The sequence below is a fragment of the Manis pentadactyla genome, chromosome 11, assembly GCF_030020395.1.
Source record: "Manis pentadactyla isolate mManPen7 chromosome 11, mManPen7.hap1, whole genome shotgun sequence".
In the NCBI taxonomy this organism is placed as follows: Eukaryota; Metazoa; Chordata; class Mammalia; order Pholidota; family Manidae; genus Manis; species Manis pentadactyla.
In genome coordinates this window covers 81697902-81842080 of record NC_080029.1, presented here as the reverse complement: position 1 = coordinate 81842080, position 144179 = coordinate 81697902, and the positions used below count along the sequence as shown (strand labels likewise).

At 37.9% G+C, this 144179-nt stretch overlaps 3 protein-coding genes and 1 pseudogene across 3 annotated transcripts; 1 reads left to right on the top strand and 3 right to left on the bottom strand.

The window, feature by feature from the left end:
- The first annotated feature begins 6162 nt into the window (after positions 1-6162).
- LOC118909839 (olfactory receptor 4K14) lies at positions 6163-7095 on the top strand. The gene has a single exon (XM_036880601.2). The coding sequence runs from the start codon at positions 6163-6165 to the stop codon at positions 7093-7095; it is 933 nt and encodes a 310-aa protein (XP_036736496.2).
- Positions 7096-29467: 22372 nt separating this feature from the next.
- On the bottom strand, positions 29468-30409 carry LOC118909860 (olfactory receptor 4Q2). Its single transcript, XM_036880630.2, has one exon. The coding sequence runs from the start codon at positions 30407-30409 to the stop codon at positions 29468-29470; it is 942 nt and encodes a 313-aa protein (XP_036736525.2).
- A 15498-nt stretch (positions 30410-45907) lies between these two features.
- Positions 45908-109156, bottom strand: LOC118909855 (olfactory receptor 4K15-like). Its single transcript, XM_036880620.2, has 3 exons — positions 108115-109156; positions 88888-89159; positions 45908-45937 (listed from the first exon to the last, which is right to left on the bottom strand). The coding sequence occupies exons 1-3, from the start codon at positions 109091-109093 to the stop codon at positions 45908-45910; spliced, it is 1281 nt and encodes a 426-aa protein (XP_036736515.2). The 5' UTR covers positions 109094-109156.
- A 7649-nt stretch (positions 109157-116805) lies between these two features.
- LOC118909875 (olfactory receptor 4K15-like) lies at positions 116806-120938 on the bottom strand (annotated as a pseudogene).
- Positions 120939-144179: the final 23241 nt, after the last annotated feature.

Genomic DNA, 144179 nt, shown 5'->3' with positions numbered 1-144179 from the left:
TGCTGCCTTAACAGTTCAGTATCATTTCAGCCACCAGACAGCCACTGGGGAATTTTAAGATGCCCTCTTGTGGACTGGTGAGGAGGTACTCTTCTGGATCAACTGTTCCTAAAAGGCATGATGAGTCTGCCTAGAAGAGAGAGGCCAGTGGTGGCATGTGGCAGGAGAACAGAAAGGCTGCCTGTTCCAGTACCTGCTTCTACTACCCCAGGGCAGGATAGGTCCCTCAGACCATCTGTTCTCAATCTCAGTGAGCCCTGGAAGCTATTGCCTCCTCTGAAGCCTTCGTCTCTGCTATGCTCTCAACTCTGCCAGAAAGTTCCCCCAAGCAGTTACAACACTGACCATGGCCCATGTGCAGACCTCACCTGTGTTCCCAGCATCTGTATCAGCATCTGGCATACATGTAATTGCAAAGCTGGGGTTCCTGTTTGTGGTGCCTTCAAGCAGAGATCAATGGTAAGGCTGTGTTGTCAGTGGAGACAGCATCTGGAGTGCATGACAGCTCTGAAGTTCTAGAATAAAGGAAACCACTGAAATGGGAGCTCAGCACTCACTAAGGCAGCCCATTCCCATTTCATGGTACTTTTGTGTCCATTTTAATCATTAGAAACATTTTTTTAAGCTCTTTTGAGTATTTACCCGAAGAGAAAACTTGGCACAGACATACAAGATGGTAGAGCAAAAATGTCACAGAAATTACTCCAAACTAAGACACCAAACAATCATATAACTAGAAAAATCAGTCATATAGTAGGAATTAAATGTTTACTGAATAAATGAGTTAATAAATAAAATAATGCTCTCACGTGACACACGAGTGCAATGTTATAGTTGTTCTTAGCAAAACTGAGAAAAAGAATAATGAAACCACATAGTGTTATGAGAGAAAATTAACTAAATACTAATATTTGAATGAATTTTTTCAGTCACACTACAAAAATTAAGTCTATGTAAAAGTCTTCATTGTCTTATTCCTTCATCAATCTTGCATTAACATAGTCTTAGTTAATGTTAAATATTCCGTACAAAGTGGAGAAAGTAAAAGTTGAGCAGATAGTTCTATGATCTCAGCAATGTCTCTTGGCCTAAACCCAACCTCTCTTGGGTTAGAATTACTAACCTCTTTTTTGTGTACCTGTTATCCCTGCTTTATGGCACCCTCATTCCATGTATAACTTTTGATTGTTTTTATTAATTTATTTTTTATCAAGTGCCACTAACCAATTTACTCCTTGAGGCCTGAAATGATACCTCGTTTTTCTTATTCCCACTAGATCATTTCACAATCTCTGGCATATAAGAGATTCTCAGGGAAGATTTATTTAGGCCCTTTAATGAGTTAGTTAATTATAAGTTGATCATTTAAAGATCTAAGGGAAATAAATTATGTCTTCCACATTTTCAATTTGGTGTGGCAGTGAAATAGATAATTAATATATTTCTAAGGATAGTTGTGACATGGGATTAGAATGAGGGAGGAAAGAGTAAGTAGAAGAGACTACTTATAACCCAAATCATACTTTGGTAACTAATAAAGTTGCAGACTCCCAATAGAAATCCCAACTAATTTATTGATCTCAGATGTATTGACCACTTTACACTTTTCAGTTCATGCATAATTTAACCTTACTCAAATATGCTTTGTTATCAAATCTATTACTTCTACACATATCAAGAACTCTTCCTTTTCTATAATAACTTTAACATTATTTTCTCTTCTTACAATAGCAGAGATTCCATTGCAATAAATGTCATTTCAAACAACATTTAATGAACTCCTAGGTTATACTAGTTGTTGTGTTAGGTAATGATATAGAATGGATAAGTTATGATCCCTAATTTGAAACATTATTATTCAGGCATGTCTAGAGAAAACATGTCAGCTAATATTGTAATTTAAACAGGCACTATTAGTTTTTTTATTTAAATCTGTGGAAACATGGGATTGTATTTCTGATATAAGTCTCATAACTTATATAGTTAGTCTACTTATACAACTTATATAGTATAGTCTGCAGAAGTCACATAACCAGTGTGTGCACCAGCATGGAAGCCTGGGATCCTCAATAAAGCAGCAGAGGTGGAAGAGGTAAGGTCTGCACTAGGGAAAGGAGCAAGACCAGCTGGAGGAATAACTGTTCTTCTACAGATGAGAACAATGCAGGTGTCGCCTAGGAATTTTTTTATAGACTGGAGTAGATGGTTTTTGAAGGCATGGAGATCAACTCTATGGAATTTTGAAAACAAAGTTCATGAGAGGAGAAGCAGTGAAAGTGATCAAAGAGAAGTCTTAAGACAGTTGACATTAAAAAGAGAGGAATAGAAAGAAACATGGAAACATGGAACATATAGAAGGTTATTTGAGATCACCTTCTGGTGCTCTGTCAGCCCTCACAGACACTTTGGTCAGTAGGCCTTGAGCAGTTAGTCTACACAGCCATATGTAGTGACTTTGGGTGTCACACAATTGGAAATACAGTTAACCTGTCTGTAGTTGGATTTTAATTTTGTGCCACTTTCTAAATACAAAGATTTTTAAAAAATATTTTTGTATATTATCCTTTTACTTTCTGAATTTTTTGATTGTTTATTTTATATTTAATGTATTAATAGTGGTGTCCAGAGAAATAGAGACAGACAGGTAGAGAAAAAGAGACAGAGAGACAGAGAGAGGGAAGAGATTTATTATAAGGAATGGCTCACGTGATTCAGAGGCTGGCAAGTCCAGAATCTGCAGTGTGGACTGGCAGGCTGGAGTCCCAGACCGCTGATGGTGCAGATGAAGTCTAAAGGCAGTCTGAGGAGAATTTCTTCCTGCTTGGGAGGTTAGTCTTTTTGTTCTATTCAGTCCTTCAACTGATTGGATAAGGCCCATCCACATTATGGAGGGAAATCAGTTTCACTCAATGTTCACCAAATTAAATGTTAATCTCATCCAAAAGCACCCTCCATATTGACAAATAAAATTAACCATCTCATTTAGTATATCCTTCTCTATCCTCAAATCAGACATTTACTCTTTTTGGTTGTTAAAAACTTCTGTATAATTCTTTACATAACATATCTGTACCCACAAAATTACTTCATTTCAGAAACAAATGACACTGATGCATGTAGCCTGCCTCTACAATCTCTCCTTGGTCATTATTATGTGTGTGTTTTAAATAGATAACAAAAACTTAGAAAGGGTTTGTGATTCCTTTTCAGTGAAACACAATGATCTAATTCTAATATAGAATGTGAGACTTTTTATCATGCTCAGATGCTGTTGCGGGGGTGAAATCTCTTAAAAACTTGATTGTGCTTATCCATTGAATATGGAACAAGTCTCATGTGAATACTTGTGATTGCCCTTCATCAGAATGTTCTAGGATATTTGTAATCAGCATGCAACCATTAGTAGAAGCAAACTGAATTAAATTCAAATGATTTGGGGTAATAAGTGGGATAACATTTATAAATATTGTGCAAAGTAACCCCAGATGCCAGGAGATTTCCTTATAAATGACCATATAAATCTAGAAAAAGCAAATATTTTTGACATATGTAAATCTGATGCTCCAAAGTACTATGCTTGATGAATGTTACATAAAATAATGTGCAGGACTGACAGATTTACAGTATATTTTTAGAATATAATTGTTAATTTGATTATTTAAAGGAAAAGCACATTTTACATTTTATTAGCTGCATAATGACACATTTATCCTGCTTAAACTATTAAAATAATTGCAGCTGTGTTCATATGATCTGAAAGATCTTTAAAATTTTCTACCTTTGCCACTTGGGGAAATGGACATGATTTATTGTGACAAATTTCTGTTTGAAGATGGCTTATTCCCCAGCCTCCATTAGGTTGATTGGCCATTAATGGCCCATCATTAAGGTATTCTTAATTTGAAGGGGGAGAGGATACAGTTATTTTTATTTGAAGTTCAAGGAAAACTTAAATCTTAAATTCTTGAGCTTCTTAGAGTGATGATTTAATTTTCCTGAATTATTTTTTAGGAGGCAGAAAAAAGAGATGATTAAATCCTTTTTAGAATAAAAATTTGTGTGTTTTTGGAAGTTTCATTCAAGTGGAGCAGGTCTGAAATACAAACTGAGGGATCTTCAGTGGCAGCATTGTGCATCTTAACTCCAGGTTAGTAAAAAGCCTTTGATATATATTTAGTGAATGTGTCTGAAAATACAAGTCAAATAGAGACTAACTTACTCTGTTATCTTACACATTAAATCATTGAAGAAAATATCTTTTCAGTTAAATTAACTGTGCTTTTTAAGTAACATTTTTGGGTATAGAAAATCAACCTCACTTTTTGCTGATTACAAATTTAGAATTCATTGAATAATCTTCAAAAAGCCTTTTCAAACCATAATGAGTTCTCTGAAATTAGAACCTGAAGTCTATTTATTCCATTTTAAAGACAGCTTTATTGATATATAATTTACATACCATAAAGTTCACTCATTTTAAATGTACAATTCAGTGGTTTTCAATATATTTACAGAGTTGTGAAATCATCACCAGTGTCTAATTTTCAAATATCTTTGATTCAATAGCAAGTTAATCATTTACTTTTTTCCTAAATATTCTGTTTGATTATTTCACATTTCCATTCATTTAATCTTCAGAAACACTAAAATAAACACATTTATGTTTTAGGTTTATGTGTGAAATTTTCCATGGCTCTAGAGAGAAAGGGTATCAATAAACATACAGCCATTATGGTCTGTAGTATGTATGTGAGGATGGATGTCAGGGTGATATAATTAAATTTATGAAGAGTTCCTGAATTGTGATTACATCTTTCGTGTCTGTATCGGCATTTAACTTCAAATTTATAATCCCAATCTAAAGAGGGGTAGTTATCTATCACTACTAGAGAGTTGCAATTAAATATTTTAATAGAATGTGTTTATAAAATTCAAGAGGAATGAAATTTGAGGTCCCTAAAATCCTGACAAAATCCTGGTTGAGATGGGTGATATTTGACTTGACTAAAACAGGCATAATATGCATTAATTCCTATAGAATTTTTAATTATATCACTGTATCATGTTCACATTTTTAGAATATTTCAGATATGGACTATATTACTTTTGTTGCCTGTGGAAGCCTTACAAAACTATTATTTCATGTTGTATTCTTCAATTTTATGAAGAGCTAACATAATCACAATTCATAGAAAGGACACTTCTGTATCTTTTGTGAAATTATTCATGAATTTTGTTCAATATCTTCCCCTTAGTGAGGAGAGTGAGGCCGTTTATTTCTCAAGACAAACTAATAATGGAACCTATACGTCTCCTCCTACTTCTTTCTGAGATTTGGAGCCGCATTTTTAATTAAATACTGAATTTATAGTTACGTAGAATTGTGCAAACATGGCCCCAAAATTACTTCATAGGTTTTATACTCTGGTTCTTGTTGAGAGGTCTTGAATATATCTCTTTTGTTGAAAACCATACTAAAATCCTCTCAGAAATAATCAGTTTATAAACAATAAATCTACAAATGAATTAGGTCACTGGCTTTTTAATCCCAAACCCAATTGATTTATGAAAATGACAAAAGTAGTAATACAAATGCGGGATAGGGGGAATTGTATAAACCCTGGTTTTATTGATTTCTTTCCCTTTAAATTGATTGATTTCTACACTGAATTAAAAGAGGTTGGGAAACTCTGTTGGTGTTACATACATATGGTCTGAATGAGTGAGTGTGTGACTGAGAAAATGAGTAAGAAAGGAGGAGATAGGCTGATTACTAGCAGGAGAAGTCCTGAAAGGAAATGAGATTATCAAGTTTCCAAAGCAAGCATTGTGGAGAAGGTTGCACAACTCAGTTAATTTGCATTTTTTTTTTTTACATTTTAAATGGGTGAATTTTATGGTAGACAAATTTTGCTTTCATAAAGTGAGTTTAAAAAAAAAAAAGATTCCAGGCAAGCTTAACATGGGAGAGACCCTAAATCTATTCTTTGGACATGGTTTTAATCTTCCATATATTGCATTTTAGATTATCTGTTAGAAATAAAAAAAATTGTATTCAGTTAACACCTAGGGGTCACTTTCTAGTGCCTGTTAGTTGACAGACACTTTTGTTTACAACTTTTTCTTTACATAGATTGAGAACAAAATCTGAAACCTGAGATAATGGACCTGCAGAATTATTCCCTGGTGACAGAATTTGTGTTGCATGGCCTCTGCGCTTCACAGCACCTCCAAGGGTTTTTCTTTATCTTCTTCTCCGGGATCTATATGGCCACTGTGGTGGGTAACCTTGCCATTGTGGTCACTGTAATTTCTGAGCCCCACTTGCACTCCTCCCCTATGTACTTTCTGCTGGGAAATCTGTCCTTCCTGGACATGTGGCTAGCCTCATTTGCGACCCCTAAGATGATCAGGGACTTCCTCAGTGACCAAAAGCTCATTTCCTTTGGAGGATGTATGGCGCAGATCTTCTTCTTGCACTTCATTGGTGGGTCTGAGATGGTACTTTTGGTTTCCATGGCCTATGACAGATATGTGGCCATATGCAAACCCTTGCATTACATGACGGTAATGAGCCAGCAGATGTGCATGTGGCTAGTGTTGGTGTCATGGGCCATTGGATTTGTGCATTCCATCAGTCAGGTAGCCTTTATTGTGAACTTACCTTACTGTGGCCCCAATGAAGTGGACAGCTTCTTCTGTGACCTCCCTCTCGTGATCAAGCTCGCCTGCATGGACACCTATGTCTTGGGTGTACTTATGATCTCAGACAGTGGGCTGCTTTCCATGAGCTGTTTTCTGCTCCTTTTGCTCTCCTACATGTTAGTCCTCATTACTGTGAGACAGCATGCTACTGGGGGTGTATTCAGAGCACTCTCTGCTTGCTCTGCTCATATTATGGTAGTCACGCTCTTCTTTGGGCCCTGCATTTTCATTTATGTTTGGCCTTTCAGTAGGCTATCTGTGGACAAGCTCCTCTCTGTGTTTTACACCATTTTTACTCCATTCTTGAACCCCCTTATCTACACATTGAGAAATAAGGAAATGAAAACAGCTATGAAGAAACTGTGGAACCAACATGTGACTTTTCACTGAATTCCCGCTTTCCACACAGCTACACATTCTTACTTACTCAGGACATATGTCTTTAATATGACTCAGCTCAAATATTTCAATCTGACATTGTATTGCTGTATCTTATATTCTGTTATGTTACTGGGAAATAGTTGACTTCAACAAAAATTTTTTATATATACAGACACACCATCTCACACATACACCACTTTGGAATGAAGTTGGTTATTTTTCTCTTTCCTGTTTTAAACCAGATTCCTCTTTAGTAGTTTGACTGAAAAATTTATATAAAAATGAATGTTCATTTCCTAATCATAGTTCAACATGGCAAGGGCTATCAGTTCTTAAGAATTCAAGACGTGAGACATTTGGAAAAGGAAGCTAGCCTGAGAATAAATAATGCCCTGTGATCTTCGACCTGGTTGTGAAAACTTGACAGGAGGGAAAAAACACTCTTTCAAGATCATATTGATTTAAGATGTTCACTTTTTCTTGTGAATATGTATTATGCTTAATCTTTTTACTAGAAGAATTCATGCTGTGATATCCTAATACACATATTAATTTTAGCATGGGAAAATCAATATTTTATGGACAAATATTTCATGGTGTAAACAAGCTACAGTGTTATAATTCAATGTGCATTGGATCATTAAATTAATAAATTGGCACCCACAGATCTTAAATAAACATTGCAGTTTACTGAGTTGATTCTGTCCCTTGGAAAGTTATCTATTAGAAACTGTGTTTGAATATCACAGATTCAGATGTTAGGCTGAGGCTGGGTGTTTAAATGTTTGGATCCTAAAAGGACAACCATAAGCATGAATTAAATTTTACATTAATTAAATTAATGGTCAGAGAATTCAAGCAATTTTCTTGTATATTGATATTGAAACATCAAAATAAAGGAACTTGGTCATGATTGAATTGTTTGAGCAACTGGATGGAACTTCCAATAGGTTTGGACATTGTCTTTAATCAGGGGAATCATGCTTCCTGACTTCCTATGGCTGAAATTCCACACATATGCATAAACACTAAAAGAACATAGAAAGAAAACTTCTGCCTGAGGATAAATTTCTCAAAAGTCCTCTTGCTTATTCTTGTGATAATTGTATTCTGATTTTACAGATTTTGGACACAGTCAATTTTTATAATAAATTATACCCAATTATGTAAATATTAAGAGAGCTTGAAAGTTCCAAAGAGTTTTATGCATCTATATTTTCATTGTAGAATTGAAAGGTGAATGGATAACACACAGGAATATTACTCAGTCATGATAAAGAATGAGATCTTATCATTTCTGGCAACATGGTTGGACCTCAAAGATATTATGCTAAGTGCAGTAATTCAGGAAGAGACAGATCCTGTATGATCTCACATGTGGAATCTATAAAACAAAATAAAACTGAAATAGATTCACAGGTACAGGGAACAAATTGTTGGTTACAAAACCTGGGAAGAGTTGGGTACAAAAAAAAGGTGAAGGGGATTAAGAGGTACACACTTCTAGATATAAAATAAATAAGTCATGGGAATGCAAATTACAGCATAGGGAATATAGTGAATAATATTGTTATAACTGTGTATGGTGACAGATTGTAGCTAGGTTTATCCTGGGAATCATTTCCTAATGTATAAAAATATGGAATCACTGCAACTGAAAATAATAGAATATTTTATGTCAATTAGTCTTCAAGAAGAAAATAGTTTATACCAAATTAGCTTTCAAGAAGATTAACATTTTATTAGCCTCTTAAATTGTTGAAGAGAGCAAAAGAAAGCTTAAGATCTGAAGGATAAAATTTACAAACATATTAAAGAATACATTAAAAAAATGAAGAAAAATATTTTGTCTTATAGGTTAAATTCTGTTATAAATGAACATTTCTACATAACTTTTTAAAACCTCAGTGCATTTTATTTTAATTTTAGCGGGGGACATTTGAGTTTCCCTCTGAAGAAAAGGGAAATAATGGTGTTGGGTGTCGCATACTTTCCCCCAGCCCCACTGCCACCAGCCAGATAAATCAGTGCTTCGTCACTTCTGTTGGCTCTGAAATCTTGAAAAAAATATTAAAAGAAACGGCATCAAGTATTACTGTTGAGCGAAGGCGTGGAGCGGGCGGCAGAAGCCGGTCGGGCGCGGCGGCCCTGGTCCGGACGGCCCCACGGTGAGCGAGGAAGGAGCCACCCCCGTGCGCGGCGCGGGGTCCCGACCGGGGCGCGGGGCCTGCGGGCAGCGCGGCCGCCCTTAGTCCGGAAGTCGGCGGGCCTGGGCCGCCTGCGCGCAGGGCGGGGCGCGCGTCGTGCCACCACCTGGCTGCGGCGGCTGGTGGGCAAGGAGCCCCCAGCAGGATTTACTGGTGGGCGGCCACGCCCGGTGGGGAGCACCTGGCTGCCCGAGGGGAACCTCAGGTCGGCAGGGAAGCCGGAGGACTTGCAGTCGGGCCGGTGGGCCGCCCCGGGCAAACTTGGAGGTGCGGGCACCGAGGACCCCGCCACCTGGCCCGCCACCTGTGGAGGCCTCCGTAGACGCCGCCAACCACTTGTTCCGGACGCCGGATCTCCACAAGGTAGATGGGCCCCGTGAGGTGGGGCTGGGCATCCCAGGGGGGCGCAGAGGCAGCGCCTGGCGGGGGATGACCTAGGTGGCCTCCGCGCGCAGGCTCACACTGTGGATGTCCTTGGGCATGCCCCGCTGGTTCTCGGCGGTGCCCCCTCTTTCCGTGAGATCCCCACTGGGTACGACCTCCCTGGGCTCCGCATGATAGCCCGTCATGTGGATTGTTCTCTGGATTGGCGTCAGGTCCGTGTTCTCCTTACTGGCCGTGGGGATAGGGGCGTGTGTTGTGATGATCACTTCACCAATGTACAGATAGCTAATCATCATGGTTGTGGACGGAAGTCCGCACTGCCACTGCGTTAAGAGTTTATTCAGTCTTACTGAAGGCCCTGACCTTGCATGACAGTTGGTCAGACAGCTCTGATTACATTGTGGTGCCTCTTTGTGTGGAGATGGTTCACAGGCAGTTTAGATCAGGGACTACTGCAGGGAAGAAGTTACATTAATTAATACGTCCAATCAGTGTGTCAAGGATACATTTGATTTAGTGTACTTAAAAGTATAGACTGTGCACATTCTGGTGCTATCTGTGTGCAAGAGTTGGCAAGAGTTAGGACTGATAGTTTTTTCCTAAAGAATTTTATAAAAAATATAAGCTGACTGCTGTTCAGTTTTGTATTCTGTGGTAATCCAAGACCTTTTTCTTCTTGGTCATGGGTGAAGGTCATGGGTCAAGACCTTCTGCAGCTATTTTGCCTGCACAGATGAGAAAGGCTTTATGGCATCTTAACAGCACAGTAAGAATTTTGCTGGCTGCCTTAGGGCCCCTGCAGCTTGCAAAGCACTCCTTTCTTGTGGGACCACAGTGGGAGATGATAAAATTTCATTTTTAGTTTACATGGTGTATACCTGAGCTCCTGTCCTAACCTTGGGTAGCCATATCCCAGGGACATACCAATACATCAATGATTTCATAGTTGTGTGGGCCAGAGAGCAGCTGTGGTCAGTCTGAAAAATGACTGGGAAAATAAGTAGGTACGGTTTCCCAGTGATGGAGGGTGATGAGTACTGTTTAAAAGTAGTGCTGATTAAAATGTCAGAATTGAGGATTTCCAAGTTCATGAGAACATGACTCAGAGAAGGGGCTAGTCTTCCATTCTCTTGCATTTCACATGAGATTGCACTCTTTCAGGGCAAGAATCACATCACAGGTATGTCTGTTTCTGCAGTGCATCTATAGTGCTTGTTACTTTAAAAGACAGAGAGAGAGCTTCAAAGGAAATCAGTGTCTGCCTTGGGAATAATTTCTTTTGTTTTTATTGATGTAATACTAATCATTGACTTTATAGACTTTGGATATCATAGCCATTTTATCATAAGAGATACCTAATACTGTTTACACACTTATTTATTGATAAATAAATGTTTGTTAAGCACTTGCTATATTTCAGATTCCATGCTCTGATGATCTAGGAGTGGAAATAAAGTATGTAGGAACACTTTCCCAGCTTAGTGGAATAAAGGCAAGTATATCAACAATTACAAAATATGCTCTGAAGTAAGAAAGAGCTATGATACACATGATACGGCCTGAGAGTACAGGAGAGGGAAACCTAATTTAATCCTGATGATGAGGTCCCTTATTACTTCAATTTTTCTCTGATTCCCTACAATTCAGTATTCTGTCTTTACTCACACACACACACAGATACATACATGGCATGTTTAGCATAGTACCAGTCCTACAGTATGGGTCAAATAGCTATCATGTGGAGCCCAGGGAGGTCGTACCCAGTGTGGATTTCACGGAAAGAGGGGGCACCGCCGAGAACCAGCGGGGCATGCCCAAGGACATCCACAGTGTGAGCCTGCGCGTGGAGGCCACCCAGGTCATAGGTACAGTAAATACCTAAATAAATGTAGATTCCATGAGTTTATTGACTTTTAGAACTATCCAGAAACTCATGTCCTGTCTCTGCACAACTGTTCAAGAAATTGAAGAAGTCACAAATAACTGGAAATCATCCCATGCTCATTGCTAGGAAGAATTAATATTGTCAAAATGGCCATCCTGCCCAAAGCAATTTATAGATTCAGTGCAATTCCTATCAAAATTCTAATGGCACTTTTCAATGCTAATTCTAAAATTCATATGGAACCAGAAAAGACCCCAAATAGTCAAAGCAATCTTGAGAAAAAAGACAAAGCTGGGTGTATCACACTTCCTGACTTCAAGCTATACTACACACCTACTGTAGTCAAACAGTATGGTACTGTCACAGGAACAGACCTATAGATCAGTGGAACAGAACAGAGATTCCAGATATAAACCTACACATATATGGTCAATTAATATATGACAAGGGAGCTATGAATATAAAATCGGAAAAAGACAGCCTCTTGAATAACTGGTGTTGGGAAAAGTGGACAGCTATATGCAAGAGAATGACACTGAATTACACAAAAGTAAACTTGAAATGGATTAAAGACCTAAATATAAGACATGTAACCATAAAACTTTTAGAAGAAAACAGGCAAAAATCTCTTGAACATAAGCATGAGCTCTTTTTTTCTGGACATGACTCCCTGGGCAAGGAAAACAAAAGGAAAAATGAACAAGTGGAACTCTATCAGACTAAAAAGCTTCTGTGCAGCAAAGGACACTATCAGCAGAACAAAATGGCATCCTACAGTATGGGAGAATATTCATAAATTATATATCTGATAAAGTGTCCTACAGTATGTGAGAATATTCATAAATTATGTATCTGATAAAGGGTTAAAATCTGAAATACATAAAGAGATGCCTCAACACATACACACACAAAAACAAATAATGAGATAAAAAAATGGACAGAGGACCTGAACAGAAATTTTTCCAGAGAAGAAATACAGATGACCAACAGGCACATAAAAGAAAAACACAACACTAATCATCAGGGAAATGCAAATAAAAAACACAATGAGATATCTCATATAAGTTAGAAAGGCCAGTATCCAAAAGATAACAAAAAGTGTTGGCAAGGGTGTGGAGAAATGGGAACACTCCTTCACTGTGGTAGGAATGTCAATTTGTGGAGCTGAGGTGGAAAGGAGTATGGAAGTTCCTGAAAAAAACTAAAACAGAGATACCATATGACCCAGTAATTCCACTTCTAGGAATTTACCTGAATTAAAATCTCTGATTGAAAATATATATGCACCCATATGTTTATTACTGTGTTATTTACAATAGCCATGTTATGGAAGCAACCTAAGTGTCAATAAATAGATGAATGTAGAGGGAAGTGGTGGTACATATATATGATGGAATATTACTCAGTCATAAAAAGGAAGGAAATCCTACCATTTGCAACCACATGGATGCCCTTAGAGTGTATTATGCTCAATGAAATAAGCCAGACAGAGAAAGACAAGCACCATATGATTCCACTTACATGTGGACTATAAAACAAAACAAAAGAAAATGAACAAAATAGCAGTGGACTCTGACACTGGGAAGTGATGTGATTACCATGGTGGAGGGGTTGGGCTGGGTGGGTGAAATAGGTGTAGGGGATAGAGGTACAAAATCTTAATCATAATATAAATTAGTCACCAGGATGAAAGTGCAGCATAGAGAATATCATCATTAGTTCTATGACTTCTTTCTATGTTGACAGTAACTATACTAGTTTGAAATTTCCTTCATTTTACATTTTTCTTTTTCCTGCTATAGGGGGTTACTTGAATATGCCTTCTGATATTATTGTTTCTTTTTTCTGTAGCTTTTCAGTTTGATGTAGTCCTACTTGTTGATTTTTGATTTTGTTGCTTGTACTTTTGGTGTCATACCCTAAAAATCATTGCCAAGACCAATGTCAGGGAACTTTTTCCCTATGTTTTATTTACTTTTATTTTTTAATTAAGGTATTATTGATATACACTCTTATGAAGGTTTCACATGAAAACACAATGTGGTACTATATTCACCCATATTATTGAGTCCCCCCATCATAGCCCATTGCAGTCACTGTCCATCAGTGTAGTAAGATGCCACAGAGTCCCTATTTGCCTTCTCTGTGCTACACTGTCTTCCCCATGATCATCTCACACCATGTGTACTAAACATAGTACGCTTTATTCCCCTTCTCCCTCCCATCCCACCCACCCTTCCACACCCTTCCCCTTTGGTAACTGCTCGTCCCTTCTTGGAGTCTGTGAGTCTGCTGCTATTTCATTCCTTCAGTTTTACTTCGTTGTTATACTCCACAAATGAGGAAAATCATTTGGCACTTGTGTTTCTCCGCCTGGCTAATTTCACTGAGCATAATATCCTCCAGTTCCATCTATATTGTCGCAAATGGTAGGATTTGTTTCTTTCTTATGGCTGAATAGTATTCCATTGTGTATATGTACCACTTCTTCTTTATCCATTCATCTACTGATGGACACTTAGCTTGCTTCCATATCTTGGCTATTGTAAATAGTGCTGCAAAAAACATAGGGGTGCATATGTCTTTTTGAATCTGAGAACTTGTATTCTTTGGGTGAATTCCTAGGAGTGGAACTCCAGGGTCAAATGGTATTTATATTTTTAGTTTTTTCAGGAACCTCCATATTACTTTCCACAATGGTTGAACGAGCTTACATTCCCACCAGCAGTGTAGGAGGGCTCCCCTTTCTCCACATCCTCACCAGCCTTTGTTTTTCTTAGTCTTTTTGATGCTGGCCATCCTAACTGGTGTGAGGTGATATCTCATTGTGGTTTTAATTTGCATTTCCCTGATGATTAGTGATGTGGAGCATCCTTTCATGTGCCTGTTTACCATCTAAATTTCTTCTTTGGAGAAATGTCTGTTCATATCCTCTGCCCATTTTTTAATCAGGTTATTTGCTTTTTGGTTGTTGAGGTGTGTGAGTTCTTCATATATTTTGTATGTTAACCCCTTGATGGATATGTCATTTACAAATATATTTTCCCATACTGTAGGATGCCTTTTTGTTCTGCTGATGGTATCCCTTGCCATACAGAAACTTCTTAGTTTGATGTAATCCCACGTGTTCATTTTTGCTTTTGTTTTCCTTGCTTGAGGAGATGCATTCAGTAAGAAGTTGCTCATGTTTACATTCAGGAGATTTTTGCCTATGTTTTCTTCTAAGAGTTTTATGGTTTCATGACTTACATTCAGGTCTTTGATCCATTTGGGTTTACTTTTGTATATGAGGTTAAACAATAATCCAGTTTCATTCTCTTGCATGTAGCTGTCCAGTTTTGCCAACATCAGTTGTTGAAGAGGCTGTCATTTCTCCATTGTGTGGCCATAGCTCCTTTATCATATATTAATTGACCATATATGTTTGGTTTATATCTGGGCTCTCTCTTCTATTCCACTGGTCTATGGATCTGTTCTTGTGTCAGTACCAAATTGTCTTGATTACTGTGGCTTTCTAGTAGAGTTTGAAGTTGGGGAGCGAGATTCCCCCTGCTTTATTCTTCCTTCTCAGGATTGCTTTGGGTATTCTGGGTCTTTTGTGGTTCTATATGAATTTTATAATGATTTGCTCTAGTTCATTGAAAAATGGTGTTTGTATTTTTATAGGAATTGCATTGAATCTGTAGATTCCTTTAGGCAGGATGGCCATTTTGACAATATTAATTCTTCCTATCCATGAGCATGGGGTATGTTTCCACTTATTGGTATCTTCTTTGATTTCTCTCATGAGTGTCTTGTAGTTTTCAGAGTATCGGTCTTTCACTTATTTGGTTAGGTTTATTCCTAGGTATTTTATTCTTTTTGATGCAATTGTGAATGGAATGGTTTTCCTGATTTCTCTTTCTGCTAGTTCATCATTAGTGTATATGACAGCAATGGATTTCTGTGTATTAATTTTGTATCCTGCAACTTTGCTGAATTCAGATATTAGTTCTAGTAGTTTTGGAGTATATTCTTTAGGGGTTTTTATGTACAATATCATGTCATCTGCAAACAGTGACAATGTAACTTCTTTACCAATCTGGATCCATTTTATTTCTTTGTGTTGTCTTATTCCTGTGGCTAGGACCTCCAGAACTATGTTGAATAACATTGGGGAGAGTGGGCATTCTTGTCTTCTTCCTGATCTTAGGAGAAGTTTTCAGCTTCTTGATTCTAAGTATGATGGCTGTGGGTTTGTCATATATGGCCTTTATAATGTTGAGGTACTTGACCTCTATACCCATTTTGTTGAGAGTTTTTATCATGAATATATTTTGAATTTTGTCGAATGCATTTTCAGCATCTATGGAGGTGATCATGTGGTTTTTGTCCTTCTTTTTGTTAATGTGGTGGATGATGTTGATGGATTTTCTAATATTGTACCATCCTTGCATCCCTGAAATAAGTCCAATTTGATCATAGTGGATGATCTTTTTGATATATTTTTGAATTCCGTTTGCTAATATTTTGTTGAGTATTTTTGCATCTATGTTCATCAGGGATATTGGTCTGCAATTTTCTTTTTTTGTGGTGTCTTTGCCTGGTTTTGGTATTAGAGTGATGCTGGCCTCATAGAATGAGTTTGGAAGTATTCCCTCTTTCACTTTTTGGAAAACGTTAAGGATGATGGGTATTAGGTCTTCACTCAGTGTTTGATAGAATTTAGCAGTAAAACCAGCTTCTCCAGGGGGTTGTTATTAGGTAGTTTTTGAATACCAATTCAGTTTTTTTCCTAGTAATTGGCCTGTTCAAATTTTCTGTTTCTTCCTGGGTCAGCCTGAGAAGGTTGTATTTTTCTAGAAAGTTGTCGATTTCTTGTAGATTATCCAGGTTGTTAGCATATAATTTTTTCATAGTATTCTTTAATCATTCTTTGTATTTCTGTGGTGTCTGTAGTGATTTTTCCTTTCTCTTTTCTGATTCTGTTTATGTGTGTAGACTCTCTTTTTTTCTTGATAAGTCTGGCTAGGGGTTTATCTGTTCTGTTTATTTTCTTAAAGAACCAGCTCTTGCTTTCATTGATTTTTCCTGTTGTTTTATTCTTCTCGATTTTATTTATTTATGCTCTTATCTTTATTATGTCCCTTCTTCTACTGACTTTGAGCCTCATTTATTCTTTTCCTAGTTTCATTAATTGTGAGTTTAGACCGTTCATATGGGATTGTTCTTCTTTCCTGAGGTATGCCTGTATTGCAATATTCTTCTCTCTTAGCACGGCCTTCTCTGCCTCCCAGAGATATTGAAGTGGTGAATTATTTTTGTCATTTGTCTCCATATATTGCCTGATCTCTGTTTTTATTTGGTCATTGATCTATTGGTTATTTAGGAGCATGTTGTGAATCCTCCATGTGTTTGGGGGATTTTTCATTTTCTTTGGGTAATTTATTTCTAGTTTCATACCTTTGTGGTCTGAGAAGCTCTTGGTACAATTTCAATCTTTTTGAATTTACTGAGGCTCTCTCTGTGGCCTCATATATGATCTTTTCTTGGAAATGTTCCATGTGCACTTGAGAAGAATGTATATTCTGCTGCTTTTGGCTGTAGAGTTCTGTGGGTATCTGTTAGGTCCATCTGTTCTAATGTGCTGATCAGTGACTCTGTCTTCTTATTTTCTGTCTAGCTGATCTGTTCTTTGGAGTGAGTGGAGTGAATGTTGAAGTCTCCTAGAATGAATGCAATTGCATTCTATTTTCCCTTTTAATTCTGTTAGTATTTGTTTCACATATGTAGGTGCTTCTGTGTTGGAGGCATAGGTATTTTTAATGGTTATGTCATCTTGTTGGATTGACCCCTTTATCATTATGTAATTTTCTTCTTTGTCTCTTTTGACTTTCTTTGTTCTGAAGTCTATTTTGTCTGATACAGGTACTGCACTGCATCTCCTGCTTTTTTCTCCCTCTTATTTGCATGAAGTATCTTTTCCTATCTCTTCACTTTTAGTCTGTGCATGTCTTTGGGTTTGAAGTGAGTCTCTTGTAGGCAGCATACAGATGGGTCTTTTTTTTTTAATTCATTCAGTGACTGTATGTCTTTTGATTGGTGCATTCAGACCATTCACATTTAGTGTGATTATCAATAGTATGTACTTATTGCCATTGCAGGCTAAAAGGTTCAAGGGTAACTTCCTTATTATCTAAGAGTCTAACTTAACTCACTTAGTATGCTATTACAAACACAATCTAAAGGTTGTTTTTTTTCCTCCTCCTTTCTTTATATGTTAGGTATCACATTCTGTACTCTTTGTCTATCCCTTGACTGACGTTGGAGTAGTTGATTTAATTTTGCAATTGCTTTGTAATTAATTGTTCTACTTTCTTTACTTTGGTTTTATTACCCCTGGTGATCGCTGTTTAGTCTTAGGAACACTTCCTTCTATAGCAGTTTCTCCAAAATACACAGTGGAAATGGTTTGTGGGAGGTAAATTCTCTCAGCTTTTGCTTATCTGGAAATTGTTTAATTCCGCCTTCAAATTTAAATGATAATCTTGCTGGATAGAGTATTCTTGGTTCAAGGCACTTCTGCTTCATTATATTAAATACATCATGCCACTCCCTTCTGGCCTGTAAGGTTTCTGCTGAGAAGTCTGATGATAGCCTGATGGGTTTTCCTTTGCATGTGATCTTATTTCTCTCTCTGGCTACTTTTAATAGTCTGTCCTTATCCTTGATCTTTGCCATTTTAAGTATTATATGTCTTGGTGTTGTCTTCCTTGGGTCCCTTGTGTTGGGAGATCTATGCTCCTTCATGGCCTGAGAGACTATCTCTTTCCCCAGATTGGGGAAGTTTTCAGCAATTACCTCCTCAAAGACACTTGCTATCCCCTTTTCTCTCTCTTTTTCTTCTGGTACCCCTATAATGCAAATATTCTCCCGTTTGGATTGGTCACACAGTTCTCTAAATATTCTTTATTCTTAGAGATCCTTTTTGCTTTGTGCCTCAGCTTCTTTGTATTCCTCTACTCTAATTTCTATTTCATTTATCATTTCCGTCACCTTATCTAGTCTGCTTTTAAAACCCTCCGTTGTATTCCATAATGATTGAATCTGTGACGGAATTCATTCCTGAGTTCTTGAATACTTTTCTGTTCCTCCATGAGCATGTTTATGATTTTTATTTTGAAATCTTTTTTAGGAAGATTGGTGAGATCAATTTCAGTTGACCCTTTTTTCTGCTGTTTTTTGGATTTTGCTTTGAACCAGGTTTTCATGTTTGTATGTGGCGCCCTCTAGTGCCCAGATGCTGTACTCTCTGGAGCTGCTCAGTCCCTGGAGTATGATGGGGGATGCAGGGGAGTGGGGCTGGTGCCCTGTTCCATGAGGTCTGTTCTTTTCTCCATGTGTGTGCAGTCTGGCACAACCTTCTTTCCTATTGATCTTTCAGGATTAGTTGTATTAAGTATATTTTCATATTATGTGTGGTTTTAGGAGGCCTCTCTTTCACCTCTCATGCCATCATCTTTAATCCTTCTCTTTCCCTATGTTTTTTTCTAGGAGTTTTATAGATTCAGGTAGTACGTTTAAGTTTTTAATCTGTTTTGCTGAGTGGTGTAAGATGGGTATAATCTCATACTTTTGCATGTGGATATACATTGTTACCAGCTGGAGTTATTGAAGAGACTGCCCTTTACCCATTGAGTATTCGTGACTCCCTTCACAAATGTAAGTTGAATGTATATGTGAGAGTTTACTTTTTGGCTCTTTATTCTATTCCATTGGTCTATGTTTTTATTTTTATACCAGTAACCATTCTGTTGCTTTTTAGTATTGTTTGAAATCAGGATATGATGCCTCCAATGTTTTTCTTTTCTTTCTTTGGGTATTTGGGATCTTTTGTGGTTCCATACAGATTTCATGATCGTTTTATCATTTTTTTGTGAAAAATAACATTGATAGAAATTTAAATACATCTGTATATGTCTTTGAATAATAGAGACATTTTAACAATACTAATTCTTGCAATCCATAAACATGGGCTATCTTTCCATTTGTTTATGTCTTCAGTATCTTTCATTTAAGTCTTAACAGTTTTCAGTGCACAGATCTTTCACTTCTTGGATCATATTTATTCATAAATGTTTAATTGTTGATGCTATTGTGAATGGGATTTTTTTTCTTCATTTCTTTTTCAGATGTTTGGTTGTTCGTGTACAGAAATGAATCTCATTTATCTGTGTTGATTTTGTGTCCTGTAACATTTCTCAATATGTTGATTGGTTCTGGCAGTCTTTTGGTAGAGTCTTTAAGATTTCCTATATATTGCATTATATCATCTGCAAACATAAATTTATTTCTTCCTTTCTGATTTAGATGCCTTTTATTTTTTTCTTTCTTGACTTCTCTGTCTACAACTTCAGTACTGTGTTGAATAGGAACAGTGAGAGTATGCACTCTTGTCTTGTTCCTGACCTTAGAGGATATGCTATCAGCCTTTCACTTTTGAATGTGATATTAGCTGTGGGCTTATTACATATGGCCTTTATTTGGGCTTATTACATATGGTGTTCTTCTTTACAAGTTTTTTGATTTTTTTAATCATGAAAGGATATTTCATTTTGTCAGATGCTTTTTATGCATCTATTGAGATGATCATATATTTTTATCTATAATTCTATTAATGTGGTATATCACCTTATTCATTTGTGTATGTTGAGCTATCCTTGCATGCCAGGGATCAATACTGCTTAATTAGGGTGTATGATCCTTTTAATATGGAGTCATATTCGGTTTGATAATATTTTGTTGATAATTTTGCATTTATGTTCCACAGAGATATTGGTCTGTAGTTTACTTCTCTTATAGTATACTTATTTGGCTTTGGTTAAGGGTAATGCTGGTGCTGTAAAATGAGTTGGGAGTATTCTCTCCTTTTCATTTCTTTGGAAGAGTTTGAGAGGACTTGGTATTGCTTATTCTTTGTTTGGTAGAATTCACCAGTGAGACCATCTGGTACTGGAATGCATGATTGATTCTTATTGGGATGTATATTTCTAGTAATTTTTCCATTTATTCTAAGTTGTACAATTTGTTGGTACATAGTTGCTCATAGTACTTTGTTGTGATCCTTGGAATTTCTGTGGCATCCCATGTAATGTCCCTTTTTCAGATCTGATTTTATTTATTTAACTCTTCTCTCATTTTCTTCTTAGTCTTGCTAAAGGTTAGTAAGTTTGGTTATCTTTTCAAAATACCAGCTCTTAGTTTTATTGATCTTTTCTTTTGTTTTGCTGTTCTCTACTTCATTATTTTCTGGTTTGTTATATGCTGCCTTCTATTGATGTGGCTCAGTTTGTTATTTTTTAGTTTGTTGAGGTGTGAAGTTTAGTTGTTTATTAGATGCATTTGTTTTTTCTTAAAGTATGTATTTATCAATGTAAAGTTCCCTCATAGAACTGCTTTTGCAGCATCCCATACATTTCAGCATGTTATGTTTCTATTTTCCATTTGTTTCAAAATACTTTTTAATTTCCCTTTTGATTTCTTCTTTGACCCATTAGTTGTTCTGAAGTGTGTCGTTTATATACACATATTTGTGAATTTTCTAGCTGTCTTCATGTTATGATTTCTAGTTTTATACAATTGTAGCTGGAAAAGATACTTGGCATGATTTCAATCTTAACATTGCTAAGATACATTTTGTGGCCTGTTGTGTGATCTATCCTGAAGAATTTTCTATGTACACTTGTGAAGATTGGTATTCTGCTGCTGCTGGAATGATTACTGCCAGGTCTGTTTGGTCTCCAGTAGGGTTCAAGTCCAGTATTTGCTTTTTGAAATCCTATGTGGACAATATCTCTATTGTTTAAAGTAGTGAATTGAAGTGCCTTCCTATTATTATATGGTAGTCTCTTTCTCTCTTCCAATCTGTTAATATTTGCTTAATATGTTTAGGCACTCCAATATTGAGTATATATATTTACAATTAGTACATCTTCCTGATGAATTGAATCCTTTATTATGATATGACTTTCTTGGTCTCTTGTTTCAGTTTTTGGCTTAAAATCTATCTTGTATGATAAATATTGTTATCCATGGTCTTTTTTTTTTGTTTTCACTTGCATGGAATATCTTTTTTTCATTTCTTCACTTTGAGCCTATGAGTGTCCTTAAAGCTGAAGTGAATCTCTTGTAGTCAGCATATAGGCGTATTTTATTTTTTATTCATCCAACCTTTCCGTCTTTTCACTGGAGAATTCAATTTACATTCAGAGTAATTACTGATAGATAAGGACTTACTAATGCCATCTTATTATTTTTTGGCTCTTTTGTAGTTCCTTTCTTTCTTGCCTTCCTCTGTGATTGTTTTCCTTAGTAATATGCTTTGATTTGCTTCTCTTTATATTTGTGAATGTCTTACAGGCTTTGTTATGTGGTTGTCATGGGGTTATGTAAGACTTTTGTAGATGTACAGTCTATTTTATGCTGATAACAATTTGATGGCAACAAAAATTCTACACTTTTATTTCTCTCCCCTATTTTGTGTTTATATTGCAGTTTTCCTCAGTTTATGTTGTGTATTAACAAATTATTGTATCTGTAGCTGTTTTTTAATACTCTTCTCCTTAATCTTTATAGTAGGGTTAATGAGTTAAAACTCCACCATATTACAGTATTGGAGTGTTCTGAATTTGACCATATATTTGCTTTCCTAGTTTGTTGTATTTTCATTTTACTAATTTGCTTCTTTTCGTATTAGTATGAAGAACTCCTTTAATTCTGGTAAGGCAGCTCTACTGGTGAATTCCCTCAACTTTCTTTTTTTTTTTCTTTGAAAGTCTTTATATGTCCTTCATTTCAGACAAGCTTTACTCTTGGTTGGCTTTTTTTTTCTTTCAGCATTTTGAATCTATCATCCCACTTCATCATAGCCTGTAATGTTTCTGCTGAGGTATCCACTCATAGCCTTTATGGGGGTTTGGGGTCTGTTGTAAAATTATGGGATTTTTTTCTCTTACTGCTTGCAAGATTTTCTCCTCTTTGAATTTGAGACTTTTAATATGTCTTGGCAAAGATCTACTTATGTTGCTTTTATTTGCTTACCTATGAACTTGATGAAATTAGGTATCCAAATCTTCAGATTTGAGGAATTGTTAGTCATTATTCTTTAAATAAGCTTCCTATCTTTGTCTCCTTCTGGAATTCCAATAATTCACAAATTGGTTCTTTTGGTTGTGTCCTATAGATAACAAAGGCTTTCTTCATGCCTTTTTTTCTTTTTTCCATGTTCCCTGACTAGATAATCTCAAAGTTCTGATTTTCTGTTTTACAGATCATTTCTTCTGTTTCAGCTATTCTTCTGTTTATATATACTTCTTTGTATTTTTTCATTTAATTCCTTGTGTTATTCAGTGGCATTATTTCTGTTTTTTTTTCTGATTTCTACATCTGTGTTAAAATCTCATTTTGTTTGTTTATTGTTTTCCTGAATTCATTGAATTGTGTTTCTCTGTGCTCTTACAGTTCATTGAGTTTCCCTACATTATCTATTTAAAATTTTTTATCAAGTAAATCATTGGTCATTTTTGTCTTTGAGTATTTATGTCTCCTTTTGATGCTTTGATGGTGTTGTTACCTCAGGTTTTCATATGTTTTGAAGTGTTGTACTTCTATCTGCACATTTGAAGTATCTGTCATCTTCTCTAGTCTTTACCAACTAGTTGTGAGAAAATATACCTTTTGTCAGCCCTGATCGATATTCTTAGGCTCTTGCAGGCCTTTTTTGTGTCCACCTATTCCTTGCTTCTTTCTCCCTCTTATAGCAAAACTCTTAACCTTGTATGCCTTCTCTGTGTCCTGCATTGCACTAGGTCAAGTGTTGAAAACCTCTCTTTTTCTCTCTCCTCAAATGTGGTAGTAGAGCTCAAGTTCATGGTCTTTCTCCAGATCACAGATTTGGGTTATTTTTTGGATTACTTTTCTGCCAAAACCCACTTTTACCACTGTCACTGACAGTAGTATGCACAGAGCACTGACCTTGGGATGGGGCTGTATGTTGTTGATACATGGAGCATTGGGGTTAACCATGGGTTTGTCAGGGGAATCTGCAGGCATGGTGTTCCCAGTGACTGATAGTTGTCATCTTGATGAAATCTGCAATACAGTTAATAGAATTTGCATTCCTTTAATGCCCTCTGAGAGTTCTATATGCTGCTTGTCCAGTCTCTTCCCATTCTTCAGTGTTATAGTTCAAAATTCAATGCTTTTGATGTTGCAAGAGAGAAATGAGGCCCTTTGGCAGCATCCTGCACAGCTGAGGAAGCTAAATGCTTACTCACATCCCCTCCCTTTTCTCCACAGAAAAAATCTTGGCAAGAGCTTTCTAGCTCTAAGCTATGGTACCTTAGAAGAGGGGTGAAACAGGTAAACTCAAATGCTTCCTTTTATACATTCCTCTGTATCCATAGTCATATTTTTAATCTTCAATAGTGTGCTGGAACTTCTCTTGAAACCTGGAATTCCCACAAAATCTCCCTTGCCTTTGGTTATTATCCAAGAGAGTGTTCTTTAAGGGCTCCCAGACTTTGAGCAAGAGGGGTTGGAGCCAGTTTATGTGCTGCTGTATGTTCCAGAGCTGGAACAGAAGTCTGTCTCTTGTTATCTGATATAAAAGTTGTTGAAACTCTACCTGGGTTCCTTAGCACATGGTGCTGGATATCCCACAACTCCCTCAAAGGCACTTTGTCCCTGGTAGCCAGATTGTTGTTGGCTGGGGAAGGAGGGGAGTTGACAATAATGAGGGATGTCTTATTGTACCATCATGCTAATATCTCTCCTCAAAGTATCCCTTTATATAGATTTTTAGTGTTCATTATAGGTATCATGTTATATATACATAACATCCCAGTCAACTTATGTCAACATTTTACCAGTTCAAGTATAGTGTAGAAATTTTATTACCCTCTTAGTGTCTTTGATCTCTTATATATTTAATGTAATTGTCTTAAATACTTATATATATTGAGTACAGTAAAGAATGCAATAATTTTAACTACCAAACACAACTTAGAAAAAAAAAGTACAGTTTACTGTATTGACCCACACTTTGACTCTTTCCATTGTTCTTCTTTCCTTATTGATCCAAGATTCTTTCTTTAAATTGTTTTTTCTGCTTTATCTTCAACTTCACTAATTCTTTCTTATGTCCTTCCACATCTGCTTGGGAGTTCGTCCATTGAAGTCTTTCCTTTTTTCTTCCTCTCCTTCTTTCTTCTTCCTTTCTTTTTTCCTTCCTTCCTCCCTTCTTCCCATCCTTTTCTTTTCTTTTTTCTTCTTTATTCTTATGGCATTTTTCAGCAGCAAAACTTACATTTTCTTTTTGATATCTTCTATTTCTTTACTGAGACTTTGTTTTGCATTTGCTTTATGTGTGCTTGAAGCTTCTCATTGAAGCAGCTTAGTGATAACTGCTTTAAAATTCTCAGACAATTTTAACATCTGTTGCATCTCAAAATTGGTATGTTTTAATTGTGTTTCTCATTCAAGTTGAGATGTTCCTTGTCTTTTGTGTGGTGAGTTATTTTTATTGAGTCCTAGACATTTTGAGTTTTATGTTATGAGATTCTGTATGTTACTCCAACATGTGGGTATTAAAATAAAACAAGATTTTGTTTTAGCAGGTGTCATCTGGCATTGCACCATCTGCCAGGTGGTGGTAGAAATTCATATTTCCCACTTGACCTCTGTTTATTCTCAGGGGCCCTGGCAGGGTGCCTCACTACTGTTGTGCAGGGGTAGAAGTTAAAGTTTCCTTCTAGGTTTCTGCTAACTCTACCGTGGCGTGGAGGAGGAAGGGTACCTCCTCTCCAGTTTCCCAAATGACCTACACTGATACTGGATGGGTGGTAAACTGTGGAAAGTCTTGGCTTTGCTATCTAACCTTTTCTGGTACCACCTTGGCAGGGAGGGGGAGTGTGTCTTATTCTCCCTGGATGGGATGGAATTTCAAGATTCCTATATGGCCTCAAATTATGCCAGTGGAGAGGGTGTTATCACTTCTCAGGTGCTTGGAAAATTAAGCTCTCTGCCCATTCCTTGCTGACAGGGATGGAGTTAGGCTGCAGTTTTATTTGTGGTGTTTGGTTACTGTAGGGCAGTTACTGTCTAAGAGTTTTCTATCTCATTGGGTGCCCCTTGACTTGATCTTTGGCTAGAAATAGCTGACTTTTCTTGAGGGTATTTTTGTCTGTACCTGTTGGAATTTGTGGATTGCTGTCTGCTCCAACACCCACTCAGACATAAATGAGGAGAAAAAAAGAAAGCGTTCAAAGGGGAATCAGTACCACATTGTTCCTTGCATCTTGAAGTCTCTAGTTAATCTCTTTTCTCTCCACCTTTCAGAGTTTTCTTGTATTTGCTCTGTGTGTAATGTCCAGAGTTGTTAGCTGTACTTAGTGAAAAGATTACTGGAAATCACATTTATTGCATTTTGTCTGAGATCTGGATGTCTACAGTCAATTTTAAATATTGACTTTGTATCCAGTGATTATGCTAAACTCATTTATTAACTGACATTTTTGTGAAATTCCTTTGGATTTTCCCAATATATACATTGAGTTATATGTGAATAATGAGTATTTAATTCCCCCCTTTCCAGCTTTTATTCCATTTCATCTCTTTTTCTTGCTTTATTACACCATCTAACTCTCCAGAACAATGTTGAATTAAACTGGTAATACCTGGCATTCTTATCTGTTTCTGATTCTCAGGGAGAAAGTTTTAATATTTCAATAGTGAGCATAATATTTAGTATTTTCGTAGCTACTCCACCAGATTAAGTATTCCCTAGTACAAGATTCCCTGTTGTTGGTTGTTTACAATTTTTTTAATGAGTTGATGTTGAATTTTATCAAAATTTTTTACATCTACCACTATATAATTATGGTTAATTATGTGGATTGATTTTTGAATGTTAATCTAGACTTACATACCTGGAATAATATATTGTATTATTATTTTTATTTATTTGCATATTCAGTTTGCTATTTTTTTTAAGATCATTGCATTCATGATCATAGGTGAAATTAATTTTCCTGTATTTTATCATCATTGTCAGATTTTGGAATTAAGGACATGGTGGTGTCAAAAAAGTGTTAAGGTTTGTTTTATATTTTTTTCCACAGGAAGAGTTTGTACACAATTGTTATTTATTCTTTTCATGGAAAATTCATTAATATGGATTTTCTTTATGGGAATTTTTTAAAGAATAGATTCAACATGTCTAATAAATCTTAGCATATACAGCATTACTTAGCCTTCTGTTTATAGCCTTGAGTAATTATATTTTCAGGATATTTTAATTTATTGAGCTTATTGGTGTAGTGCAGTTGGTCAGCACAGAATGAGAAGATTTTAAGGCTAGTGTTAGATTTCCTAGATGCCTTTTCCCCTACTTCAGTGATAACAAAATCCCATGTAGAGGTGGAATGTTCCTCAGTGTGGACCTGCTAATGAGTACAATGAGCAGAGGCTAGTTGTTCTCTGCATACCATATTAGCTGTGTTGTATGAATGAAAAATAAGTATTTGTTGTGTTAAAAACAAATTTGTTGGTTTTTGTAATTTCAGTGTAAACTGAATGATACTATTAAAATTGGTAAGTTTTTTAATGTGAGGTTTCATATTTTATTTGAATAGGAGCATTAGGCATTCAATTTGAAATTTAAATGTTTCAGTCATTAGATATGTGTCTTAAATAAATTCCTTAACTTTATATTAAGGAACCTTAGTATTCTTATTATAAAGCTACCATTCTTTTCTCATATAGTTTAATGTTATGTTGAAATGAAAGTATTCTCTGAAAATAAGAGAAAAAGACCATTTCAGATTGCTTGTATGATTATCAGCCTTTCAGTATTTGTTTATTTACACAGATACAATCCTTTTTTAATAGATCTGTTTTCTTGAGTTTTATTTATATTTATTTCTATGTAGACTGTATTGTAATTTATCATATAATTTTATTCCTAAGAATACTGATTTCATCTGATGTACTTTTTATCTTCTCTTCCTACTCTAAAATGTTGAACAGTGTTTTAAATTCCCAAGTATCATGTTTTCCATATTTCACTCATTACTGGGAAATGTCGCACAGCAATAAAGAATCTTCCTATATTAATCTTCAGTGAAAAATCAACTGGATTATGTCTTTATGATTAATTGCCTCCACTATACTAAATTTTCTCACTCAGTTACCTCCTCTGTTGGTGATAGTGTTACTAGACTCCTGACTGAGAATTCAAATATAGATCTTTGATTACACAGTCAATTCTGTAGATGAAATGACATGATTTATAGTTGTTTATATTGTGAATTTGATTACTTATCTGCTTAATATTCAGATATTATAAATAATGGTATATCCCTAAGTGTTTTGATGTCTAAGAGTTATTAAAAGTTGGTCAATTCTTGCTTCTGAAGTATCTCTCATTGTTTTTCCTACATCTTAATGAAAAATTTACAAGTTATCCTTCAAGCATGGGAAAAGAAAATGGTTCTGAAATATCTTTTCCTTACTCATTATCACCTTGATCAAAGAAGGTATAAAAGCCTCCTTCATTTAGTCAACATATTTTTATTGAATCTCTAACTTTAGCCATTTTAAAAAGTAAGTGTTGGGATTGTAAAAGTAATAATGACTTAACATTCTTGATTTTCTCTGTTATACACATCAGTTGCTGACATTTTTTTTATAATCAACTGCCTTTAAAGTGCTGTAAAAATGAAAACACTTCACAGTCCATTTGTATTTTGTGTTTATATTTTATTTGTATCTAGTTTGTTTTAAACTTGAATGTCAATTTAATTTTACTATCTTTGATTATAAAATCTAAGCAGAAAACAAGCCAATGAATTAATCTTATATAACACTGAGGATAATCAGTGTCAAGAGGTTTTCTGCTGATAGTGGTTGCAGTAATATAAACTGCCCCAAATTGATAAAGGTAAAAATGACATGGTTCATTTATGTCCACTTTCTAGTATCATCCACAAACCAGTTATGGTAAATCATACTGTTGTTTCATTAAAGCAAATTAACCAACTTAGAATTTCACCATCTGTAACTTTCTGTTATTGAAAAAGATAAACTTTAATCAATAATAGTGAAGCCCTGTTTTGAGCCAGGCATCAAACTAGACACATACATTTCTGTTGTCATATATATTCCTTAAAAGAACACCAAGGAGTAGGCATCATTATATGCATGCTACCAATAAGGAAATTAAGGCTGCAATAATTTAAATGATTTATCTCATTTCACTTGCTTGAAATTCAAAGAAAGGTGTTTGAATTCACACTACTAGGCAATTGCTCTTATTACACTACCAAATTGTAGTAGTATGGTGATGTGGTGAACCTGACTAATATATCTCATTAGTTTGTTATTACACTGTCATATAAATCTGATTCATTTTATTACAACTGATACCCCTTTCAATGTTTTGCAAGAGTAAAAAACATATACAATGCTTATCTAATTCATTGCACCTATCAAGTTAGAATAAATTATAATTGAGAAGAAAATAAAACCTATGGCAAGGTAGAGAAGAAAGTTGTGAGAGGTTGAAAAAGTTATTTTGTACCACTATGTTAAAGCAAACTCATTAAAAAGAATGGATATAGTAAAATTTGGTCAGAGGAATTGATAGAATGGAAGAACATAAACAGATAGAAAAACAGAAAACAGACTTGCTTCAGAGAAGAAAAGAAAACAATAATTCATTATGAAAGGTATTTTTCTGAGTTTAATTATACATAGGAGCATTGATTTAATGGAAGAAAACCAACTAATTAGACTACTGTCTCCTAAGTGATTAGTGAAAACATGTTTAACTTCAGATTCTCTGCTCTTAAAAACTCACTTCCCCTTCTTATGTTTCCTGCTTTTTGCATGTAAATCCACTCCTCTTCCATAGCTTATGCATGGCTGACTTGACCTCCTTGTTCCTAAGTGTGTAGATGAGGGGATTCAGCATGGGGGTAATAACATTGTAGAGTACAGACACCATCTTGTCCATAGAAAAAGTAGAAAAGGGGCGAGCATAAATGAAAATGCAAGGTCCAAAAAACAGTGTTACCACCATGAGGTGGGAGCCACAGGTGGAGAGTGCCTTTTGCCTTCCCTCCTTGGAGCGAATTTTGACCAGGATGGTGGTGTAGGAAGAGACCAATACTACAAAGGAGCTGGTAGAGATCAACCCGCTGTTAGATACCATTAGCAATTCAATGACAAATGTGTCTGTACAGGCAAGTTTGATGACAGGGGGAACATCACAAAAGAAGTTGTCCACTTGGTTTGGCCCACAGAAGGGTAGACGGATAGTGAGAATCGTCTGGACAGCAGAGTGTACAAATCCTCCCACCCAGGAGACAGCTACCAACACACAGCATAATCCTCGACTCATGATAGTGGTATAGTGCAGGGGGCGACAAATTGCAACATAGCGGTCATAGGCCATTACCGTGAGCAGGAACATCTCAGCTGCCCCTACAAAATGCAGGAAGAAGAGCTGTACAATGCATTGGTCATAGGGAATAAGCTTTTCATTATCAAGAAAGTCAGCCAGAAGCTTAGGGGTAGTTATGGTCGAATAGCATAGGTCCAGGAAAGATAGGTTGCCAAAAAGGAAATACATGGGCAATGAATGCAGAGAGTTGTCAAAGATCACTGTGACCATGATGAGGACATTGCCCACCCAAGTGGACACATAGAAGAACAGAAACAATACAAATAGCCCTGCCTCAATAGAAGGTGTCTGTGAGAAGCCTACCAGGACAAATTCTTTCACCACTTTTGTTTGATTTTCATCCATTTGACCTGGCTTCACCTAGAACAAAGAAATTAAACAAGGGGCTTAGTAACATTGAAAGTGGATGAGATATTTCACACCAAAGGAAGAATATTTTAATTTCAAAAGATGTATTCTTCTCTAGGATATATCCTGGTTATTAGCTAGAAGAAAGTATTTTCTGCTTTGAGGATAGGAACACATAATTTTCCCAGCTTCAGCTTTGAGACAAAGTAGAAATGATTTTTTGGAGCATGAAGTCAACTGGTCCTGAGCCTTCAGCTTGTACTTAATGCATCTCTCTCTTCCATCAGTCAGTATTTTCCTTCTCTTCTTTGGCATTCGGTCTCAGACATCTGTTACATTTCCCTGACATATTAATATTTTTTTAAAATAACAGTCTTTAGGGAAAAAATCCTGAAAGGTAGAATTTAAGATTCTAGTGAATGGGCATCACTATACAGGTTTTATTTGGGATAGGAAATCACCCTGTGTAGATGGTTAGACTGCTGTACTAACTCTGTGTCTTTTTCTGTCAAGATAACTCTTGTGGGGCTCTACCCTGGGCAAATGACCGGAGGAAGGGTCACATTCCATTTTAGGCTTGTTGCTAGCTCAATGACCTTTATGTAAGTTTCCTGAATACCTGCCCAGATTATTACTGTGTTTAATACATTTTTGTCCAGCATATTGTTGCCTAATTATACATTTCTCATCTTAAGTCCCATCTATGGACTTGTAGGCACAGATATGCTTTTAGTGATCTACAAAGAATAATAAAATGGGCATTCATATATTCAGGTGACTCCCTCTTTTTACTATCCTGTCAAACTGGGTAAAAAGAAATTAGCAATCTGTGGAGTGTGTGTGTGTGTGTGTTTGTGTATTTTATCGCTTCATAGGAGTAATGCCAGGAAGGTGTTACTGCTTGAGATGAAAGGGGTGATAGTTCACTAATGACTGTAGGGGCTCATGATAGCTGCTTTTGACTCAAATTCTATAGTTTACCACATACAGAGCAATATTTTGAGAAATGAGGATAGTAATTTAAAGTTTAGATACTGGGGAATTTTCTTTATCTTATAGTTTATGCCTCATCTAAATCTATGAACTGAATATCTTCATTTAGGCAATTCAATAAGAATGAAAGTTTTGAAGAAGAAATTTTAAACTAAGTAAAGTTCAGATAAAAAATTACATACTTAAGGCAATTATGTAAGTAAAAGTATTTTATGCTCTCTAAAAATTGAAAATGTCAAGAAATATATGACGAAAGCCCCAAAAGTTACATATTGTTTTGCTAAAATGGTTTGCAAGAAGATATATTCACCTGAAAAAATGACTACAGGATAATGGGAGAAAACAAGATATAAAATTATAGTTAAAATACAAAGAAAAAATAGGCCTTATGACTATTTTATTTTATATGGAAAATTTGAGTACTTAGAATTCTTTCTGCATGTTCATTATTACTTATTATCAGTTACTAAATTTCAGTAAAAATTCCCATTAATTATAATCAGTGCAACTTATTTTGAGAGTAATAGTTGTTATCTCAGTATAACATCAAACAACATGAAATTTATTAAAAGCAAGTTTTTAAAGGGATTTCTTTTCAAGAAATATTTTACTATTTATTTAATTTTTCATGTTTTAAGGGTTTTTTTCTGATTATAAAATAATGAGGGTTTATTTCTGAATTTTCAAACATGAAGAACATGAAGAAATAATCCTCCCAGCACCAAGAGGCAAAGATTGTTCATTTAAGCTGGTCATATATTCTTAAAACCTTTTTTAAAATGCACTTTTTGATTTATGTCATAGATATTATATATGCAATATATTACTGAAAACATCACAATAGCCATTAAATATTGATCCTGCAAGTGGGTATAAGTGACAGGAGCATGGAGAAAGGTCTCTCAAATAACGCAGTTTAAGGCAAATTACATACCTCTGTCTGTAAAGTGTAGATTCTCAAGTCCTGCAGTCACAGATGTCTGGCATGCTAATACTACAGAGCCTACTTGACATTAGGGAACTGAGAAGATAAATACATTGGATGGAAACCCCTAGTTACACTGGCCATCATAAGAAATTTTGATCTTTAGGGATTTAGGGATTCAGGTACTCACAGTCAAATTGCAAGGGGAATCATTAAAAAATTTTAATCACAACCTTGTGCCAGAAACCGTGGAACAGACAAATATGTGTTTGTTGGGATTATACTCGTATGTTAGGGTGAAAGGTGAAGGAATGTGACTATCTTCTTTCTCTTAACATTATTCATCTATATTGTTGCAGGTAGCTGTAGTTATTTCATTTTTTTAAATTGTGATAAATTTACTTAAAAAAGTTTTTGTTTCTTAGAGCATTTTAAGTTCATAGCAAATATGAGAGGAAGGTACAGAGTTCTCATATATCCTCTGCCCCTGCACTTATACAACCTCCCCTATTACTAACATCCCACACCAGAGTGGTATGTTTGTTAACAATCAATGAACCTACATTGTTACATTATTATCAAACTCCATAGGTTTTGTTCGGGTTCACAGTTAGTGTTGTATAATTTGTGGGTTTGGAAAAACATGTTATGATGTGTATCCACTACTATAATATCACACAGAATGGTTTCACAGCCCTAGAAGTCCTCTGTGGTCCACCTATTCGTCCTTCCTTTCTCCCCTAGTTGGTATGTAGCCTTTTCAGATTGGCTTCTTTCCATTAGTAATATACATCTAAGGTTCCTCCATGTTTTTCTATGGCATGACAGCTCTCTCTCTCTGTCTCAATTTTTTTTAACATTGAATGATATCCCATTGTCTAGATGTATCACTATTCATACATTCACCTACAGAAGTGATACCAGGGTTCTTGTTTATGTAGTCAAAGAATGAACTTGGAATATGCTCAAGGTAGGCAAGCGAGCAAGAGGCTTTTTATTGATAGAGAAAAGCAAAGATACAGAACTCTGAGGCATGTATGCTGGGAGGGGCATGGCTGCCATTTATGGACTCAGGTCTAGGGGTTTTATGCCTGTTACATACACTAGGGAGAGAAGCTTTTTATTTTCTCTAGGTTCCCATCAGAATGCTGACTATATTTAGCCAATCATAGTAAAGGTCATTTCTGCTTTTAACTAGTATGCCTTGGGCAAGTGCTACAAGACAGAGTTAGTAAAATGGTTCTTTATCAGGGGGTTTGGGGGGACCTTCTTATACATTGTTGCATTGTTTCATCTGCAAGTCTCCAGTTTTTCACATTCCTGAGGTCCTTAGTAAGCATCCTCTTTGTCCTTCCTAGGGCTCTTATCTTACTCTGACTGGTCAGGGGCTGTCCCCTGACTTTTTCCTGTCTCAGAAGGACATCTGGGTTGCTTCCAAGTTTTGACAGTTATGAAGAAAGCTGTTATAAACATCTGCTTGCAGGTTTTTGTGTGGGCATAAGTTTTGATCTCCTTTGGATCTCCAAGGAGCACAATGGCTGAAGTGTATGGTAACAGTATGAGTCGTTATTGTTAAAAAAAAAAACTATCAAACTGTCTTCAAAAGGGGCTGTACCATTGCATGCCATTCCAATGAATGAGAGTTCTTGCTGCTTCACATCCTTACCAGCATTTTCTGTTGTCAGTATTCTGAACTGTGGCCATTCTAAAATTTGTTGTAGTGGTATATCATTGTTTTGTTATTTCTCTTTTACTGTTGTACGTACCATTGTATTCATATACCACAATTTATCAGTGATAACTTTAAGGAACATTCTGGTGGTTTTCAGGGTTTTTGTGAGTTGTAATTGACATACAGTATTATTGGTTTCAGTTGTACAGCATAGTGATACGATATTTTTTGTATCAAAAACAAATACTTTGATAGGTCTAGTTAGCTTCTGTCACTATACAAAGTTGTTACAGAGTGGTTATATTCCATATGTTGTACATTACATCCCCATGATTTATTTTATAAGTGGAACTTTGTATTTTTTAATCCCCTTCATCTATTTGACCTATTCCATATCCCTCTCCCCTTTAACAGCCACCAATTTTTTCTCTGTATCTATCAGTCCATTTCTGGTTTTATTTTGTTTTGATTTTTAGATTCTAAACATAAGTGAGATCATATGGTATTTGTCTTCCTGTGACTTATTTCACTTAATATAATACGCTCTAGGTCCATTCATGTGGTTGCAAATGGCAACATTTCCTTTTTTATGGATGAATAATATTCCATTGTATATATGTACCATATCTTCTTTATTTAACTGTCAGTAGACACTTAGGTTGCTTCCATAACTTGATTATTGTAAATGATGCTAAAATAAACATAGACATGCATATATCTTTGCAAATAAGTAATTCATTTTCTTCAAATAAATACCCAGAAGCAGAATTGCTGGATCATATAGTAGTGCTAGTTTAAATTTTTTTTTTTTTTATTGAAGGGTAGTTGACACACAGTATTACATTACATTAATTTCAGGTGTACAACACAGTGATTCAACATTTATATACATGATAATTCTAGGTACCAGCTATCACCATACCAAGTTGTTACAATATTTTGACTATATTCCTTATGCTATACATTACATCCCGGTTACTTATTTATTTTACAATTGGAAGTGTGTTTATATATATATATATATTTTTGTGAGGGCATCTCTCATATTTATTGATCAAATAGCTGTTAACAACAATAAATTTCTGTATAGGGGGGTCAATACTCAATGCACAATCATTAATCCACCCCAAGCCTAATTTTCGTCAGTCTCCAATTTTCTGATGCATAACGAACAAGTTCTTACATGAAGTACAAATTCTTACATAGTGAATAAGTTACATGGTGAACAGTGCAAGGGCAGTCATCACAGAAGCTTTTGGTTTTGTTCATGCATTATGAACTATAAACAGTCAATTCAAATATGAATATACATTTGATTTTTAAACTTGATTTATATGTGGATACCACATTTCTCTCTTTATTATTATTATTTTTAATAAAATGCTGAAGTGGTAGGTAGATACGAGATAAAGGTAGAAAACAGAGTTTAGTGTTGTAAGAGAGCAAATGTAGATGATCAGGTGTGTGCCTGTAGGCTATGTGTTAATCCGAGCTAGACGAGGGCAATAAACATCCACGTATGCAGAAGATTTCTCTCAGAACATGAGGGGGGAGGTTCTAAGCCTCACCTCTGCTGCTCCCCATTTTCTCACCAGATGGCCCCCTGCGACTGTGCCTGTCTTAGGTTGTTCCTCCCTTGAGGAATCTTACCCGTCTCTGGCTAACCAGTCATCCTCCGGGGCCATACAGGGAAATGTAAAGTTGGTAAGTGAGAGAGAAGCCTTATTGTTTGAAAAGGTTAGCTTTTTACTTCTTTGCATATTTATGCCCTGTGGCTTCTATGCCCAGCATTTGTCTTGAGGTGTCTTTACCACTTGGAAGAATTATGATACTCAGTAAATTCGACATGTGGCACGAGTTCTATTTAAAGGTTGTGATTAGGTAGGAAGAAGAAAAGCTATAGAAGTAGCAGGCAGAAGAAAACCTGGGAAGATAGATTATTTCTTTGACATATCTTCTTGTAGAGTAACTTCAGCATGGATAGGTTTTAAACTACTAATTAAATTGTGCACACACATTAACATAATAGGAATATAGTTACCTAACCAAAGCATAATAGGAATATAGTTACCTAACCAAAGCATACCTGTAATTACCAGCCAACTCCAGTGAAACCAAGAAAACCAGTTAGGCACCTTAGGCATTTGTGAAAACTTATCTATGATATGGTCGAACTGAACTTAAAGAGTCTGAGAGAATTAAGATAAATTAGAACCCATTCCTGGGGATTGTTCACATCCCATATGTTCTTTTAACAATAAATAGTCTGTGGCTGTAAGATTTTGGAGTGCTACAATTTGCACTTCTCCTAATTCTTGGTTGAGTTCCAACAGTATAGATCCAGTCCAATTTGTTGTTTTACTGTATGCACAGGCCAGCTTAGATATCTCCTTCATCATTCCCATGGTAAGTCCAGGAACTGGTGGAATGAGTGCATCTACACCTGTGGCAGTGCGTGGATCTTTGTTGGGGTTTTTTTTTTTTTTTTTGCTGATCATCTTCTGTCATGAGTCTTCCCGAGAGTGCTGATGTTGGAAGTTATTTTTCATATCGTATCTTAGTTCATTTTCGGGGTAGCCAAATTAGGCTTTGATCCTCTGTATAAACACAAACCGACCCTTTGCCTACACTTTTATATGCCCTTTATACTCTTGTGTAGAACTCATTGGAGGTTACCACACAGGAACTGCCCTTTTTTTTTTTTTGTATCACTAATCTACACTTACATGACGAATACTTTGTTTACTAGGCTCTCCCCTATACCAGATCTCCCCTATATACTCCTTTACAGTCACTGTCCATCAGCGTAGCAAACTGTTGTAGAATCACTACTTGTCTTCTCTGTGTTGTACAGCCCTCCCCTTTCTCCCACCCCGCTATGGATGCTAAACATAATACCCTCTTTTTCTGCCCCGCCCTTATCCTTCCCTACCAACCCATCCTCCCCAGTCCCTTTCCCTTTGGTACCTGTTAGTCCATTCTTGAGTTCTGTGATTCTGCTGCTGTTTTGTTCCTTCAGTTTTTCCTTTGTTCTTACACTCCACAGATGAGTGAGATCATTTGGTATTTCTCTTTCTCTGCTTGGCTTGTTTCACTGAGCATAATGCCCTCCAGCTCCATCCATGTTGCTGCAAATGGTTGGATTTGCCCTTTTCTTATGGCTGAGTAGTATTCTATTGTGTATATGTACCACATCTTCTTGATCCATTCATCTATAGATGGACATTTAGGTTGCTTCCAATTCTTGGCTATTGTAAATAGTGCTGCGATAAACATAGGGCTACATTGGTCTTTCTCGTACTTGATTGCTGCATTCTTAGGGTAAATTCCTAGGAGTGCAATTCCTGGGTCAAATGGTATGTCTGTTTTGAGCATTTTGATGTACCTCCATACTGCTTTCCACAATGGTTGAACAAGTTTACATTCCCACCAGCAGTGTAGGAGGGTTCCCCTTTCTCCACAGCCTCGCCAACATTTGTTGTTGTTTGTCTTTTGGATGGCAGCCATCCTTACTGGTGTGAGGTGATACCTCATTGTAGTTTTAATTTGCATTTCTCTGATAATTAGCGATGTGGAGCATCTTTTCATGTGTCTGTTGGCCATCCGTATTTCTTTTTTGGAGAACCGTCTGTTCAGTTCCTTTGCCCATTTTTTAATTGAGTTATTTGTTTTTTGTTTGTTGAGACATGTGAGCTCTTTATATATTCTGGACGTCAAGCCTTTATCAGATGTGTCATTTTCAAAGATATTCTCCCATACTGTAGGGTTCCTTTTTGTTCTATTGATGGTGTCTTTTCCTGTACAGAAGCTTTTCAGCTTAATATAGTCCCACTTGTTCATTTTTGCTGTTGTTTTCCTTGCCCGGGGAGATATGTTCAAGAAGAGGTCACTCATGTTTATGTCTAAGAGGTTTTTGCCTATGTTTTCTTCCAAGAGTTTAATGGTTTCGTGACTTACATTCAGGTCTTTGATCCATTTTGAGTTTACTTTTGTATATGGGGTTAGACAATGGTCCAGTTTCATTCTCCTACATGTAGCTGTCCAGTTTTGCTAGCACCATCTGTTGAAGAGACTGTCATTTCGCCATTGTATGTCCATGGCTCCTTTATCAAATATTAATTGACCATATATGTCTGGGTTGATGTCTGGATTGTCTAGTCTGTTCCATTGGTCTGTGGCTCTGTTCTTGTGCCAGTACCAAATTGTCTTGATTACTATGGCTTTATAATAGAGCTTGAAGTTGGGGAGTGAGATCCCCCCTACTTTACTCTTCTTTCTCAGGATTGCTTTGGCTATTCGGGGTCTTTGGTGGTTCCATATGAATTTTTGAATTATTTGTTCCAGTTTATTGAAGAATATTGCTGGTAGTTTCATAGGGACTGCATCAAATCTGTATATTGCTTTGGGCAGGATAGCCATTTTGACGATATTAATTCTTCCTAGCCATGAGCATGGGATGCGTTTCCATCTGTTAGTGTCCCCTTTAATTTCTTTTAAGAGTGACTTGTAGTTTTCAGAATATAAGTCTTTCACTTCTTTGGTTAGGTTTATTCCTAGGTATTTTATTTTTTTTGATGCAATTGTGAAAGGAGTTGTTTTCCTGATTTCTCTTTCTGTTGGTTCATTGTTGGTGTATAGGAAAGCCACAGATTTCTGTGTGTTTATTTTGTATCCTGCAACTTTGCTGTATTCCGATATCAGTTCTAGTAGTTCTGGGGTGGAGTCTTTAGGTTTTTTTATGTACAGTATCATGTCATCTGCAAATAGTGACAGTTTAACTTCTTCTTTGCCAATCTGGATTCCTTGTATTTTTTTGTTTTGTCTGATTGCTGTGGCTAGGACCTCCAGTACTATGTTAAATAACAGTGGTGAGAGTGGGCATCCCTGTCTAGTTCCCAATCTCAACGGATATGCTTTCAGCTTCTCGCTGTTCAATATAATGTTGGCTGTGGGTTTTTCATAGATGGCCTTTATTATGTTGAGGTACTTGCCCTCTATTCCCAATTTGCTGAGAGTTTTTATCATGAATGGATGTTGAACTTTGTCAAATGCTTTTTCAGCATCTATGGAGATGATCATGTGGTTTTTGTCTTTCTTTTTGTTGATGTGGTGGATGATGTTGATGGACTTTCGAATGTTGTGCCATCCTTACTTCCCTGGGATGAATCCCACTTGGTCATGGTGTACGATCGTTTTGATGTATTTTTGAATTCGGTTTGCTAAAATTTTGTTGAGTATTTTTGTGTCTACGTTCATCAGGGATATTGGTCTGTAGTTTTCTTTTTTGGTGGGGTCTTTGCCTGGTTTTGGTATTAGGGTGATGTTAGCTTCATAGAATGAGTTTGGGAGTATCCCCTCCTCTTCTATTTCTTGGAAAACTTTAAGGAGAATGGGTATTATGTCTTCCCTGTATGTCTGATAAAATTCCGAGGTAAATCCATCTGGCCCGGGGGTTTTGTTCTTTGGTAGTTTTTTGATTACCGCTTCAATTTCGTTGCTGGTAATTGGTCTGTTTAGATTTTCTGTTTCTTTCTGGGTCAGTCTTGGAAGGTTGTATTTTTCTAGGAAGTTGTCCATTTCTCCTAGGTTTCCCAGCTTGTTAGCATATAGGTTTTCATAGTAGTCTCTAATAATTCTTTGTATTTCTGCAGGGTCCGTCGTGATTTTTCTTTTCTCGTTTCTAATGCTGTTGATTTGTGTTGACTCTCTCTTCCTCTTAATAAGTCTGGCTAGAGGCTTATCTATTTTGTTTATTTTCTCGAAAAACCAGCTCTTGGTTTCATTGATTTTTGCTATTGTTTTATTCTTCTCAATTTTATTTATTTCTTCTCTGATCTGTATGTCCCTTCCTCTGCTGACCTTAGGCCTCATTTGTTCTTCTTTTTCCAATTTCGATAATTGTGACATTAGACCGTTCATTTGGGCTTGTTCTTCCTTTCTTAAATATGCTTGGATTGCTATATACTTTCCTCTTAAGACTGCTTTTGCTGTGTCCCACAGAAGTTGGGGCTTAGTGTTGTTGTTGTCATTTGTTTCCATATATTGCTGGATCTCCACTTTGATTTGGTCATTGATCCATTGGTTATTTAGGAGTGTGTTGTTTAGCCTCCATGTGTTTGTGAGCCTTTTTGCTTTCTTTGACCAGTTTATTTCTAGTTTAATGCCTTTGTGGTCTGAAAAGTTGGTTGGAAGGGTTTCAATCTTTTGGAATTTACTGAGGCTCTTTTTGTGTCCTAGTATTTGGTCTATTCTGGAGAATGTTCCATGTGCACTTGAGAAGAATGTGTATCCTGTTGCTTTTGGATGTAGAGTTCTGTAGATGTCTATTAGGTCCATCTGTTCTAGTGTGTTGTTCAGTGACTCTGTGTCCTTACTTATTTTCTGTCTGGTGGATCTGTCCTTTGTAGTGAGTGGTGTGTTGAAGTCTCCTAGAATGAATGCATTGTATTCTATTTCATCCTCTAGTTCTGTTAATATTTGTTTCAGGTATGTTGGTGCTCCTGTATTGGCTGCATATATATTTATAATGGTTATATCCTCTTGATGGACTGAGCCCTTTATCATTATGTAATGTCCTTCTTTGTCTTTTGTTACTTTCTTTATTTTGAAGTCTGTTTTGTCTGATACCAGAATTGCAACACCTGCTTTTTTCTCTTTGTTGTTTGCATGAAATATCTTTTTCCATCCCTTGACTTTAAGTCTGTGCATGTCTTTGGGTTTGAGGTGAGTCTCTTGTAAGCAGCATATGGATGAATCTTGCTTTTTAATCCATTCTATTACTCTGTGTCTTTTGATTGGTGCATTCAGTCCATTTACATTTCGGGTGATTATTGAAAGGTATGTACTTATTGCCATTGCAGGCTTTAGGTTTGTGGTTACCAAAGGTTCAGTGTTAGCTTCTTTACTATCTTACTGTCTACCTTAACTCGCTTGTTGAGCTATTATAAACACGGTCTGATGATTCTTTATTTCTCTCCCTTCTTGTTCCTCCTCCTCCCTTCTTCATATGTTGGGTGTTTTGTTGTGTGCTCTTTTTAGTAGTGCTCCCATCTAGAGCAGTCCCTTTAGGGTGCCCTGTAGAGGTGGTTTGTGGGAGGCAAATTCCCTCAACTTTTGCTTGTCTGGGAATTGTTTAATCCCTCCTTCATATTTAAATGATATTCGTGCTGGAGACAGTAGTCTTGGTTCGAGCCCTTCTGTTTCATTGCATTAAGTATATCATGCCATTCTCTTCTGGCCTGTAGGGTTTCTGTTGAGAAGTCTGATGATAGCCTGATGGGTTTTCCTTTGTAGGTAACCTTTTTTTTCTCTCTGGCTGCCTTTAATACTTTGTCCTTGTCTTTGATCTTTGCCATTTTAATTATTATGTGTCCTGGTGTTGCCCTCCTTGGATCCCTTGTCATAGGAGTTCTGTGTACCTCTGTGGTCTGAGAGGCCATTTCTTCCCCTAGTTTGGGGAAGTTTTCAGCAATTATTTCTTCAAAGACATTTTCTATCCCCTTTTCTCTCTCTACTTCTTCTGGAATACCTATAATTCGTATATTGTTCCTTTTCATTTGGTCACTCAGCTCTCTTAAAATTCTTTCATTCCTGGAGATCCTTTTATCTCTCTCTGCATCAGCTTCTCTGCGTTCCTGTTCTCTGTTTTCTAGTCCATTAATGGTCTCTTGCATCTCGTCCATTCTGTTTTGAAGTCCTTCCAGAGCTTGTTTTATTTCTGAATTCTCCTTCCTTAGTTCTTGCATATTTCTCTGCAAGTCCATCAGCATGGTTATGACTTTTGTTTTGAATTCTTTTTCAGGAAGACTGGCTAAATCTATCTCCCCAGATTCCTTCTCAGGGGAAGATGTAGCAGATGCCTAAGCTGTCTGGGTTAGTCTTGTCTGGATCATATTTTTTTGCCTTTTCATGTTGACAGGTGCTATTGACTGTCAGCTTGGAGAGCCAAAATTTTCACTTGCTACTGGCCTTTCTTTACTGGGACAACTGCGACCCCTATTGGTTTGTGTTGGGTAATTGCGTGTAGAGTGGGTCTTTGTGTCTTGCCTGGCCGGAAGGGAGAAATTTCCCTTTCTGTGGGCGGAGTTTGTCTCAGGCTGCTTCTCTGCTTTCGCAGCGCCCAGAGGGGTAATGGATGGGGGGGCTGCTTGACTTTTTGCCTCCGTGAGGGGTCTCAGAGCTGTTGCTCAGGGGGTTAGTGCACCCGGTTTTCCCTGTAATTTCCAGCTGCTGTACTGTGACCTGGGTTGTTTCCGTCAAACTGTTAAGTCCCTGTCCCTTTAAGACTTTCAAAAAGCCCCCGCTTTTCTTTGTCACAGGGGCATCAGCTTCGGCACCTGCTCAGAGGTCTTACTGCCCTGTTCCCCCAGTATCCAGGACCATCCGCCCACGCACTGTGTCTGTGCTCTGGTGGGGGTGGTTGGGGCTGTGTGTTCAGCAGTCCTGGGCTCCGTCTCCCTCCCGCTCTGCCTATTGTTCTCCCACCGGGAGCTGGGGGGAGGGGCGCTTGGGTCCCGCCGGGCCCGGGGCTTGTATCTTACCCCTTTCACCAGTCGGGTTCTCGCTGGTGTAGCTGCAGTCTGGCCACTGTCCTGTGTCTTCTGGTCTCTCTTTTAGGGCTAGTTGTGTTTGTTGTATTTTCAAAAGTATATATGTTTTTGGGAGGAGATTCCCACTGTCCTACTCACGCCGCCATGTTGGCTCCGCCTAGTTTTAATTTTTTGAAGAACCTTCATAATGTTTTCCTTCATGGCTATACCAGTTTACATCCCCACCTAGAGAGCATGGGAGGTTCCCTTTTCTACACATCCTCATCAACACTTCTATTTCTTGTCTTTTTGAGAATAGCCCGTCTGACAGGTTTGAGGCAGTATCTCATTGTTGTTTTGATTTGTATTTTACTGATAATTAGTGATGTTGAGCATCTTTTCATGTGCCTGATGGCCATGTAAATCAAAAATCCCATCTCTAATGACATTGTATTCCACTCAAAAATTTAACTTTTTATGAAGTCAGTAAATGTTAATTTATTTGATTATAACTTCTGGGTTTTGAGTCTTTCATATAAATTCTTATATCATGATTATAAAAGTATTTTTGCATATTTTATTGTGTTCTGGTATATTTTTCGAAGTTTATGTCATTCACTGATGTAGGGATATGTGTGTAGTGAGACATGGAGTCAGAATTTAATTTTTGAACCCTTAACTAATCTGCCATATCTTTTTACCTCTATCAGAATCTGAACTCTCCAGAAATGAGTATTATGCCATACTATGTACTGTCTACTTGATCAGTTCCTACTACAGTTTTAATTTAATTATAACAGTTCCTACTACAGTTTTAATTAATTTAATTTTAAGTATAATTTTAGTGTATGATAAGCCAAATTTTACCTTATTGTTCTCCTTTTTCAAAATATATGTCTAATCCTGAGATTTCAAACAAGATTTCAAAATAATTTTGTCCAGTTCCGACCCTCTCTAACAGTTACTCCCCTGCAATCTGTTGAGATTATGTCTAAATTACATTGACTTTGTATATTGACTAGGGTTGATTTTCCCTTTATGTTAAGAGTTAATTCACAGAGGAGCATGGTATACCTCTCCTGTTAATCAGGTTTTCTTTTATTCACTTCTGTAAAGATTCATTATTTTCTTCATGGTCCTCATACTTATCTTGCAATGTTTATTTCTAGATGATTTTTAATCAGTGTTGCTATTGAAAATGAAATAATTTTCCCAGAATAGTGTGCAAATTGAAAAATCTATGAAAAGATTGTATTATCTTCATGTTTTGTAGCTAGTCAATTTATTGAATCACATTGTGTTTTAGTAGATTCTCTTATTCTTGGTAGACAGCATTTCTTTAGCCAATGATAAAAATTTATCTCTTCCTTTCTAATGTTCCTACCTGTATCTTTGTCTCACTTCAGTGGTGTGGATAGGAACAGTGACATGATGGTATCAGTTGAATTTTCCCAAATTATGTTGTCATAAAATTACCTGTAATTTTCAGTAAGTTACAGCAACTTAGATTTTTTTCGTTACTGCTATTAGTTTACCCCTTGGGTAGCAGTAAATATCTTCCTAATTCTTGAATCAGGGCAAAAAAATAACTTTCTTTTTTATTGTGCAGGAAAGGATCTATGGTGAATTGTGTAGTGGTTCTTTATATGGCTTTCTTTGGAGAGTGCATATTTATCTTGTACTTTATTGGGCAAACCAAGTCCCATTCCCTAGGCTAACATATGGGAGGCATAGAAATATCTTCTTATAGGAAAGGAAAGGTAATGAATCTCTTGGCACAACTCTATATACCACATGGGTATATATTTTTACTTTGATTCTAATTAGAATACTTTTTGTGTTTTATTGTTATGGTATCATTTTGCCAATCATTCCTGATAAAGAGATTTTTTTTTTTACCAAATTAAGAAATTTTATTCATTTCTGGTTTATTTTAACAAGAATATGTATTCGTTTTACTTACTGCTATTTCTACATTTTTCAAGATATTCCTATATTTTCTCAATTAATGCATATAATGTTACGTTCATAGAAGCTTTCACATATTACATAGTGTTGGGTCACTCTTAAAGGAATAAACCCTACTTGATTCTATTATATGGAAATGTTTTTTATCATATAATAGGAGTTAATAGTACATTTAGAATCTTTATAACTCTAGTTATCATATCTGAGGACTCAGTAATTTGGGAGTCATGTAAAATATTGTATATCCACATAATGCTAATGCTATATTATGGAGCCATTATAATATATTATCAAAGTAGTTAACTATGTGAGAAATTTTCATAAATGTTTTTGTTATTTTAAGAAATTTTACTCATAGCTAAAGAATGCATCTCACAATGTGGCACTGGTGAGTTTGGGAAGGGGTACCCAAAGTGAAATTCAGATGAAAAATTAGTCTGAAACACATGAAAGAAAATCTTTAATATGTTTAACTACATGGGCCCCTAATTTCTATATTAAACTAAGTTCCATAGACTTTTCTTCAAAGTTGGAACCAAGGCTTACTGCCAGCAAAACAGAAAAAGGTGGCAGCATGAGTAGTGAGGCAGAAGCCTCTTCCTAAAACACACATAACATGAAAATACAGCAAATACAACTAATCCTGAAAGAGTGACCATAAAGAGGACTGCAAAATATGGCTTACATCTGAAGAAAATAGAAGACCACGTGGAAAAGGGTAAAGTAGCAAAGCCGGTATCTGGTGAGACCCAAACCCTCCCCCAACACCTGAATATTTCTCACCAGTGGGCAAAAGAGAAACAGAGCAGGGAGCAAGTAGAAGCCCATGACTGTTAAATAGCCACCCCTGGAGATCTATTCTGGGAGTGCGAATCCACACTACATAGTGTGCTGGACATTAGAGGGGTTGGAAAGCAAAGATAGGTGGAATACTTAGAGAGACTGAGATTCCAGCTGCTTGTAGAGAACAGGTAGCCACAATCGGATGCACAGGAACAAAAGAAAGACCGGTGCTTTGAAGAGTTCCCACTAGCAAGAGGGCTGCTAAGTGCACAAGGATTTCACAGAGCTTGCTGTTAAGGAGGAAGGAAAGGTAGACAAAATCATCCCAACACACTCAGCCCAGCAGGTTGGGAAATTTCAGGAGCTTCAGGTGCTCCATCCCCTTGGTTGTCAGTGCAACCCAAGGATCCCACCAGGATATGCAGCCTTCCACTCCTTCCTCCCAGCCAGCACCTGCTGGCAAAACTGCTGCCTTTGCCATCATGCCATGTCATCCGGAGGGGAGCCCAGCCTATGTCAGCTACAGGAGTGCATGCAGAGACTCCTTCCTGCATGCTTAGTCAACTGGCCCTGGCAGCAGAGGCAGGCACTGTGGCTGGGAAGCAGGAAAGAAATCTTTCCTCCCATCAAGCACCAGCACCGCTCACGTGTGACACCTGAATAATAACACAAAGTTATTATTCCATAGTATTCATTAGGAATATGAAGCAGCAAAAGACCCTTGTTCAAACCAAAATCCCTCAAACAGCAGAAAAAAAGGCTCAGTGAAAATGAGATCACCAATTCTTTTAATAAAGATTTCAACATAAAAATTATAAACATGCTCATGGAGCTACAGAAAAATATTCAAGATCTCAGAGACAACTTCAGGAAAGAGAGAGCAACTTTGAAAAATACAGTACCTTACATGAAACATACAATGGACGGAATTAAAAGGAGATTAGAAGAAGTCGAGGAGATGGTAAATGAAATAGAAATTATAGAAGAGGAATGCAAAGAAAGAAAAAAGGATCTCTAGGAATGAAAGAATAATAAGACAACTCTGAGACCAATCCAAATGGAACAATATTCACATTATGGGGTACTGGAAGAAGAATAGAGAAAAATGGATAGAAAGTCTCTTTGAGGTGGAGCCAACATGGCGGCGTGAGTAGGACAGTGGGAATCTCCTCCCAAAAACATATATATTTTTGAAAATACAACAAATACAACTAATCCTAAAAGAGAGACCAGAAGACACAGGACAACAGCCAACCTACAACTACACCAGTGGGAACCCAGCACTTGGTGAAAGGGGTAAGATACATGCCCCGGTCCAGCGGTACACAAGCACACCTCCTCCCAGCTCCCGGAGGGAAGGAGAGGGAGCCCAGGACTGCTAAACACCCAGCCCCAGACACCCACACCAGAGCACAGGCACAGTGCATGCGTGGAGGGCTGGAAACTAGGGAAATAGGGCAGCAAGACCTCTGAGCGGGTGCCGAAGCTGATGCCCCTGTGACAAAGAAAAGCGAGGACTTTTTGAAAGTCTTAAAGGGACAGGGATTTAACAGCTGGATGGAAACAGCATAGGTCACAGCCCAATGGCTGGAAATTACAGGGACAACCAGCGCACTAACCCCCTGGGCAACAGCTCCGAGACCCTTCACGGAGGTAAACAGCCAAACAGCACCCCCTTCCATTACCCCTCCAGGCGCTGTGAAAGCAGAGAAACAGCCTAAGGCAAAACAAATCCACAGAAAGGCAGAAAGGAAAATTCCTAAAACTCGGCCGGGAAAGACACAAAGACCCAGCCTACACGCAATTACCCAACACAAACCACTAGGGGTCGCAGTTGTCCCAGTAAAGAAAGGCCAGTAGCAACTGAAAAGTTTGGCCCTCCCAGCTGACAGTCAATAGCACCTGTCAACATGAAAAGGCAAAAAAATATGAGCCAGACAAGACTAACCCAGACAGCTTTGGCATCTGCTACATCTTCCCCTCAGAAGGAACCTGGGGAGATAGATTTAGCCAGTATTCCTGAAAAAGAATTCAAAACAAAAGTCATAATCATGCTGATGGACTTGCAGAGAAATATGCAAGAACTAAGGAAGGAGAATTCAGAAATAAAACAAGCTCTGGAAGGACTTCAAAACAGAATGGACGAGATGCAAGAGACCATTACTGGACTATAAAACAAAGAACATGAATGCAGAGAAGCTGATGCAGAGAGAGATAAAAGGATCTCCAGGAATGAAAGAATTTTAAGAGATCTCAGTGACCAATCAAAAAGGAATAATACACGCATTATAGGGATAACAGAAGAAGAGACAGAAAAAGGATAGAAAGCGTCTTTGAAGAAATAATTGCCGAAAACTTCCCAAACGAGGGGAAGAAATGGCCTCTCAGACCACAGAAGTACACAGAACTCCCATGACAAGGGATCCAAGGAGGGCAACACCAGGACACATAATAATTAAAATGGCAAAGATCAAAGACAAGGACAAAGTATTAAAGGCAGCCAGAGAGAAAAAAAAGGTTACCTACAAAGGAAAACCCATCAGGCTATCATCAGACTTCTCAACAGAAACCCTACAGGCCAGAAGAGAATGGCATGATATACTTAATGCAATGAAACAGAAGGGCCTCGAACCAAGACTACTGTCTCCAGCACGAATATCATTTAAATATGAAGGAGGGATTAAACAATTCCCAGACAAGCAAAAGTTGAGGGAATTTGCCTCCCACAAACCACCTCTTCAGGGCATCCTACAGGGACTGTTCTAGATGGGAGCACTCCTATAAGGAGCACAGAACAAAACACCCAACATATGAAGAAGGGAGGAGGAGGAATAAGGGAGAGAAATAAAGAATCATCAGACCATGTTTATAATAGCTCAACAAGCGAGTTAAGGTAGACAGTAAGATAGTAAAGAAGCTAACACTGAACCTTTGGTAACCACAAACCTAAAGCCTGCAATGGCAATAAGTACATACCTTTCAATAATCACCCGAAATGTAAATGGACTGAATACACCAATCAAAAGACACAGAGTAATAAAATGGATAAAAAAGCAAGATTCATCCATATGCTGCTTACAAGCGACTCACCTCAAACCCAAAGACATGCACAGACTTAAACTCAAGGGATGGAAAAAGATATTTCATGCAAACAACAAAGAGAAGAAAGCAGGTGTTTCAATTCTGGTATCAGACAAAACAGACCTCAAAATAAAGAAAGTAACAAAAGACAAAGAAGGACATTACATAATGATAAAGGGCTCAGTCCATCAAGAGGATATAACCGTTATAAATATATATGCACCCAATACAGGAGCACCAACATACCTGAAACAAACATTAAAAGAACTAGAGGACGAAATAGAATGCAATGCATTCATTCTAGGAGACTTCAACACACCACTCACTACAAAGGACAGATCCAACAGAGAGAAAATAGGTAAGGACACAGAGGCACTGAACAACACACTAGAACAGATGGACCTAATAGACATCTACAGAACTCTACATCCAAAAGCAACAGGATACACATTCTTCTAAGTGCACATGGAACATTCTCCAGAATAGACCACATACTAGGCCACAAAAAGAGCCTCAGTAAACTCCAAAAATGGAAATCGAACCAACCAACTTTACAGACCACAAAGGCATAAAACTAGAAATAAAATGTACAAAGAAAGCAAATAGGCTCACAAACACATGGAGGCTTAACAACACGCTCCTAAATAATCAATGGATCAATGACCAAATCAAAATGGAGATCCAGCAATATATGGAAACAAATGACAACAACAACACTAAGCCCCAACTTCTGTGGGACACAGCAAAAGCAGTCTTAAGAGGAAAGTATATAGCAATCCAAGCATATTTAAAAAAGGAAGAACAAGCCCAAATGAACGGTCTAATGTCACAATTATTGAAATTGGAAAAAGAAGAACAGATGAGGCCTAAGGTCAGCAGAAGGAGGGACAGAATAAAGATCAGAGAAGAAATAAATAAAATTGAGAAGAATAAAACAATAGCAAAAATCAATGAAACCAAGAGCTGGTTTTTTGAGAAAATAAACAAAATAGATAAGCCTCTAGCCAGACTTATTAAGAGGAAAAGAGAGTCAACACAAATCAACAGTATCAGAAACGAGAAAGGAAAAATCACGACGGACCCCACAGAAATATGAAGAATTATTAGAGAATACTATGAAAACCTATATGCTCACAAGCTGGGAAACCTAGGAGAAATGGACAACTTCCTAGAAAAATACAATCTTCTAAGAGTGACCCAGAAAGAAACAGAAAATCTAAACAGACCAATTAGCAGCAACGAAATTGAAGCAGTAATAAAAAAACTACCAAAGAACAAAATCCCCAGGCCTGATGGACTTACCTCAGAATTTTATCAGACATACAGGGAAGGCATAATACCCATTCTCCTTAAAGTTTTCCAAAAAATAGAAGAGGAGGGGATACTCCCAAACTCATTCTATGAAGCTAACATCACCGTAATACCAAAACCAGGCAAAGACCCCACCAAAAAAGAAAACGACAGACCAATATCCCTGATGAACGTAGATGCAAAAATACTCAACAAAATATTAGCAAACTGAATTCAAAAGTACATCAAAAGGATCGTCCACCACGACCAAGTGGGATTCATCTCAGGGATGCAATGATGGCACAACATTCGAAAGTCCATCAACATCATCCACCACATCAACAAAAAGAAAGACAAAAACCACATGATCATCTCCATAGATGCTGAAAAAGTATTTAACAAAGTTCAACATCTATTCATGATAAAAACTCTCAGCAAAATGGAATAGAGGGCAAGTACCTCAACATAATAAAGGCCATCTATGAAAAACCTACAGCCAACATTATATTGAACAGCGAGAAGCTCAAACCTTTTCCTCTGAAATCGGGAACTAGACAGGGATGCCCACTCTCACCACTGTATTTTTTTTTTAAATAATTATTTTTTATTGAAGGGTAGTTGACGCACAGTATTACATTACATTAGTTTCAAGTGTACAACACAGTTGTAGAACATTTATATACATAATTCTAGGTTCCAGCTATCACCCTACCAAGCTGTTACAATATCTTGACTATATTCCTTATGCTATACATTACATCCCGGTTACTTATTTATTTTACCATTGGAAGTCTGTCCTTTTTTTTTTTTTTTGTGAGGGCATCTCTCATATTTATTGATCAAATGGTTGTTAACGACAATAAAATTCTGTATAGGGGAGTCAGTGCTCAATGCACAATCATTAATCCACCCCAAGCCTAATTTTCATCAGTCTCCAATCTTCTGAGGCATAACAAACAAGTTCTTACATGTAGAACAAATTCTTACATAATGAGTAAGTTACATAGTGAACAGTACAAGGGCAATCATCACAGAAACTTTCGGTTTTGCTCATGCATTATGAACTCTAAACAGTCAGTTCAAATATGAATACTCATTTGGTTTTTATACTTGATTTATATGTGGATACCACATTTCTCTCTTTATTATTATTATTTTTAATAAAATGCTTAAGTGGTAGGTAGATGCAAGATAAAGGTAGAAAACATAGTTTAGTGTTGTAAGAGAGCAAATGTAGATGATCAGGTGTGTGCCTGTAGACTATGTGTTAATCCAAGCTAGACCAGGGCAATAAAACATCCACATATGCAGAAGATTTCTCTCAGAACAGGGGGGGTGAGGTTCTAAGCCTCACCTCTGTTGATCCCCAATTTCTCACCTGATGACCCCCCTGCGACTGTGCCTGTCTTAGGTTGTTCCTCCCTTGAGGAATCTTAACCATCTCTGGCTAACAAGTCATCTTCCGGGGCCATACAGGGAAATGTGAAGTTGGTAAGTGAGAGGGAAGCCTTATTGTTTGAAAAGGTTAGCTTTTTACTTCTTTGCATATTTATACCCTGTGGCTTCTATGCCCAGCATTTGTCTTGAGGTATCTTTACCACTTGGAAGAATTATGATACTCGGTAAATTTGATATGAGGCACGTATTCTATTTAAGGGTTGTAATTAGGAAGGAAGAAGAAAAGCTATAGAAGTAGCAGGTGGAAGAAAACATGGGAAGATTGATTATTTCTTTGATATATCTTCTTGTAGAGTAACTTCAGCATGGATAGGTTTTAAGCTACTACTTAAATTGCACACACACATTAACATAGTAGGAGTATAGTTACATAACCAAAACATATCTGTAATTACCAGCCATCTCCAGTGAAACCAAGAAAACCAGTTAGGCACCCTAGGCATTTGTGAAAACTTATCTATGATATGGTGGATATTGTCCAACTGAACTTGAACAGTCTGAGAGAAATCAGACAAATTAAAACAACCCATTCCTGGGGACTGTTCACATGCCATGTGTTCTTTTAACAGTAAATAGTCTGTAGTTTTAAGAGTTTGGAGCGCTACAATTTGCACTTCTCCAAATTCTTGGTTGAGTTCCAACAGTATAGATCCAGACAAATTTGTTGTTTTACTGTATGCACAGGCCAGCTTAGATATCTCCTTCCTCATTCCCATGGCAATTCCAGGAACTGGTGGGATGAGTGCATCTACAGCTGTAGCAGTGCGTGGATCTTTGTTGGGGTTTTTTGATGATCATCTTCTGGCATGAGTCTTCCAGAGAGTGCAGATGTTGGAAGTTATTTTTCATATCGTATCTTAGTTCATTTTCGGGGTAGCCCAATTAGGCTTTGATTCTCTGTATAAACACAAATAGACCCTTTGCCTACACTTTTATATGCCCTTTATACCCTTGTGTAGAACTCGTTGGAGGTTACCACACAGGAACTGCCCTTTTTTTTTTTTTGCTTTGTTTTTGGTATCACTAATCTACACTTACATGACGAATATTATGTTTACTAGGCTCTCCCCTATACCAGGTCCCCCCTATAAACTCCTTTACAGTCACTGTCCATCAGCATAGCAAAATGTTGTAGAATCACTACTTGCCTTGTCTGTGTTGTACAGCCCTCCCTTTTCTCCTACCCCCCCATGCATGTTAATCATAATACCCCCCTACTTCTCCCCCCTTTATCCCTCCCTACCCACCCATCCTCCCCAGTCCCTTTCCCTTTGTTACCTGTTAGTCCATTGTTGAGTCCTGTGATTCTGGTGCTGTTTTGTTCTTCAGTTTTTCCTTTGTTCTTATATTCCACAAATAAGTGAAATCATTTGGTATTTCTCTTTCTCCGCTTGGCTTGTTTCACTGAGCATAATACCCTGCAGCTCCATCCATGTTGTTGCAAATGATTGGATTTGCCCTTTTCTTATGGCTGAGTAGTATTCCATTGTGTATATGTACCACATCTTCTTTATCCATTCATCTATTGATAGACATTTAGATTGCTTCCAATTCTTGGCTATTGTAAATAGTGCTGCAATAAACATAGGGGTGCATCTGTCTTTCTCAAACTTGATTGCTGCGTTCTTAGGGTAAATTCCTAGGAGTGGAATTCCTGGGTCAAATGGTAAGTCTGTTTTGAGCATTTTGATATACCTCCATACTGCTTTCCACAATGGTTGAACTAACTTACATTCCCACCAGCAGTGTAGGAGGGTTCCCCTTTCTCCACAGCCTCGCCAACATTTGTTGTTGTTTGTCTTTTGGATGGCAGCCATCCTTACTGGTGTGAGGTGATACCTCATTGTAGTTTTAATTTGCATTTCTCTGATAATTAGCGATGTGGAGCATCTTTTCATGTGTCTGTTGGCCATCAGTATTTCTTTTTTGGAGAACTGTCTGTTCAGTTCCTCTGCCCATTTTTTGATTGGGTTATTTGTTTTTTGTTTGTTGAGGCGTGTGAGCTCCTTATATATTCTGGACGTCAAGCCTTTATCGGACGTGTCATTTTCAAATATATTCTCCCATACTGTAGGGATTCTTCTGGTTCTATTGATGGTGTCTTTTGCTGTACAGAAGCTTTTCAGCTTAATATAGTCCCACTTACTCATTTTTGCTGTTGTTTTCCTTGCCCGCGGAGATATGTTCAAGAAGAGGTCACTCATGTTTATGTCTAAGAGGTTTTCGCCTATGTTTTCTTCCAAGAGTTTAATGGTTTCATGGCTTACATTCAGGTCTTTGATCCATTTTGAGTTTACTTTTGTATATGGGGTTAGACAATGGTCCAGTTTCATTCTCCTACATGTAGCTGTCCACTTTTGCCAGCACCACCTGGTGAAGGGACTGTCATTTCGCCATTGTATGTCCATGGCTCCTTTATCAAATATTAATTGACCATATATGTCTGGGTTGATGTCTGGATTGTCTAGTCTGTTCCATTGGTCTGTGGCTCTGCTCTTGTGCCAGTACCAAATTGTCTTGATTACTATGGCTTTATAGTAGAGCTTGAAGTTGGGGAGTGAGATCCCCCCTACTTTATTCTTCTTTCTCAGGATTGCTTTAGCTATTCGGGGTCTTTGGTGTTTCCATATGAATTTTTGAATTATTTGTTCCAGTTCATTGAAGAATGTTTGCTGGTAGTTTCATAGGGATTGCATCAAATCTGTATATTGCTTTGGGCAGGATGGCCATTTTGACGATATTAATTCTTCCTATCCACGAGCATGGGATGAGTTTCCATCTGTTAGTGTCCCCTTTAATTTCTCTTAAGAGTGACTTGTAGTTTTCAGAGTATAAGTCTTTCACTTCTTTGGTTAGGTTTATTCCTAGGTATTTTATTTTTTTTGATGCAATTGTGAATGGAGTTGTTTTCCTGATTTCTCTTTCTGTTCGTTCATTGTTAGTATATAGGAAAGCCACAGATTTCTGTGAGTTGATTTTGTATCCTGCAACTTTGCTGTATTCCGATATCAGTTCTAGTAGTTCTGGGGTGGGGTTTTAAGGTTTTTTATGTACAGTATCATGTCATCTGCAAATAGTGACAGTTTAACTTCTTCTTTACCAATCTGGATTCCTTGTATTTCTTTATTTTGTCTGATTGCCGTGGCTAGGACCTCCAGTAATATGTTAAATAACAGTGGAGAGAGTGGGCATCCCTGTCTAGTTCCCGATCTCAGCGGAAATGCTTTCAGCTTCTCGCTGTTCAATATAATGTTGACTGTGGGTTTATCATAGATGGCCTTTATTATGTTGAGGTACTTGCCCTCTATTCCCATTTTGCTGAGAGTTTTTATCATGAATGGATGTTGAACTTTGTCAAATGCTTTTTCCGCATCTATGGAGATGATCATGTGGTTTTTGTCTTTCTTTTTGTTGATGTGGTGGATGATGTTGTTGGACTTTCGAATGTTGTACCATCCTTGCATCCCTGGGATGAATCCCACTTAATCATGGTGTATGATCCTTTTGATGTATTTTTGAATTCGTTTTGCTAATATTTTGTTGAGTATTTTTGCATCTACGTTCATCAGGGATATTGGTCTGTAGTTTTCTTTTTTGGTGGGGTCTTTGCCTGGTTTTGGTATTAGGGTGATGTTAGCTTCATAGAATGAGTTTGGGAGTATCCCCTCCTCCTCTATTTTTTGGAAAACTTTAAGGAGAATGGGTATTATGTCTTCCCTGTATGTCTGATAAAATTCCGAGGTAAATCCATCTGGCCCGGGGTTTTTGTTCTTTGGTAGTTTTTTGATTCCCTCTTCAATTTCGTTGCTGGTAATTTGTCTGTTTAGATTTTCTGTTTCTTCCTGGGTCAATCTTGGAAGGTTATATTTTTCTAGGAAGTTGTCCATTTCTCCTAGGTTTCCCAGCTTGTTAGCATATAGGTTTTCATAGTATTCTCCAATAATTCTTTGCATTTCCGTGGTGTCCGTCGTGATTTTTCCTTTCTCGTTTCTGATACTGTTGATTTGTGTTGACTCTCTTTTCTTCTTAATAAGTCTGGCTAGAGGCTTATCTATTTTGTTTATTTTCTCAAAGAACCAGCTCTTGGTTTCATTGATTTTTGCTATTGTTTTATTCTTCTCTATTTTATTTATTTCTTCTCTGATCTTTATTATGTCCCTCCTTCTGCTGACCTTAGGTCTCATCTGTTCTTCTTTTTCCAATTTCGATAATTGTGACATTAGACCATTAATTTGGGTTTGCTCTTCCTTTTTTAAATATGCTTGGATTGCTATATACTTTCCTCTTAAGACTGATTTTGCTGTGTCCCACAGAAGTTGGGGCTTAGTGTTGTTGTTGTCATTTGTTTCCATATATTGCTGGATCTCCATTTTGATTTGGTCATTGATCCATTAATTATTTAGGAGCGTGTTGTTAAGCCTCCATGTGTTTGTGAGCCTCTTTGCTTTCTTTGTACAGTTTATTTCTAGTTTTATGCCTTTGTGGTCTGAAAAGTTGGTTGGTAGGATTTCAATCTTTTGGAATTTTCTGAGGCTCTTTTTGTGGCCTAGTATTTTTTCTATTCTGGAGAATGTTCCATGCACACTTGAGAAGAATGTATATCCCGCTGCTTTTGGATATAGAGTTCTATAGATGTCTATTAGGTCCATCTGCTCTACTGTGTTGTTCAGTGCTTCCGTGTCCTTACTTATTTTCTGCCCAGTGGATCTATCCTTTGGGGTGAGTGGTGTGTTGAAGTCTCCTAGAATGAATGCATTGCAGTCTATATCCCCCTTTAGTTCTGTTAGTATTTGTTTCACATATGCTGGTGCTCCTGTGTTGGGTGCATATATATTTAGAATGGTTATATCCTCTTGTTTGACTGAGCCCTTTATCATTATGTAGTGTCCTTCTTTATCTCTTGTTACTTTCTTTGTTTTGAAGTCTATTTTGTCTGATATTAGTACTGCAACCCCTGCTTTCTTCTCCTCACTGTTGTTTGCTTGAAATATGTTTTTCCATCCCTTGACTTTTGGTCTGTACATGTCTTTGGGTTTGAGGTGAGTTTCTTGTAAGCAGCATATAGATGGGTCTTGCTTTTTTATCCCTTCTGTTACTCTGTGTCTTTTGATTGGTGCATTCAACCCATTAACATTTAGGGTAACTATTGAAAGATATGTACTTATTGCCATTGCAGGCTTTAAATTCGTGTTTACCAAAGGTTCAAGGTTAGCCTCTTTAGTATCTTACTGCCTAACTTAGCTCTCTGATTGAGCTGTTATATACACTGTCTGGAGATTCTTTTCTTCTCTCCCTTCTTGATCCTCCTCCTCGATTCTTCATATGTTGGGTGTTTTCTGCTGTGCTCTTTCTAGGAGTGCTCCCATCTAGAGCAGTCCCTGTAAGATGTTCTGTAGAGGTGGTTTGTGGAAAGCAAATTCCCTCAGCTTTTGTTTGTCTGGGAATTGTTTAATCCCACCATCATATTTGAATGATAGTCGTGCTGGATACAGTATCCTTGGTTCAAGGCCCTTCTGTTTCATTGTATTAAATATATCATGCCATTCTCTTCTGGCCTATAGGGTTTCTGTTGAGAAATCTGACGTTAGCCTGATGGGTTTCCCTTTATAGGTGACCTTTTTCTCTCTAGCTGCCTTTAACACTCTTTCCTTGTCCTTGATCTTTGCCATTTTAATTATTATGTGTCTTGGTGTTGCCCTTCTTGGATCCTTTCTGTTGGGGGTTCTGTGTATTTCCGTGGTCTGTTCGATTACTTCCTCCCCCAGTGTGGGGAAGTTTTCAGCAATTATTTCTTCTAAGATACTTTCCATCTCTTTTCCTCTCTCTTCTTCTTCTGGGACCCCTATAATACGGATATTGTTCCTTTTGGATTGGTCACACAGTTCTCTTAATATTGTTTCATTCCTGGAGATCCTTTTGTCTCTCTCTATGTCAGCTTCTATGCGTTCCTGTTCTCTGATTTCAATTCCATCAATGGCCTCTTGCATTCTATCCCTTCTGCTTATAAACCCTTCCAGAGTTTGTTTCATTTTTGCGATCTCCTTTCTGGCATCTGTGATCTCCTTCCGGACTTCATCCCATTTCTCTTGCGTATTTCTTTGCATCTCTGTCAGCATGTTTATGATTCTTATTTTGAATTCTTTGTCAGGGAGACCAGTTAGGTCTGTCTCCTTCTCTGGTGTTGTCTCTGTGATCTTTGTCTGCCTGTAGCTTTGCCTTTTCGTGGTGATAGGAATAGTCTGCAGAACTGGGACGAGTGACGGCTGGAAGGACTTCCTTTCTTGTTGGATTGTGGCCCTCCTCTCCTGGGAGAACAGCGACCTCTAGTGGCTTGTGCTGCGCAGCTGCGCGCAGACAGGGTTTCTGCTTCCTGCCCGGCTGCTATGGAGTTAATCTCCGCTGTTGCTGTGGGCGTGGCCTGGCTCGGGCAGCTACTCCAAAATGGTGGAGTCGCGTTGGAGCAGGAGCTGCTAGGAGGCTATTTATCTCCGTAAGGGGCCTCCCTGCTCCCTGCAGCCCAGGGCTTAGGGTTCCCAGAGATCCCGGATTCCCTACCTCTGGATTAAGTGACCCGCCCTGCCCCTTTAAGACTTCCAAAAAGCACCCGCCAAAACAAAACAGCGCCCACCAATAAAAAAGAAAAAAAATTTTTTTAATTAAAAAAAAAAAAAAAGGTTTTTAATTAAAAAAAAAGGTGGTCGTTCGTTTTTCTTAATTCTCCGGTGCCAGCCTCAGGCCTCTGCTCACCGGTCGGTCTTTCTGCCCTGTTTCCCTAGTATTGGGGTCCCTATACCTTTAAGACTTCCAAAAAGCGCTCGCCAAAACAAAACAGCAAAAAAGCAAAAAAAAATGGTTGCGCGCTTTTCTTATCTCCTCTGTCGCCCAGCCTCCAGTGCCTGCTCACTGTTCTTGCTGCTCTGTTTTCCTAGTATCGAGCGCCCTGCACTCTGGCCCGGATGGCTGGGGCTGGGTGTTCGGCAGTCCTGGGCTCCGTCTTCCTCCCGCTCTGCCTCCTCTTCTCCCACCTGGAGCGGGGAGGAGGGGCGCTCGGCTCCCGTGGGCCGGGGCTTGTATCTTACCCCCTTCGCGAGGCGTTGGGTTCTCTCAGGTGCGGATGTGGTCTGGATATTGTCCTGTGTCCTCTGGTCTTTATTCTAGGAAGGGTTGTCTTTGTTATATTTTCATAGATATATGTTGTTTTGGGAGGAGATTTCCGCTGCTCTACTCAGGCCGCCATCTTCCGCCCCTTCCTCACCACTGTTATTTAACATAGTACTGGAGGTCCTAGCCACGGCAATCAGACAAAACAAAAAAATACAAGGAATCCAGATTGGTAAAGAAGAAGTTAAACTGTCACTATTTGCAGATGACATGATACTGTACATAAAAAACCCTAAAGACTCCACACCAAAACTACTAGAACTGATATCGGAATATAGCAAAGTTGCAGTATACAAAACTAACACACAGAAATTGGTAGCTTTCCTTTATGCTTACAATGAACTAATAGAAAGAGAAATCAGGAAAACAATTCCCTTCACAATTGCATCAAAATGAATAAAATACCTAGGAATAAACCTAACCAGAGAAGTGAAAGACTTATACTCTGAAAACTACAAGTCACTCTTAAGAGAAATTAAAGGGGACACTAACAGGTGGAAACGCATACCATGCTCGTGGCTAGGAAGAATTAATATCGTCAAAATGGCCATCCTGCCCAAAGCAATATACAGATTTGATGCAATCCCTATGAAACTACCAGCAACATTCTTCAATGAACTGGAACAAATAATTCAAAAATTCATATGGAACCACCAAAGACCCCGAACAGCCAAAACAATCCTGAGAAAGAAGAATAAAGTAGGGGGGATCTCACTCCCCAACTTCAAGCTCTATTCAAAAGTCATAGTAATCAAGACAATTTGGTACTGGCACAAGAACAGAGCCACAGACCAATGGAACAGACTAGAGAATCCAGACATTAACCCAGACATATATGGTCAAGTAATATTTGATAAAGGAGCCATGGACATACAATGGCGAAATGAAAGTCTCTTCAACAGATGGTGCTGGCAAAACTGGACAGCTACATGTAGGAGAATGAAACTGGACCATTGTCTAACCCCATATACAAAAATAAACTCAAAATGGATCAAAGACCTGAATGTAAGTCATGAAAACATTAAACTCTTGGAAAAAAAACATAGGCAAAAACCTCTTAGATATAAACATGAGTGACCTCTTCTTGAACATATCGCCCCGGGCAAGGAAAACAACAGCAAATATGAGCAAGTGGGACTATATTAAGCTGAATAGCTTCTGTACATCAAAAGACACCATCAATAGAACAAAAAGGAACCCTACAGTATGGGAGAATATCTTTGAAAATGACACATCTGATAAAGGCTTGACATCGAGAATATATAAAGAGCTCACATGTCTCAACAAACAAAAAACAAATAACTCAATTAAAAAATGGGCAAAGGAACTGAACAGACGGTTCTCCAAAAAAGAAATACTGATGGCCAACAGACACATGAAAAGATGCTCCACATCGCTAATTATCAGAGAAATGCAAATTAAAACTACAATGAGGTATTGTATTTTTACCTCAATGATACCTCACACCAGTAAGGATGGCTGCCATCCAAAAGACAAACAACAACAAATGTTGGCAAGGCTGTGGAGAAAGGGATTACCTCCTACACTGCTGGTGGGAATGTAAATTAGTTCAACCATTGTGGAAATCATTATGGATGTACATCAAAATGCTCAAAACAGACATACCATTTGACCCAGGAATTTACACTAAGAATGCAGCAATCTAGTATGAGAAAGACCAATGCACCCGTATGTTTATCGCAGCACTATTTACAGTAGCGAAGAATTGGAAGCAACCTAAATGTCCATCTATAGATGAATGGATAAAGAAGATGTGGTACATATACACAATGAAATACTACTCAGCTATAAGAAAAGGGCAAATCCTACCGTTTGCAGCAACATGGATGGAGGTTGAGGTTATTATGCTCAGTGAAACAAGCGAAGCAGAGAAAGAGAAATACCAAATGATCTCACTCATCTGTGGAGTGTAAGAACAAAGGAAAAACTGAAGGAACAAAACAGCAGCAGAATCACAGAACTCAAGAATGGACTAACTGGTACCAAAGGGAAAGGGACTGGGGAGGATGGGTTGGTAGGGAGGGATAAGGCTGCGGGAGAAAAAGGGGGGTATTAAGATTAGCATGCATAGGGGGGTGGGAGAAAGGGGAGGGCTGTACAACACAGGGAAGACAAGTAGTGATTCTACAACCTTTTGCTATGCTGATTTACAGTGACTCTAAAGGGGTATATAGGGGGGTCCTGGTATAGGGGAGAGCCTAGTAAACAAAGTATTTGTCATGTAAGTGTAGATTAATAATAATAAAAAAAAGCAGTTCCTTTGTGGTGACCTCCAATGAGTTCTACACAGTAATATAAAGGGCATGTAAAAGTGTAGGCAAAGGGTCTGTTTGTGTTTATACAGAGGATCAAAGCCTAATTTGGCTACCCCGAAAATGAACTAAGATACGATATGAAAAAGAACTTCCAACATCACTCTCGGGAAGACTCTTGCCAGAAGATGATCATCAAATGACGCCAACAAAGATCCATGCACTGCTGCAGGTGTAGATGCACTCATCCCACCGGTTCCTGGACTTGCCATGGGAATGAAGAAGGAGATATCTAAGCTGGCCTGTGCATACAGTAAAACAAAAAATTTGACTGGATCTATACTGTTGGAACTCAACCAAGAATTAGGAGAAGTGCAAATTTTAGCACTCCAAAATCTTGCAACTACAGACTATTTACCGTTGAAAGAACATATGGGATGTGAACAGTCCCCAGGAATGGGTTGTTTTAATTTGTCTGATTTCTCTCAGACTGTTCAAGTTCATTTGGACAATATCCACCATATCATAGATAAGTTTTCACAAATGCCTAAGGTGCCTATCTGGTTTTCTTGGTTTCACTGGAGATGGCTGGTAATTACAGGTATGCTTTGGTTAGGTAACTATATTCCTATTATGTTAATGTGTGTGCACAATTTAATTAGTAGTTTAAAACCTATCCATGCTGAAGTTACTCTACAAGAAGATATGTCAAAGAAATAATCAATCTTCCCAGGTTTTCTTCTGCCTGCTACTTCTATAGCTTTTCTTCTTCCGACCTAATCACAACCTTTAAATAGAACTCGTGCCACATGTCGAATTTACCGAGTATCATAATTCTTCCAAGTGGTAAAGACACCTCAAGACAAATGCTGGGCCTAGAAGCCACAGGGCATAAATATGCAAAGAAGTAAAAAGCTAACCTTTTCAAACAATAAAGCTTCTCTCTCACTTACCAACTTTACATTTCCCTGTATGGCCCTGGAAGATGACTGGTTAGCCAGAGACGGGTAAGATTCCTCAAGGGAGGAACAACCTAAGACAGGCACAGTCGCAGGGGGCCATCTGGTGAGAAAATGGGGAGCAGCAGAGGTGAGGCTTAGAACCTGCCCCCTCATGTTCTGAGAGAAATCTTCTGCATACGTGGATGTTTATTGCCCTCGTCTAGCTCGGATTAACACATAGTCTACAGGCACACACCTGATCATCTACATTTGCTCTCTTACAACACTAAACTCTGTTTTCTACCTTTATCTCGTATCTACCTACCACTTCAGCATTTTATTAAAAATAATAATAATAAAGAGAGAAATGTGGTATCCACATATAAATCAAGTTTAAAAATCAAATGAATATTCATATTTGAACTGACTGTTTATAGTTCATAATGCATGAACAAAACCGAAAGCTTCTGTGATGACTGCCCTTGCACTGTTCACCATGTAACTTATTCACTATTTAAGAATTTGTACTCCATGTAAGAACTTGTTCGTTATGCATCAGAAGATTGGAGACTGACGAAAATTAGGCTTGGGGTGGATTAATGATTGTGCATTGAGTATTGACCCCCCTATACAGAAATTTATTGTTGTTAACAACTATTTGATCAATAAATATGAGAGATGCCCTCACAATATATATATATATATATATATATATATATATATATATATATATATATATATATATAAACAGACTTCCAATTGTAAAATAAATAAGTAACCGGGATGTAATGTATAGCATAAGGAATATAGTCAAAATATTGTAACAACTTGATGTGATAGCTGGTACCTAGAATTATCATGTATATAAATGTTGAATCACTGTGTTGTATACCTGAAACTAATGTAATGTAATACTGTGTGTCAACTACCCTTCAATAAAAAAAAAAATTCATTCAGATTGGAAAGAAGAAGTTAAACTGTCACTGTTTGCAGATGACATGATATTGTAATTAAAATGCTCCAAAGAGTCTATCCCAAAACTACTGTAACTAAACTGAATTCAGCAAAATTGCAGGATACAAAATTAATACACAGAAATCTGTTTCCTTCCTATATACTATTGTTGAACCAGCAGAAAGAGAAATCAGGGAAACAATTCATTTTACAATTGCACCAAAAAGAATAAATACCTAGGAATAAACCTAACCAATACCTATACCCTGAAAACTATAAGACACTCATGGGAGAAATTTAAGAAGACACCAATATATGGCAATATATCCTGTGCTTTTGGATAGGAAGAATTAATGTTGTCAAAATGGCCATCCTGTCTAAAGCAATCTACAGGTTTAATGCAATCCCTATCAAAATACCAACAGCATTCTTCAATGAAGTAGAACAAATAGTGTTAAAATTCATATGGAACCACAAAAGAACCCGAATAGCCAAAGCAATACTGAGAAGGAAGAATAAAGCTGGGAGACTACACTCCACAATTTCAAGCTCTATTACAAAGCCACAGTAATCAGGACAGTCTACTACTAGCACAAGTACAGATGAATGGAATAAAATAGCCTGGATATAAACCCACACAAAGGTGGCCAATTCGTGTATGATAAAGGAACCATGGATATACAATGGGGAAATTACAGCCTCTTCAACAACTGCCTTTGGGAAACAACTGCTGTTGGCAAAACTGGACAGCTATATGCAAGAGAATGATACTGGTTTACTGTCTAACTCCATTCACAAAACTAAACTCAAAATGTGGGCTTTTTTTCACAGAAGATTCTTAAGTACAATTAAAATTATGTCCATCCCTTTAAGATTTATTTCTGTGCCTTTTTAAATAAGATTTTTTATTGGCAATGTCAGATTTCTCCTTTATCAATTTATATGTTTTTCTACTTACTCTGTTTTAAAGTTTTGCAGTTCACATTCTAGGCTTTAATTAAATTTGGAAAATATTTTTTCTATGTCAAAGATGAGGGTTATTTATTATATAGGTAGCTTTTAAAACATTTCTTCTTTTGAAGAAAGACAAGTTTTTCACTCATCAGTTTTTCAAATTGAAAATATTAATGAAAATCCATTCCATTTATATATAAATAATAAAATGTAATTTCCATTTTCTTATGTCTTCATTTAACAGTGGAGAAACAGAATAAGAAATGAAAAAGTTAGTATAGAGTTGTGGAAGAAGAAAAGAAAAAACTGGATTGGATAGAAGGAGAATAGACACTAGGCAGATGTTATATGCTACTGGAGAAGATATAATCACATTTGAATAAATTATTGATGTGGGAAGAATTATAAAAATGTTTACACACACATGCACACTGAAACCAAGTGAAAGAGAAATATATAAACACTAGGCTATTTAGAGACATATCCACAAGCATAGAAATACTAGAATAAACAAAGAAAAACAGTAAATGAGAAAACCCAGAGTCAATGCAAAAGTAACTGAAAATTGAGAGCTTATGTAGGCTGGAATAGTGTAACACTCCACTATTCACTCAATCCAGGGCATCAGTCTGAGTTATCTGTGATTACTTTTGGATTTGGATGAAATGACTTGTTTATAAAAGTTCTTCCTAAGTATGAGTCCATTGCTTTTCAAATTTCAAAGTTCAATTTAAAAATACCTCTTAAATTAAAAAGACATGCAATTCCATTAATTTAAAGGGTTTGAATTTATGTGAACTCATGATTAAGATTTTAGTATGATGGATCAGTATCTTTTTTTCTTTCTTTTTTTGGTCTTCATTTCCAAACTGATTTTCCTATTTCATAGTTTTTTTTCCAATTGTATTGAAGTGTGACTGAAAAATACAAGCTGTGCATATTTAAGAGTACCATGAGATGATTTGATATACATTGTAAAATGATTACCACAATCAAACTAATCAACATATCCATTACCTCACTCTTTTCTGTTTCTAATTACCATATCTTAACCTTACCCTTTTTTGTTCCATTGTTATAAAATGAATAATTTCTGAAGATCTAATATGCAGCATGGTGTGGCAGTAGTTAATAATGAAACCAAAGCTTCAACATTCTATAATATGTGAATGATGAATTTTAGATTGGCATATGTTTTTTTCTAAAGAATTTGTTTTTCCAAAGTCAAAGTGCTGTTTTCATATGTTAATCCTAAGGATGATAATGTTTAGAGAAATAGCAGCAATACAATATACCAATGGAAAAATACAGACAAGTCAAGCCCTGCAAAAAGGTCTTATCCAAACTGTAGTTTACTCTGAATGGCTAGTGAAAGGATCTCATTATTCCACAGAAGGCAAGATTTATCAAGAACAGTTGTTCTCAAACTTATTGATTTGAGGACTCCCTCATATTCTTAAAACCCATCAAGAATGCAAAGGAAGGAGGATCACGGGAAGATGGCGGTGTGAGTAGTTCAGAGGGAACCTCCTCCCCAAAACATATATATTTATGAAAATACAATAAATACAACTAGTTCCTAAAAGAGACACTAGTGGATGCAGTACAACAGCCAGGATACATCTACATCTGTGAGAACTCAACATCACACGAAGGGGGTAAGATACAAGCTGCAGCCAGGTGGGACCCAAAAGCTCCCCCACCCCAAAATCCGGCAGGAGGAAAGGAGTTGGAATGGGGAGGGAGTGAAAGCCCAGGACTGCTAAACAACCAGCTCTAGAAACGCAGACACAAGGTGCATGGGGTGCTGCGTATTAGAGAAACGGAAAAGCAAAACCTGTGGGCAGGTCCCTGCAACTGGCACCCCTGAGACAAAAGAAAAGTGAGTGCTTTCTGCAAATCTTGAAGAGACAGGGACCCCATAGCTGGACGAAGTTGCCCCGGCACACTCAGCCAGCAGCTGGGAATTCCGGGGAAACTTAGGCGCCCTAAACCCCAGGGAGGCAGTGCAACTCTGAAGCCCCTCATGGCACTAAGCAGCCTGCCAGTTGTTCCTCCAACTGGCATAGGCCCCAACACACCAACCCAGTAGCAGGAGAGTGGCAGCGTGCGCTAGGGGCAGAGGCACCGGAAGGGACCGGGAGCAGATCCGTGCACCAACGGCGCCAGAGGGGACCAGGACAGGCTTGTGTGAGCCCACAGCAGTGTGACCAAGAGCCCGGGTGCAGCTCGCACACACTGGCGGCAGTGCAGCCACAGGAGCCCAGTAGAGGGCCGCACGCACCTGCAGCAGAGTCGGAGCAGGCGTGCTACCAGCAGCTGACCAGAATCCCAGCCCAACGTACAGCCACCTGGGCAAAACCCAAAGGCTGCTGCTGCCACACAGCTGCCCGGCAGGGGTGCTGCTAGCACGGAGGAGCACACCTGGCATGCCTGCCACTCCCTGTAGAGCTCCATGCTGCTCTGACAGAGACCTTGCTCACAGCAGCTTAGGGGACTAACCTGGTGGCTGCTCCAGGAGTGCAGGTAACTGTCACAGGAGGTGGAGAAGGGCAAGGCATCCAGCAAGCAGGAAACGACTTTCTTCTCCCAGCTGACACACCCGCAACCTGCCTACAGCCACCGCTATCACCATGAAAAGGGAAAAAATTTAGTCCAGCCCAGGATAGTTACCACACCTGAGAAAGGATCTGCAGAGGCAGACCTAACCAGTCTCCCTGAAAAAGAATTCAAAATAAAAATCATAAACATGGTGACAGAGCTGCAGAGAAATATGCAAGAGCTAAGGGATGAATTATGGAGGGAGATTACAGACATCCAGAGGGATATTACAGACATCAGGAGGGAGATTAGAGAAGTGAAACAAACTCTGGAAGGACGTATAAGCAGTGTGGATAAGATGCAAAAGTCCATTGATGGAATAGAAACTAGAGAAAAGGAATGCATAGAAGCTGACATAGAGAGAGATAAAAGGATCTACAAGAATGAAACAATATTAAGAGAACTGTGTGACCAATTTGAAGGAAACAATATCCACATTATAGGGGTACCAGAGGAAGAAGAGAGAGAAAAAGGGATAGAAAGTGTCTTTGAAGAAATAATTGCTGAGAACTTCCCCAAATTGGGGTAGGAAATAGTTGCTCAGACTACAGAGGCACACAGAACTCCCGAGAGGTGAGACCCAAAGACTACAACACCAAGACACATAACAATTAAAATGGCAAAGATCAAGGACAAGGACAGAGTATTAAAGGCAGCCAGAGAGAGAAAAAAGGTCACCTACAAAGGAAAACCCATTAGGCTATCATCAGACTTCTCAACAGAAACCTTACAGGCCAGAAGAGAATGGCATGATATATTTAATGCAATGAAATAGAAGGGCCTTGAACCAAGGATACTGTATCCAGCACGATTATCATTTAAATATGAAGGAGGGATTAAACAATTCCCAGACAAGGAAATGTTGAGGCAATTTGCCTCCAACAAACCACCTCTTCAGGGTATCTTAGAGGGACTGCTCTGGACGGGAGCACTCCTAAAAAGAGCACAGAACACACACCCAACATATGAAGAATGGAGGAGGAAAAAGAAGGGAAAGAAATAATCATCAGACTATGTTTATAACAACTCAATAAGTGAGTTAAGTCAGACAGTAAGGTAGTAAACAAGCTAACCTTTGACCTTTAGTAACCACAAATCTAAAGCCTGCAATGGCAATAAGTACATAACTTTCAATAATCACCCTAAATGTAAATGAACTGAATGCACCTATCAAAAGACACAGAGTGATAGAATGGATAAAAAAGCAAGACCCATCTATATGCTGCTTACAAGAGACTCACCTCAAACCCAAAGACAGGCACAGATTAAAAGTCAAGGGATAGAGAAAGATATTTTATGCAAACAACAGAGAGAAAAAAGCAGGTGTTGCAATACTAGTATCAGACAAAATAGACTTCAAAATAAAGAAAGTAACAAGAGATAAAGAAGGACATTACATAATGATAAAGGGCTCAGTCCAACAAGAGGGTGTAACCATTATAAACATATATGCACCCAATACAGGAGCACCAATATATGTGAAACAAATACTAACAGAACTAAAGGAGGAAATAGAATGCGATGCATTCATTTTGGGAGACTTTAACACACCACTCACTCCAAAGGACAGATCCAGCAGACAGAAAATAAGTAAGGACACAGAGGCACTGAACAACACACTAGAACAGATGGACCTAGTAGACATCTATAGAACTCTACATACAAAAGCAACAGGATATACATTCTTCTCAAGTGCACATGGAGCATTCTCCAGATTAGACCACATATTAGGCCACAAAAAGAGCCTCAGTAATTTCCAAAAGATTGAAATTCTACCAACCAACTTTTCAGGCCACAAAGGCATAAAACAGTACAAAGAAAGCAAAAAGGCTCACAAACACATGGAGGCTTAACAACACCCTCCTAAATAATCAATGGATCAACGACCAAATTAGAATGGAGATCCAGCAATATATGGAAACAAATGACAAGAGCAACACAGAGCCCAACCTTCTGTGGGATGCAGCAAAAGCAGTCTTAAGAGGAAAGTATATAGCAATCCAGGCGTATTTAAAGAAGGAAGAACAATCCCAAATGAATAGTCTAATGTCACAATTATCGAAATTGGAAAAAGAAGAACAAATGAGGCCTAAGGTCAGCAGACGGACGGACATAATAAAGATCAGAGAAGAAATAAATAAAATTGAGAAGAATAAAACAATAGCAAAAATCAATGAAACCAAGAGCTGGTTCTTTGAGAAAATAAACAAAATAGATAAGCCTCTAGCCAGACTTATTAAGAGAAAAAGAGAGTCAACACACATCAACACAATCAGAAACAAGAAAGGAAAAATCATGACGGACCCCACAGAAATACAAAGAATTATTAGAGAATACTATGAAAACCTATATGCTAACAAGCTGGAAAACCTAGGAGAAATGGACAACTTCCTAGAAAAATACAACCTTCCAAGACTGACCCAGAAAGAAACAGAAAATCTAAACAGACAAATTACCAGTGACGAAATTGAAGCGGTAATCAAGAACTACCCAAGAACAAAACACCCGGGCCAGATGCATTTACCTCAGAATTTAATCAGACATACAGAGAAGACATAACACCCATTCTCCTTAAAGTTTTCCAAAAAATAGAAGAGGAGGGGATACTCCCAAACTCATTCTATGAAGCCAACATCACCCTGATACCAAAACCAGGCAAAGACCCCACCAAAAAAGAAAACTACAGACCAATATCCCTGATGAACGTAGACGCAAAAATACTCAACAAAATATTAGCAAACTGAATTGAAAACTTCATCAAGAGGATCATAAACCATGACCAAATGGAATTCATCCCAGGGATGCAAGGATGGTACAACATTCGAAAATCCATCAACATCATCTACCACTTCAAGAAAAAGGAACGCAAAAACCACATGATCATCTCCTTAGATGCTGAAAAAGCATTTGACAAAATTCAACATCCATTCATGATAAAAACTCTCAACAAAATGGGCATAGAGGGCAAGTACCTCAACATACTAAAAGCCATATATGATAATCCCACAGCTAACATCATAGTGAACAGCAAGAGGCTGAAAGCTTTTCCTCTGAGTTTGAGAACAAGACAGGGATGCCCACTCTCCGCACTGTTATTCAATGTAGTAGTGGAGGTCCTAGCCATGGTAATCAGACAAAACAAAGAAATACAAGTAATCCAGATTGGTAAAGAAGAAGTCAAACTGTCACTATTTGCAGATGTCATGGTACTGTACATAAAAAAACCCTAAAGACTCCACTGCAAAACAACTTGAATTAATATCAGAATTCAGCAAAGTTGCAAGATACAAAATTTGCCACAGAAATCTGAAGCTTTTTTTATACACCAACATTGAACTAATAGAAAGAGAAACCAGGAAAACAATTCCATTTACAATAGCATCAAATAAAATAAAATACCTAGGAATAAACCTAACCAAGGAAGTGAAAGACCTATACCCTGAAAACTACCATACACTCTTAAGAGAAATTAAAGAGGTCTCAAACAAATGGAAACTTATCCCATGCTCCTGGCTGGGAAGAATTCATATAGTCAAAATGGCCATCCTGCCCAAAGCAATATACATCCTGCCCAAAGCAATATACAAATTCGATGCAGTCCCTATCAAATTACCAACAGCATTCATCAATGAACTGGAACAAATAGTTCAAAAGTTCATATGGAACCGCCAAAAACCCTGAATAGCCAAAGCAATCCTGTGAAGGAAGAATAAAGTGAGGGGGGGGATCTTGCTCCCCAACTTCAAGCTCTACTACAAAGCCACAGTAATAAAGACAATTTATTACTGGCACAAGAACTGAGCCACAGACCAGTGGAACAGAATAGAGACTCCAGACATTAACCCAAACATATATGTCCAATTAATATATGATAAAGGAGCCATGGACATACAATGGGGAAAGGACTGTCTCTTCAACAGATGGTGCTGGCAAAACTGGAGAGCTACATGTAAGAGAATGAAACTGGATCACTCTCTAACCCCATACACAAAAGTAAATTCGAAATGGATCAAAGAGCTGAATGTAAGTCATGAAACCATAAAACTCTTAGAAAAAAACATAGGCAAAAATCTCATGGACATAAGCATGAGTGACTTCTTCATGAACATATCTCCTCAGGCCAGGGAAACAAAGGCAAAAAATGAACAAGTGGGATTATATAAAGCTAAAAAACTTCTGTACAGCAAAGGACACCATCAATAGAAGAAAGGTATCCTACAGTATGGGAAAATATATTCATAAATGACAGATCCGATAAAGGATTGACATCCAAAATATATAAAGAGCTCACACAACTCAACAATCAAAAAGCAAATAATCCAATTAAAAAATGTGCAGAGGAGCTGAATAGACAGTTCTCTAAAGAAGAAATCCAGATGGCCAACAGGCACATGAAAAGATGCTCCACATCACTAATCATCAGAGAAATGTAAATTAAAACCACAATGAGATATTACCTCACACTAGTAAGGATCGCCATCTTCGAAAAGACAAACAACAACAAATGTTGGTGAGGTTGTGGAGAAAGGGGAACCCTCCTACACTGCTGATGGTAATGTAAATTAGTTCAACCATTGCGGAAAGCAGTATGGAGGTTCCTCAGAATGCTCAAAATAGAAATACCATTTGACCCAGGAATTCCACTTCTGGGAATTTACCCTTAGAATGCAGCACTCCAGTTTGAAAAAGACAGATGCACCCCTATGTTTATCGCTGCACTATTTAGAATAGCCAAGATATGGAAGCAACCTAAATGTCCATCAGTGGATGAATGGATAAAGAAGATGTGGTACATATACACAATGGAATATTACTCAGCCATAAGGAAAAAAACAGATCCTACCATTCGCAACAACATGGATGGAGCTAGAGGGTATTATGCTCAGTGAAATAAGCCAGGCGGAGAAAGACAAGTACCAAATGATTTCACTCATATATGGAGTATAAGAACAAAGGAAAACTGAAGGAACAAAGCAGCAGCAGAATCACAGAACCCAAGAATGGACTAATAGTTACCAAAGGGAAAGGGACTGGGGAGGATGAGTGGGAAGGGAGGGATATGGGCAGGGAAAAAGAAAGAGGGCATTACTATTAGCATGTATGGTGCGTGATGGGTACAGGGAGGGGTGTGCAACACAGAGAAGACAAGTAGAGATTTTACAGCATCTTACTATGCAGAATGACAGTGACTGTGAAGGGGTATGTGGGGGGGACTTCGTGAAAGGGGGAGCCTATTAAACATAATGTTCTTCATGTAATTGTAGTTTAATGATTCCCCCCCCAAAAAAAAGAATGTCAAGGAAGTTTTGATTATATGAGTCATAGCTATTCACATTTACCACTTATAAATTAAAATAAAAAATATTTTTTTATATAATTAAGGTAGAAACATTGAACTAGTCATATTAACATAAACATCAATTTAAAAATAACTTTTTGTCAAAATAAGAATTAGCGAGAAGTTTTAATTTTTAATTTTTATTTTCTGCATATTTTTTAAATGTTTACCTTAAAGGAAGACACTGAATGCTTATATCCACTTCTCCAATCAGTTTGTTTTGACCTGATTACCTATCATTCAGCCTGAAAAACTCATAATAATAGTAAAAAAAGATAGTGAATAAAATAAATAGCATGTTACTACTTTCGTGAAAATGCTTTGATCTCGATGCCCTGAAACATTTTTGATGACTACCTGGAGTTGCTGTACTACACTTTGAGAATTACTAGTCTAGAATATCTGCTTTGAGTATTTGCTCTTTCCATATAAAATACCTGAGAGGGGAAGACTCACCATCTATACCAATCATACGGTTTCACAGTGCCTTAGTAAATATCCTCTGTCTCTCATATTAACATTAATTCTTGAGGGACTCACTGTGGAAGATAATTGTGAACACTGCTATTACAAAGAATTGGAATTACAATGTTAGAGAACCATCTTAGACAAAATATTATGAGATAATGTTTGTCATTAGATATGAAATTTAAAAAGTGGGATTTCCAACTTACAGGATTACAATAAGAAACATATCCATTTTCCTGGACTCCCTTTGTTGATCCAGATGCAATGATCAAGATCTCTTTGACTTTCTATGCGGCACCTGAAGAACATTTAAAAATTGCATTCATATAGTATTTTTATATATTTTAAGCCATTGTCATTTTTTAAATTAAGGTCTCATTGATATACAATCACATGAGCAACATTCTGGTTACTAGATACCCCCCGTTATCAAGTCCCCACCGCATACCATTACAGTCACTGTTAATCAGCATAGTAAGATGCTATATAGTCACTACTTGTCTTCTCTGTGCTATACAGCCTTCCCTGTGCCCCCCCTACATGATGTGTGCTAATTGTAATGCCCCTTTTTCACTTTATCCCTCCCTTCCCATCCATCCTCCCCAGTCCCTTTCCCTTTGGTAACTGTTAGTCCATTCCTGGGTTCTGTGAGTCTGCTACTGTTTTGTTCGTTCAGTTTTTGCTTTGTTGTTATACTCCACAGATGAGTGAAATCATTTGGTGCTTGCCTTTCTCCACCTGGCTTATGTCACTGAGCATAATACCCTCTATCTCCCTCCATGTTGTTGCAAATGGTAGGATTTGTTTTCTTCTTATGGCTGAATAATATTCCATTGTGTATATATACCATATCTTCTTTATCCATTCATCTACTGATGGACACTTAGGTTGCATCCATTTCTTGGTTATTGTAAATAGTGCCACGATAAACATAGGGGTGCATATGTCTTTTTGAATCTGGAATCCTATATTCTTAGGGTAAATTCCTAGCAGTGGAATTCCTGGGTCAAATGGTATTTCTATTTTGAGTTTTTTGAGGAATCTTCATACTGCTTTCCACAATGGTTGAACTAGTTTACATTACCCCAACAGTGTAGGAGAGTTTCCCTTTCTCCGCATCTTCAACAACATTTGTTGTTGTTTGTCTTTTTGATGTTGGCCATCCTAACTGGTGTGAGGTGATATCTCATTGTGGTTTTAATTTGCATTTCTCTGATGATTAACCATGTGGAGCATCTTTTTGTGTGCCTGTTAGCCACCTGAATTTCTTCTTTGGAGAATTGTCTGTTCAGATCCTCTTCCCATTTTTTAATCAGATTATTTGCTTTTTGGTTGCTGTGGCATGTGAGTTCTTTACATATTTTGGATGTCAACCCATTATCAGATATGTCATTTATGAATATATTCTTCCTTACTGTAGGATGCCTTTTTGTTCTACTGAGGCTGTACTTTGCTACACAGAATCTTTTTTGTTTGATATATTCCCATTCATCATTTATGCTTTTGTTTCCTTTGCCCAGGGAGATATGTTTATGAAAAAGTTGCTCATATTTACATTCAGGACATTTGTCCTATGCTTTCTTCTAATAGTTTTACGGTTTCATGACTTACATTAAGGTAGTTGATCCATTTTGAGTTTACTTTTGTGAATGGAGTTATACAGTAGTCCAGTTTCATTCTCTTACATGTAGCTGTCCAGTTTTGCCAATACCAGCTGTTAAAGAGGCTATCATTTACCCATTGTATGTCCATGACTCCTTTATCATATATTAATTGGCCATATATGATTGGGTTAATATTTGGACTCTATAGTCTGTTCCATTGGCTATGATCTGTTCTTGTGCCAGTAGCAAATTGTCTTGGTAATTGTGGCTTTGTGGTAGAGTTTGAAGTTGGGGAACATAATCCCCCCAATTTATTCTTCCTTCTCAGTATTGCATTGGCTATTCAGGGTCTTTTGTGGTTCCATATGAATTTTAGAACTATTTGTTCCAGTTCATCGAAGAGTGCTTTCTGTATTTCGATAGGGATTGCACTGAATCTGTAGATTGGTTTAGGCAGAATTGCCATTTTGACAATATTAATTCTATTGGTGTCATCTTTTATATCTCTCATGAGTGTCTTGTAGTTTTCAGAGTATAGATCTTTCACTTTCTTGGTTAGGTTTATTCGTATATATTTTATTCTTTTTGATGCAATAGTGAATGGAATTGTTTTTCTGATTTCTCTTACTGCTAGTTCATGATTAGTGTATAGGAATGCAAAAGATTTCTGTGTATTCATTTTGTATTTTCTAGAAAGTTGTCAATTTCTACTATGTTATCCAGTTTGTTAGCATATAATTTTTCATAGTATTCTCTAATAATTCTTTGTATTTCTGTGGTATCTGTAGTTATTTTTCCTTTCTCATTTCTGATTCTGTTTATGTGTGTAGATTCTCCTTTTTTTCATGCTAAGTATGGGTAGGGGTTTATCTATTTTGTTTATTTTCTCAAAGAACCAGCTCTTGGTTTTATTAATTTTTCTATTGTTTTATTCTTCTTAATATTATTTATCTCTTCTCTTATATTTATAATGTCCATCCTTCTACTAACTTTTGCCTCATTTGCTCTTTCTCCAGGTTTAATAATTATGAATTTAGAGTTTATTTGGTATTGTTCCTCCTTCTTTAAATAGGCCTGGATTGCTGTGTACTTTCCTCTTAGAACTGCCTTTGCTGCATCCCACAGAAGTTGGGGCATTGCACTGTTGTTTTCACTTATCTCCATATATTGCTTCTTATCTATTTTTATTTGGTAAATGATAACATTGATTATTTATGGGCATGTTGTTAAGCCTCCATGTGCTTGGGGGCTTTTTTGTTTTCATTGTACAATTTATTTCTAGTTTCATACCTTTGTGATCTGAGAACTTGTTTGGTACAATTTCAGTCTTTTTGTATTTGCTGAGGCTCTTTCTGTGGCCTAGTATGTCATCTATTCTGGAAGATGTTCCATGTGCACTTGAGAAGAATGTGTTGCTTTTAGGTAGAGTGTTCTATACATGTCTGTTATATCCATCTGTTCTAATGTGTTGTTCACTGTCTCTTACTTATTTTCTGTCTGATGTGTCTTTTGGAGTGAGTGGAGTATTGAAGTCTCCTAAAATGAATGCATTGCATTCTATTTCCATGTTTAATTCTGTTAGTATTTGTTTTAAATATGTAGGTGCTCCTGTGTTGGGTTCATAGATATTTTTTTTTTGTCTTTAAGGGTATTTTTTTCTTACTTTTTCTAAAATTTTGTTATCATTAATCTACAATTACATGAAGAACATTGTGTTTACTAGGCTCTCCTCTACCCCAAGTCTCCCCCACAAACCCCATTACAGTCACTGTTCATCAGCATAGTAAGATGTTGTAGAATCACTACTTGTATTCTCTGTGTTGCACAGCCATCCCCTTTTCCCCACCCCCCACATTATACATGCTAATCATAATACCCACTTTCTTCTTCCCCGCCTGTATCCCCCCCTACCCTCCCATTCTCCCCAGTCTCTTTCCCTTTGTAACTGTTAGTCCATTCTTGGGTTCTGTGATTCTGCTGTTCTTTTGTTCCTTAAGTTTTTCCTTTGTTCTTATACTCCACAGATGAGTGAAATCATTTGGTATTTGTCTTTCTCCACTTGGCTGATTTCACTGAGCATAATACCCTCTAGCTCCATCCATGTTGTTGCAAATTGTAGGATTTGTTTTCTTCTTATGGCTGAATAATATTCCATTGTGTATATTTACCACATCTTTTTTATCCATTCATCTACTGACGGACACCTAGGTTGCTTAAATTTCTTGGCTATTGTAAATAGTGCTGTGATAAACATAGGGATGCATCTGTCTTTTTCAAACTGGAGTGCTACATTCTTAGGGTAAATTCCTAGAAGTGGAATTCCTGGGTCAAATGGCATTTTGAGGAACCTCCATACTGCTTTCCAAAGGGGTTGAACTAATTTACATTCCCACCAGCAGTGTAGGAGGGTTCCCGTTTCTCCACAACCTTGCCAACATTTGTTGTTGTTTGTCTTTTGGATGATAGCCATCCTTACTGGTGTGAGGTGATATCTCATTGTGGTTTTAATTTGCATTTCTCTGATAACTAGCAATGTGGAGCATCTTTTCATGTGTCTGTTGGCCATCTGAATTTCTTCTTTGAGAATTGTCTGTTCAGCTCCTCTGCCCATTTTTTAATTGGATTATTTGCTTTTTGTTTGTTGATGTGTGTGAGCTCTTTATATATTTTGGATGTCAACCCTTTATCAGATCTGTCATTTACGAATATATGCTCTCCTACTGTATTGTACCTTTTTGTTCTGATGGTGTCCTTTGCTGTACAGAAGAAGCTTTTCAGCTTGATATAGTCCCGCTTGTTCATTTTTGCTTTTGTTTTCCTTGCCTGGGGTGATATGTTCATGGAGAAGCCACTAATGTTTCTGTCCAAGAGTTTTATGCCTCTGTTTTTTTCTAAGAGTTTTATGGTTGCATGACTTACATTCAGGTCTTTGATCCATTTTGAATTTACTTTTGTGTATGGGGTTATACAGTGATCCGGTTTCATTCTCTTACATGTAGCTGTCCAGTTTTGACATCACAATCTGTTGAAGAGACTGTCATTTCCCCATTTTATGTCTATGGCTCCTTTATCATATATTAATTGACCATATATGTTTGGGTTAATGTCAGGAGTCTCTAATCTGTTCCACTGGTCTGTGGTTCTGTTCTTGTGCCAGTACCAAATTGTCTTGATTACCATGGCTTTGTAATAGAGCTTGAAGTTGTGGATTGAGATCTTGTCCCACTTTATTTGTCTTTCTCAGGATTGCTTTGGCTATTCAGGGTCTTTGGTGTTTCCATATGAAGTTTTGAACTATTTGTTCCTGTTCATTGAAGAATGTTGTTGGTAATTTGATAGGGATTACATCAAATCTGTATATTGCTTTGGGCAGGATGGCCATTTTGACTGTATTAATTCTTACTAGCCAAGAGCATGAGATGAGTTTCCATTTGTTATTGTCCTCTTTAATTTCTCTGAAGAGTGTCTTATAGTTTTCAGGGTACAGGTCTTTCACTTCTTTGGTTAGGTTTATTCCAGAGTATTTTATTCTTTTTGATGCAATTCTAAATGGAATTGTTTTCCTGATTTCTCTTTGTATTGGTTCATTTTAAGTGTATGGGAAAGGCACAGATTTCTGTGTGTTAATTTTGTATCCTGCAACTTTGCTGTATTCTGATATCAGTTCTAATAGTTTTGGAGTGGAGTCTTTAGGGTTTTTTATGTACAATATCATGTTATCTGCACATAGTGACAGATTAACTTCTTCTTTACCATTCTGGATTCCTTGTATTTCTTTGTTTTGTCTAATTGCCATGGCTAGGACCTCCAGTACTATGTTAAATAACAGTGGAGAGAGTGGTCATCCCTGTCTTGTTCCCAATCTCAGAGGAAAAGCATTCAGATTTTCACAGTTCAGTATGATGTTGGCTGTGGGTTTATCTATATGGCCTTTATTATGTTGAGGTTCTTGCCCTCTATCCCCATTTTGCTGAGAGTTTTTATCATGAATGGATGTTGAATTTTGTCAAATGCTTTTTCCGCATCTAAGGAGATGATCATGTGGTTTTTGTCTTTCTTTTTGTTGATGTGGTGGATGATGTTGATGGATTTTCGAATGTTGTACCATCCTTGCATCCCTGGGATGAATACCACTTGGTCGTGGTGTATGATCCTTTTGATATATTTTTGAATTAGGTTTGCTAATATTTTATTGAGTATTTTTCATCTATGTTCATCAGGGATATTGGTCTGTAATTTTCTTTTTTGGTGGGGTCTTTGCCTGGTTTTGGTATTAAGGTGATGTTGGCTTCACAGAATGAGTTTGGGAGTATTCCCTCCTCTTCTATTTTATCTAAAACTTTAAGGAGTTTGGATATATGGATATTATATCTTCTCTGTATATCTGATAAAATTCTGAGGTAAGTCCATCTGTCCCAGGGGTTTTGTTCTTGGGTAGTTTTTTGTTTACCACTTCAATTTCTTTGCTGGTAATTGGTTTGTTTAGATTTTGTGTTTCTTCCTTGGTCAGTCTTGGAAGGTTCTATTTTTCTGGGAAGTTGTCCATTTCTTCTAGGTTTTCCAGCTTCTTAGCATTTTGGTTTTCATAGTAGTCTCTAGTAATTCGTTGTATTTCTGTGGGGTCCATCATGATGTTTCCTTTCTCATTTCTGATTCTGTTGATGTATGTTAGTTCTCTTTTTCTCTTAATAAGTATGTCTAGAGGCTTATCTATTTTGTTTATTTTCTCAAAGAACCGGCTCTTGGTTTCATTGATTTTTTCTATTGTTTTATTCTTCTCAATTTTGTTTATTTCTTCTCTGATCTTTATTATGTCCTTCCTTCTCCTGAGTTTAGGCCTCATTTGTTCTTATTTTTCCAATTCTGATAATTGTTACTTAAGGCTATTCATTTGTGTTTGTTCTTCCTTCTTTACATATGCCTGGATTGCTGTATACTTTCCTCTTTAGACTGATTTCACTGTGTCCCACAGAAGTTGGGGCTTTGTGTTGTTGTCATTTATTTCCATATATTGCTGGGTCTCCATTTTAATTTGATCATTGGTCCATTGACTATTTAGAAGCGTGTTGTTAAGCCTCCATGTGTTTGTGAGACTTTTTGCTTTCTTGGTACAATTTATTTCTAGTTTTATACCGTTGTGTTCTACAAAATTGGTTGGTAGAATTTCAGTCTTTTTGAATTTACTGAGGCTGTCTTTGTGGCCTATTATGTGGTCGATTCTGGAGAATGTTCCATGTGCACTTGAGAAGAATGTGTATCCTGTTGCTTTTGGGTGTAGAGTTCTATATATGTCTATTAGGTCCATCTGTTCAAGTGTGTTGATCTGTGCCTCTGTTTCCTTACTTATTTTCTGTCTGGTGGATCTGTCGTTTGGGGTGAATGGTGTGCTGGTCTCCTAAAATGTATACATTGCATTCTATTTCCTCCTTGAATTCTGTTAGTATTTGTTTCACATATGCTGGTGCTCCTGTGTTGGGTGCAAAGATATCCTCTTGTTGGACTGATCCCTTTATTATTATGTAATGTCCTTCTTTATGTTACTTTCTTTGTTTTGAAGTCTATTTTGTCTGATGCTAGTACTGCAGCACCACCTTTTCTCCCTATTGTTTGCATGAAATATCTTTTTGCATCCCTTGACTTTTAGTCTGTGCATGTCTTTGGGTTTGAGGTGAGTCTTTTGTAAACAGCATATAGATGGGTCTTGTTTTTTTATCCATTCAGTGACTCTAAGTCTTTTTATTGATGCATTCAGTCCATTTACATTTAGGGTGATTATTGATAGGTATGTACTTATTGCCATTTCAGGCTTTAGATTCGTGGTTACCAAAGGTTCCATGTTACTTTCCTTACTATCTAAGAGTCTAACTTAGCTCATTTAGTATGCTGTTACAAACACTATCTAACGGTTCTTTTCTGTTTCTCCTCCTTTATTCTTTATATAATAGGTATCAAATTCTGTACTTTTTGTTTATCCCTTGATTTACTTTGGGGATAGTCAATTTAATTTTGCATTTGCCTCACAATCAGCTGCTCCACCCTCCCTACTGTGGTTTTACTACCTCTGGTGGCAGCTGTCCAACCCTAGGAACACTTCCATCTATAGCAGTCCCTCCAAAATAGACTGCAGCGATGGTTTGTGGGTTGTAAACTCAGCTTTTGCTTATCTGGAAATTGTTTAATCCCTCCTTCAAATTTAAATGATAATCTCGCCAGATATAGTAATCTTGTTTCCAGGCCCTTCTGCTTCATGGCATTAAATACATCATGCCACTCCCTTCTGGCCTGTAATGTTTCTGCTGAGAAGTCTGATGTTAGCCTGATGGGCTTTCCTTTGTATGGGATCTTATTTCTGCCTCTGGCTGCTTTTAACAGTCTGTCCTTATCCTTGATCTTTCCCATTTTAATTACTATGTGTCTTGCTGTTGTCTTCCTTGGGTCCCTTGTGAAGGGGGATCTGTGGATATCCATGGCCTGAAAGACTATGTCCTTCCCCAGATTGGGGAAGTTTTCAGCAACTACCTCCTCAAAGACACTTTCTATCCCTTTCTCTCTCTTCTTCTTCTTCTGGTATCCCTATAATGTGAACATTGTTCTGCTTGGATTGGTCACACAGTTTTCTCAATATTCTTTCATTTTTAGAGATCCTTTTTTCTCTCTGTGCCTCAGCTTCTTTGTATTCCTCTTCTCTGGTTTCTATTTCATTTATTGTCTCCTCCACCGTATCCAACCTGCTTTTAATACCCTCCATTGTGCTCTTCAACAATTGGATCTCTGATCTGAATTTATTCCTGAGTTCTTGGATGTCTTTCCGTACCTCCATTAGAATGTTGATGATTTTTATTTTGAACTTCCTTTCAGGAAGAGTCATCAGGTCCATATCATTTACATCTTTCTCGTGAGTTTTATTAATAATTTTACTCTGGAAAAGGTTCCTTTGGTGTTTCACGTTTGTATATGGCGCCCTCTAGTGTCCAGAAGCTCTATTCTGGAGCTGCTCAGTCCCCGAAACAGTGTCGGGGGTGGTAGGGAGCGGTACTGGTACCTGGGGGGAGGAAAGAGCTGTTCCTCGCCTCCTGGCTACTGTGCCTGTCTGCACTGTCTGAGCCAGTGGGCTGGTCACACAGGTATGTTTTTGTCCCAGAACAGCCGGATATGCATCCCTGCTTTCCACAAGCAGCCAGAATCCCAGTCACCCCAGGAATTCATCCTGTATTAACTTTCCAGCCCGGTAGTCATGCGAGTCTCATGAAAGTATCATGAAATTTAGGTTTGTGCTCCCATAGCATTAGCAGTCCCAAGGCTTCCACTCCTGCCCTGCTCCATTTCTCTTCCTCCCACCAGTGAGCTGGGGTGGGCGAGGTGCTTGGATCCCACAGAGCCACAGCTCTGGTACATTACCCTGTTTGATGAGGTCTGCTCTTTTCTCCAGGTGTATGCAGTCTGATGCCATCCTCTTTCCTGTTGCTCTCTCAGGATTAATTATACCAATTAAATTTTATAATTGTATCCAGTTTTAGGAGGAAGCCTCTGTCTCTCTTCTCACGCTGCCATCTTTAATCCCATTCGGGTACATAGATATTTACAATAGTTATATCCTCTTGTTGGACTGACCCCTTTGCCATTATGCAATGTCCTTCTTTGTCTCTTGTGAGTAACTTTGTTTTGAAGTCTATTTTGTCTGATACAAGTACTGCAGCTCCTGCTTTTTTCTTCCTTTTGATTGCATGAAATATCTTTTTCCATCCCTTCACTTTTAGTCTGTGTATGTCTTTGGCTTTGAGGTGAGTCTCTTGTAGGGAGCACATAGATGGGTCTTTTTTTATGCATTCTGTAACTCTATGTCTGTTGATTGATGCTTTTAGTCCATTTACATTTTGGGTGATTATTGATACATATGTATTTATTGCCATTGCAGGCTTTGGATTTGTTGTTGACAAAGGCTCAAGGGCAGCTTCTTTACTTCTAGCAGTGTACCTTAACTTACTTATGCCAATATAAACACCATGTGATGATTATTTTTTCTTCCTTCTTTTTCTTCCTCTTCCACTTTTTATATGTTAGGTGTCATATTCTGTACTCGTTGTGTATCCCTCGACTGACTTTGTGGCTAGCTGATTTAATTTTACATTTGCTTAGTAATTATCTGTTCTGCTTTCTTTACTGTGGTTTTATTACTTTTGGTGACAGCTGTTTAAACTTAGGAACTCTTCCATCTATAGCAGTACCTCCAAAATACACTGTAGAGATGGTTTATGGGAGGAAAATTCCCTCAACTTTGCTTATCTGGGAATTGTTTAATCCCTTCCTCAAACTTAAATTATTATATTGCTGGGTAGAGTATTCTAGGTTTGAGGCCCTTCTGCTTCATTGCATTAAATATATCATGCCAGTCCCTTCTGGCCTGTAAGGTTACTACTGAGAAGTCTGATGATAGCCCAACAGGTTTTCCTTTGTAGGTGATCTTTTTTCTCTCTCTGGCTGCTTTTAATACTCTGTCCTTGTCCTTGATCTTTGCCATTTTAATTATTATGTGTCTTGGTGTTTTCCTTCTGGGTCCCTTGTGTTGGGAGTTCAGTGGACTTCCATGGCCTGAGAGACTATTTCCTTACCCAGACTGGGGAAGTTTTCAGCAGTTACTTCTTCAAAGACACTTTCTATCCATTTTTCTCTCTCTTCTTCTTCTGGTAGTCCTATAATGCAAGTATTATGCTATTTGGATTGGTCACACAGTTCTCTTAATATTCTTTCATTCCTAGAGATCCTTTTTTGTCTCTCTGTTTCAGTTTCTCTGTAGTCCTGTTCTCTGATTTCTATTCCATTCATTTCTTCCTCTACCTCACCTAATCTACTTTTATATCCCTCCATTGTTTGTTTCATTTCTGTTATCTTCCTCCCGAGTTCATCTCTTAGCTCTTGAATATTTTTCTGTAGCTATAGTAGCATGCTTATGAGTTTAATTTTGAATTCTTTTTCAGGACGATTGTTGATTTCAGTTGCAACAAGCCCTCTTTCTGGTGCTTGAAGGATTTTTTGATTGAACAAGTTTCTTCTGCCTTTGCATAGTCCTGGAGTGATTGGAGTGGTTGCTGGCGAGTGGCACATTTGTTAGTCAGGAGGGCAAAGTCCCTTCCTTCTTGCTAGTCTCAGTGCCTGTCTCCACTGTTTGTTCTCAGAAGCTGTGCACAGGAAGTCGCCTATGGCTCTGGGCTGGTTAGCGCATGCATGGAGAAGCCTCTGCTTTAAGTTGTGTAGTTGCTGTAGGTGGGCGTGCCCTCTAGCTGGTTTGCAGCAATTTCAGGGACAGCCGTTTTGTGCATAGGTCAGGTTCCAGTGGGGAGGAAGGAGTGGCAGGATGCTCATTGTGATGAGGGGCCTCGGGGCTGCATTGCCAACCAGGGGAATAGGGTACCTAAATATCCTGAAAGTTCTCAGCCTGCTGGGCTGAGTGTGCCAGGACGATTTTGTCCACCTGTTCCTTCTCCCAAACTCTTGCACCCCCAGCCACCCTCTGACCACTAAAGAGATCCCTTAAAGTGCCTGATTTTATTTTGTCCCAAGGCAGCTGTTTGTGGAAACCTGTTTGCAGTCTTAGCCTCAGACTCCGCCTTTAAGCCACTCCAATCTCCAGAGCCCCATACAACGTAGTTCGGTGCTCTCAGAAGATTTCTAGGGCTGGGTATTGAGCAGTCCTGTGCTTCCACTACTTCCCACTCTGATTCTTTTCCTCCAGCTAGTGATCTGGGGTTGGGGGAGTGCTCGGGTTTCACCAGGTCATGGCTTTTTACTTTACCCTTTTCCATTGAGATGTAAACTTCCCCCACATGTAGACTGGCTGCTGTACTCTTACTTCTGGTCACTCTTTTAGTAATAGTTTTATTTGCTGTACTTTCAAAATATATGTGGTTTTGGGACTTTTCTGACACTCTACTTATGGCACCATCTTTTTCTCTCTAAGCTCTTATATAGTAATTCTAAGAGCACATTTCACTAAAGAGTGGAATTGTAATATGAAATCTAATACATTTTTTAAATTTTAATATTGAGCTAATATATTCTTTATTTTTTAATTTTTTAATTTTGGTATCATTAATCTACAGTTACATGAAGAACATTATGTTTACTTACTAGGCTCCCCACTTCACTAAGTCCCCCACACAAACCCCATTACAATCACTGTCCATCAGCATAGTAAGATGCTGCAGAATCCCTACTTGTCTTCTTTGTGTTGCGCAGCCCTCCACATGCCCCCCAACTACACATGCTAATTGTAATGCTCCCTTTCTTTTTCCCTGCCCTTATCCATCCATTCCCACCCATCCTCCTCAATCTCTTTCCCTTTGGTAACTGTTAGTCCATTCTTGGGTTCTCTGATTCTGCTGCTGTTTTGTTCCTTCAGTTTTTCTTTGTTCTTATACTCCACATATGAGTGAAATCATTTGGACTTGTCTCTCTTTGCCTGGCTTATTTCACTGAGCATAATACCCTCTAGCTCCATCCATGTTGTTGCAAATTGTAGGATTTGTTTTCTTCTTATGGCGGAATAATATTCCATTGTGTATATGTACCACATCTTCTTTATCCATTCATCTACTGATGGACACTTAGGTTGCTTCCATTTCTTGGCTATTATAAATAGTGCTGTGATAAACAGAGTGGTGGATCTGTCTTTTTCAAACTGGGCTGCTGCATTCTTAGGGTAAATTCCAAGAAGTGGAATTCCTGGGTCGAATGGTTTTTCTATTTTGAGCATTTTGAGCAATCTCCAGACTGAGTTCCACAATGGTTGAACTAATTTACATTGCCACCAGCAGTGCAGGAGGGTTCCCCTTTCTCTGCAACCTTGCCAACATTTGTTGTTGTTTATCTTTTGGATGGTGGCGATCCTTACTGGTGTGAGGTGATATCTCATTGTGGTCTTAATTTGCATTTCTCTGATGATTAGCAATGTGGAGCATCTTTTCATGTGTCTGTTGGCCATCTGAATTTCTTCTTTAGAGAACTGAACATTCAGCTCCGCTGCCCATTTTTTAGTTGGATTATTTGCTTTTTGTTTGTTGAGGTGCATAAGCTCTTTATATATTTTGAATGTCAGATCTTTATTGGATCTGTCCTTTATGAATATATTCTCCCATACTGTAGGATACCTTTTTGTTCTATTGGTGGTGTCCTTTGCTGTACAGAAACTTTTCATATTGATATAGTCCCTCTTGTGCATTTTTGCTTTTGTTTCCCTTGCCTGAGGAGATATATTCATGAAGAAGTCACTCATGTTTATGTCCAAGAGATTTTTGCCTATGTTATTTTCTAAAAGTTTTATGGTTTCATGACTTACATTCAGGTTTTTGATCCATTTTGAATTTACTTTTGTGTATGGAGTTAGACAGTGATCCAGTTTCATTCTCTTACATGTAGCTGTCCAGTTTTGGCAGCACCACCTGTTGAAGACGCTGTCATTTCCCCATTGTATGTCCATGGCTACTTTATCAAATATTAATTGACCATATATGTTTGGGATAATTTCTGGAGTCTCTATTATGTTCCACTGGTCTGTAGGTCTGTTCTTGTGCCAGTACCAAATTGTCTTGATTACTTTGACTTTGTAGTAGAGTTTGAAGTTGGGGAGCGAGAACTTCCCCCCACTTTATTCTTCCTTCTCAGGATTGCTTTGGCTATTCGAGGTCTTTGGTGGTTCCATATGAATTTTAGAACAATTTTTTGCAGTTCATTGAAGATGTTGGTAATTTAATAGGGACTGAATCGAATATGTATATTGCTTTGGGCAGGATGGCCATTTTGATGATATTAATTCTTCCTAGCCAAGAGCATCAGATGAGTTTCCATTTGTTAGTATCTTCTTTAATTTCTCTTAAAAGTGTCTTATATTTTTTAGGGTATAGGTCTTTCACTTCCTTGGTTAGGTTTATTCCTAGGTATTTTATTCTTTTTGATGCAATTGTGAATGGAATTGTTTTCTTGATTTCTATTTCAATTAGTTCATTGTTAGTATATAGGGAAGCCACAGTGTTCTCTGTCTTAAGTATGTATCCTGCAACTGTGCTGAATTCCGATATAGTTCTAGTAGTTTTGGAGTGGAGTCTTTAGGGTTTTTTATGTACAATATCATGTCATCTGCAAATAGTGACAGTTTGACTTCTTCTTTACCAATCTGGATTCCTTGTATATCTTTGTTTTGTCTAATTGCATTCTCTAGGACCTCCAGTACTGTATTGAATAACAGTGGGGATAGTGGGCATCCCTGTCTTGTTCCCGATCTCAGAGGAAAAACTTTCAGCCTCTCGCTGTTCAGTATGATGTTAGTTGTGGGTTTATCATATATGGCCTTTATTATATTTAGGTACTTGTCCTCTATGCCCATTTTGTTGAGACTTTTTATCATGAATGGGTTTGTTGAGTGCTTTTTAGCATTTGTGCAGATGATCATGTGGTTTTTGTCCTTTTTGTTTATATGGTGGGTGATGTTGACAGATTTTTGAATGGTGTACCATCTTTGCATCCTTGGGATTAATCCCACTTGGTCATGGTGTATGATCCTTTTGATATACTTTTGAATTCAGTTTGCTAATATTTTGTTGAGTATTTTTGCATCTACGTTCATCAGGGATATTTGTGTGTAGTTTTCTTTTTTGGTAGGGTCTTTGCCTGGCTTTGGTATTAGGTTGATGTTGGCTTCATAGAATGAGTTTGGGAGTATTCTCTCCTCTTCTATTTTTTGGAAAACTTTGAGTAGAATGGGTATTATGTCTTTTCTATATGTCTGATAAAATTCTGAGGTAAATCCATCTGGCTCAGGGATTTTGTTCTTAGGTAGTTTTTTGATTAGCGCTTCAATTTCTTTGTTGGTAATTGGTTTGTTTAGATTTTCTGTTTCTTCCTTGGTCAGTCTTGGAAGGTTGTATTTTTCTAGGGAGTTCTCCATTTCTTCCAGGTTTTCCAGCTTGTTAGCATATAGGGTTTTCATAGTATTCTCTAATAATTCTTTGTATTTCTATGGGGTCCATCGTGATTTTTCCTTTCTCGTTTCTGAGTCTGTTAATTTGTGTTAGTTCTCTTTTTCTCTTAATAAGTCTGGCTAGACGCTTATCTATTTTCTTTATTTTCTCAAAGAAGCAGCTTGTGGTTTCATTGATTTTTTTCTATTGTTTTATTATTCTCTATTTTATTTATTTCTTCTCTGATCTTTATTATGTCCTTCCTTCTGTTGACTTTAGGTCTCATTTGTTCTTCTTTTTACAATTTCAATAATTTTGACTTTAGACTATTCATTTGGGATTGTTCTTCCTTCTTTAAATATGCCTGGATTGCTATATACTTTCCTCTTATGACTGCTTTTGCTGTGTCCCACAGAAGTTGGGGCTTTGTGTTGTTTTTGTCATTTGTTTTCATATATTACTTTATCTCTATTTGAATTTGGTCATTGATCCATTAATTATTTAGGAGCATGTTGTTAGGCCTCCATGTGTTTGTGAGCCTTTTTGTTTTCTTTGTACAATTTATTTCTAGTTTTATACATTTGTGCTCTGAAATGTTGGTTGGTAGAATTTCAGTCCTTTTGAATTTTTTAGGCTCGTTTTGTGGCCCAGTATGTGGTCTATTCTGGAAAATGTTCCATGTGCACTTGAGAAGAATCTTTATCCTGTTGCTTTTGGATGTAGAGTTCTATAGATGTTTATTAGGTCCATATGTTCCAATGTGCTCTTCAGTGCCTCTGTATCCTTACTTATTTTCTGTTTTGTGAATCTATTCTTTGAAGTGAGTGGTGTGTTGATGTCTCCCAAAATGAATGCATTGCATTCTATTTCCTCCTTTAATTCTGTTAGTATTTGTTTCACATATGCTGGTGCTCATGTATTGGGTGCATGTATATTTATAATGGTTATATTCTCTTGTTGGACTGATCACTTTATCAATATGTAATGTCCTTCTTTATCTGTTGTTAGTTTCTTTCTATTGATGTCTATTTTGTGTGATACTAGTACTGCAACACCTGCTTTTTTCTTCCTGCTGTTTTCATGAAATATCTTTTTCCATCCCTTGACTTTTAATCTGTGCATGTCTTTGGGTTTGAGGTGATTCTCTTGTAAGCAGCATATATATGGGTCTTGCTTTTTTATCCTTTCTATTACTCTGTGTCTTTTGATTGGTGCATTCAGTCCATTTACATTTAGAGTGATTATTGAAAAATATGTACTTATTTCCATTGCAGGCTTTAGATTCGTGGTTACCAAAGGTTCAAGGTTAAGTTCTATAGTATCTTACTGTCTAACTTACATTGCTTATTGAGGTATTATAAACACTGTCTGGTGATTATTTCTCTCCTTATTCCTCCTCCTCCTCCTCCATTCTTCATATGTTGGGTGTTTTTTTACGTGTTCTTTTGTGTTTCCTTTGACTGCTTTTGTGGGTAGTTGATTTTATTTTTTGTCTTTAGTTAGTATTTGGTTGGTCTTCTTTCTTTGCTGTTATTTTATATTCTCTGGTGACATCTGTTTAGCTTTAGGAGTGCTTCCATCTAGAGCAGTCCCTCTAAAATACCCTGTAGAGGTGGTTTGTGGGGGGCAAATTCCCTCAACTTTTGCTTGTCTGGGAATTGTTTAATCCCTCCTTAATATTTAAATGATAATCACACTGGATACAGTATTCTTGGTTCAAGGCCCTTCTGTTTCATTCCATTAAATATAATGCTATTCTCTTCTGGCCTGTAAGGTTTCTGTTGAGAAGTCTGATGATAGCCTGATTGGTTTTCCTTTGTAGGTGACCTTTTTCCTCTCTCTAGGTGATTTTAATACTCTCTCCTTGTCCTTGATCTTTGTCATTTTAATTTTTATGTGTCTTGGTGTTGTCCTCTTTGAGTCTCTTCTGTTGGGAGTTCTGTGTGCTTCCGTGGTGTGAGCAAGTATTTCCTCCCTCTGTTTGGGGACGTTTTCAGAAATTATTTCTTCAAATTCCCTTTCTATCCCTTTTTCTCTCTCTTCTTCTAGTACCCCTATAATGCAAATATTGTTCCGTTTGGATTGGTCACACGGTTCTCTTAATATTGTTTCTTTCCTGGAGATCCTTTTATCTTTCTCTGTGTCAGGTTCTATGCATTCCTGTTCTCTGATTTCTATTCCATTAATGGCCTCTTGCACCTCATGCAGTCTGCTCTTAAGTCCTTCCAGAGATTGCTTCATTTCTGTAATCTTGCTCCAGACTTCATCCCTTAGCTCTTAAATATTTATCTGAAGATTCTTCAGCCTGGTTATGACCTTTATTTTGAATTCCTTTTTGGGGAGATTGGCTTGGTCTATCTCCCTCTTCCCTCTCTCAGGGGTTGTCTGGACTATTTTGGACTAGACTAAATTCTTCTGCCTTTTCATGGTGATAGAGGTAGCCGTAGGCCAGCAGTGCATGTGTCCGCTGGGATAACAATGTCCTTTTCTCCTTGCCGGTCACCTTGCCCTTCTCCGCTTCTGTGTCAGTTACCTGCACTCCTGGAGCAGCTTCCGGGTTAATCTCCTTAGCTTCGGTGGGCGGGGTCTCCATCAGAGTAGCGCAGAGCTCTGCATTTAGTGGCAGGTGCTCTGCGTGTGCTCTCCCACCAAACAGCAACTCTGCTGGGCAGCTGTGTGCCAACAGCAGCCTTTTGGTCCAGCTCAGGCAGCTGTGCACCTGGCTGGGCAGCTGCTGGTATTGCAGCTTCTCCTGGGCTGCTCCTCTGCTACCATCGCTGGCTCTCATGGGCTGCTCCCAGGCCCCTGTGGCACCACTATGGGCTCACATGGGCCTCTCCCATGCCCCTCTGGTGCTGCTGCCCCAGGTGCACACTGGCTGCTCGGTCACCTCTGCAGCAGGCTCGCACAGACCACTCCTGGTCCCCTCTGGCACTAGCACCACGAGCTTGCGCTGGCCGCTCCCAGCCCCCTTTGTCGCCGCTACCATGGGCTCCTGTGGCCCACTGTGTCAATGCTGCTGGTGGCCCATGTGGGCCTGTCCTGGGCCGCTCAGGTGCCACTGCCGTGGGCTTGCGTGGGCTGCTCTGTTGCTGCCGCTGCTGTCAGCCCACACAGGCATGCCCCGGGCCTCTCAGCCACCACCACTGCATGCTCACATACGTGCTCCAGGGCCCCTCTGGTGCCACCTCCCCCAGGACACAGTGCCACTCTCCCACTAGTGGGCCATTGTGTCAGGGTCCGTGCCGGTTGGGGCAGTGACTGGCAGGATGCTTATCACTGTGAGGGATTTCAGAGCTGCACTGCCGCTTAGGGGGTTAGGTCACCTAGAGTTCCTCGGATTCCCAGGTGCTAGGGTATGTGTGTCGGGATGACTTCATCCAGCTGTGAGGTCCCTGTCCCTTTAAGACTTGCAAAAAAACACTTACTTTTCTTTTGTCTCAGGGGTACCAGTTGTGGGGATGTGCTCGCAGGTTTTGCTTTCCCATTTCTCTAATATTCAGCACCCCGTGCACTGTGTGTCTGTGCTCCTGGTGCAGATTTCTACAGCTGGTTGTTTAGCAGTCCTGGGATTTCACTCCATACCTGCTTTGACTCCTTTCTTCCTGCTTGGGTCTGGGATAGGAGGGTGTTTGGGTCCTGCTGGACCACAGCTTATGTCTTACCCACTTCATATGATGCTAAGTTCTCGCAGATGTAGATGTAACCTGGCTTTTGTACTGTATGTACAGGTGTCTCTTTAGGAATAGTTGTATTTGTTGTATTTTCAAATATATATATGTTTTTGGCAGGAGATTTCCACTGAACTACCCCCCACTGCCATCTTGGCTCCTCCCTTTACTTCATATATTCTTAATTAGATATTGGAATATTTGCCATAGCCTAAAACAAGCTATATTCAGTTATAAGCAGTATTTAATTTTATTGGATATTGTCCTCAAATCAGCTTGACATATTTCTTACCCAAACAGAACAAAAAATATGCAACATCATTCTCTTCCATGTATCTTTTTATTAACGTGTCACTGATATACAATCTCTCCTCCCACCATCTTTAATCTCTCTCTTCCTTGTATTTTTAAGTCATAAACACGAAATATAACTCTTGGCTTTATTCATTCCATCCTTACTCAGTAACTGCTTGACCTAAAATTAAGGATCCTTGTATACAATTGCTTATAGTTGGTACCAACTAATATCAATTGTAAACCTCAGGAAAACAAGAATGTGAAGGTGACTCTGAGAAAGTTATTCAGTATTTTATTCCTATTTATTTAAAGTCATGGAATAATTCTTTGAAGAAATTGTGTTCACAATGTAAATAATGTATAGAAAATATGTAATTAAAAGATTGATATTCAGTTGTATTCACTGAATTAGAAGAAAGGCTTTTGGGGGAGGAGGAATATATTCAAATATAATAAAATATTTATAAGGTTAATGGTATCCATCTCTTCATTTTTTAGTATTAGGGAAAATATATTAATAGTAAAAATTTTCAAATTCAAGTAAAAATGATCAACGAAAAAATAATCACTCATCTTGCTGGCATTCAGATTTAATACCAGTTAACATTTTTCTGCTAGTCTCTTTCTCATATTTTCTTTCTCACTCTCTCACACACACACATGTGAACACACAATCTGTCTTATATTTTACATTTATTACTAAAATTTTCTCAGGTGAACCAAAAGTTATGTATGTTATATTTAGAAAATAATATTTAAATGTTAATTATTGTGTCAATATGAAAACATGACAAGATGTATTCACTTTCCTATGCAAGTTGATTTTTCATAGTTATATTTCTTCTCACTTTCTCAGTGAGATATATTGATAATACTCATAGTATTTAGATCCAGAAGGTTACCATTAATGCTTTTCCATTATATGTTCACTTTTAAGAAATATTTTTGAAAGGTATGCTGGCATGATTTGGCTTTTCCTGATAGGTCATATTTGCCCATTGTGGCTTAGAATGGAACAGCAAGGAACTGCCAGGTTCTGTTGCAATTCATAAGTTGCTTGGTTTGCACCTGCCAACTGTCTGAAGAACACTAGCATCTTTCCTCTCACTAGAATTTTCCTCATCCCACAAAGAACCCTGTTCCCACTAACAATCACTCTCCACTCTCAAGTCCCAGCAACCCCTTTTCATTTCTGTGTATTTGTCTAGTCTAGACATCATACAATGGAAACATGCAGTATGTGGCCTTTATGAATGGCTTCTTTCAGTAGCATAATGTTTACAGCATTTGCTTATATTGTAGCATGTATCAGTACTTCATTCTTTTTTTATGGAGGAATGATATTCCCATCATTTGGACATACCACATTCAGTTTGTCTATTCAGCCACTGATAGGCATTTGAATTGTTTCTATTTTGTGGTTATTATGAAAAATGCTGCTGTGAACAGTCATGATTTTTATGTGAATACATTTTCACTTTCCTAGGGTATATTCCTGAGAGTAGAATTTCTCTGTACTACTGTTAACTGTAAATTAAATATTTTGAGGAAGTGTCGGAATGTTTTCCAAAGAAGCTTCACCATTTGTCTGTAACATTGGCAATGTATGTAATGCGGATTTCAGTTATATGCATATCCTCACCAGCACTTGATATTTTCTGTTTTTTGTTTTGTTTTGTTTTGCCTTTAGCCATCCTAGCAAGTACAAAGTGATATCTTACGTGGTTTTCATTAGCGTTTTGCCTAATGACTAATGATGTTGATCATCTTGTCATGTGTCTATTTTGTTTGTTGGAAAAACATGTACCAAATCCTTTGACAATCTTTAAATTGAGTTTGTCTTTATCTTGTTGACTTGTAGAAGATGTTAGTGTATTTTTTATATATAAATCCCTTATCAGATATATAATTTCCAACTATTTCTTCCCCATCCTTAGGTTTTCTTTTTCCTTTCTTAAGTATATTCTTTGAAGTTTTTTCTTTCATCCACTTCTTTATTTTGTAATTTGTGCTTTTGATGTAAGAAATCACTGATTAATCCAAGGTCACAAAAATTACTCCTCTGGGTGTTTATATTATTTTTCAATGCAGGTAATTTTTTTCCCCAAATGTCCAATTCATTTATCATTTTATTTTATTTTTTCATTTTTAATAAGGTATAATTCATATACACTCTTATGAAGGTTTCACATGAAAAAACAATGTGATCACTACATGCACCCATATTATCAATTCCCACCATTGAACAAAATGCAGTCACTGTCCATCAGCGCAGCAAGTTGCCAGAGATCGACTATGTGCTTTTTCTGTGATACAATGTTCTCCCCATGATCCCCCACACCATGTGTACTAAACATAATACTCCTCAGTCCCCTTCTCCCTCCCTCCCCACCTGCCCTCCCACATCCCTCCCCTTTAGTAACCACTAGTTCATTCTTGGAGTCTCTGAGTCTGCTGCCATTTTGTTACCTCAGTTTTGCTTCATTGTTATACTCCACAAATGAGGGAAATCATTTGGCATTTCTCTTTCTCTGCCTGGCTTATTTCACTGAGCATAATATCCTCCATCTCCACCCATGTTGTTGCAAATGGTAGGATTTGTTTCTTTCTTATGGCTGAATAGTATTCCATTGTGTGTGTGTACCACATCTTCTTTATCCAGTCACCTACAGGTGGACATTTAGGTTGCTTCCATATATTGGCTATTGTAGAAAGTGCTGCAATAAACATAGGGTTGCATATGTCTTTTTGAATCTGACAACTTGTATTCTTTGGGTAAATTCCTAAGAGTGGGATTCTGGGGTCAAATGGTATTTCTATTTTTAGTTTTTTGAGGAACCTCCACACTGCTTTCCACAATGGTTGAACTGGCTTACATTCCCACCAGCAGTGTAGGAGGGTTCCCATTTCCCTGCATCCTTGCCAGCATTTGTTGTTCTTAGTCTTTTCAATGCCAGCCATCCTTACTGGTGTGAGGTGATATCTCACTGTGGTTTTAATTTTCATTTCCCTGATGATTAGTGATGTGGGACATCTTTTCATGTGTCTGTTGGCCATCTGAATTTCTTCTTTGGAGAACTGTCTCTTCATATCCTCTGCCCATTTGTTAATCGGGTTATTTGCTTTTTGGGTGTTGAAGTGTGTAAGTTATTTATATTTTTTGGATGTTAACCCCTTGTTGGATATGTCATTTACATATATATTCTCCCATACTCTAGGATGCCTTTTTGTTTTGTTGATGATGTCCTTTGCCATACAAAAACTTTTTAGTTTGATGTAGTCCCTTGAGTTCATTTTTGCTTTTGTTTCCCTTTCTCGAGGAGATGGATTCAGGAAGAAGTTGCTCATGCTGGTATTCAGGAGATGTTTGCCTATGTTGTCTTCTAAGAGTTTTATGGTTTCATGACTTACATTCAAGTCTTTAATCCATTTCGAGTTTACCTTTGTGTGTGAGGTTAAACAATAATCCAGTTTCATTCTCTTGCATGTAGCTGTCCAGTTTTGACAATACCAGCTGTTGAAGAGGCTGTCATTTCCCCATTGTATGTCCAAGGCTCCTTTATCATATATTAATTGACCTTATATAGTTAGGGTTATATCAGGGCTCTCTAGTCTTTTCCATTGGTCTATGGGTCTGTTCTTGTGCCAGTACCAAATTGTCTTGATTACTGTGGCTTTGTAGTAGAGCTTGAAGTTGGGGGGCCTAATTCCCCCTGCTTTAGTCTTCCTTCTCAGGATTGTTTTGGCTATTCGAGGTCTTTTGTGGTTCCCTATGAATTTTAGGATGATTTTCTCTAGTTCGCTGAAGAATGCTGTTGGTATTTTGATAAGAATTGCATTGAATCTACAGATTGCTTTAGGCAGGATGGCCACTTTGACAAGATTAATTCTTCCTATCCATGAGCACGGGATGTGTTTCCTTTTATTGGTGTCTTATTTAATTTCTCCCGTGAGTGTCTTGTAGTTTTCAGAGTATAGGTCTTTCACTTCCTTGGTTAGGTTCATTCCTAGATATTTTATTCTTTCTGATGCAGTTGTGAATGGAATTGTTTTCCTGATTTCTCTCTCTCCTTGTTTATTGTTAGTGTATAGGAATGCTACAGATTTCTTTGTATTAATTTTGTGTTCTGCAACTTTCCTGAATTCAGATATTAGATCTAGTAGTTTTGGAGTGTATTCTTTAGGGTTTTTTATGTCCAATATCATTTCTTCTGCAAACAGGGACAGTTAGCTTCTTTATTGCCAATCTGGATGCCTTTTATTTCTTTGTGTTGTCTCATTGCTGTGGCTAGGACCTCCAGTACTATGTTGAATAGAAGTGGGGATAGTGGGCATCCCTGTCTTGTTCCCAATCTTAAAGGAAAATCTTTCAGCTTTTTACTGTTAAGTTTGATGTTGGCTGTGGGTTTGTCATAAATGGCCTTTATTATGTTGAGTTTCTTGCCCTCTATACCCATTTTTTGAGAGTTTTTATCATGAATGGATGTTGAATTTTGTCAAATGCTTTTTCATCATCTATGGAGATGATTATGTGGTTTTCATCCTTCTTTTTCTTGATGTGGTGGATGATATTGGTGGATTTTCGAATGTTGTACCATCACTGCAATAAATCCTACTTGATCAAGATGTATGATCTTTTTGATGTATTTATGAATTTAGTTTGCTAATATTTTGTTGTGTATTTTTGCATCTATGTTCATCAGGGATATTGATCTGTAATTTTCTTTTTTTGTGGTGTCTTTGCCTGGCTTTGGTATTAGAGTGATGCTAGCCTCATAGAATAAGTTTGGAAGTACTCCCTCCTCTTCTATTTTTTGGGAAACTTTAAGGAGAATGGGTATTAGGTCTTCACTAAATGTTTGATAAATTTCGGCGGTGAAGCTAATCTAGGAGTTTTGTTCTTAGGTACGTTTTTGATTACCAGTTCAATTTTATTGCTGGTAATTGGTCTGTTCAGATTTCCTGTTTCTTCCTTGGTCATCCTTGAAAGGTTGTATTTTTCTAGGAAGTTGTCCATTTCTTCTATTTTATCCAGTTTGTTACCATATAATTTTTCATAGTAGTCTCTAATAATTCTTTGTATTTCTGTGGTGCTTGTGGTGATTTTTCCTTTCTCATTTCTGATTCTATTTATGTGTGTAGACTCTCTTTTTTTCTTGATAAGTCTGGCTAGGGGTTTATCTATTTTGTTTATTTTCTCTAAGATCCAGCTCTTGCTTTATTTGATCCTTTCTATTGTTTTATTCTTCTCAATTTTATTTATTTTTGCTCTAATCTTTATGATGTTCCTGCTTCTGCTGACTTTGGGCCTCATTTGTTCTTCTTTATCTAGTTTCATTAATTGTGAGTTTAGACTGTTTATATGGGATTGTTCTTCATTCTTGAGGTAGGCCTGTATTGCAATATACTTTCCTCTTAGCATAGCCTTGGCTGCTTCCCACAGATTTTGTGGTGTTGAATTATTGTTGTCATCTGCCTCCATATATTGCTTGATCTCTGTTTTTATTTGGTAATTGATCCACTTGTTATTTAGGAGCATGTTCTGAAGCCTCCATGTGTTTGTAGAATTTTTCATTATTTTTGCATAGTTTATTTCTAGTTTCATACCTTTGTGATCGGAGAAACTGGTTGGTACAATTTATATCTTTTTGAATTTACGAGGCTCTTTTTGTGGCCTAGTATATGATCTATTCTTGAAAATATTCCATGTGCACTTGAGAGGACTTTGTATTCTTTTGCTTTTGGGTGTAGAGTTCTGTAGATGTCTGTTAAGTCCATCTGTTCTATTGTGTTGTTCAGTGTCTCTGTCTCCTTACTTATATTCTGTCTGCTTGATCTGTCCTTTGGAGTAAGTGGTGTGTTGAAGTCTACTAGAATGAATGCATTGCATTCTATTTCCCCTTTTAATTCTGTTAGTATTTATTCCACATATATGGGTACTCCTGTGTTGGGAGCATAGATCTTTATAATGATTATATCTTCTTGTTGGATTGACCCCTTTATCATTATGTAACATCCTTCTTTGTCTCTTTTTAATTTCTGTGTTCTGAAGTCTATTTTGTCTGATACAAGTACTGCAACTCCTGCTTTTTTCTCTCTGTTAGTTGCATGAAATATCTTTTTCCATCCCTTCACTTTTAGTCTGTGTATGTCTTTCAGTTTAAAGTGAGTCTCTTGTAGGCAGCATATAGAAGGGTGTTTTTTTTTTTTTATCCATTCAGTGACTCTATGTCTTTTCATTGGTGCATTCAGTCCATTTACATTTATGGTGATTATCGATAGATATGTACTTATTGCCATTGCAGGCTTTAGATTCATGGTTACCACAGGGTCAAGATTAATTTCCTTGCTATCTAAGAGTCTAACAACTCATTTAATATGCTGTTACAAACACAATCTAAAGGTTCTTTTCTTTTCCTCCTCCTTTTTCTTTCTCCTCCATTCTTTTTATATTAGGTATCATATTTTGTATTCTTTGTCTATCCCTTGATTGACTTTGGGGATAGTTAATTTAATTTTGAATTTGATTAGTAATTAGCTGTTCTACTTTCTTTACTGTGGTTTTATTTCCTCTGGTGACAGCTACTAAACCTTAGGAACACTTCCATCTATAGCAGTCCCTCCAAAACAGACTGTAGAGGTGGTTTGTGGGAGGTAAATTCAGTCAGCTTTTGCTTATCTGGAAATTGTTTAATCCCTCCTTCAAATTTAAATGATAATCTAGCTGGATAAAGTAATCTTGGTGTCAGTCCCTTCTACTTCATTGTATTAAATACATCATGCCTCTCCTTTCTGGCCTGTAAGGTTTCTGATGAGAAGTCTGATGGGCTTTCCTTTGTATGTGACCTTATTTCTCTCTCTGGCTGATTTTTATAGTCTGTCCTTATCCTTGTTCTTTGCCAATTTTTTTACTATATGTGTTGGTGTTGTCTTCCTTGGGTCCCTTGTTTTGGGAGATCTGTGGATCTCCATGGCCTGAGAGACTATTTCCTTTCCCAGATTGAGGAAGTTTTCAGCAACTACCTCTTCAAAGATGCTTTCTGTCCCTTTCTCTCTCTCTTCTTCTTCTGGTATCCCTATAATGCGAATATTGTTCCATTTGGATTGGTTACACAGTTCTCTCAATATTCTTTCAATCTTAGAGATCCTTTTTTCTCTTTGTGCCTCAGCTTCTTAGTTTTCCTCTTCCCTAGTTTCTGTTTCATTTATTGTATCCTCCACTGTATCCAACCTGCTTTTAATACACTCCATCATGCTCTTCAATGATTGAATCTCTGATCGGAATTCATTCCTGAGTTCTTGGATATCTTTCTGTACCTCCATTAGCATGTTGATGATTTTTATTTTGAACTACCTTTCAGGAAGTGTCATCAAGTCCATGTCATTTAAGTGTTTCTCCAGAGTTATATTAATTTTACTCTGGACCATGTTTCTTTGGTGTTTCATATTTGTATATGGTGCCCTCTAGTGTCCAGAAACTTTATTATGGAGCTGCTCAGCCCGTGAAGCAATGTCGGGGGTTGCAGGTAGTGGTATTGGTGCCTGGGGAAAGGAAAGAGCTGTTTCCTATTTCCCGGCTGCTATGCCTGTCTCCACTGCCTGAAGCAGTGGGCCGAGCACACAGCTATAAGCTTTTGTCCCAGAGCAGGCGGATATGGATCCCTGCTTTCCACAAGTGACTGGAATCTTAGTCTCCCCAGGAATTCTGCCTGTATTAACTTTCAAATCCCGTTATCACATGAGTATCGTGAAAGCACCATGAAATGTAGGTTTGTGCTCCCAGTGCAGATCTCTGGAGCTAGGTATTCAGCAGTCCCAAGCCTTCACTCCCTCACTGCTTTGTTTCTCTTCCTCCCACCAGTGAGCTGATGTGTGGGAAGGCCTTGGGTCCCGCCCGGCCACAGCTTTGGTACGTTACCCTGTTCTGTAAGGTCTGCTCTTTTCTCCAGGTGTATGCAGTCTGACACCATCCTCTTTCTTGTTGCTCTCTCAGGATTAGTTGCACCAACTATATTTTCTAATTGTATACGGTTTTAGGAGGAAGCCTCTATCTCTCCTTTCACACAGCCATCTTTAATTCTCTGGCCATTTATTTCTTATTTTACAATTTTGGTTTTCTTGAATATATTGTCTCACACATTTTCAATAACCTATTTGATTATTCCTTAAAATTGCCAAATGTTGATCTAATCTTTTTAAGGCAAATTGTTCACACAATTTTTATCAAGTGATACCTCTCAGAGACATTAAAAGCACTGACTCTTAGCAGGAATACTGAATGGAAAATAGATTTTTGAGAAAGATGAGAAAAATAGGCAAATTTTGGAACATGGAGTAAAAGGAGGCATAGAGTTCATAAAATTGTTGTAATATATGCTAATTACTTCTCTTAAATACATAGAGAAGATATATATAGAAAAAGGCTAATGCATCTAAATGATTGACAGTGTTTTCAAAGCTTCTGTTCAGTATTTTCTTTGCTTCCTTTTATATGTTGCATAATTTTCATACTTTTATATATAAATTTGTGAAACCCATATTTTAGATAATTGATATAATTGGCCTTCCTTTATTTTTTAACATTAATATTTGTTAGATTTTAAAAAATTTTGTGATATATTAGTACAATTAAAGTGTTCTAATAGGAACATTTTTTATGGTGATTGTTGCTTCCTGAAAGTTATGCTTGTTAGTGTGTAAGAGAAAGAAATTAAAGCAACTGGTCTGTTATCCATTCAACTCCTTCACCAGGAGGAAATCCCATGGGGGAAAGGGATGATGGATTCACTCATGTACACTTACTTGCATCATGAAATTGTATATATTAAATATGCCCAACTTTTTCATGCCAGTTACACCCCCAATAAATTGATTTTTTTTTAAAGAAACTGTATTAGGTCTTCATAGCATATTGAAAAGAGTATGTAACCTTTTTAGGCTGTGACTCTTTGCTAACAATATGCATATTGCTTGTTCCACACTAATTCATTGCATCATCACAACCATTTGCAGTTCCACTGAAGTCAGAGATATGCAGAAACCTTCTGAAGGCAATACTGTAAAACTACGAAGTGTTTGAATGGGGGTTGCAACCAGGAGCTGAATCTGGAACCAAATTCTTAAACATGATATTATAATATTACCCCTTCACCAAATTCCTTGGAATTAAGAACTTTATTTTAAAATTTATTTTTAAATGTTACAAAAAATGATCATATAATAGATATAAAAAAGATATAAATTTCAGAGGTAATCTTTTTTTTTTACCTAAATTCCATCAGTTTTCAGTACAGGAATAGCGATTTACTACAATTGGGACCTAAGCAGTATTATTTTGAGAGAGGTACAGTTTATTTTTGACATACAATTAAAAGCCCTTTCTCAGTGCCTTTAAAGTCTATGTCTTAAAAAGTTTAAAATTAAATAGTAAGAAATAGAAGGATAAAGGAGAAAAGCACACAGGGATGAAGAGAATATGAAAATCACTAAGGATCATACTATGATTTTTGTTGTCATCATTCCTCTTTAACCCTCCCCACTGGTTGAAATGACTTGCTTTAAGTTCACAGTGATTCCATTTGTAACTGGCAAGAGACATGGCTACAGTGGTAACAGTATATTAAGTTTACTTTGTTTCCAAGAAAAGAGCATCTCTATTTTTTTTTTTAATAATTATTTTTTATTGAAGGGTAGTTGACACACAGTATTACATTACATGAGTGTCAAGTGTACAACACAGTGGTAGAACATTTATATACATAATTCTAGGTACCAGCTATCACCCTACCAGGCTGTTACAATATCTTGACTATATTCCTTATGCTATACATTACATCCCGGTTACTAATTTATTTTACCATTGGAAGTCTGTCCTTTTTTTTTTTTTTTTTTTTTTTTTTTTGTGAGGGCATCTCTCATATTTATTGATCAAATGGTTGTTAACGACAATAAAATTCTGTATAGGGGAGTCAATGCTCAATGCACAATCATTAATCCACCCCAAGCCTAATTTTTGTCAGTCTCCAATCTTCTGAGGCATAACAAACAAGTTCTTACATGGAGAACAAATTCTTACATAATGAATAAGTTACATAGTGAACAGTACAAGGGCAGTCACCACAGAAACTTTCGGTTTTGCTCATGCATTATGAACTCTAAACAGTCAGTTCAAATATGAATACTCATTTGGTTTTTATACTTGATTTATATGTAGATACCACATTTCTCTCTTTATTATTATTATTTTTAATAAAATGCTGACGTGGTAGGTAGATACAAGATAAAGGTAGAAAACATAGTTTAGTGTTGTAAGAGAGCACATGTAGATGATCAGGTGTGTGCCTGTAGACTATGTGTTAATCCAAGCTAGACCAGGGCAATAAAACATCCACGTATGCAGAAGATTTCTCTCAGAATGGGGGGGTGAGGTTCTAAGCCTCACCTCTGTTGATCCCCAATTTCTCACCTGATGGCCCCCCTGCGACTGTGCCTGTCTTAGGTTGTTCCTCCCTTGAGGAATCTTACCCGTCTCTGGCTAACCAGTCATCTTCCGGGGCCATACAGGGAAATGTGAAGTTGGTAAGTGAGAGAGAAGCCTTATTGTTTGAAAAAGTTAGCTTTTTACTTCTTTGCATATTTATGCCCTGTGGCTTCTATGCCCAGCATTTGTCTTGAGGTATCTTTACCACTTGGAAGAATTATGATACTCGGTAAATTTGATATGAGGCACGTATTCTATTTAAGGGTTGTAATTAGGAAGTTAGAAGAAAAGCTATAGAAGTAGCAGGCGGAAGAAAACATGGGAAGATTGATTATTTCTTTGATATATCTTCTTGTAGAGTAATTTCAGCATGTATAGGTTTTAAGCTACTACTTAAATTGCACACACACATTAACATAATAGGAGTATAGTTACATAACCAAAGCATATCTGTAATTACCAGCCATCTGCAGTGAAACCAAGAAAACCAGTTAGGCACCTTAGGCATTTGTGAAAACTTATCTATGATATGGTGGATATTGTCCAACTGAACTTGAACAGTCTGAGAGAAATCAGACAAATTAAAACAACCCATTCCTGGGGACTGTTCACATGCCATATGTTCTTTTAACAGTAAATAGTCTGTAGTTGTAAGACTTTGGAGCGCTACAATTTGTACTTCTCCAAATTCTTGGTTGAGTTCCAACAGTATAGATCCAGTCCAATTTTGTTGTTTTGCTGTATGCACAGGCCAGCTTAGATATCTCCTTCCTCATTCCCATGGCAAGTCCAGGAACTGGTGGGATGAGTGCATCTACAGCTGTAGCAGTGCGTGGATCTTTGTTGGGGTTTATTGATGATCATCTTCTGGCATGAGTCTTCCAGAGAGTACAGATGTTGGAAGTTCTTTTTCATATCGTATCTTAGTTCATTTTCGGGGTAGCCAAATTAGGCTTTGTTCCTCTGTATAAACACAAACAGACCCTTTGCCTACACTTTTATATGCCCTTTATACCCTTGTGTAGAACTCGTTGGAGGTTACCACACAGGAACTCTCCATTTTTTTTTTTTTTTTTTTTTTAGCTATCACTAATCTACACTTACATGATGAATATTATGTTTACTAGGCTCTCCCCTATACCAGGTCTCCCCTATAAACCCCTTTACAGTCACTGTCCATCAGCATAGCAAAATGTTGTAGAATCACTACTTGCCTTCTCTGTGTTGTACAGCCCTCCCTTTTCTCCTACCCCCCCCATGCATGTTAATCTTAATACCCCCCTACTTCTCCCCCCCTTATCCCTCCCTACCCACCCATCCTCCCCAGTCCCTTTCCCTTTGGTACCTGTTAGTCCATTGTTGAGTTCTGTGATTCTGGTGCTGTTTTGTTCCTTCAGTTTTTCCTTTGTTCTTATATTCCACAGATAAGTGAAATCATTTGGTATTTCTCTTTCTCCGCTTGGCTTGTTTCACTGAGCATAGTACCCTCCAGTTCCATCCATGTTGCTGCAAATGATTGGATTTGCCCTTTTCTTATGGCTGAGTAGTATTCCATTGTGTATATGTACCACATCTTCTTTATCCATTCATCTATTGATGGACATTTAGGTTGCTTCCAATTCTTGGCTATTGTAAATAGTGCTGCAAAAAACATAGGGGTGCATCTGTCTTTCTCAAACTTGATTGCTGCGTTCTTAGGGTAAATTCCTAGGAGTGCAATTCCTGGGTCAAATGGTAAGTCTGTTTTGAGCATTTTGATGTACCTCCATACTGCTTTCCACAATGGTTGAACAAGTTTACAGTTCCACCAGCAGTGTAGGAGGGTTCCCCTTTCTCCACAGCCTCGCCAACATTTGTTGTTGTTTGTCTTTTGGATGGCAGCCATCCTTACTGGTGTGAGGTGATACCTCATTGTAGTTTTAATTTGCATTTCTCTGATAATTAGCGATGTGGAGCATCTTTTCATATGTCTGTTGGCCATCTGTATTTCTTTTTTGGAGAACTGTCTGTTCAGTTCCTCTGCCCATTTTTTAATTGGGTTATTTGTTTTTTGTTTGTTGAGGCGTGAGAGCTCCTTATATATTCTGGACGTCAAGCCTTTATCGGATGTGTCATTTTCAAATATATTCTCCCATACTGTAGGGATTCTTCTTGTTCTATTGATGGTGTCTTTTGCTGTACAGAAGCTTTGCAGCTTAATATAGTCCCACTTACTCATTTTTGCTGTTGTTTTTCTTGCCCGGGGAGATATGTTCAAGAAGAGATCACTCATGTTTATGTCTAAGAGGTTTTTGCCTATGTTTTCTTCCAACAGTTTAATGGTTTCATGGCTTACATTCAGGTCTTTGATCCATTTTGAGTTTAATTTTGTATATGGGGTTAGACAATGGTCCAGTTTCATTCTCCTACATGTAGCTGTCCAGTTTTGCCAGCACCACCTGTTGAAGAGACTGTCATTTCGCCATTGTATGTCCATGGCTCCTTTATCAAATATTAATTCACCATATATGTCTAGGTTAATGTCTGGATTCTCTAGTCTGTTCCATTGGTCTGTGGCTCTGCTCTTGTGCCAGTACCAAATTGTCTTGATTACTATGGCTTTATAGTAGAGCTTGAAGTTGGGGAGTGAGATCCCCCCTACTTTATTCTTCTTTCTCAGGATTGCTTTGGCTATTCGGGGTCTTTGGTGTTTCCATATGAATTTTTGAATTATTTGTTCCAGTTCATTGAAGAATGTTGCTGGTAGTTTCATAGGGATTGCATCAAATCTGTATATTGCTTTGGGCAGGATGGCCATTTTGACGATATTAATTCTTCCTAGCCACGAGCATGGGATGAGTTTCCATCTGTTAGTGTCCCCTTTAATTTCTCTTAAGAGTGACTTGTAGTTTTCAGAGTATAAGTCTTTCACTTCTTTGGTTAGGTTTATTCCTAGGTATTTTATTTTTTTTGATGCAATTGTGAATGGAGTTGTTTTCCTGATTTCTCTTTCTGTTGGTTCATTGTTAGTATATAGGAAAGCCACAGATTTCTGTGTGTTGATTTTGTATCCTGCAACTTTGCTGTATTCCGATATCAGTTCTAGTAGTTTTGGGGTGGAGTCTTTAGGGTTTTTTATGTACAGTATCATGTCATCTGCAAATAGTGACAGTTTAACTTCTTCTTTACCAATCTGGATTCCTTGTATTTCTTTATTTTGTCTGATTGCCATGGCTAGGACCTCCAGTACTATGTTAAATAACAGTGGAGAGAGTGGGCATCCCTGTCTAGTTCCCGATCTCAGAGGAAATGCTTTCAGCTTCTCGCTGTTCAATAAAATGTTGGCTGTGGGTTTATCATAGATGGCCTTTATTATGTTGAAGTACTTGCCCTCTATTCCCATTTTGCTGAGAGTTTTTAACATGAATCGATGCTGAACTTTGTCAAATGCTTTTTTAGCATCTATGGAGATGATCATGTGGTTTTTGTCTTTCTTTTTGTTGATGTGGTGGATGATGTTGATGGACTTTCAAATGTTGTACCATCCTTGCATCCCTGGGATGAATCCCACTTGGTCATGGTGTATGATCCTTTTGATGTATTTTTGAATTCGGTTTGCTAATATTTTGTTGAGTATTTTTGCATCTACGTTCATCAGGGATATTGGTCTGTAGTTTTCTTTTTTGGTGAGGTCTTTGCCTGGTTTTGGTATTAGGGTGATGTTAGCTTTATAGAATGAGTTTGGGAGTATCCCCTCCTCCTCTATTTTTTGGAAATCTTTAAAGAGAATGGGTATTATGTCTTCCCTGTATGTCTGATAAAATTCCGAGGTAAATCCATCTGGCCCGGGGGTTTTGTTCTTTGGTAGTTTTTTGATTCCCTCTTCAACTTCGTTGCTGGTAATTTGTCTGTTTAGATTTTCTGTTTCTTCCTGGGTCAATCTTGGAAGGTTATATTTTTCTAGGAAGTTGTCCATTTCTCCTAGGTTTCCCAGCTTGTTAGCATATAGGTTTTCATAGTATTCTCCAATAATTCTTTGCATTTCCGTGGGGTCCGTCGTGATTTTTCCTTTCTCGTTTCTGATACTGTTAATTTGTGTTGACTCTCTTTTCTTCTTAATAAGTCTGGCTAGAGGCTTATCTATTTTGTTTATTTTCTCGAAGAACCAGCTCTTGGTTTCATTGATTTTTGCTATTGTTTTATTCTTCTCAATTTTATTTATTTCTTCTCTGATCTTTATTATGTCCCTCCTTCTGCTGACCTTAGGCCTCATCTGTTCTTCTTTTTCCAATTTCGATAATTGTGACATTAGACCATTCATTTGTGATTGCTCTTCCTTTTTTAAATATGCTTGGATTGCTATATACTTTCCTCTTAAGACTGCTTTTGCTGTGTCCCACAGAAGTTGGGGCTTAGTGTTGTTGTTGTCATTTGTTTCCATATATTGCTGGATCTCCATTTTGATTTGATCATTGATCCATTGATTATTTAGGAGCGTGTTGTTAAGCCTCCATGTGTTTGTGAGCCTCTTTGCTTTCTTTGTACAGTTTATTTCTAGTTTTATGCGTTTGTGGTCTGAAAAGTTGGTTGGTAGGATTTCAATCTTTTGGAATTTTCTGAGCCTCTTTTTGTGGCCTAGTATGTGGTCTATTCTGGAGAATGTTCCATGTGCAGTTGAGAAGAATGTATATCCCGTTGCTTTTGGATGTAGAGTTCTATAAATGTCTATTAGGTCCATCTGCTCTACTATGTTATTCAGTGCTTCCGTGTCCTTACTTATTTTCTGCCCAGTGGATCTATCCTTTGGGGTGAGTGGTGTGTTGAAGTCTCCTAGAATGAATGCATTGCAGTCTATATCCCCCTTTAGTTCTGTTAGTATTTGTTTCACATATGCTGGTGCTCCTGTGTTGGGTCCATATATATTTAGAATGGTTATATCCTCTTGTTTGACTGAGCCCTTTATCATTATGTAGTGTCCTTCTTTATCTCTTGTTACTTTCTTTGTTTTGAAGTCTATTTTGTCTGATATTAGTACTGCAACCCCTGCTTTTTTCTCACTGTTGTTTGCTTGAAATATGTTTTTCCATCCCTTGACTTTTAGTCTGTCCATGTCTTTGGGTTTGAGGTGAGTTTCTTGTAAGCAGCATATAGATGGGTCTTCCTTTTTTATCCATTCTGTTACTCTGTGTCTTTTGATTGGTGCATTCAACCCATTAACATTTAGGGTGACTATTGAAAGATATGTAGTTATTGCCATTGCAGGCTTTAAATTCGTGGTTACCAAAGGTTCAAGGTTAGCCTCTTTAGTATCTTACTGCCTAACTTACCTCGCTTACTGAGCTGTTATATACACTGTCTGGACATTCTTTTCTTCTCTCCCTTCTTGATCCTCCTCCTCGATTCTTCATATTTTGGGTGTTTTGTGCTGTGCTCCTTCTAGGAGTGCTCCCATCTAGAGCAGTCCCTGTAACATGTTCTGTAGAGGTGGTTTGTGGAAAGCAAATTCCCTCAGCTTTTGTTTGTCTGGGAATTGTTTAATCCCACCGTCATATTTGAATGATAGTCGTGCTGGATACAGTATCCTTGGTTCAAGGCCCTTCTGTTTCATTGTATTAAATATATCATGCCATTCTCTTCTGGCCTGTAGGGTTTCTGTTGAGAAATCTGACGTTAGCCTGATGGGTTTCCCTTTATAGGTGACCTTTTTCTCTCTAGCTGCCTTTAACACTCTTTCCTTGTCCTTGATCTTTGCCATTTTAATTATTATGTGTCTTGGTGTTGCCCTTCTTGGATCCTTTCTTTTGGGAGTTCTGTGTATTTCCGTGGTCTGTTTGATTACTTCCTTCCCCAGTGTGGGGAAGTTTTCAGCAATTATTTCTTCTAAGATACTTTCCATCTCTTTTCCTCTCTCTTCTTCTTCTGGGACCCCTATAATACGGATATTGTTCCTTTTGGATTGGTCACACAGTTCTCTTAATATTGTTTCATTCCTGGAGATCCTTTTGTCTCTCTCTATGTCAGCTTCTATGCATTCCTGTTCTCTGATTTCGATTCCATCAATGGCCTCTTGCATTCTATCCATTCTGCTTATAAACCCTTCCAGAGTTTGTTTCATTTCTGCGATCTCCTTTCTGACATCTGTGATCTCTTTCCAGACTTCATCCCATTTTTCTTGCGTATTTCTCTGCATCTCTGTCAGCATGTTTATGTTTCTTATTTTGAATTCTTTGTCAGGAAGACTGGTTAGGTCTGTCTCCTTCTCTGGTGTTGTCTCTGTGATCTTTGTCTGCCTGTAGCTTTGCCTTTTCATGGTGATAGGAATAGTCTGCAGAACTGGGACGAGTGACGGCTGGAAGGACTTCCTTTCTTGTTGGTTTGTGGCCCTCCTCTCCTGGGAGAACAGCGGCCTCTAGTGGCTTGTGCTGCGCAGCTGCGCGCAGACAGGGTTTCTGCTTCCTGCCCGGCTGCTATGGAGTTAATCTCCGCTGTTGCTGTGGGCGTGGCCTGGCTCGGGCAGCTACTCCAAAATGGTGGAGTCGCGTTGGAGCAGGAACTGCTCGGAGGCTATTTATCTCCGTAAGGGGCCTCCCTGCTCCCTGCAGCCCATGGGTTTGGGTGCCCAGAGATCCCGGATTCCCTACCTCTGGATTAAGTGACCCGCCCTGCCCCTTTAAGACTTCCAAAAAGCACCCACCAAAACAAAACAATGACCACAAAAAAAAACAAGAAAAAAATTTTTTAATTAAAAAAAAAAAAAAATTTTTTATTAAAAAAAAAAAAGGTGGTCGTTCGTTTTTCTTTATTCTCCAGTGCCAGCCTCAGGCCTCTGCTCACCGGTCTTTCTGCCCTGTTTCCCTAGTATTGGGGTCCCTGTCCCTTTAAGACTTCCAGAAAGCGCTCGCCAAAACAAAGCAGCAAAAAGGCAAAAAAAAAAAAAAAAAAAAAAAAAAAAATGGTCGCACGCTTTTCTTATGTCCTCTGTCGCCCAGCCTCCAGTGCCTGCTCACTGTTCTTGCTGCCCTGTTTTCCCAGTATAGAGGGCCCTGCACTCTGGCCCGGATGGCTGGGGCTGGGTGTTCGGCAGCCCTGGGCTCCGTCTCCCTCCCGCTCTGCCTGCTCTTCTCCTGCCTGGAGCTGGGGGGAGGGGCGCTCGGCTCCCGCGGGGCCGGGGCTTGTATCTTACCCCCTTCGCGAGGCGCTGGGTTCTCTCAGTTGTGGATGTGGTCTGGATATTGTCCTGTGTCCTCTGGTCTTTATTCTAGGAAGGGTTTTCTTTGTTATATTTTCATAGATATATGTTGTTTTGGGAGGAGATTTCCGCTGCTCTACTCACGCCGCCATCTTCCGCCCCCCCCAAGAGCATCTCTTATGACTGCAATAACTTGGCCTGGCTTCAGATAGCGACTCCTCAGTTTTGCCACAGCTGCCTTCATTTCCTTATTCCTTAGAGTGTAGATAACTGGGTTTAAAATGGGAGTAAATATGGTGTAGAACACAGCAAGGACTTTCTCAACTGAGTAACGACTGAAGGGCCACACATATATGAAGATGCATGGTCCAAAGAACAGCAAGACCACAGTAATATGAGCAGTCAGTTTGGAGCGGGCCTTTGCCATGCTAGCAGAAGAGCGATTCCTAACTGTGTTAAGTATCACAGTGTAGGAGACAACTAAGAAGAGAAAGGAACTCATAGAAAGAAAGCCACTGTTTGCAACAATTAGTAAACTGACAACATACGTGTCTACGCAGGCCAGCTTGGTCACTAGAGGGAGGTCACAGTAAAAACTGTCTACCTGATTAGGTCCACAAAAAGGCAAGTTAACAGTAAATGCCAACTGGCTGGTAGTATGAATAAAGCCAATAGACCATGGAATGAGGACCAGTGTAATACACACACGCCAGCTCATGACTCTCATGTAGTGGAGAGGTTTGCATATAGCAACGTACCGGTCATAAGCCATGGATACAAGGAGCACCATTTCACTGCCACCAAAGAGGTGAATACAGAAAATCTGGGCCATGCAGGCTTCAAAAGAAATAGTCTTGTGCTCAACTAACAAGTCTGCAATCATTTTTGGGGTAGCAAAAGAGGCAACACATGTATCTGTAAAGGAGAGGTTTGTAAGCAAAAAATACATGGGGGTATGGAGGCGGGAATCTGGGATCACAGTGAGGATAATGAGAAGGTTGCCCAGCAGTGTTGCTAGGTAGAATAGAGAAAATATGACAAAGAATAAAAGTTGGAGCTCCTTGGAACTAGAGAGTCCCAGCAACACAAATTCCGTCACCCATGAGTGATCTGTCTCATTCATTGACTTCACAAGGAACTTATCTTCATTTACCTGAATGGGAGAGAAACAGAGGTCAATCAGTTAACTGAGTTTGGGATCAGTTTCCCAAGTCTGCCTCAGCTTTAGGAATCCTGGTTTCTACTGAAATGTATTTGTTAGATTTTCATTCATGCCTAAATAAAGAAGGTACTCTAGCAATCAGGAAAAGACAGACGCAGAATGGGATATTGAACTGTAACTCTTCTAGATAAAGGGGTTGGTGGAGAGAATTTCATTCAATTGATTCATTTAGTTACTTGAAATTAGGAGGTCATGTAAACTAACTTAGCAATGAAAATCACAAATGAATGTTGCAAAGAATATCTGAAAAGTTGTTTTAAAAACAGAGAATCCCAATATTATAATCTACAGAGACAACAGTCTGTCATTTTTTCTTCACTAAATAAAGTAGAACTCTTACTAAGAGAAACATTTATGAGCTACTAAAGGAAGGACATAGATTTTCAAAACTAATGTGCCAGAGACTTACACACAAAGAATACATGCTGTATTGTTCTACGCAATGTAGTTTAAACATAGAGAAATGAATATGTAGTATTAGAGGCCAAAATAGTAATTATCTTTGAAGGGTAGAAAGAGACAGGAGGGGACATTGGATGGATTTTGGCTTCTGGTAATGTTCTGTTTAGTGATGCAGTTTTGAGTTACTTGCTTTTGGGGCTTCCCATCCAGACAGAAGGCACTCTTTGCCTTTCCTTTCATGAGTTCTAAAAAGCTGCCTCCTACTGTAACATTTTACACTCTTCACTTGTATTAGGACAGTTTTTTTATCATTGACTTCCTCAGAAACTATCTTCTGCAATTCTGCATTAATGGAAAGATAATTTTACATTTTATGTCTCAGATTTGGTGTTTCCTTAATAAATGTGTCCATCTTTGCAGTTTTCCCTCTTATGCTAAAGGACAATGGGTAAAACAGAAGGAAAGTCTACTTTTCCTCTTTGCTCCAAGGAAAAGTACTATGTAAAGAACATACATACATCTATTCCCTCTTCTGCCACTGACTAGCTCAGGGACCTTGGGAAAATCTCTTACATCAATTTCTCCATTTTAACAATGTAAGATGAAGATGTTGGAAAACCAAGGGTCTCAGTTCTTGCTATATATGGATTTATGTAATTTTTATTTTACATGTTTATGTATTTTAGTGAATTCACTCTATAAGAATTTAAATGCAAACATTGCCCAGGGCTCTGTGCTAAAAATAGGCCCTGGTTAGGCTTATAACCTCCGCTGTGGAGATCATTTACTAGTTTATACTCCTTTGATTTTTTTAGGTAAGGTAGTGAACCCTCTTTTCCGTTCACTCCCCAGCATCTTCTTTATTTATTAAAACAATAGCTTTATCACTTAATAACAGGAGTTTTTATACCCAATATAATACTCTAGTATAATGGAATACTAACTATATTAGAAAAAAATACTCTACATTAAAATCACAGGCAATCATCAGGTAGCTGTATGGCACTGAGTAAGTCATTTAGCCCTTCAGGGGCCAATTGTTCTCACATATAAATTATTGAGATTAATATTACCATCAAAGAGACACTGAAAATGTTTCTTAGAGATTATGTAGGTAATAAATCTTTAATAAACTGTAGTGACTACACATATTAAGCATTCTTGATGATGTATTTATTTTACATCAGAATAAGTATTTTGTTTCTGTTAACAATGCCTGTTCAAAGATGGTATTGTCTTACTTATACAAGAATGAGTTCTCACCTCTAGATGGGCTCAAGTAAACTCAATTTTTCATTCTTTATACTATTTTAGGTTGAATTAATGCAATCCAAGAAGATTTTGCTAGGTGACTTACAGGTCCTTCCTATAAAATCAGTCTCCTCCCAATACTTCTATCTCTGAAATAGTACACCCATGGGATAAAATAAAGTAGTAGGTATGAGTATAATTTGCAGATGCCCCCAAACTCTACCAGTTCTAAGTTAGAGCCTTCAAAAGCTTTCTTTCACTGTCTGCTGCCTCCATCCCTACCTCCCTTCATCTCCCCCACAGTCACTGTGCCCTAGAGACCAGTGTTGGTGCACGATCTTCAGAAAGAGTCCAGCAAAACACTGTCTGTTATCTAAGATAAAATGAAGCATGTGGGCTTATCATTTAGTCTGTGATCATTAAAGCTTGGAAAGGGTTTAATTGTCAGCTTCAAGGTACCCAAAACCCCAATCACCTGGCCCTGAGGAGATGAGCCATAAACAGGTTTACTTAGGTACAGGGTATCCTTTCCTGCTTCAAGGAAGACAAGGCTTGTCTTCAAGGACATGGGACAGCACTAAAAATACATTTTGCTATTGTTGTGCAAAGTGTAACCTCACTTTTGCATGTGTTTGTGATAAAAGCACATCAGGAAATATGTTGGCAATCTACAGTAATGTGTGGAACCTCTCAAAATTAAAATGAATGATATGTCACTAAAAGTCACAAAAGGAGGATTGATTCATAGCCTATATTATAGCCACATATCCTAGGAAAGCATGACCTTGCAAATAATATCCAGAAGCATGAATGGAATTAGTTGAATAGTTAAAACATTGATCTTAAGGTGGAACCTAGGTATTTCAACTGTAACTCTCTCATATAGGTCTTTTCCTGATCAGAGAAAGCTTTAGTTCAAAATATTAATCAAAGCATTTTGAAGTATTTTTTAGGAAGTGCAACCAATGATAGTTATTGTCATAGAATTTAGGCTCTGTAAAATTCCTGAAGTGACTGGAAATGCAGTAATTTTCTTGAATTAATGGTTAGAAAAATTTTAGGCTTATTCCTTCCTTATTCCTTACTTAGAGTGCATTTTAATTCTTCTCTCCTCAGAGATGTGTTTTGTATGAGCATTATGTAACAGAATCAGACATTTTATCCTATAATAATACAATGTATTTAACCATGTAAGTGATGAGTCTTCAAGACAGGCATCATATAAAGGGTATACTTTGTTTCATAATTAGGTATACAGCAGGTGATTTTTCATTTTACTAGTAATTTTATATCTAATAACATTATCTAATAGTTTTAACTACAACTAATTTATACCTAATAACTAATACTGCTCTATCTTAAATAACAGGCAATTCTAAATTATATATACTAAAATAACCCAAACGTTAAATCAAGGAATGATTTTGAAAGGTATCATGTGCTATAGGGACAGCATTAGCCTGGGATCTAGAAAACCTTGGTTCTGCTTCTCTTTCTACTAAAGAACTTAGCAAATTTTAGGCAATTTTTACAACCTCTCAGGAGTTTAGTTTCTCTTTCTTATTTTTTTTTAAGGAACGGTTTTAAGAATTTTCCCTCCTAATCGATAATATTCTGTTTCTCTGGCTGTCTTAAATATAATTTCAAAAGGGAAAATCAGTTAAATGTAAGTATAATGCAACTGCTTCACTGATGGTAACAGTATAGACAATCCAAGAGATAAAATAATCGTAATTTATCAAAAAACTCAGGGGTCAACGACTGTGCAGTGTCAGATATTTGGACAGGTATTAATAGACCAAATGGGCACAGAACCACAGGAGAGTAAAGAAGGTAGAGAACGATTGCCTCTCTGCTCTCTCCTCCTACTGCATGAAGAGCCTAGGACAGCACAACTCCCTCCCTGCCCCATGCCTTAACAATATCTGCACTTGCCAAGTGAAATGAAATGATGGAAGAGCCATTCAATAAAGGGCAAAGGAGAGAATCTATGTCTTTCCAGCCTTCAGTCTAATCCTTTACAGTCTTCAGCATCATATAGAAGGAAAACCTTCACAATGATTAGAACCTAACTGGGGATTTAACATCACTAGAATGTAGTAATTAATATAAATGATGACATATCTGTATGGGAGACATAATAGACACATGGAGGAGGGGTTTGTGGGGAAGGAGCAATAAAAACAAACAGGTTTTAATGTCATGTTAGAAAAAATGTTGCTAATATTCATTATTCTATTATGAATATTGTCATTTCTGTAAAAACAGCTTCTGAAAATTTCCTAATTACACACATCCATCATTTCAATATCTTGTAAAAATAGAATTTTCTATTTTCAATTTTAAAAATAAAGGCAATAACTAGAATATCTTCTCCACATTAACTTCTCTACTATTAATACAAATTTTGCAGACCAGAACAATATAATATTTAATATTCTTCTTAATAATTAAGAGAGACAATTCTTACTAAGGCTGCATAGTATTATTCCAGTTATTAGCTTAGAAAATAGGGCTAGATGATTCCAAGGCTGTTTATATTTCTCAAATTCAAAATGCAGAGGCAGTTGTAGGAAGGGAAAAGTCATTATAGTTTGGAAAAGTCATTCAGAAGTCCTTAGACTATTTTTAGAATGTCCAATGGCTTCATGATTAATCAGTTACCATTGACTTTTGAACAACATGGGTTTGAACTGTGTGGTACACTTATACACAGATTTTTTTCAATGAATATATAGAAAGAATTTTTGGAGTTTTGCAACAATTTGAAAACATTTTCTTTCTCTAGTTTACTTCATTGTAAGAATACAGTATATAAGACATATTGAAATATTTGTTAATGAGCAGTTTATGTAATCAGTGTCTTCTGGTCAACAGGGGGCTATTAGTAGTTAGTTTTGGGGAGTCAAAAGTTATATATAGATTTTTGACTGCATGGAGGGTCAGCACCCCTTATCACTGCATTGTTCAAAGGACAATTCCATATGCTTGCTCATTGCCAGTATACCTAAGGCATAAGGATCTTTTAAGATTGCAAATCACATCATAAGATTCTTTTTCCCCTCCTGTTAAGAGGAAGTTTAATACTTTGGGAATTTATCTTACATTAACAATTATCTAAAGAATAATTATTTATTAATGTATTTTAATTTGAGTTCTTCTTGTCCCTAATTTATCTCACAAGACTTGCTTTCCTATAAGACTAGAAAAGCAAAAAGAAATGAAGGACACCTAACAGATCATACTCTGCTTTGTACAGCAATTACCATGTTCATTCCAAACAAATTTTGCAAGTCAATAAATATAGATTTAATGAGTGTCTAAATATCCTCTGAGTAGAAAGCATAATAGCATCACAGAAGGGAAAGAAAATTGTTCTAACAAACTTCCTTCTGTTCATCAGATTCTGATCCTATTCCTGAAAGAGCTACCCCTAAGCCAGTGCAGTGGGGCAGTCATATATCATGTACATAAGAGAAAGGAAAATAGGGATTTACTTCTTCCAGATGCTGTTTCCAATTTGACTGAGGAAGCAATGACCTCACTTTTGCTAAGTCTAGTTATTAATTTTATAATTTTAAGCAGCACACTCATTATTTTCCTATTCTAAGCAAACATGTTCAAAATACACTTATAATACTTACACATTCTTGTAATTCCTCCAATCCTTATTTCTCTAAGTCTTTTAAACTTCCATTCATCTGTACACTTTCACACTGAATACATTTTCAATATACTCTTGACATGCTGCACTTTAATTTAGTCCCTAAACTAAAATGTGCCAAGTCTCTCAGGTCTGTCTTCAGGCAGTGATGGCTCTGCTCCTCTTTCCCCGTATCATACATTTGCAGTATTCTAAGATAAGATAATATAAAGCCTTCTGCCCTGAGGCCAGGAAACTGACCTCATTGGAGAAGTGAAAAATTAACCTTTAGAGGTCCGTGAAGTCACCCTATCATGGTGGTAATTATATTTTACATAATAATTTTTCCAGGAATGGGAAAAGAAAAGCTTTTACTAACTAGTGATGCATGTGAAAGCAAAATATTTGATTACCTCTTAAATTACTACTATGTAAATTTTGACCCCCAAATTCTGACTTTCATTAATGCCATCATTCAATCTTACAAATGATTACAAAGCCTCAGGGAGGTTTTCTCTACTAATAAGGAGCCTACTACTTCACAAGACACTATAGTTGGTTGTAAGAATGCTCAACTGGTTCTACCATCTGTAGTTTAATAGAACCAATCTACTCCTTCAACATGATGGTTCTTTAAATATTTGAAGATGCTCTCATTTCTTCTTCATGACAAATATTCTGTTTCCTGGACAAATTCATCAACAGCCTTAAACCATATTTTATATAATATTTTGTAGGTGCTGCATTCCTGTCTCCAGAGTTTCTTATATAAGTTATAAGTGGTCATTTATAAAGAAATGTAAAATGAGGTTCTGTATCGCTTATCCAACTCAGTTCTCTATATAAAATCTAAAAGTTTTGTACATACAAGGATACATGCAGAATGTTCAGTAGAATAATTTTTAAGAAGAGAAATAGTACAAATTCTCTAAGTGTTTGTAAACTGGAAAATGGTGAAATAAATTATAATATTTTAAAGAAATGGATAGCATTTGATGATTTAAATTTATCAAAATTTATATGTGAACATTTAGTTTAAAAATGTAATATTGAGGGAAAAGTAAATGAATGAATGATGCAAATAATGTGATTACATTTTCATACATAGAAATAAACATGCATATACAGTTATTAAATAAAAGTTCCAAAACAACCAGGGGCCAATTCTAAGTAGTATTTGAAGGGAAGGTAAGAGAAGAGGTCAAGAAGTATATGAATGTCCTTTAACTGAATAAGGAATATTATATTTATAAAGGCCTAGAACAGCTATGGTGAAATACCACGGTTTGCCATCTATGGAAATGAATGCAGAGTATTATTTTTAAATGTTCTCAATTCTTTATTCCTTGAATGTTGTACTTTAAAAATGATTCCCTTACCATTCTCCATGGTATGAGACTGTTGAATATGTAACTCTATGCATTGTCAAAACCCATAGACATATAAATCTTGAAGACTTAATTATAATGGCAAACATAAACATGCAAGCAAACAATCAAAACATCAACCAGGTTGTAAGGTCATCCTTCCTAGATGAACAAATCTTTCTTTTTTGTGAATGTATGACATAACTGCTTGGAAGGAGAAGAGAGGAGAGCAGTGCCCTACATAACTGAGCATACTCATTTTAACTGGAATATGAAGCTGAAAGACAAAAATAATTATACAGTAACATTGTACTATAGTTGGTGAATTTGTTTTTCATGGGGGTATAGGTTAATAATTCTGACATTAATTTGCATAAGCACTGAGTTTGAACAATTAAGTAAATGTGAAATGAAGTGACATCATCAACATGGTTGGATATAAGTTTCTGAGCCCACATTCTCCTACAAAAATAAAAAAATAGTTGGCAGCCATCCGTGGACAAAGGAGCCTTAATGAGAGCTTTGGGATCCAGGTGGGAGGTTGTGGAGCCCTGGTAGAGCTCAAGACCAAAGAGGGCTGCTTTAAGACAGCAGGCCCATGTATCAGTGGCAGACCTACTGACCATGATCCTGAATGTTGACTGGAGCAGCTCAGTTCCCCTGTAGACTCAACTGTAGCTCTACTTCTTCACAGTCCTGCCATCGGCCCCTTCCACCAAGGGATCTGGGTGTGGCCATGCCTATCCATGTCCATGGCAACAGGCCTGCTGACCACAGACCAAATTTGGTCCTTGGAGGAATCTAGGACAGCTTAAGCCCCACTGGACTGCAATCCAAGGAAATCTTTCCTGCCCAGGGACACACTCAAAATATCCAATAGAAATAGCCCACCAACCTTGGACACAACTGCAGTCTCAGAAGCAGTCCCATGACCTAGATCCAGTCCTTTTCTACTGTGTTCCAGAGGCAGTGTTGCCTCCTGGGGAAAGGACCTGGTGGGCACCACACCTGCATGCAGCTCTGGTAACAACCTTGCCAGCTGCAGACTTGACTGTGGGCCCACCAACAGCCGGGGTACCCAGCTCAAGCCCAGCTTGATTACAGTCAGGGGGTTGTCCCATCAGTCGAGGCACCCTGCGGGAAGACCTCTTTATCCTTGACACCAGTCTGTGAAAACTATTATAGATAACTATATATTATAGGTAACTATATGTGAACATTTAGTTTAAAAATGTAATGTTGTGAAAACTATTATAGGTAACTGTCTTTCAAGTGCCCAAACACCAATGCAAGGCTACACAGATTATGAAGAATCAGGCAAACATGACACCACCAAGGAAAACTACTGACATTCCATAACTGACCCTTAAGGGAGGGAGGAAACTAAATGAAATCAGGAAAGCAAGAAATGAACCAAATGAAAAGTTTAACAAAGAAATAGAAACAAACAAGCAAAAAGAACCAAACAGAAAGTCTGAAGTTGAAAAACAATGAATAATCAGAAAATTTCAATAAAGAGCATAAAGATCAGATTTGATTGCAGCGAAGAAAGAATTGTCAAACTCCAAGACAAATTATTTGAAATTATCCATGTAGAGAAACAGCAACAACAACAACAACAAAATTGAAGAGAGTGGAGAAAGCCTCACCAGTTGCCCAACCAGTATACGTAGCATGAGAATCCCAGATGGAGAAAGCATGAGAAAGGGGAAGAAAGCTTATTTAAAGAAATACTGACATAAAATGCCCAACTCTTGGAGGAAAACGAACATCCATATCCATGATGGCCAAAGACGCCCATATAGGCTAAACATTATAATGAGACACATTATAATCAAATTATCAAAAGTCAATGAGAGAGACTTTTGAACAGAGCAAGAGAAAAGTGTCATTACATACAAGGGGTCCCCTGAAGACTATTGGTAACTTTCTCTGTAGAGACTTGCAGGCCAACAGAGAGTGGATGACATATACTGAGGAGAGAAAAACGCTGTCAACAAAGAATACTGCACCCAACAAAGCTGTTCTTCTGCAGTATAAAACAGAAAAATTAACAAAATGTCAAGAAAGTTTTACCTATAAGACCTTTGTGTGTAAATAGATTAAATTCCTCAATGAAAAGACATAATGTAGCTGAATGGATGAAAATCAAGATTCAAGTACATGCTGTCTAAAACAGACTACCGTATATTTAGGATACATGTAGGCTGAAAGGCAATGGATGGAAAAAGATATTCCATGCCAATGGTAACTAGAAGAGAGGAGAGGTAGCTACACTTATATCAGAATGAAAATAGACTTCAAGTCAAAACTGACACAGGACACAAAGAGTGTTATTTTATAATGATAAAGGGGTCAATTCATCAAGAGGTTATACCAACTAAAAATACATTTGAACCCACCATTAAAAGACCTAAAGGTATTAAACAATCATTACCAAATCTGAAGGCTGAAGTAGAGAGCAATGCAATAACAAAAATAGACACAGTAGTCCACTTTCAACAATGGATAGATCATCCAGACATAAAATCAATAAAGAAATAATAGACTTGAACTATACCTTAGACCAAATGGTTCTAGCAGACATACACAGAAAATTTCACCCAAGAGCTGAAAAATACAAAATCTTCTCAAGATCACACAGAACATTCTTCAGGATAGAGTATATGTTAGCTCACAAGACAAGTCTTACCAAATTTAAGAAGACTGAATTCATATCAAGTATCTTTTCTGACCACAGTAGTGTGAAAGTAGATATGAGTAACAGGAGGAAATCTGGAAAATTCACAATGTGTGGAAAATAAATAACACAGTTCTTGGACAACCATAAGGTCAAAAAAGAAATCAAAAGGAAAATGAAAAAAATATCCTGAGACAAACAAAAAGGGGAACACATCCCCCAACTGACAGGATGCTGCAAAAGTAGTTCTGGAGGGAAGTTTCTAGTGATAAATGCCTACATTGAGGAAACACTAACATCTGAAGTAAGTAAAACTCAAAACTAAATAAAAAGAAGGAACTAAGCCTAATGTTAGAAGAAAGAAGAAAATGGCAAAGATTAGAGCAGACATGAATGAAAGAGAACGCTTTAAAATAATGCAAAAGATCAATGAAATTAAGGGCTGGTTTTTGAAAAGATGAAATTGATAAAAAGAGAAAACTCAAAATTAGAAATGAGAGACATAACATGATCCACAGAAAACTGAAGATTCAATAGAGACTATTATGAACAATTAAATTTGAACAAAATGGATAACCTAGAAGAAATGGGTAGATTCCTAGAAACATCCAACCTGTTAAGACTGACTCTTGAAGAAATAGAAAGTCTGTATAGGTCTATATATAATTGAATCATTAATTATTTAATCAGATGTCTCCAAAGAAACAAATCCCAGGACTTGATGGCTTCACTAGTGAATTATGCCAAATATTTAAAGAAGAATTAACATCAATATTTGTCAAACTCTTTCAAAAAAGTGGAAGAAGTAATACTTCAAAACTTACTTGATGAGACCAGCATTGCCCTGATACTAAAGTCAGACAAGAACATCACAAAAAAAGAAAATTATAGGTCAGTATTCCAGGTGAACGAATGTGTAAATATGTTTAATAAAATGTGAGAAAAAATTTCAGCAACGAATTAAAAAATTATATGCCATGATCAAGTGGGATGTTTTCCTGGGATGCAAGATGGTTCAGCATAAGCAAATGAAAAATTGTGATATGCTACATTAACAGAATGAAAGAAAAAAATCATATGATCATCTCAATGGATGTAGAAAAAGCATTTGACAGAATTCAGCATACTTCTTGATAAAAATTCTCTAAAAATTAGGCATAGAAAGAATGTACCTCAACCTAATTAGATTATGTATGACAACCCATAGCTCATATCAAACTTTGTTATGAAAAGTTGAAAACCTTTCCTCTAAAATCAGGTACAAGACAAGGATGCCCATCTTGCCACTGTTAGAACTTTGTGCCATTCACTTCAAAGTGTCTATTTTAAAATGAGCTTAGAGTATAGAAATTAAGGGAGAAAGGAAGTCAAAAGCCAACAAGAAGGATGGAAAAGAAGATTAAACTTGCTAAAATTCATGCCCCCTGGTCAAAATGATTTACTTTAACATCACAGTGATTCCATCTGTAACTGGCTAGAAACATGTCTACAGTGGTAACAGTCATGCTAAGTTTACTCCATTTTCAGAAAAGGAGAATTTCTTATGATACAGAAATCCTGCCGACTTCAAAGAAATTCTTTGTTTCTTAGAGTGTAGATAACTGGGTTTAAAATGGGATAAAGATGGTATAGTACATGCCAAGGACTTTGTCAACTGAATAACTGCTGAAGGGCAGCACATATATGAAGATACATGGTCCAAAGCATAACATGACTCCAGTGATATGATCAATCAGTGGGGCTTTGCCATGTTATCAGAGGAGCAATTCCTAACTGTGATAAGTATCATAGGAGACAAACAAGAGGAGAAAGAAACTCTAGAAAGAAAGCCATTGTTTGCATCAATCAATAGGCTGAAAATATTAGTCTCTATGAAGGCAAGCTTGGTCACTAGAGGGAGGTCACAGAAAAAACTGTGTACCTGATTAGGGCCACAAAAAGGCAAGTTAACCGTAAATGCCAACTGGCTAGTAGTATGGATGAAGCCCACAAACTTGGAGATGAGGACAAGAAATAAATACACAGCAGCTCATGATTGTCATGTAGTGGCGAGGTTTGCATATAGCAAGATACTGGTCATAAGCCATATGAAAAGGTGAACAAAGAAAATATGGACCAAAGAGGCTTAAAAAAAATAGTCTTGTGCACAACCAACAAGTCTGCAATCATTTTGGGGGTAGCAAAAGAGGCACCACATATATCTATAAAAGAGAGGTTTGCAAACAGAAAATGCATAGGGGTATGGAGGTGGGAATCTGAGGTCACAGTGAGGATAATGAGAAAGTTTCCCAGCACTGTTGGTTGGTAGAACAGAGAAAATACGACAAACAAGAAAGGTTGGAGCTCCTGGTAATTGGAGAGTCCCAGTAACACAATTCCGACAGCTAAGAGTGATTGTCTCATTTGTTGACTTTGGAAGGAACTTATCTTCAGTTACCTGAATAGAAGAGAAACAGATCAGTCAGTTAGCTGAGCATGGGTTTGACTTTCTAATTTCACGTAATTTGCTAGGGATTCTAATTTCTATTTATATTTATGTGTCTGAGCTTTCATGCATTAATAAAAATTATATGGACAATGTAACAATACTAATAATGAAGGAGAGTGGGAAGAGGTATTGAGATGTTCAACCAATTGATATATCCAATTACATGCATTAGGGGATGTAATCAACTAACTTATTTACATATGAAATTGAGTATCTGAAATGTTTTCTTTGCCATTACAGAATTTCACTCTAAGAATCTATAGAGACAATATTTATATAATATCTTCTATAGTAAATGATGAAAATTTTCTTCTGAACAGCTAACTCAGGAAGATAATTTCACTAATAGTAACCAAATGTTATGCCCAAAAGAGAGTGTAGCGTATGAAGCTATTTAAATAAAGTTCAGAAATAGGCTAAGCTCATCTATAGTATTAAGAAAGATCCACTAGTGGTTATCCAGGAGAGTAGGGACAGGAAAGGGCTTCCAAAGTTCCAGTGATGTTCTGTTTATTCTTGGGGTTGATAGTGGCAGGGAAGTGTTCTTGGTATGGAATCTTACAAAGATATGTGATTTCGTTCTGTGCACTTCTGTGTATATGTTACATATTTATATAACAGGAGAGGAAGAGACAACATTGCATGTGTGAGAGAGCTCAGGTGAAGATTTAGAGGAATTATCACTTTGAGTGATTATATAATATTCCTTCTCTATCCAGTTACAAATTATATAAACTAAAATACAAAACTGTGGCAAAACAGAAAGGTCCAGAGTTTTCTGGAACTCCTCCTAGAGCTGTGATTCAGCACTTCATGGAGTTCTGTTATATGAAGGAAACCAGTACATTAGTTCCTTGCAGTTATTCCCTGGAGATTATTGAATAGCTTCTTTAAACTCAGCCTTTAGATTTAATAACCATAAAAATGTTATTGAATTATGACTGATACTTTATTTGATTTGGTGGGGGGGGGCGTAATTCAATATACACTTTATAACTAAAGGTATTCATAGTAAGGAACTCAGACCATGATAAAAATGTTATTTTTTTCTACTCAGTTATTCTATATTCTATTTTATCAGAACTGTTTTCCTTTTATCTTTACTTTTGCAAGCTATCTTGAACTTAGAAAAGTTGTATGGCGAATAAGAAAAAAGGTGAAATACAAAGGAGCATCTGCTTTTGAAGACGTTATCTACATCTAAATCTATTCTTGAGAGACAGTGTCTTTTGATTTAGTGATTTCAAATCATCTGCAATTTTTTTTTGTATCATTGATCTACAATTACATGAAGGACATTATGTTTACTAGGCTCCACCCTTCACCAAGTCCCCCCCACATCACCGTTCACAGTCACTGTCCATCAACATAGTAAGATGCTGTAAAATCACTGCTTGTCACCAAGTTCACAGTCACTGTCCTTCAACATAGTAAGATGCTGTAGAATCACTACTTGTCTTCTCTGTGTTGCACAGACCTCCCTGTGCCCCCCAACACTATACATGCTAATTGTAATGCCCCCTTTCTTTTCTTCCCGCCCTTATCCCTCCCTTCCCACCCGTCCTCAACAGTCCCTTTCCCTTTGGTAACTATTAGTCCATTCTTGGGTTCTGTGCTTCTGTTGCTGTATTGTTCCTTCAGTTTTCTTTTCTTCTTTTTTGTTTTTTGTTTTTTTTTTATTGAAGGGTAGTTGACAACAGTATTGCATTACATTAGTTTCAGGTGTACAACACAGTGATTCAACATTTATATAGATGATAATTCTAGGTACCAGGTATCACCATACCAAGTTGTTACAATATTTTGACTATATTCCTTATGCTATACATTACATCCCGGTTACTTATTTATTTTACAACTGGAAGTGTGTACTTTTTTTTGTGAGGGCATCTCATATATTTATTGATCAAATGGTTGTTAACAACAATAAAATTCTGTATAGGGGGGTCAATACCCAATGCACAATCATTAATCCACCCCAAGCCTAATTTTCGTCAGTCTCCAATCTTCTGATGCATAACGAACAAATTCTTACATGGAGTACAAATTCTTACATAGTGAATAAGTTACATGGTGAACAGTGCAAGGGCAGTCATCACAGAAGCTTTCGGTTTTGTTCATGCATTATGAACTATACACAGTCAGTTCAAATATGAATATTCATTTGATTTTTAAACTTGATTTATATGTGGATACCACATTTCTCTATTATTATTATTTTTAATAAAATGCTGAAGTGGTAGGTAGATACAAGATAAAGGTAGAAAACAGAGTTTAGTGTTGTAAGAGAGCAAATGTAGATGATCAGGTGTGTGCCTGTAGACTATGTGTTAATCCGAGCTAGACGAGGGCAATAAACATCCATGTATGCAGAAGATTTCTCTCAGAACATGAGGGGGGAGGTCCTAAGCCTCACCTCTGCTGCTCCCCATTTTCTCACCAGATGGCCCCCTGCGACTGTGCCTGTCTTAGGTTGTTCCTCCCTTGAGGAATCTTACCCGTCTCTGGCTAACCAGTCATCTTCCGGGGCCATACAGGGAAATGTGAAGTTGGTAAGTGAGAGAGAAGCCTTATTGTTTGAAAAGGTTAGCTTTTTACTTCTTTGCATATTTATGCCCTGTGGCTTCTATGCCCAGCATTTGTCTTGAGGTATCTTTACCACTTGGAAGAATTATGATACTCGGTAAATTCGACATGTGGCACGAGTTCTATTTAAAGGTTGTGATTAGGTAGGAAGAAGAAAAGCTATAGAAGTAGCAGGCAGAAGAAAACCTGGGAAGATTGATTATTTCTTTGACATATCTTCTTGGAGAGTAACTTCAGCATGGATAGGTTTTAAACTACTAATTAAATTGTGCACACACATTAACATAATAGGAATATAGTTACCTAACCAAAGCATACCTGTAATTACCAGCCATCTCCAGTGAAACCAAGAAAACCAGTTAGGCACCTTAGGCATTTGTGAAAACTTATCTATGATACGGTGGATATTGTCCGACTGAACTTAAACAGTCTGAGAGAATTCAGATAAACTAGAACAACCCATTCCTGGGGACTGTTCGTATCCCATATGTTCTTTTAACGATAAATAGTCTGTGGTTGTAAGATTTTGGAGTGCTACAATTTGCACTTCTCCTAATTCTTGGTTGAGTTCCAACAGTATAGATCCAGTCCAATTTTTTGTTTTACTGTATGCACAGGCCAGCTTAGATATCTCCTTCATCATTCCCATGGCAAGTCCAGGAACCGGTGGGATGAGTGCATCTACACCTGTGACAGTGCGTGGATCTTTGTTGGAGTTTTTTTTTTTGCTGATCATCTTCGGTCATGAGTCTTCCCGAGAGTGCTGATGTTGGAAGTTCTTTTTCATATCATATCTTAGTTCATTTTCGGGGTAGCCAAATTAGGCTTAGATCCTCTGTATAAACACAAACAGACCCATTGCCTACACTTTTATATGCCCTTTATATCATTGTGTAGAACTCATTAGAGGTCACCACATAGGAACTGCTTTTTTTTTTTAATCATTAATCTACACTTACATGACGAATACTTTGTTTACTAGGTTCTCCCCTATACCAGTCCCCCCTATATACTCCTTTAGAGTCACTGTCCATCAGCGTAGCAAACTGTTGTAGAATCACTACTTGTCTTCTCTGTGTTGTACTACCCTCCCCTTTCTCCCACCCCGCTATGGATGCTAATCTTAATACCCCTCTTTTTCTCCCCCCCTTATCCCTCCCTACCCACCCATCCTCCCCAGTCCCTTTCCCTTTGGTACCTGTTAGTCCATTCTTGAGTTCTGTGATTCTGTTGCTGTTTTGTTCCTTCAGTTTTTCCTTTGTTCTTATATTCCACAGATGAGTGAAATCATTTGGTATTTCTCTTTCTCTGCTTGGCTTGTTTCACTGAGCATAATGCCCTCCAGCTCCATCCATGTTGCTGCAAATGGTTGGATTTGCCATTTTCTTATGGCTGAGTAGTATTCCATTGTGTATATGCACCACATCTTCTTTATCCATTCATATATTGATGGACATTTAGGTTGCTTCCAATTCTTGGCTATTGTAAATAGTGCTGCGATAAACATAGGGGTACATTGGTCTTTCTCATACTTGATTGCTGCATTCTTAGGGTAAATTCCTAGGAATGCAATTCCTGGGTCAAATGGTATGTCTGTTTTGAGCATTTTGATGTACCTCCATACTGCTTTCCACAATGGTTGAACAAGTTTACATTTCCACCAGCAGTGTATGAGGGTTCCCCTTTCTCCACAGCCTCGCCAACATTTGTTGTTGTTTGTCTTTTGGATGGCAGCCATCCTTACTGGTGTGAGGTGATACCTCATTGTAGTTTTAATTTGCATTTCTCTGATAATTAGCGATGTGGAGCATCTTTTCATGTGTCTGTTGGCCATCCGTATTTCTTTTCTGGAGAACCGTCTGTTCAGTTCCTTTGCCCATTTTTTAATTGGGTTATTTGTTTTTTGTTTGTTGAGGCGTGTGAGCTCTTTATATATTCTGGACGTCAAGCCTTTATCAGATGTGTCATTTTCAAAGATATTCTCCCATACTGTAGGGTTCCTTTTTGTTCTATTGATGGTGTCTTTTGCTGTAGAGAAGCTTCTCAGCTTAATATAGTCCCACTTGTTCATTTTTGCTGTTGTTTTCCTTGCCCGGGGAGATATGTTCAAGAAGAGGTCACTCATGTTTATGTCTAAGAGGTTTGTGCCTATGTTTTCTTCCAAGAGTTTAATGGTTTCGTGACTTACATTCAGGTCTTTGATCCATTTTGAGTTTACTTTTGTATATGGGGTTAGACAATGGTCCAGTTTCATTCTCTTACATGTAGCTGTCCAGTTTTGCCAGCACCACCTGTTGAAGAGACTGTCATTTCGCCATTGTATGTCCATGGCTCCTTTATCAAATATTAATTGACCATATATGTCTGGGTTAATGTCTGGATTCTCTAGTCTGTTCCATTGGTCTGTGGCTCTGTTCTTGTGCCAGTACCAAATTGTCTTGATTACTATGGCTTTATAATAGAGCTTGAAGTTTTGGAGTGAGATCCCCCCTACTTTATTCTTCTTTCTCAGGATTGCTTTGGCTATTCGGGGTCTTTGGTGGTTCCATATGAATTTTTGAATTATTTGTTCCAGTTCATTGAAGAATGTTGCTGGTAGTTTCATAGGGATTGCATCAAATCTGTATATTGCTTTGGGCAGGATGGCCATTTTGACGATATTAATTCTTCCTAGCCATGAGCATGGGATGCGTTTCCATCTGTTAGTGTCCCCTTTAATTTCTTTTAAGAGTGACTTGTAGTTTTCAGAATATAAGTCTTTCACTTCTTTGGTTAGGTTTATTCCTAGGTATTTTATTTTTTTTGATGCAATTTTGAATGGAGTTGTTTTCCTGATTTCTCTTTCTGTTGGGTCATTGTTGTTATATAGGAAAGCCACAGATATCTGTGTGTTGATTTTGTATCCTGCAACTTTGCTGTATTCCGATATCTGTTCTAGTAGTTCTGGGGTGGAGTCTTTAGGGTTTTTTATGTACAGTATCATGTCATCTGCAAATAGTGACAGTTTGACGTCTTCTTTGCCAATCTGGATTCCTTGTATTTTTTTGTTTTGTCTGATTGCCGTGGCTAGGAGCTCCAGTACTATGTTAAATAACAGTGGGGAGAGTGGGCATCCCTGTCTTGTTCCCGATCTCAGCGGAAATGCTTTCAGCTTTTCACTGTTCAGTATGATGTTAGCTGTGGGTTTATCATATATGGCCTTTATTATGTTGAGGTACTTGCTCTCTATACCCATTTTGTTGAGAGTTTTTATCATGAATGCGTGTTGAATTTTATTGAGTGCTTTTTCAGCATCTACGGAGATGATCATGTGGTTTTTGTCTTTCTTTTTGTTGATGTGGTGGTTGATGTTGATGGATTTTTGAATGTTGTACCATCCTTGCATCCCTGGGATGAATCCCACTTGGTCATGGTGTACAATCCTTTTGATGTATTTTTGAATTCGGTCTGCTAATATTTTGTTGACTATTTTTCCATCTACATTCATCAGGGATATTGGTCTGTAGTTTTCTTTTTTGGTAGTTTCTTTGCCTGGTTTTGGTATTAGGTTGATGTTAGATTCATAGAATGAGTTTGGAGTATTCCCTCCTCTTCTATTTTTTGGAAAACTTTAAGGAGAATGGGTATTATGTCTTCTCTGTATGTCTGATAAAATTCCGAGTTAAATCCATCTGGCCCAGTGGTTTTGTTCTTTGGTAGTTTTTTGATTACCGCTTCAATCTCGTTGCTGGTAATTGGTCTGTTTAGATTTTCTGTTTCTTTATGGGTCAGTCTTGGAAGGTTGTATTTTTCTAGGAAGTTGTCCATTTCTCCTAGGTTTCCCAGCTTGTTAGCATATAGGTTTTCATAGTAGTCTCTAATAATTCTTTGTATTTCTGCGGGGTCCGTCGTGATTTTTCCTTTCTCATTTCTGATACTGTTGATTTGTGTTGACTCTCTTTTCCTCTTAATAAGTCTGGCTAGAGGCTTATCTATTTTGTTTATTTTCTCGAAGAACCAGCTCTTGGTTTCATTGATTTTTGCTATTGTTTTATTCTTCTCAATTTTATTTATTTCTTCTCTGATCTTTATTATGTCCCTCCTTCTGTTGACCTTAAGCCTCATTTGTTCTTCTTTTTCCAATTTTGATAGTTGTGACATTAGACCATTCATTTCAGATTGTTCTTCCTTTTTTAAATATGCTTGGATTTCTATATACTTTCCTCTTAAGACTGCTTTTGCTGTGTCCCACAGAAGTTGGGGCTTAGTGTTGTTGTTGTCATTTGTTTCCATATATTGCTGGATCTCCATTTTGATTTGGTCATTGATCCATTGATTATTTAGGAGCGTGTTGTTTAGCCTCCATGTGTTTGTGAGCCTTTTTGCTTTCTTTGAACAGTTTATTTCTAGTTTAATGCCTTTGTGGTCTGAAAAGTTGGTTGGTAGGGTTTCAATCTTTTGGAATTTACTGAGGCTCTTTTTGTGTCCTAGTATGTGGTCTATTCTGTAGAATGTTCCATGTGCACTTGAGAAGAATGTGTATCCGGTTGCTTTTGGGTGTAGAGTTCTACAGATGTCTATTAGGTCCATCTGTTCTAATGTGTTGTTCAGTGCCTCTGTGTCCTTACTTATTTTCTGTCTGGTGGATCTGTCCTTTGGAGTGAGTGGTGTGTTGAAGTCTCCTAGAATGAATGCATTGCATTCTATTTCCTCCTTTAGTTCTATTAATATTTGTTTTAGGTATGTTGGTGCTCCTGTATTGGGTGCATATATATTTATAATGGTTATATCCTCTTGATGGACTGAGCCCTTTATCATTATGTAATGTCCTTCTTTGTCTTTTGTTACTTTCTTTATTTTAAATTCTGTTTTGTCTGATAACAGAATTGCAACACCTGCTTTCTTCTCTCTGTTGTTTGCTTGAAATATCTTTTTCCATCCCTTGACTTTAAGTCTGTGTGCGTCTTTGGGTTTGAGGTGAGTCTCTTGTAAGCAGCATATGGATGGATCTTGCTTTTTGATCCATTCTATTACTCTGTGTCTTTTGATTGGTGCATTCAGTCCATTTACATTTAGGGTGATTATTGAAAGGTATGAATTTATTGCCATTGCAGGCTTTAAGTTTGTGGTTACCAAAGGTTTAGGGTTAGCTTCTTTACTATCTTACTGTCTTACTTAACTCGCTTGTTGAGCTATTATAAACACAGTCTGATGATTCTTTATTTCTCTCCCTTCTTATTCCTCCTCCTCCCTTCTTCATATGCTGGGTGTTTTGTTGTGTGCTCTTTTTAGGAGTGCTCCCATCTAGAGCAGTCCCTGTAGATGCCCTGTAGAGGTGGTATGTGGGAGGCAAATTCCCTCAACTTTTGCTTGTCTGGGAATTGTTTAATCCCTCCTTCATATTTAAATGATATTCGTGCTGTATACAGTAGTCTTGGTTTGAGGCCCTTCTGTTTCGTTGCATTAAGTATATCATACCATTCTCTTCTGGCCTGTAGGGTTTCTGTTGAGAAGTCTGATGATAGCCTGATGGGTTTTCCTTTGTAGGTAACCTTTTTTTTCTCTCTGGCTGCCTGTAATACTTTGTCCTTGTCTTTGATCTTTGCCATTTTAATTATTATGTGTCTTGGTGTTGCCCTCCTTGGATCCCTTGTCATGGGAGTTCTGTGTACCTCTGTGGTCTGAGAGGCCATTTCTTCCCCTAGTTTGGGGAAATTTTCAGCAATTATTTCTTCAAAGACATTTTCTATCCCCTTTTCTCTCTCTACTTCTTCTGGAATACCTATGCTTCTTATATTGTGCCTTTTCGATTGGTCACTCAGCTCTCTTAAAATTCTTTCATTCCTGGAGATCCTTTTATCTCTCTCTGCATCAGCTTCTCTGCGTTCCTGTTCTCTGTTTTCTAGTCCATTAATGGTCTCTTGCATCTCGTCCATTCTGTTTTGAAGTCCTTCCAGAGCTTGTTTTATTTCTGAATTCTCCTTCCTTAGTTCTTGCATATTTCTCTGCAAGTCCATCAGCATGGTTATGACTTTTGTTTTGAATTCTTTTTCAGGAAGACTGGCTAAATCTATCTCCCCAGATTCCTTCTCAGGGGAAGATGTAGCAGATGCCGAAGCTGTCTGGGTTAGTCTTGTCTGGATCATATTTTTTTGCCTTTTCATATTGACAGGTGCTATTGACTGTCAGCTGGGAGGGTCAAAACTTTCACTTGCTCCTGGCCTTTCTTTACTGGGACAACTGCGACCCCTATTGGTTTGTGTTAGGTAATTGCTTGTAGAGTGGGTCTTTGTGTCTTGCCTGGCCGGAAGGGAGAAATTTCCCTTTCTGTGGGCGAAATTTGTCTCAGGCTGCTTCTCTGCTTTCGCAGCGCCCGGTGGGGTAATGGATGCGTGGGCTGCTTGACTGTTTGCCTCCGTGAGGGGTCTCAGATCTGTTGCCCAGGGGGTTAGTGCACCCAGTTTTCCCTGTAATTTCCAGCTGCTGTACTGTGACCTGGGTTGTTTCCGTCAAGCTGTTAAGTCCCTGTCCCTTTAAGACTTTCAAAAAGCCCCCGCTTTTCTTTGTCACAGGGGCATCAGCTTCGGCACCCGCTCAGAGGTCTTACTCCCTGTTTTCCCAGTATCCAGGGCCCCCTGGGCACGTACTGTGTCTGCACTCTGGTCCGGATGGCTGGGGCTGGGTGTTCAGCAGTCCTGGGCTCCTTCTCCCTCCCGCTCTGCCTATTCTTCTCCCGCTGGGAGCTGGGGGGAGGGGCGCTCGGGTCCCGCCGGGCCGGGCTTGTATCTTACCCCTTTCACCAGTCGCTGGGTTCTCGCTGGTGTAGCTGCAGTCTGGCCACTGTCCTGCGTCTTCTGGTCCATCTTTTAGGGCTAGTTGTGTTTGTTGTATTTTCAAAAGTATATATGTTTTTGGGAGGAGATTCCCACTGTCCTACTCACGCCGCCATGTTGGCTCCGCCTCCTTCTTTTCTTCTTATACACCACATATGAGTGAAATCATTTGGTACATGTCTTTCTCTACCTGGCTTATTTCACTGAGCATAATACCCTCTAGCTCTATCCATGTTGTTGCAAATGGTAGGATCTGTTTTTTTCTAATGGCTGAGTAATATTCCATTGTGTATATGTACCACATCTTCTTTATCCATTCATCTACTGATGGACATTTAGGTTGCTTCTATATCTTTGCTATTGTAAATAGTGCAGCGATAAACATAGGGGTGCATCTGTCTTTTTCAAACTGCAGTGCTGCACTCTTACGGTAAATTCCTAGAATTCCTAGAATTCCTGTGTCAAATGGTATTTCTATTTTGAGCTTCTTGAGGAACCTCCATACTGCTTTCCACAATGGTTTAACTAATTTACATTCCCACCAGTAGTGTAGGAGGGTTCCCCTTTCTCCACAACCTCGCCAACATTTGTTGTTGTTTGTCTTTTGGATGGTAGCCATCCTTCCTGGTGTGAGATGATATCTCATTGTGGTTTTAATTTGCATTTCTCTGATGACAAGCGATGTGGAGCATCTTTTCATGTGTCCGTTGGCCATCTGAATTTCTTTTTTAGAGAAATGTCTATTCAGCTCCTCTGCCCATTTTTTAATTGGATTACTTGCTTTTTGTTTCTGGATGTGTGTGTGCTCTTTATATATTTTGGATATCATCCCTTTATCGGATCTGTCATTTTCGAATATATTCTCCCATACTGTAGGATACCTTTTTGTTCTATTGATAGTGTCCTTTACTGTACAGAAGCTTTTCAGCTTGATATAGTCCCATTTGTTCATTTTGCATTTGTTTCCCTTGCCCAGGGAGATATGTTCAAGAAGAGGTCACTCATGTTTATGTCTAAGAAATTTTTGCCTATGTTGTCTTCTAAGAGTTTTATGGTTTCATGACTTACATTCAGGTCTTTGATCCATTTCGAATTTACTTTTGTGTATGGGGTTAGACAGTGATCAAGTTTCATTCTGTTACATGTAGCTGTCCAGTTTTGCCAGCACCATCTGTTGAAGAGACTGTCATTTCCCCATTGTATGTTCATGGCCCTTTATCGAATATTAGTTGACCATATATGTTTGGGTTAATGTTTGGAGTCTCTATTCTGTTCCATTGGTCTGTGGCTCTGTTCTTGTGCCAGTACCAAATTGTCTTGACTACTGTGGCTTTGTAGTAGAGCTTGAATGGGGGAGTGAGATTCCCCACCACTTTATTCTTCCTTCTCAGGATTGCTTTAGCTATTCAGGGTCTTTGGTGTTTCATATGAATTTTTGAACTATTTGTTCCTGTTCATTGAAGAAAGCTGTTGGTATTTTGATAGGGATTGCATCGAATCTGTATTTTGCATTGGGGATGGCCATTTTGATGATATTAATTATTCCTAGCCAAGAGCATGGGATGAGTTTCCATTTGTTAGTGACCTCCTTAATTTCTCTTAAGAGTGTCTTATCGTTTTCAGGGTATAGGTCTTTCACTTCCTTGGTTAGGTTTATTCCTAGGTATTTTACTCTTTTTGATGCTATTATGATTGGAATTGCCTTCCTGATTTCTCTTTCTATTAGTTTATTGTTAGTGTATAGGAAAGCCACAGATTTCTGTGTTTTAATTTTGTATCCTGCAACTTTGCTGAAATCCAATATTAGCTCTAGTATTTTCTTAGTGGAGTCTTTAGTGTTTTTTATGTACAGTATCATGTCATCTGCAAATAGTGACAGTTTGACTTCTTCTTTACCAATCTGGATTCCTTGTATTTCTTTGTTTTGTCTGATTGCCATGGTTAGGACCTCCAGTACTATGTTTAGTAACAGTGGGGATAGTGGGCATCCCTGTCTTGTTCCCGATTGCAGAGGAAAAGCTTTCAGCTTCTCAGTTTCAGCTTTTCAGTTCATGTTCAGTATGATGTTAGCTGTGGGTTTATCATATATGGCCTTTATTATGTTGAGGTACTTGCCCTCTATACCCATTTTGTTGAGAGTTTTTATCATGAATGCGTGTTGAATTTTATTTAGTGCTTCTTCAGCATCTACGGAGATGATCATGTGGTTTTTGTCTTTCTTTTTGTTGATGTGGTGGATGATGTTGATGGATTTTTGAATGTTGTACCATCCTTGCATCCCTGGGATGAATCCCACTTGGTCATGGTGTACAATCCTTTTGATGTATTTTTGAATTCGGTCTGCTAATATTTTGTTGACTATTTTTCCATCTACATTCATCAGGGATATTGGTCTGTAGTTTTCTTTTTTGGTAGGGTGTTTGCCTGGTTTTGGTATTAGGGTGATGTTAGCTTCATAGAATGAGTTTCAGAGTATTCCCTCCTCTTCTATTTTTTGGAAAACTTTAAGGAGAATGGGTATTATGTCTTCTCTGTATGTCTGATAAAATTCCGAGTTAAATCCATCTGGCCCAGGGGTTTTGTTCCTTGGTAGTTTTTTGATTACCACTTCAATTTCGTTGCTGGTAATTGGTCTGTTTAGATTTTCTGTTTCTTTTTGGGTCAGTCTTGGAAGGTTGTATTTTTCTAGGAAGTTGTCCATTTCTCCTAGGTTTCCTAGCTTGTTAGCATATAGGTTTTCATTGTACTTTTAAATAATTCATAGTATTTCTGTGGGGTCCGTCATGAATTTTCTTTTCTCGTTTCTGATACTGTTGATTTGTGTTGAATCTCTTTTCCTCTTAATAAGTCTGGCTAGAGGCTTATCTATATTGTTTATTTTCTCGAATAACCAGCTCTTGGTTTCATTGATTTTTGCTATTGTTTTATTCTTCTAAATTTTATTTATTTCTTCTCTGATCTTTATTATGTCCCTCCGTCTGCTGACCTTAGGCCTCTTTTGTTCTTCTTTTCCAATTTCAATAATTGTGACATTAGACTATTCATTTGGGATTGTTCTTCCTTTTTTAAATGTGCTTGGATTGCTATATACTTTCCTCTTAAGACTTCTTTTGCTGTATCCCACAGGAGTTGGGGCTTAGTGTTGTCGTTGTCATTTGTTTCCATATATTGCTGGATCTCCATTTTGATTTGGTCATTGATCCATTGATTATTTAGGAGCGTGTTGTTAAGCCTCCATGTGTTTTGAGTCTTTTTGCTTTCTTTGTACAGTTTATTTCTAGTTTTATGCCTTTGTGGTCTGAAAAGTTTGTTGGTAGGGTTTCAATCTTTTGGAATTTACAGAGGCTCTTTTTGTGTCCTAGTATATGGTCTATTCTGGAGAATGTTCCATGTGCACTTGAGAAGAATGTGTATCCTGTTGCTTTTGGATGTAGAGTTCTGTAGATGTCTGTTAGGTCCATCTGTTCTAGTGTGTTGTTCAGTGACTCTGTGTCCTTACTTATTTTCTGTCTGGTGGATCTGTCCTTTGGAGTGAGTGGTGTGTTGAAGTGTCCCAGAATGAATGCATTGCATTCTGTTTCCTCCTTTAATTCCGTTAGTATTTGTTTCACATATGTTGGTGCTCCTGTATTGGGTGCATATGTATTTAAAATGGTTATATCCTCTTGTTGGACTGAGCCCTTTATCATTAAGTAATGTTCTTCTTTGTCTTTTGTTTCTTTATTTTGAAGTCTATTTTGTCTGACACTAGTATTGGAACACCTGCTTTTTTTTCTCTGTTGTTTGCATGAAATATCTTTTTCCATCCCTTACTTTAAGTCTGTGTATGTCTTTGGGTTTGAGGTGATTCTCTTGTAAGCAGCATATAGATGGGTCTTGCTTTTTTATCCATTCCATTACTCTGTGTCTTTTAATTGGTGCATTCAGTCCATTTACATTTAGAGTGATTATTGAAAAATATATACTTATTTCCATTGCAGACTTTAGATTCTTGGTTACCAAAGGTTCAAGGTTAACTTCTTTAGTATCTTACTGTCTAACTAAACTCGCTTAGTGAGCTATTATAAACACAGTCTGACGATTATTTATTTCTCTCCCTTCTTATTCCTCCTCCTCTCTTCTTCATATGTTGGGTGTTTTGTTCTGTGCTCTTTTTGGGATTGCTCCCATCTAGAGCAGTCCCTGTAAGATGCCCTGTAGAGGTGGTTTGTGGGAGGCCAATTCCCTCAACTTTTGCTTGTCTGAGAATCGTTTAATCCTTCCTTCATATTTAAATGATATTCGTGCTGGATACAGTAATCTTGGTTCAAGGCCCTTCTGTTTCATTGCTTTAAATATATCATGCCATTCTCTTCTGGCTTGTAGGGTTTCTGTTGAGAAGTCTGATGATAGTCTGATGGGTTTTCCTTTTTAGGTGACCTTTTTTTTTTCTCTCTGGCTGCCTTTAATACTTTGTCCTTGTCTTTGATCTTTACCATTTTAATTATTATGTGTCTTGGTGTTGCCCTCCTTCGATCCCTTGTCATGGGAGTTCTGTGTACCTCTGTGGTCTGAGAGACCATGTTCTCCCCTAGTTTGGGGAAGTTTTCAGCAATAATTATTTTTTTTATAAATAATTATTTTTTATTGAAGGGTAGTTGACGCACAGTATTACATTACATTAGTTTCAAGTGTACAACACAGTGGTAGAACATTTATATACATAATTCTAGGTTCCAGCTATCACCCTACCAAGCTGTTACAATATCTTGACTATATTCCTTATGCTATACATTACATCCCGGTTACTTATTTATTTTACCATTGGAAGTCTGTCCTTTTTTTTTTTTTTTCTGAGGGCATCTCTCATATTTATTGATCAAATGGTTGTTAACGACAATAAAATTCTGTATAGGGGAGTCAATGCTCAATGCACAATCATTAATCCACCCCAAGCCTAATTTTCGTCAGTCTCCAATCTTCTGAGGCATAACAAACAAGTTCTTACATGTAGAACAAATTCTTACATAATGAATAAGTTACATAGTGAACAGTACAAGGGCAGTCATTTCAGAAACTTTCGGTTTTGCTCATGCATTATGAACTATAAACAGTCAGTTCAAATATGAATACTCATTTGGTTTTTATACTTGATTTATATGTGGATACCACATTTCTCTCTTTATTATTATTATGTTTAATAAAATGCTGAAGTGGTAGGTAGATACAAGATAAAGGTAGAAAACAGAGTTTAGTGTTGTAAGAGAGCAAATGTAGATGATCAGGTGTGTGCCTGTAGACTATGTGTTAATCCAAGCTAGACAAGGGCAATAAAACATCCACGTATGCAGAAGATTTCTCTCAGAACAAGGGGGGTGAGGTTATAAGCCTCACCTCTGTTGATCCCCAATTTCCCACCTGATGGCCCCCTGCGACTGTGCCTGTCTTAGGTTGTTCCTCCCTTGAGGAATCTTACCCGTCTCTGGCTAACCAGTCATCTTCCAGGGCCATACAGGGAAATGTGAAGTTGGTAAGTGAGAGGGAAGCCTTATTGTTTGAAAAGGTTAGCTTTTTACTTCTTTGCATATTTATGCCCTGTGGCTTCTATGCCCAGCATTTGTCTTGAGGTATCTTTACCACTTGGAAGAATTATGATACTCGGTAAATTTGATATGAGGCACGAATTCTATTTAAGGGTTGTAATTAGGAAGGAAGAAGAAAAGCTATAGAAGTAGCAGGCGGAAGAAAACATAGGAAGATTGATTATTTCTTTGACATATCTTCTTGTAGAGTAACTTCAGCATATATAGGTTTTAAGCTACTACTTAAATTGCACACACACATTAACATAATAGGAGTATAGTTACATAACCAAAACATATCTGTAATTACCAGCCATCTCCAGTGAAACCAAGAAAACCAGTTAGGCACCTTAGGCATTTGTGAAAACTTATCTATGATATGGTGGATATTGTCCAACTGAACTTGAATAGTCTGAGAGAAATCAGACAAATTAAAACAACCCATTCCTGGGGACTGTTCACATGCCATATGTTCTTTTAACAGTAAATAGTCTGTAGTTGTAAGACTTTGGAGCGCTACAATTTGCACTTCTCCAAATTCTTGGTTGAGTTCCAACAGTATAGATCCAGTCAAATTTGTTGTTTTACTGCATGCACAGGCCAGCTTAGATATCTCCTTCATCATTCCCATGGCAAGTCCAGGAACTGGTGGGATGAGTGCATCTACAGCTGTAGCAGTGTGTGGATCTTTGTTGGGGTTTTTTGATGATCATCTTCTGGCATGAGTCTTCCAGAGAGTGCAGATATTGGAAGTTCTTTTTCATATCGTATCTTAGTTCATTTTCGGGGTAGCCCAATTAGGCTTTGATCCTCTGTATAAACACAAACAGACCCTTTGCCTACACTTTTATATGCCCTTTATACCCTTGTGTAGGACTCATTGAAGGTCTCCACACAGGAACTGCCTTTTTTTTTTTTTGGTATCATTAATCTACACTTACATGACGAATATTATGTTTACTAGGCTCTCCCCTATACCAGGTCCCCCCTATAAACCCCTTTACAGTCACTGTCCATCAGCATAGCAAATGTTGTTGAATCACTACTTGCCTTCTCTGTGTTGTACAGCCCTCCCTTTTCTCCCACCCCCCATGCATGCTAATCTTAATACCCCCCTACTTCTCCCCCCCTTATCCCTCCCTACCCACCCATCCTCCCCAGCCCCTTTCCCTTTGGTACCTGTTAGTCCATTCTTGAGTTCTGTGATTCTGCTGCTGTTTTGTTCCTTCAGTTTTTCCTTTGTTCTTATATTCCACAGATAAGTGAAATCATTTGGTATTTCTCTTTCTCCGCTTAGCTTGTTTCACTGAGCATAATACCCTCCAACTCCATCCATGTTGCTGCAAATGATTGGATTTGCCCTTTTCTTATGGCTGAGTAGTATTCCATTGTGTATATGTACCACATCTTCTTTATCCATTCATCTATTGATGGACATTTAGGTTGCTTCCAATTCTTGGCTATTGTAAATAGTGCTGCAATAAAGATAGGGGTTCATCTGTCTTTCTCAAACTTGATTGCTGCGTTCATAGGGTAAATTCCTAGGAGTGGAATTCCTGGGTCAAATGGTATGTCTGTTTTGAGCATTTTGATATACCTCCATACTTCTTTCCACAATGGTTGAACTAACTTACATTCCCACCAGTAGTGTAGGAGGGTTCCCCTTTCTCCACAGCCTCGCCAACATTTGTTGTTGTTTGTCTTTTGGATGGCAGCCATCCTTACTGGTGTGAGGTGATACCTCATTGTAGTTTTAATTTGCATTTCTCTGATAATTAGCGATGTGGAGCATCTTTTCATGTGTCTGTTGGCCATCTGTATTTCTTTTTTGGAGAACTGTCTGTTCAGTTCCTCTGCCCATTTTTTAATTGGGTTATTTGTCTTTTGTTTGTTGAGGCGTGTGATCTCTTTATATATTCTGGATGTCTAGCCTTTATCGGATGTGTCATTTTCAAAGATATTCTCCCATACTGTAGGGATCCTTTTTGTTCTATTGATGGTGTCTTTTGCAGTACGGAAGCTTTGCAGCTTTATATAGTCCCACTTACTCATTTTTGCTGTTGTTTTCCTTGCCCGGGGAGATATGTTCAAGAAGAGGTCACTCATGTTTATGTCTAAGAGGTTTTTGCCTATGTTTTCTTCCAACAGTTTAATGGTTTCATGACTTACATTCAGGTCTTTGATCCATTTTGAGTTTACTTTTGTATATGGGGTTAGACAATGGTCCAGTTTCATTCTCCTACATGTAGCTGTCCAGTTTTGCCAGCACCACCTGTTGAAGAGACTGTCATTTCGCCATTGTATGTCCATGGCTCCTTTATCAAATATTAATTGACCATATATGTCTGGGTTAATGTCTGGATTCTCTAGTCTGTTCCATTGGTCTGTGGCTCTGCTCTTGTGCCAGTACCAAATTGTCTTGATTACTATGGCTTTATAGTAGAGCTTGAAGTTGGGGAGTGAGATCCCCCCTACTTTATTCTTCTTTCTCAGGATTGCTTTGGCTATTCGGGGTCTTTGGTAGTTCCATATGAATTTTTGAATTATTTGTTCCAGTTCATTGAAGAATGATGCTGGTAGTTTCATAGGGATTGCATCAAATCTGTATATTGCTTTGGGCAGGATGGCCATTTTAACAATATTAATTCTTCCTAGCCACGAGCATGGGATGAGTTTCCATCTGTTAGTGTCCCCTTTAATTTCTCTTAAGAGTGACTTGTAGTTTTCAGAGTATAAGTCTTTCACTTCTTTGGTTAGGTTTATTCCTAGGTATTGTATTTTTTTTGATGCAATTTTGAATGGAGTTGTTTTCCTGATTTCTCTTTCTGTTGGTTCATTGTTAGTATATAGGAAAGCCACAGATTTCTGTGTGTTGATTTTGTATCCTGCAACTTTGCTGTATTCTGATATCAGTTCTAGTAGTTTTGGGGTGGAGTCTTTAGGGTTTTTTATGTACAGTATCATGTCATCTGCAAATAGTGACAGTTTAACTTCTTCTTTACCAATCTGGATTCCTTGTATTTCTTTATTTTGTCTGATTGCCGTGGCTAGGACCTCCAGTACTATGTTAAATAACAGTGGAGAGAGTGGGCATCCCTGTCTAGATCCCGATCTCAGAGGAAATGCTTTCAGCTTCTCGCTGTTTAATATAATGTTGGCTGTGGGTTTATCATAGATGGCCTTTATTATGTTGAGGTACTTGCCCTCTATTCCCATTTTGCTGAGAGTTTTTAACATGAATGGATGTTGAACTTTGTCAGATGCTTTTTCAGCATCTATGGAGATGATCATGTGGTTTTTGTCATTCTTTTTGTGATGTGGTGGATGATGTTGATGGACTTTCGAGTGTTGTACCATCCTTGCATCCCTGGGATGAATCCCACTTGGTCATGGTGTATGATCCTTTTGATGTATTTTTGAATTCGGTTTGCTAATATTTTGTTGAGTATTTTTGCATCTACGTTCATCAGGGATATTGGTCTGTAGTTTTCTTTTTTGGTGGGGTCTTTGCCTGGTTTTGGTATTAGGGTGATGTTAGCTTCATAGAATGAGTTTGAGAGTATCCCCTCCTCCTCTATTTTTTGGAAAACTTTAAGGAGAATGGGTATTATGTCTTCCCTGTATGTCTGATAAAATTCCGAGGTAAATCCATCTGGCCCGGGGGTTTTGTTCTTTGGTAGTTTTTTGATTACCGCTTCAATTTCGTTGCTGGTAATTGGTCTGTTTAGATTTTCTGTTTCTTCCTTGGTCAATCTTGGAAGGTTATATTTTTCTAGGAAGTTGTACATTTCTCCTAGGTTTCCAAGCTTGTTAGCATATAGGTTTTCATAGTATTCTCCAATAATTCTTTGCATTTCCGTGGGGTCCGTCGTGATTTTTCCTTTCTCGTTTCTGATACTGTTGATTTGTGTTGACTCTCTTTTCTTCTTAATAAGTCTGGCTAGAGGCTTATCTATTTTGTTTATTTTCTCGAAGAACCAGCTCTTGGTTTCATTGATTTTTGCTATTGTTTTATTCTTCTCAATTTTATTTATTTCTTCTCTGATCTTTATTATGTCCCTCCTTCTGCGGACCTTAGGCCTCATCTGTTCTTCTTTTTCCAATTTCGATAATTGTGACATTAGACCATTCATTTGTGATTGCTCTTCCTTTTTTAAATATGCTTGGATTGCTATATACTTTCCTCTTAAGACTGCTTTTGCTGTGTCCCACAGAAGTTGGGGCTTAGTGTTGTTGTTGTCATTTGTTTCCATATATTGCTGGATCTCCATTTTGATTTGGTCATTGATCCATTGATTATTTAGGAGCGTGTTGTTAAGCCTCCATGTGTTTGTGAGCCTCTTTGCTTTCTTTGTACAGTTTATTTCTAGTTTTATGCCTTTGTGGTCTGAAAAGTTGGTTGGTAGGATTTCAATCTTTTGGAATTTTCTGAGGCTCTTTTTGTGGCCTAGTATGTGGTCTATTCTGAAGAATGTTCCATGTGCACTTGAGAAGAATGTATATCCCGCTGCTTTTGGATGTAGAGTTCTATAGATGTCTATTAGGTCCATCTGCTCTACTGTGTTGTTCAGTGCTTCCGTGTCCTTACTTATTTTCTGCCCAGTGTATCTATCCTTTGTGGTGAGTGGTGTGTTGAAGTCTCCTAGAATGAATGCATTGCAGTCTATATCCCCCTTTAGTTCTGTTAGTATTTGTTTCACATATGCTGGTGCTCCTTTGTTGGGTGCATATATATTTAGAATGGTTATATCCTCTTGTTTGACTGAGCCCTTTATCATTATATAGTGTCCTTCTTTATCTCTTGTTACTTTCTTTGTTTTGAAGTCTATTTTGTCTGATATTAGTACTGCAACCCCTGCTTTCTTCTCTCTGTTGTTTGCTTGAAATATGTTTTTCCATCCCTTGACTTTTTGTCTGCCCATGTCTTTGGGTTTGAGGTGAGTTTCTTGTAAGCAGCATATAGATGGGTCTTGCTTTTTTATCCATTCTGTTACTCTGTGTCTTTTGATTGGTGCATTCAACCCATTAACATTTAGGGTGACTATTGAATGATATGTACTTATTGCCATTGCAGGCTTTAAATTCGTGCTTACCAAAGGTTCAAGTTTAGCCTCTTTAGTATCTTACTGCCTAACTTAGCTCGCTTATTGAGCTGTTATGTACACTGTCTGGAGATTCTTTTCTTCTCTCCCTTCTTGTTCCTCCTCCTCGATTCTTCATATGTTGGGTATTTTGTGCTGTGCTCTTTCTAGGAGTGCTCCCATCTAGAGCAGTCCCTGTAAGATGTTCTGTAGAGGTGGTTTGTGGAAAGCAAATTCCCTCAGCTTTTGTTTGTCTGGGAATTGTTTAATCCCACCGTCATATTTGAATGATAGTCGTGCTGGATACAGTATCCTTGGTTCAAGGCCCTTCTGTTTCATTGTATTAAATATATCATGCCATTCTCTTCTGGCCTATAGGGTTTCTGTTGAGAAATCTGACGTTAGCCTGATGGGTTTCCCTTTTTAGGTGACCTTTTTCTCTCTAGCTGCCTTTAACACTCTTTCCTTGTCCTTGATCTTTGCCATTTTAATTATTATGTGTCTTGGTGTTGCCCTTCTTGGATCCTTTCTGTTGGGGGTTCTGTGTATTTCCGTGGTCTGTTCGATTACTTCCTCCCCCAGTGTGGGGAAGTTTTCAGCAATTATTTCTTCTAAGATACTTTCCATCTCTTTTCCTCTCTCTTCTTCTTCTGGGACCCCTATAATACGGATATTGTTCCTTTTGGATTGGTCACACAGTTCTCTTAATATTGTTTCATTCCTGGAGATCCTTTTGTCTCTCTCTATGTCAGCTTCTATGCGTTCCTGTTCTCTGATTTCAATTCCATCAATGGCCTCTTGCATTCTATCCATTCTGCTTATAAACCCTTCCAGAGTTTGTTTCATTTTTGCGATCTCCTTTCTGGCATCTGTGATCTCCTTCCGGACTTCATCCCATTTGTCTTGCGTATTTCTCTGCATCTCTGTCAGCATGTTTATGATTCTTATTTTGAATTCTTTGTCAGGAAGACTGGTTAGGTCTGTCTCCTTCTCTGGTGTTGTCTCTGTGATCTTTGTCTGCCTGTAGCTTTGCCTTTTCGTGGTGATAGGAATAGTCTGCAGAACTGGGACGAGTGACGGCTGGAAGGACTTCCTTTCTTGTTGGTTTGTGGCCCTCCTCTCCTTGGAGAACAGCGACCTCTAGTGGCTTGTGCTGCGCAGCTGCGCGCAGACAGGGTTTCTGCTTCCTGCCCGGCTGCTATGGAGTTAATCTCCGCTGTTGCTGTGGGCGTGGCCTAGCTCGGGCAGCTACTCCAAAATGGTGGAGTCGCGTTGGAGCAGGAGCTGCTGGGAGGCTATTTATCTCCGTATGGGGCCTCCCTGCTCTCTGCAGCCCAGGGGTTAGGGTGCCCAGAGATCCCGGATTCCCTACCTCTGGATTAAGTGACCCGCCCTGCCCCTTTAAGACTTCCAAAAAGCACCCGCCAAAACAAAACAACGCCCACCAAAAAAAAAAAGAAAAAAAAATTTTTTTTTAATTAAAAAAAAAAAAAAAAAAAAAAGGTGGTCGTTCGTTTTTCTTTCTTCTCCGGTGCCAGCCTCAGGCCTCTGCTCACCGGTCTTTCTGCCCTGTTTCCCTAGTATTGGGGTCCCTATCCCTTTAAGACTTCCAAAAAGTGCTTGCCAAAACAAAACAGCAAAAAAGCAAAAAAAAATGGTCGTGCACTTTTCTTATGTCCTCCGGCACCCGGCCTCCAGTGCCCGCTCACTGTTCTTGCTGCCCTGTTTTCCTAGTATCGAGGGCCTTGCACTCTGGCCCGGATGGCTGGGGCTGGGTGCTCGGCAGTCCTGGGCTCCGTCTCCCTCGCGCTCTGCCTACTCTTCTCCTGCCGTGAGCTGGGGGGAGGGGCTCTCGGCTCCCGCCGGGCCGGGGCTTGTATCTTACCCACTTCGCGAGGCGCTGGGTTCTCTCAGGTGCGGATGTGGTCTGGATATTGTCCTGTGTCCTCTGGTCTTTATTCTAGGAAGGGTTGTCTTTGTTATATTTTCATAGATATATGTTGTTTTGGGAGGAGATTTCCGCTGCTCTACTCACGCCGCCATCTTCCGCCCCTCCTCTACCTGTGTCTCTCTCGACCCCACTGCAGAGAAAGGAGCAATTATTTCTTAAAAGACACTTTCTATCCCTTTTTCTCTCTTCTTCTTCTGGTACCCCTCTAATGCGGATATTGTTCCATTTCAATTGGTCACTCAGTTCTCTTAAAATTCTTTCATTCCTGGAGATCCGTTTATCTCTCTCTGCATCAGCTTCTCTGCATTCCTTTTCTCTGTTTTCTAGTCCACTAATGGTCTCTTGCATCTCGTCCATTCTGTTTTGAAGTCCTTCCAGAGATTATTTTATTTCTGTATTCTCCCCCCTTGTTCTTGCATATTTCTCTGCAAGTCCATCAGCATGGTTATGACTTGTGTTTTGAATTCTTTTTCAGGAAGATCATTAAATCTATCTCCCCAGGTTCCTTTTCAGGTGAAGATGTAGCAGATATCGAAGCTGTCTGGGTTATTCTTGTCTGGATCAATTTTTTTTGCCTTTTCGTGTTGATAGGTGCAGTGGTGAGCTATTGGCTTCCTGTCAGCTGGGAGAGCTAAGGCTTTCCACTTGCTCCTGGCCTCTTTACTGGGACAACTGCCACCCCTAGTGGCTTGTGTTGGGCTGTTTCATGTAGACTGCGTCTCTGTATCTTGCCTAGCGGTATGGAGGTAGCTCCCTTGCTGTGGGCTTGGCCAGCCTCAGGCTGCTACTCTGCTATGGCAAGGACCCAGAGGGGTAATGGACGGGGGACTGTTTGGCTGTTTACCTCTGTGAGGGGTCTCAGAGCTGTTGACCAGAGGGTAGTGCGCCTGGAGTTCCCTGGAATTTCCAGCTGCTGTACTGTGACCCAGGATGCTTCCGTCCAGCTGTGGCATCCGTGTCCCTTTAAGACTTTTAAAAAGCACTCGCTCTTCTTTGTCACAGGGGCACTGGCTTTGGGACCTGCTCACAGGTCTTGCTGTCTTGTTTCCCTAGTTTCCAGCAGTCCACGCCTGCACTGTGTCTGCGCTCTGGTGCGGATGGCTGGGGCTGGGTGTTTAGCAGTCCTGGGCTCCCTCTCCCTCCCCGCTCCAACTCCTCTCCTTCC

Excerpts from the sequence above, each read along its gene's own strand:
- LOC118909860 (XM_036880630.2), bottom strand. The coding sequence starts at position 30,409 with ATGGATGAAAATCAAACAAAAGTGGTGAAAGAATTTGTCCTGGTAGGC.
- LOC118909855 (XM_036880620.2), bottom strand. The coding sequence starts at position 109,093 with ATGAATGAGACAGATCACTCATGGGTGACGGAATTTGTGTTGCTGGGA. Across the intron at positions 89,160-108,114 it reads GGGGGGCGGAAGATGGCGGC|GGGCCTGGGAGCAGCCCATG; the intron begins GTGAGTAGAGCA and ends GTGGTGCCACAG. Across the intron at positions 45,938-88,887 it reads AAGCTGCTCCAGGAGTGCAG|GTGTCACACGTGAGCGGTGC; the intron begins GTAACTGACACA and ends GTTATTATTCAG.
- LOC118909839 (XM_036880601.2), top strand. The coding sequence starts at position 6,163 with ATGGACCTGCAGAATTATTCCCTGGTGACAGAATTTGTGTTGCATGGC.